The sequence below is a fragment of the Schistocerca americana genome, chromosome X (assembly GCF_021461395.2).
Source record: "Schistocerca americana isolate TAMUIC-IGC-003095 chromosome X, iqSchAmer2.1, whole genome shotgun sequence".
In the NCBI taxonomy this organism is placed as follows: Eukaryota; Metazoa; Arthropoda; class Insecta; order Orthoptera; family Acrididae; genus Schistocerca; species Schistocerca americana.
In genome coordinates this window covers 626390439-626534617 of record NC_060130.1, presented here as the reverse complement: position 1 = coordinate 626534617, position 144179 = coordinate 626390439, and the positions used below count along the sequence as shown (strand labels likewise).

Sequence of the window (144179 nt, the reverse complement as noted above, 5' to 3'; positions counted from 1 at the left end):
GCTTTCAGCAACTCCCTCACACCGCTAGATATTTCTATAGTATTTGTAACTTATTCTGTCTCGATACCATGTCAGAGGTTCTGCAATATATCCACTGGGTTATAGGCTATGACTGATTGAGAAAGATCACAAACAGTAGTCGATGGTGTGCTGATTGAGGTCGTAAGAAAATGTACACTTGATTTTCAGATCTCTAGTGTTACGCTATCTGCTAGAAATTATGTCTATGATTAGGAATCAGGTCTTTCCATTCAACCACATACCTGCATTGGATTCTATTGACAAGTTCTTTAATGATTACAACCACTACTCAATCATTCAGCAAACAGAGCAGACGCTCTGCAAACGTGGAATATATGGGGTGGAAGCTACTGGATACAATCGAGTACAGTGCTATACTATACCTCCCAATCAGTGCATTTGCGCTGGGTGTTGGCAGCTGTAGTACATTTACAAGCAGTTTTAGAACACAGAATGATAGGTTATGTCATGATCGCGTGGGTAGAACTGACATAAAATATCGATAGAATTGCGGAAATACATATATATTGATCGAAAATACAGCGAAATGCGGTGAAATTGAGGAAGTACTTGGGTGTCTTCTGCTTGGCGCAGAACAATTTGTACATGGGAAGAAGCACGTGACAGCAAGAGGTATCCGAGAAAACATCAACATGGACGCCAAGGGAACCAGGGAAACAGTCACTTTTTTCTGTCGAGGCAGCATTCAACTGCATGTCTATTGAGGTAACAGTGATACACACCAGTTGACTACTGTGTTTGATGCTTTTCGGGAAGACAGACAACCATCTGCCTCTAAACTTACTTACATCTGCTGACGTCATGGCCGTCATCTTGGATTGGTGGTGGTACTGTCTACTAGGTCCAGACCTCGTGGTGAACACAGTTTCCCGCCATCTTGGATAATGGTACTAGCATCATCAGCTGACGTCATGGCGGCCATCTTGCATTAAGTCACGGATGAGGGCGCCCTCTGGTGGTAGTACTGTGTACTCAGTCAGTTGAACTCCGGACCTCATGGTGAACACACTAGATGGCTGTACTGCATCAAATTGTTTAAATAAATAGTGCATGCTAAATAAAGGCTTATGTCCAGTATTGGTCACGTCCTCTTCCCATCATTTACTAGAATAGGGTGGCAGTCGAGTGACTTAGGTTATTGGAATTGCGCTTTCATTCCCGCCATTTTCTTAGGTTAGTATAGATAACCCAATTGACCTAGCTTCCCTCCAAAATTCAAACTTCCAGCCAATTCCTAGAAAAGGTGGTGGTCGGACGACTTATGTTAATGGACGTAGTCCAAGTGCCCTTTCTTTCACACCATTTTCTTAGGTGTGTTGCATTGATCTAATGGAATTCGAATTTCCTGCCATTTTCTGGGGGAGAGGGTTAGGTTAGTAGAGGTAGACAAATTGACCTATCTTCCCGCCAAAATCCACCATCTTGGATGATGTCATAGCTACCATTTTGATGACATCATACGCTGTTGCCAAACCTACACACTGCCATCTTGGATGATGTCATCGCCGCCATCGGGAATACATCTGGCAACACTGGAATGTGGGGTGGCATTTGCCTATCCCCACTACTAATATAGTTGTGCGTTTTTTAACATATAACAGTTTGTAAGACGATTACACCTATCTTTCTAAGACACGGTGGTAGCACTTGCAAGAAAAACTTATGAGACATGTCCACCCGTCATTGATTTTAGGTCGGTATTGTTTAGTACAACCTGAAATCAGCTACTGACGAAGTTCTATACTTAGTAGTAGTGGGGGGGGGGGGCTTATAAAGTATGTGTTTGTGTTCTGACATGTGCAAAGGAAATGACAATGTCCAGTCGTAAGGAAGGGTATGGATCTTTGACGTGGAATACTGTGATAGCAAAGGGGAGAGTACGTCAAGTCATAAGAAAGTTACCATATTTCTATTTCCACAGCCATAACCATCAGCCAGGTTTATTTCTGATACTTTGTTCATTATCGAATGTCATTCAACTGAGACAGCAATTGTAAAAATGTTCAAATGTGTGTGAAATCTTATGCGACTTAACTGCTAAGGTCATCAGTCCCTAAGCTTACACACTACTTAACCTAAATTATCCTAAGTACGAACACAGACACCCATGCCCGAGGGAGGACTCAAACCTCCGCCACGATCAGCCGCACAGTCCATGATTGCAGTGCCCTAGACCGCTCAGCTAATCCCGCGTGGCCAGCAATCGTAGCATTTAGTTGTAAGTACAGGGATAAAATATATATTTGACCGATTTCGTAGGATGATTCTGTCTATGTGTGTGCTGTGGTGGGCATGATTCATGTTTCCCATTATTGTGGAAGCTGTCTGAATGGTAAGGCCTGTTGGAATGAAGGAATGTAGCTCAGTTAACTGAGTCGTCCTCTAGACTGCTGAATAATGAACTAATACGTAGTACGTTTAGGGCAGCTTTTGTGATTGCGCGGAAATTTGAGAAGACTCAAAATGGAGGTGTATTTGCGCTGGACCGTTATCCCCTCCCATGTAAATTGTTTGGTTGACTGCTTCTGCACATTTCACGCCTTTATTTAGTTGAGGGAAAATGGATTGTGGTGTGCATCCAGCAGGTGAAAGACACGTTTGCTGGTTCTCTAGACATGAGAAACACCTTAGTTGACTTTGTAAACTATAAGGATAATTTGGGATCTGTTACATCACCGACATCGGTATTTGTGAGTGGAAATATCATTTTCCTCTATTTGTTTCGAGTTATAACGTAAAGGTCTTCGCAGAGGGGATAAGTTTCTAGTTACTGAGTGGTCTAGAGCATGCTCCACCTCGCTAAAGTTTGTGGTTTGTGAAGAATAAGCCATCAGTATGATACTGCTGTGTGCTTGATATCAAGAAGTACTGCGAAAATGGTATAACATTATGGCAAACCATTCTAAACTACATGTGTTCTTGTAATCCCAGAGTTTGGAGATAGGAGTAGAAATGTAGGCAAGAAAGTGGATCCAGACTAGAAACAGTAACGCGTTTGTGTCGAGGTAGAACGTTTCCGAATTTTGTACATAGAAAATTATGTGCACTATAGATACTGAGATTTGTTCCAGAACCACAGCTGTCGAGAAGAGATGTTACCTGTACATCGGTCGGTGTCAGACTGTAGCAGCAATCGTAATATTCAATTGTAGTTACACTGGTAAATATGTTCCTGGCTTCCAATATTCTTGTGAGTCTTGTATGGATTGATGATTTGTAGACAACTTTTGCGGGGTTTAACTGTCAATGCAATTTAGTGGTCTGTACAAATCATTTTTACCTCCGAAAGTCTCGTCTGCAGAAAAGAATCGCGAATGGTGCTCCCACAATGACAGCAGCAGTAGATTGATTGGTAAATTCAGTGACGAATGGGCTGTTCAGTTAGGATCGCTAGGAACAGTGTATCCTGTGCTATTCTGGGTAGCATTGGAACATTTCTCTCAGCACTGGACCTGCACTACAGCTATCCCAGCAGCAGTAAACACACGCGCACGGTCAAGAGGATGGCTTGGCGCTTATTTAGGTAGACATGTGACATCAGTATAACACTCGAAGAACTTTCACAGTGGAGTGAGAGTGATGGCTCACGCTGGCTTGCGCCCTGGGTGGCTCGCGGCGGCATTGACACGCTCTGCAAATAGGTCTTCTCTCCCGTCTGGTTGCATCAGCAACAATGCCTAGGTGAACACGTATTTCGAGAGGAATTTCTCAGGTACCAAGTATGAAAGGAATGTCGCCGCCTCATGCTTGTAGGACGCAAACGGGCACCTGAGCATCACTTCGAGAGCCTGCCAGTGCATCCCGACTTCTGGGAGCGCGTGCGGTAGTGTCGTGTGCAGTCCAGTGGACAGGTGGCAGCAGGCAGTGCATGCGCGCGTTGTTTGCGAGTCTGTTGCATTATTTTGCAAGCAGCTGAGTAGGCTGTGCTATGCACTATTTGGGCAGTTTAGGAGTTGAATTCGTGTCTGCAGAGCATTATTCATGCATTATTTAGGAGGAGCTAGCATTTCAGTGTGCTGTGTACTGAAATTATTTTGGTGATTTAAGAGTTGTTTGTGTGTCTGTAATGCATTATTTAGCAGTAATGTATAGGTCTGTAGGCTGTGTGGTGGGACCCCAAGCATGTCAGTGCATGTGTTTTGTGTCAGTGTGATAAATATGCTATCTCAAATTCATTGCTAAATAAATTGTTCCAAAATAAATAAAATACACTCCTTCCTCTCTCCATCAGTCCAGCGCAAGTTGAGTCATTTTCCCCTCCAGACAGCCATCTTGGGTTATGTCACAGAACAGATGACAGCGCCCTCTGTTGGTGGTACTGTGTACTAGGTCAGTTGGACTCTGGACCCCATGGTGACCTCACTGTTTCCCTCCATTTTCCCCCACCATCTTGGATTACATCATGGAATGGACGACAGAGCCCTCTGGTGGCGGTACTGTGTACTAGGTCAGTTGGACTCCAGACCACATGGTGACCACACTGTCTCCCTCCATTGTTCCCCACCATCTTGGTGGCAGTATTGTACACTAGGTCAGTTGGACTCCGGACCTCGTGGTGAACACACTGGATGCTTGTACTGCCTCTAATTGCTTGAATAAATACTGCATGCAACATAAAGACTTACATCCAGCACAGGCCAAGTCCTTTTCCTGCCAATCCCTAGGAAGAGATGGTGGTCAGATGACTTAGGATAGTGGAGGTAGCCCAAGTGACCTATTTTCCCGCCGTTTTCTTAGGTTAGTAGGGCTGTGTTGCATTGTCCTGATGGAATTTGTAGTTCCCGCCATTTTTTAGGGGAGGGGAAGGGTGGGGAGAGGGTTAGGTTGGTAGAGGTATCCCAATTGACCTATCTTCCCACCAAAATTTAAACTTCCCACCAAAATCAGCCATTTTGGATAACGTCAAGGCCGCCATCTTGGATGAAATCATCACCGCCATCTTGGACAACGGTATTTGGGATGGCGCTGCCCTTGTCCTGGTACTCCAAGTAGACAGTGCTCTAAGTCAAATACAGAACACATTGTTGTATATGAGACGAACGCAGGCTATGTCACCCAACTGATACATCCTGACAGAACAGCGTAAAACATGGTCAATTGACCTGCGCCAACATCTCCCTCCCTGTCTAGAATGCATCATCAGTCTGCCATTAAATTATGCTTCGTTACAGCTCCATCTCAATCGATTACCCCGTCCACTTCTGTTATTCTGTAACAAAGATGCATGTAAGTTTAGAGGCAGATGGTACTCTGTTTTCCTTAAAAACATTAAATAGAGTAGTCAACTCGAGTGTATCACTGTTACCTCAATAGACATACAATAGCATGCTGCCTTGACAGAAAAAAAGAATAACTGTTTCCCTGGTTCCCTTCGCTTCAATGTCGACGTTTTCTTGGATTCCTCTTGCTGTTGCATACTTGTTCCCACGTACAAGAACTGCTCTGCTCCAACCAGAAGACGCACAATTGCTTCCTCAACCTCCCCGCATTTCAGCATAATTTCCCTCAATTTATACTTATTTTACGTCATTTTTCTCAATTCTATCGATTTTTTATGTTTATTTTACCCAAGCGATCATGGTATAAGCTCTCGTTCCGTGTTCTAAAACTGCTTGTAAATGTACTGCTGCTGCCAACACCTAGCGCAAATTCACTATTTTTCTGACCAGGAGGCGTAGTATAGCACTGTACTCTATTGAATCCAGTCGCTCCACCCACATATTCCACATTTTCAGTGCCTTTGCTCTGTTTTCTGTATGTCTGTGTATGAGGAATCACTCGAAACAGGACGCAGAGCCATCAGCTATTCCGTTACTGTGACACATGAGTTTAAATGCAGAGGTCGTCAGTCACCTTTGGTCTGCAGTTTGGAAACTCTCCACAACACCGCCAAACTCTTCCAGTTTCTTTAAGTCGTAGCTGTCTTTTATTTAAAATCATCCAGTGTGTGTGGCGTTTATGGTAGCAGCACTAACAACATGACTTATACAGTGTGACGCCTAGTTTACTGCGAGAAGCAATGGATCAGAACGTGTTAATTTCAGTTTAGAACCTGACACAGACCTCGAAGTCGTAATGGAAAAAACAAAATGTATGGCAGTGTACAAAGTGTGTTACAGGAGAAAAAAGGACAATGTGTCAAACAACGATACAGGGTCACAAAGAGGGTCTCTTCAACTTATAGTGTAGCTTGTGGGATACGGTCCTCCTCCTGCAGTACATGTGATGAAACTTCAAACTGGTCTGTGCAGTTGATTAGTAGCTGTATATTTAATAGGATCGTCACATGTGCTCGATGCTGGCACGCGTCCAGTATTTTTTTTTCGATATATGGGAGGAGAGAGGTGCGGTAAAAATCTTATCGAGTTTTCTATCGGATGAAGTTAGTGGAGCTTTTATAGTTCGTAATTTTTCTCTGTTGGATGGTTCAGAATAATGAAAATAGAATCTTGGGGTAATAGACGTGAATGGGCCCTGAGGGGCGCGGACCTGCTTCGGACTGTATTATCTGTATGTAGTTGGGGGACGCACCGCAATGCATTTGCAAAATCCTTGTCCTTCTCCCAGTTCCCGTACTGTCTTCTATACTATCTAGTGCAGCAGGAGCGGGCTTCATTTGCATCGAATGGTCAAAACACAGTTCCGTCTCAGTAACTCAGCTTCGCCTGTTTTTACACAGGTTGCAGAAGGTGGTAGATATAGCTTTCTCCGACTTCTACACAGGTCCGACTTACATTGGAACGATTACATGCGGCAGGGATGGTAGCGCAGAGTCTGATGGGGGAGGTGCAGGATGCATAGGGGCTACCTAAAACAAGGTGGGGATTTTAACGTAGCAGATAGGTTCGAGGAAGGTGACTCGTTTCGAGACATGAGAGTGCTAGAAATATGATTCAATAGTGACTGTAATCATTAAAGGACTTCTCCATAGGATTCAACGCAGGTATATGGTTGAATGGAAAGACTTGATTCGAAATCCCAGACAGCATTTGTACTGGAGAGTGTCACACTAGAGATCTGAAAAGTGTGTGTACATTTCTTATGACCTAAATCATCACACCATCTACTACTGTTTGTGATCCTTCTCAGTCAGCCATCTCCTGTAACCCAGTCGATATATCACTGAATCTCTGACATGGCTTTGAGACAGAATATGTCACAAATACTGGAGAAATATGTTCCAAAATAAATAAAGTACAGATCTTCCTCTTTCCAGCAGTCCAACACAGGCTGAGTCATTTTCCCACCATTTTCCCCCATCCTGGATTGTCTTCTTGGATTATGTCACGGGAGGGGCAATGGCGCCCTCTTGTGGCAGTACTCTGTACTAGGTCAGTTGGACTCCGGACCCTGTGGTGAACACACTTCATGGCAGTACTGCCTCTAATTGTTTTAATGAAGACTGCATGCAAAACAAAGACTTATGCCCATCCTATCCAGCACAGCCCAGTTCGTTTTCTTGCCAATTCCTAGGAAGAGTTGGTGGTCGGGTGACTTAGGTTAGTGGAGGTTGCCCAAGTGCCCTTTTTTCCCTCCATGTTCTTAGGTCTGTAGAGGTAGCTATGGTGTTTTGCATTGTCCTGATGGAATTTGAACTTTCTGCCATTTTCTGAGGGGGAGGGCAGTGGAGGGAGGGTGTTAGGTTAGTGAAGGTAGCCCAATTGACCTATCTCAGCGCCAAAATTTGATTTCCCCACCATGACGTCATTGGAACGTTGCCACATCTATCGCCACCATCTTGGGTCCGCCGTCTTGAATAAATTTGGCAACAATGGAGAGTGGGGTGGTGCCCACTTTGCTCTACTACTGCTGTGATCTCTCTCTCTCTTTGTCTATGTGTGTGTGTGTGTGTGTGTGTGTGTGTGTGTGTGTGTGTTTGTGTGTGTGTGTTTGCACAAAAGTTCCTCAGAGCAGCTATACACTTGTAGATCGGTATGTGGTTGTTCCTCCATCAGCGACTGTAGGACAGTTTCCCACAGATTTCGAGGGTTATCGTGGACTAGGTCACACAGCAACATCAACATATAGACATACGCGATCGAAAAAGGGAACAAGATCCATTTGTAGCATCCTCAGCCGATCCCTATACACCAAGGCGAGCACCTTTGGTTCATTCAGTCTGGGGTAGTGGAATAGGACGACGTTGTCCCCTGCACTGCGGATTAACTGTATATTTAAAAAAAACACACAAACAGCTCCAGCACAGGCAATAGTCTCTATGAGTTGTGAAACGCATCTTCAGTCACCATTATTTTCTGAAAAGTAGTGCCCCTTCACTCGTCCATTATCACTTTCTTCCATTCCTCATATAGGGGGTTGTGGGTGCATCCTCAGCTGTATACTTACAGGTAATACACTTAATAAACTCCTCTCTGTCCATTACAAACATCTTGTCAATTGAACACATTTCCTACCAAAAATAAATAAATAAAAAAATACCTTACATCCGACCTCTCCAGCCTTCTTCCCGCCATTTCGCATGTGGAGGAGGGGAGGCCTCTGTAGGACAATCCAATACATCCTTACTGTTTAGCATCTCAGCGCAGATTGAGTCTTTTTCCCGATAATTCACATGTAGGGAAGCAGAGGAAAGGGGGTTTTGGAGAGGGGAGATGAGGGAGGGAAGAGGAGGTGGGAAAGTTTGGAGGAGTGCAGTGGGAGGGACATACGCATTTCCCAGAGGAGTGAGGTCGTGAGAGAGGTGGTTTAATTGATCGATTTAATTAATTAGTCAAGTAATTTGATATCAATTTGATGTGACAATTGCACCTGGACAGCTCTTATTCCCCTACTAATGCATTCACTATGCTGTTCATAGTAGCTTGCCTGCATTCCTAGTTTCTTATTCATTATTAAACCACTCCTTCATAACTCCCATTTAATTCTGTATTTATAATCCTGTATTCATCTAATCATAAGTCCGGTTCCCCATACCATAGAACTGCAGTAATTTCCACTGTACGTAACTTCAACCTATCCACTTCCCTTTTTATTTTTTATAACCCACCTGCCCAATTAAGAGATTTAACATTCCATAGAACACCTGTTTTGTTTCTCCTGATGATGACATCCTCCTGTGGAGTTCCATCCAGAAATCCAAATAAGGGACTATTCTACCTCTGAAATATTCTACTCAAGAAGATGCCACCATTATACATTATACAGTATACATTATTATACATACAGTAGAGCTAAATGCCCCTGTGCAAAATTTCAGCTGTGGTTTCCCCTTGCTTTTGGCCATTTACATTACCTGCACAGTGAGGACATTTTTGTTGATGTTACAAGCCCAGATCAGTCAATCGTCTAGACTTTTGTGGCTGCAGCTAGTGGAAAGACTGTTGCCCCTCTTTGGGAACCACACATTTGGCTGGCCGCCCAACAGATACCCCTCCATTCTGGTTGCACCTACCCTATGGCTATCAGTATCACTGCGGCATGCAAGCCACCCCATCAATGGAAAAGGTTCATGGGCGGTGGGGGAAGGGGGGGAGGGCAGTGTGGTCACAAAATGTATAAACAAATATTTCAATTTGAGGGTAAAACTTGTACATCGCATAAAATGATGTGCACAGCGTTTAAGTGTATATCAACAGAGTTTCCTGTCAGATCACCATAGTTAAGAGCTGCCAGGCTGGGCTAGTATTTGGATGGCTCACGATCTGGTCTGCCGAACGCTGTTGGCAGACGAGGTGCACTCAGCTCTTGGGAGGAAAACTGAGGAGCTACTTGACTGAGATGTAGCAGCTCCGGTCTCGTAAACTGACATATGGCTGGGAGAGCGGTGTGCTGACCATAAATACACTCCTGGAAATGGAAAAAAGAACACATTGACACCGGTGTGTCAGACCCACCATACTTGCTCCGGACACCGCGAGAGGGCTGTACAAGCAATGATCACACGCACGGCACAGCGGACACACCAGGAACCGCGGTGTTGGCCGTCGAATGGCGCTAGCTGCGCAGCATTTGTGCACCGCCGCCGTCAGTGTCAGCCAGTTTGCCGTGGCGTACGGAGCTCCATCGCAGTCTTTAACACTGGTAGCATGCCGCGACAGCGTGGACGTGAACCGTATGTGCAGTTGACAGACTTTGAGCGAGGGCGTATAGTGGGCATGCGGGAGGCCCGGTGGACGTACCGCCGAATTGCTCAACACGTGGGGCGTGAGGTCTCCACAGTACATCGATGTTGTCGCCAGTGGTCGGCGGAAGGTGCACATGCCCGTCGACCTGGGACCGGACCGCAGCGACGCACGGATGCACGCCAAGAACGTAGGATCCTACGCAGTGCCGTAGGGGACCGCACCGCCACTTCCCAGCAAATTAGGGACACTGTTGCTCCTGGGGTATCGGCGAGGACCATTCGCAACCGTCTCCATGAAGCTGGGCTACGGTCCCGCACACCGTTAGGCCGTCTTCCGCTCACGCCCCAACATCGTGCAGCCAGCCTCCAGTGGTGTCGCGACAGGCGTGAATGGAGGGACGAATGGAGACGTGTCGTCTTCAGCGATGAGAGTCGCTTCTGCCTTGGTGCCAATGATGGTCGTATGCGTGTTTGGCGCCGTGCAGGTGAGCGCCACAATCAGGACTGCATACGACCGAGGCACACAGGGCCAACACCCGGCATCATGGTGTGGGGAGCGATCTCCTACACTGGCCGTACACCACTGGTGATCGTCGAGGGGACACTGAATAGTGCACGGTACATCCAAACCGTCATCGAGCCCATCGTTCTACCATTCCTAGACCGGCAAGGGAACTTGCTGTTCCAACAGGACAATGCACGTCCGCATGTATCCCGTGCCACCCAACGTGCTCTAGAAGGTGTAAGTCAACTACCCTGGCCAGCAAGATCTCCGGATCTGTCCCCCATTGAGCATGTTTGGGACTGGATGAAGCGTCGTCTCACGCGGTCTGCACGTCCAGCACGAACGCTGGTCCAACTGAGGCGCCAGGTGGAAATGGCATGGCAAGCCGTTCCACAGGACTACATCCAGCATCTCTACGATCGTCTCCATGGGAGAATAGCAGCCTGCATTGCTGCGAAAGGTGGATATACACTGTACTAGTGCCGACATTGTGCATGATCTGTTGCCTGTCTCTATGTGCCTGTGGTTCTGTCAGTGTGATTATGTGATGTATCTGACCCCAGGAATGTGTCAATAAAGTTTCCCCTTACTGGGACAATGAATTCACGGTGTTCTTATTTCAATTTCCAGGAGTGTATATCTATTTAAAACAGCAGATAAAAATTTGCTTGATGCCTTCCTAAGAGAGAGTCACCATTCCTTCCAAGCTAAAAGTTGGCATATAAACTTGCACAACTGTAGTAGGCGTGGGCTTCGTGTCTATCTTGGCCACAATAATGCGTTCACTGTGCTGTTTGTAGTAGCTTACCCGCACTCCTATTTTTCTATTCATTATTAAACCTACTCCTGCATTACCCCTACTTGATTTTGCATTTATAACCCTGTATTCACCTGACCAAAATTCTTGTTTCTCCTGACACCGAACTTCACTAATTCCCACTATATCTAACTTTAACCTATCCATTTCCCTTTTTAAATTTTCTAACGTACCTGCCAGATTAAGGGATCTGACATTACACGCTCCGATCCGTAGAACGCCAGTTTTCTTTCTCCTGATAGGGACGTCCTCTTGAGTAGTCCCCGCCCGGAGATCCGAATGGGGGGACTATTTTACCTCCAGAATATTTTACCCAAGAGGACGCCATCATCATTTAATCATACAGTAAAGCTGCATGCCCTCGGGAAAAATTACGGCTGTAGTTTCCCCTTGCTTTCAGCTGTTCGCAGTACCAAAACAGCAAGGCCGTTTTGGTTAGTTTTACAGGGCCAGATCAGTCAATCATCCAGACTGTTGCCCCTGCAGCAACTGAAAAGGCTGCTGCCCCTCTTCAGGAACCACACGTTTGTCTGGCCTCTCAACAGATACCCCTCTGTTGTGGTTGTACCTACGGTACGGCTATCTGTATCATTGAGGCATGCAAGCCTCCCCACCAACGGCGAGGTCCATGGTTCATAGGGGGGGGATAGCTACATAAGAAAACGATAATTACTTAATACGTAAAAACCTTGACTTCTCAGAAGTTGTTCATCTGCATAAACAACGACTTAACAAACAAAAAAATCAAAAATTCCATTTCGAGTTTTTCACAATGTATATCTCTCATATATCGTGTAACTGGACAACAAGAACCAATTTGCAGTTACAAACATGTGCACTTAGGGGCTGCTGCAGATGTGTACACCTTTGGTGCACCATTTAATAAGGGCTTTAGAGATAATGGTCAAGTGAGGTGAGCGAGTAAAGATAGATTCATGCTGGATGTCAATGTAATGGATAGGATGGAGACATCACTATCAAATAGTGGTGTGTTTATACTAGACGGAATGTGAGCACTACCTCGCTTCACAGTGAAAGTGAAGTTGAGAGGTACCATCTGTGATACAAAATGTCGGAATATGTGAGGGTCGTTCAATAAGTAACGCAACACATTTTCGTTCTCAGAACATATTTATTGTTAAGAGTCAGATGGTGACAATATACATCAACATGTCTTGTCTATGTCCTATTTGCGGGCCGGAGTGGCCGAGCGGTTCTAGGCGCAACAGTCTGGAACCGCGCGACCGTTACAGTCGCAGGTTCGAATCCTGCCTCGGACATGGATGTGTGTGATGTCCTTAGGTTAGTTAGGTTTAAGTAGTTCTAAGTTCTAGGAGACTGATAACCTCAGATGTTAAGCCCAATAATGCTCAGAGCCATTTGAACCATGTCCTATTTTTCTACGTTGTCTCCATCACGTTCTATGGCCGTACGCCAACGTTGTGGAAGAGCATGTATTCTCTGCTGGTAAAAGCTCTTCTCCTGTGGGCGTAACCATGTTTTCACTGCATCACTGACATTCTGGCCAACTTCAAAGTGTGCACTCCATAGAAAATCTTTAAGTGGCCCAAAGAGATGGAAGTCCGAGGGTGCCAGGTCTGGACTGTAGGGTGGATGAGGCAATGATGTTCAACCCAATTTGACGACATGTTCCCATTTCTCAGAGTTGTGTGTGAACGTGCATTACCGTGTTGGAGCAAGATTTCTGCTGGATTCTTGTCTGATCGAACACGTCGGGAACAGTTCTTGAGTTTATTCAGTCTTCATGTATGCCTCTGAATTGGTGGTTGACCCTCTTGGCATCATATCCACGAGAATGACACCATCACAATCCCAGAATACTGTCACCATGACTTTTCCGGCAGAGGGGGTTGTCTTGAAATTTTTCTTTTTTTTTTTTTTGGTGGATGAGGATGATGCCACTCCGTGGACTGCCTTCTTTTTCCGACGCAAAGTGGTGCACCCAGCTTTCGTCACCCATAACGTCCATGACAGAAAGGTATCTCCGTCAGTCCCAAAGCACACCAACAATTCAGAGCAAATGACCTTTCTTTGAATCTTGTGGTCCGCTGTCCAGATGGACGCTGTGTGTCTTAAAGGTGGGTCGGTGATTGCAGTATGAGCACGAGTTGCAGTATCTTCTGGGCACTGCATTTGTTCCACGCTTCAACATCCTGACTTGGAGAAGCGGGATGTGCCACAGAGTAAAGAGTGCCCCGTGACAATTCTGGTGGCGTCACAGTGAAAGAGAAATGTATAGAGAGATCTGTCAAAAATTAATTATTCAGTTGTTGTATCTCGAACTGTCAACTCTGTATCTCGAACATTGAGATTGAGAGTCAAGAAATATTGTGATGTTTCCCCTAAAGATATGTTCAATGTGAAGAGTTACTGTAATTGAGTTGAGGTATATATGGCACATTGACCTGAGAGGTGTCTATTCGTTTACACAATTGTTTGTTGTGCTAAATTCTTGGCTTTCAACATTTACTGCAGGTTCTGACGAAGAAATCTGCGATTTTAGTACCTATGGTAACAAGAAGTAAAGTGTGAGCTAAATAATATCAGGCAACACAGCTCACAGACAAATTAATCTTCAACGTAGGGGAACATCACAGTACCTGTGAGCTCAACTAAAAATTACGTGACAATGTGATCCCAGGAATTCCAAGACCGCTGATCTATCGGTAAAACCGAGTTCCCTTACTGAGTTATTAATATAGAAACAATATTTAAAGACAGCATCATAGTGTGAAACCGCATAATAAACTGCATTCACATAACATGTCAGCAAAATATGGTGTATTATTTATAGCAAATGTATATTATTATTAATTAAATAAGGTTTTTCATATTCCAGGCTTATACTGTCCAAAGAGTCCAAAAATTCCGTTCGAACAAGCCTTCAAGACCCAGTGTTATCTACCAAACACCACGTCATCCTCAGCCCATAGGCGTCACTGGATGTGAATGTTGAGGGGCATATGGTCAACACACCACTCTCCCATCTGTTGTCAGTTTTCATGACTACAACCGCTATTTCTCAATGAAGTAGTTCCTCAGTTAGCCTCACAAGGGCTAAGTGCACCGTACTTGCCAACAGCACTCAGCAGATCCAGACAGTCACCCATCCAAGTGCTATCCAAGCTCGACAATTCTCAACTTTGGTGATCTGATGTGAACCAGTCTTACTGGTCCTTTGACTTCCCCTATCTACTGCATTAGACGAGAAAACATTTTCATGAAAGACTGAAGTGAGTTAAAGATCTTTGTAAGAGAAACGAACAGTGGCTTGCAGAAAATATGATTAAAAGCTTTAGAGACATTTCCAGATCACACCCGTGTGCTCATCATGTGGTTATTGTGTCCACCAGATATGGGAAAGGAGGCATCCTCGAGCCTGGAGAGTTAGATGGGTCTCTCTCTAATCCTCCAAAATAGGTTGCTGCTGCAGCCTATATGGCTGGCTTACTGGTGCATGATTTTCCTAAATGACTGATATTTTCCAACACCTGTTGCAGAGAAACTTGTGAAAGTCCTTCCAGAAAGCAATAGCTTTCATAAGCTCTATTGGTGGGAGAGGGAAATAGTCAATGAAAATGTCAACATTTTGCTCCTGATTCTGATTGGCTGGTTAAATAATCTTATAGGGCACTTTGGGAGTTCCCAAAATTGGGTAGTCGACCAGCAGCCATCATGAGGTGTAGAAGTTGTGCACCATCTGGATTGGAGGCTATGTTTCCATGGTAGAATTTCAGAAATCAGCAGACAGACCCCACCACATGAGAAGATGGAAAGCAGAGATTCTGTCATATAACACCCTAGTACTTTTTAGAACAGAGAGTTCACTTGGCATCAGTCACACAGACACCAAACCTGTGACGGTCAATCTCTTATGTAAAACCTCGCATTTTCGCACTTTGACTCCCTGCAGTTAGCCCTGGTAACACTACGTTGAGGTGACACAACTCATAGAATACCTCCTAATATCGTGTAGGACCTCATTTTTTACCTGGTATTGGGCAGCAACTAGATGTGGCATGAACTCAACAAGTCGCTGGAAGTCCCTTGCAGAAATGCTGAGCCATGCTGACTCTACAACTGTCCATAACTGCAAAAGTGTAGGATTTTCTACACGAAATGATCTCTCGATTATGACTCATAAATATTTTATGGGGTTCTTGTCAGCGATCTCGATGGCCAAATCATGCACTGGAATTGTCGAGGATGTTCTTCAAACCAGATGCAAACAATCCATAAAAATTCCATCGTTGTTTGGGAACATGAAGTCCATGAATGGCTGCAAATGGTTTCCAACTAGCCAGTGACATGGTACATTGCCATCCACAAAAATTCAGTAATTATTTGGGAACATGCAAATGGTCTCAAAGTAGCCAAACATGAGCATTTCCAGTCAATGATCGGATCAGTTGGATCAGAGGACCGAGCCGATTCCATGTAAACACAGCCCACACCATTACGGAGCCACCACCAGCATGCACAATACCTCGTTGACAACTTGGGTCCATGGCTTCTTGAGGACTGCGCCACTCTCGAGCCATGTCATCAGCTCTTACCAAATGAAATCGGATATCATGATATCATCTGTCCAGCCTACAGTTTTCCAGTTATCTAGGTTCTAACCGATGTGGTCACAAGTTCAGGATAGGTGCTGCAGGTGATGTTGTGGTGTTAGCAAAGACACACGCATCAGTAGTTGCTACCATAGCCCATTAATTCAAAATTTCGTCACACTGTCCTAACGGAAAAGTTAGTCGGACGCCCCACATTGATTTCTGCGGTTATTTCACGCAGTGTTGCCTGTCTCTACGCAAACATCACTGTTCTCAGTCGTTAAGTGAAGGCTGTCCACCACTGTATTGTCCATGGTGAGAGGTAACTCCTGAACTGTGGCGTTCTTGGCACACTCTTGACACTGTGGATCTCGGAATATTGAATTCTCTAACGATTTCAAAATTGGAATATCCAATGTGGCTAGCTCCAACTACCATTCTGCTTCCAAAGTCTGTTAATTCCCATTGTGCAGGCATAATCATGTCGGAAATCTTTTCACGTGAATCACCTGAGTACAAATAACAGCTCCGCCAATGCACTGCCCTTTTATACATTGTGTACATGATACTACCGCTATTTGTATATGTGTATATTGTCATCCCTTGACTACTGTTACCTCAGTGTATATCTCTCATAGGATTTGAAATTTTTTGTTCAGCTCCTCTGCACGTATAGCTGTTGAAGAATAGAATATACACTATTGGCCATTAAAATTGCTACACCAAGAAGACATGCAGATGATAAACGGGTATTCATTGGACAAATATAATGTACTAGAACTGGCATGTGATTACATTTTCACGCAATTTGGGTGCATAGATCCTGAGAAATCAGCACCTAGAAAAACCACCTCTGGCCGTAATAACGGCCTTGATACACCTGGGCATTGAGTCAAACAGAACTTGGATGGCGTGTACAGGTACAGCTGCCCATGCAGCTTCAACAAGATACTACAGTTCATCAAAAGTAGTGACTGGCGTGTTGTGACGAACCAGTTGCTCGGCCACCATTGACTAGGCGTTTTCAATTGGTGAGAGATCTGGAGAATGTGCTGGCCAGGGCAGCAGTCGAACATTTTCTGTACCCAGAAAGACCCGTACAGGACCTGCAACATGCGGTCGTGCATTATCCTGCCGAAATGTAGAGTTTCGAATGAAGGATAGAGCCACGGGTCCTAATACATCTTAAATGTAATGTCCACTGTTCAAAGAGCCGTCAGTGCGAACAAGAGGTAACTGAGACGTGTAACCAATGGCACCCCTTACCATCACGCCGGGTGATACGCCAGTATGGCGATGATGAATATACGCTTCCAATGTGAGTTCATCGCGATGTCGCCAAACACGGATGCGACCATCATCAGGCTGTAAACAGAACCTGGATTCATCCGAAAAAATGACGTTTTGCCATTCGTGCACCCAAGTTCGTCGTTGAGTACACCATTGCAGGCGCTCCTGTCTGTGATGCAACGCCAAGGGTACCCGCAGCCATGGTCTCTCCGAGCTGATAGTCCTTGCTGCTGCAAACGTCGTCGAACTGTTCGTGCAGAAGGTTGTTGTCTTGCAAATGTCCCCATCTGTTGACTCAGGGATCGAGACGTGGCTGCACGATCCGTTACAGCCATGCGGATAAGATGCCTGTCATCTGGACTGCTAGTGATACGAGGCCGTTGGGATCTAGCACAGCGTTCCGTATTACCCTCCTGAACCCACCGATTCCATATTCTGCTAACAGTCATTGGATCTCGACCAACGCGAGCAGCAATGTCGCGATACGATAAACCGCAATCGCGATAGGCTACAATCTGACCTCTATCAAAGTCGGAAACGTGATGGTACGCATTTCTACTCCTTACACGAGGCATCACAACAACGTTTCACCAAACAACGCCGGTCAACTGCTGTTTCTCATGTCAGCACGTTGTAGGTGTCGCCACCGACGCCAACCTTGTGTGAATTCTCTGAAAAGCTAATCATTTGCATATCACAGCATCTTCTTCCTGTCGGTTAAATTTCGCATCTGTAGCACGTCATCTTCGTCGTGTAGCAATTTTAATGGCCAGTAGTGTACACAAGAACTTTATAGTTGGTCCCTCTGGATTCCCTTTCTCTGGAAGTTCCTTTGAAAGCTGCGTCCAGTACATTTGTACCAGCACAGGAAAACTTAGCTGTCTGAGTTTTCACCGTTAAGTTCACAGCAGATAGGTGCTGACATTCCGGAACACATAAAGGTGACACACAGATCACACTGTCACGACATTACTCGTGTTGACAGTATTTCTTTTCTGTGGCTGTCACCTGGATTTTGTGCTGAGTGTGAACAGTTCATTAGTGTGTTTTTACTTCAGAGAATTTTTAAGGAGAGTGAAACAAAGAAGGAAACTGAAAGGAAGTAGTGCAGATCGAAAGGGTCTATTAAAAAATCGCTGGTACAGTTGGAGACAGATAAGGAAGAGAGGGAGGCAGAAAAAAAGAGTAGGACGCTAGGGAAGCACAGAAGGAGGCGAAAAAGGAAAGAGATGTAGACGAGAAGAGGCCAAAGAAAGAACATAAGAGGAAGCAACTGGAGGAAGAAAGAAAGATGACGTTATATCCAAGCAGTTCATATTATGGCAGGAAGCACCTAAAAAGAAAATAGAGGAACAAGAAGATGAAAACTCAGCCTTACTAGATTGGAAAGGTGATGATGATAATTATTCAAAAGATGATCTTCCCCAAGGTAATTTGGAGAATGATAATGTTTTAGCCAGATTAGTAGTTGAAGAGATATTGCCTCTTCCCACTAATATTAAATGTAGACGACATAAATTCTTCAGAATCAGAGCATGAATTAGAAAAGTGTGGTGGAAAGGCTGTGTTAACTTATTCTAGTGCACTTTGGCTAGACTTTTGATGATGATGATGATGATGATGATGTTTGGTTTGTGGGGCACATACAAATTCCAAAGCTTTACACAGCTCAATCTCGCCACTTTCACGAATGATGATGAAATGATGAGGACAACACAAACACCCAGTCCCTGGGTAATGGAAAATCCCCAACCTGGCAGGGAAACGAGCCTAGGACCCCGTGATCCAGAAGCAGGAATGCTAGCCACTAGACCACGTGCTGTGGACTGGCTACACTTTTGCAAACTAATTCAAACAATTGACAGAATAGCCAATGGCAGGAACGAAAAAACTGTCTAAAACTCGATCAGAGCAATAGTACTAAACATCAATTAAAGACGCATCAATGCATAATAGAGATATATGGAGACAAGGATTCGATAATGAAGTTTCAGCAACTCTGTTCATTCCCTTTTGATGTAAGCAGTGGAACATGAAAATTGTGAGCAGGTTGGTAATACACCCTTAGGCTGAAACACCAGAGCCTTCGGGACGCACATAAGAGACGTACCACAGCCTAAAAAAACACTCGCGACACTCCGTCTGGTTTTTGTTACCCACAGCGGTAGCAGCGCGCCAAGAGGCGAGCAAGTGACTTCTGAAGACGATATCGGATGGATGCGAATGCTATCGTTTATACTGATTTGTAACACAATTGTTACAATAGGGAGCGTGTGTATTGCCACAAAAATTGACAATAACTAAAAAATGGCAACTCGTTTGTCATTTCTTAGTGTTCTGAGGACCTTGGGAGGTATGAAACGGTAGATTACAGCACGGTTTATTTACTGTTCTCTTTTTATACTCACTGAAGAAAGCAATTTTCTTTCAATAACAAAAAAATTGCCAGTAAATCACAGATCTGACTTTTTATTACGTCCAGCCTTGTCATCAAATATGGGGTGTCTAGGAATCCTTCATACTAGGTTTGCAAGACAGTCAAATCAAACAAATCGTATTAATGAGTTTCATTACAGAAAAGTAAATGACAATACTTAACTTTGACAATTACACAGAAGTGTCGCAAACAAAGGGCGACATAAAAAATAAGCAGTCTTCTTCAGTATATGAAATTCCAAGTCCGAGCTACAGTACAAGCGAAGTAACAAGTGGTGACACTTCTATCCAAGTCGCTAGTCTTGAAGCTACTGTTCAAATGGGGTGTCGCCAGTCGGTCGCGGCACGTATGTCCTCTTGACATAGGGCCACTGCTGTCGCGTTGTCGTCCTGGAGAGGGTTTCGTCAGCTTGCGATTGGCTGACGTCTTCTCACAGCCATCTCTTCTCTGTCGTTCCCGACTTGCGTGCCGGCGCTGACTTTATGCTGTAACGTTCCTCCTCTCCAAAGCGACGGACCGTCGTTGTATACAGGACACGACAACTGGAGAAGAGGCAGGAACGTGGATACTCATTTGGACTGGATGTGGTTGCAGGGGATGTCGGACTTACAGTCGCACCCCGCCATCCAGCCATCGCTCTGGTGGAAACGTCCAGCAGAAAACGCCCAGAAGGGTATGTGTCCACCTCCTGAGGCCCATAACCAGATGTAGAAGGCGGCGGCTGCTATGGTGTGGGCAGGTCCAGCTCCATCGGTAGGACAAAAATAAGTGGAGGAGGAGAAGGCTCCATCTCCATGGGGCCATCCCGTGGTGTCGTTTTGACACCCTCTGGTGGCTTCTGTGGCCGCACTGTCCTCGGGATCCATGAATCTGGGGGAAGAGATACAAAAGGATCACAATATCACAATCCACATAACAGTGGCGAATTGGATTGTAATGTCGGTGCTGCAATACGTCTGGACCTGAAATGAGATACATACATGAGCCAAGTCGACGAAGGATGACGCCTCTTGCCCACCGTCTGCTGCCACTAAAAACCCAGAAAAACACGATATCATACGGCGCGAAGCGATACTTCTGGCTTTCCTTCGGCGCCGGATGCTGAGGATGGTGGAGCAGGTGGAGCAGTGTGAGATGGCGGCAGCCGTGAAACAATTCCGCCCACGATGGTCCATCTCGTTGATAGGAGGCTAGGAAAAGTTGCAATGCTTGATCCCTGGTGTTTGCGGTGCGAAGTTTGGCCATCTGCTGCTTGAATGTTCTGACAAAACGTTCCGCCTTGCCGTTGGACTGTGGATGGAACGGTGCACTAGTTAGATGCTGTATGCTATTGCGTTCACAGACTGTTTCAAATTCATTCGACGTGAACTGACGTCCGTTGTCTGACACTATGACTTCCGGCAAACCTTCGAGTCAAAAAATAGAGGAAAACACCTGAACTGTGCTACGTGGTATTGTCGAGTTCATTGGCACAGCAAAACGAAATTTGCTACAGGAGTCTATCACAATCAACCAACGAGTCTTCCAAAAAGGTCCAGCAAAATCTATGAGCACACGTTGGCATGGTGATTGCGATTTAGGCCAAGCAGAGAATTTTTGTGGTGGAGCGGACTGATTTTCCGCACATGCGCGACTCTATAACGTTATCTGTTCTATTTAGGTGGCCATACCCTGCCAAGTACGAGGTGCATTCAAGTTCTAAGGCCTCCGATTTTTTTTCTTATTAACTACTCACCCGAAATCGATGAAACTGGCGTTACTTCTCGACGTAATCGCCCTGCAGTCGTACACATTTTTCACAACACTGACGCCATGATTCCATGGCAGCGGCGAAGGCTTCTTTAGGAGTCTGTTTTGACCACTGGAAAATCGCTGAGGCAATAGCAGCACGGCTGGTGAATGTGCGGCCACGGAGAGTGTCTTTCATTGTTGGAAAAAGCCAAAAGTCACTAGGAGCCAGGTCAGGTGAGTAGGGAGCATGAGGAATCACTTCAAAGTTGTTATCACGAAGAAACTGTTGCGTAACGTTAGCTCGATGTGCGGGTGCGTTGTCTTGGTGAAACAGCACACGCGCAGCCCTTCCCGGACGTTTTTGTTGCAGTGCAGGAAGGAATTTGTTCTTCAAAACATTTTCGTAGGATGCACCTGTTACCGTAGTGCCCTTTGGAACGCAATGGGTAAGGATTACGCCCTCACTGTCCCAGAACATGGACACCATCATTTTTTCAGCACTGGCGGTTACCCGAAATTTTTTTGGTGGCGGTGCATCTGTGTGCTTCCATTGAGCTGACTGGCGCTTTGTTTCTGGATTGAAAAATGGCATCCACGTCTCATCCATTGTCACAACCGACGAAAAGAAAGTCCCATTCATGCTGTTGTTGCGCGTCAACATTGCTTGGCAACATGCCACACGGGCAGCCATGTGGTCGTCCGTCAACATTCGTGGCACCCACCTGGATGACACTTTTCGCATTTTCAGGTCGTCATGCAGGATTGTGTGCACAGAACCCACAGAAATGCCAACTCTGGAGGCGTTCTGTTCAACAGTCATTCGGCGATCCCCCACTTTCTTGATCATGTCGTCAGACCGGCTTGTGCGAGCCCGAGGTTGTTTCGGTTTGTTGTCACACGAGATGTTCTGCCTTCATTAAACTGTCGCACCCACGAACGCACTTTCGACACATCCATAACTCCATCACCACATGTCTTCTTCAACTGTCAATGAATTTCAATTGGTTTCACACCACGCAAATTCAGAAAACGACTGACTGCACGCTGTTCAAGTAAGGAAAACGTCGCCATTTTAAGTATTTAAAACAGTTCTCATTCTCGCCACTGGCGGTAAAATTCCATCTGCTGTACGGTGCTGCCATCTCTGGGACGTATTGACAATGAACGCGGCCTCATTTTAAAACAATGCACATGTTTCTATCTCTTTCCAGCCCGGGGAAAAAAAATCGGAGGCCTTCGAACTTGAATGCACCTCGTATAGTGTCAACGAGCTAACTGTTTCTTGCGAACAATCCCCCAGTGTCCTTGGTGAAGTAAGTGCAACACTTCTTTTTGCAAAGCTTTGGGGATCACCACACGTGACTGTCCACTGTCATTCTGAACAAGAATCACACCATGCTGTATAGCGAGGCTATGCCGATGTGCGAAGTTCAAAAATGGTTCAAATGGCTCCGAGCACTATGGGACTTAACATCTGAGGTCATCAGTCCCCTAGAACTTAGAACTACTTAAACCTAACTAACCTAAGGACATCACACGCATCCATGCCCGAGGCAGGATTCGTACCTGTGACCGGAGCGGTCGTGCGGTTCCAGACTGAAGCGCCTGGAACTGCTCGGCCACCACGGCCGGCGATGTGCGAAGTATCGGCGCACTACCTCTGCCAGGAACTTAAATGTGATTTGCAGAGTATCCATGTAGATGTAGATGTGATGAGTTCTCTATGCTATGGAATGAGCGAGGCCAAGATGTGCGAATATATCTTAGCAAAATGTTCAAATCGGAATCAGCTTCCATGGCCTGTGCAGTTTCCTGATAATTCAGAGGCAAGGATTGCCGCAATTCAGTATCCTGAGCATCAATGTGACAAAACGCAGTAGAAGCGTCAAAGTGCATAACAGGACCAATCGGAAGACATGAAAGTGTGTCCATATTACCATGCTGAGGTGTCGGACGATACACAATCTCGCACTGGTATTAAGACAGTAACAAAGCCCATATTTGCAATTTTTGGGCAGTTCGTACAGGAACCGGCTTTATCAGACGAAACAAGGACTGCAATGGCTTGTGATCCGTTACTAAGTAGAATTTTCTGTCATACAAATAGTTGTGGAATTTGGTGACATCATATACAATAGCCAATGCCTTTTCCTCTATTTTTTAATAGTTACACTGAGCTTTTGACAACACTTTTGATGCGATAGCGATATGCCTATCGTTATCACCAAATCTGTGCGAGAGCACTGCACCAATTCCGTAAGAAGCAGCGTCAACTTGCAACACAACTGGTTTGTCAGGATCAAAGTGAACCAAGCATCGATCACTGAGCAATGCATGTTTCAGTTTTTGAAAAGCTTGTTGGCACTCATCAGTCCAAGCAAAGGGGACGTTCTTGCGCCGCAAGTGATGCAATGGACCTGCGATTTGTGCAGCATTTGATATGAACCGAGTATAATAGTTCATTTTCTCTAGATCTGGCTGCAATTCCGTGACATTGCGAGGAACTAGCGGGTCTCATAGGGCTAACAAATGAGACTGAAGAGGATGTACACCCTGACTGTTCATGACATGACCAAGGTAATGCAACTGAGGTTTAAAAAAAAATCACTCTTGTCCAGTCTACACTTTAGTCCTCCATCAGATAGCACACAAAATAAAGCAGGCAAATTTGCAATGTGTTCTTCAGGTGTACTACCTGCTGCGACAATATTGTTCAAATAGTTTGAACAGTTTGATACTTGGGCAGTCAGCTGTTCCAAATATCATAGGAAAATGGCGCGTGCGGAAGCACCGCCAAAAGGCAAACGCAGATATGTAAACAAACCCAAAAGAGTGTTCACAACACACACGGTTTGAGATTCTTCATCTAGTGGTATTTGAAGATATGCATCGTGCAAATCAATTTTTGAAAAGTAGCGACCAGCGCCTAATCCGTCCATGGGATCCTCCGGGCGTGGAAATGTATAAGTATCAATCACAATTTGTGGGTTGACTGTAGACTTAAAGTCAACACGGAGGCGAATGCGACCTGATGGTTTGAGGAGCAAAAGAGCGGACTTGCCCACTGACTAGCTTGTATGGGCGCAACAGCTCCGCTATCATGCAATTCTTTAAGTTTGGCAACTACTTTGTCACGTAATGCAATGAGAACAATTCTGGCACGACAAAATTTTGGCTGAGCATTGTCTTTCATAGTAATATGTGCAACAAAATTGTTAGCCTTGCCTAAATGTTCAAAAAGAGTTCAGGGAATTCTTTCAGCAACTACAGTGTCTTTAGCGTTGAATGCGGTCACTGACAACACATTATCCTGTATTTGAAAGCCAAACAAATCGAACGAATCAAGATTAAATATGTTCTTACAATCGCGTGATTTTAGACAGTGAAAGTTACAGTTCGCGTATGCGAGTGATACATTGCAGCCAAAGTACATTTTCTGAGAACGGGAATGTCTTGTCCATTATAAGCCGTCAGGTGCGTGCTAGTTTTAGACAGGCATGGGGGGCGTAACAGTTCATATGTGTTACGATTCAGTAATGTAACAGAGGCACCTGTGTCCAACTGAAATTTCACAAGTCTTCCACTAATATGCAAATTAACAAAAAGTTTGTTGAACTGGCGTAGCACTGAAGAAACTATTTGCTTCCTAGTTTTGCTAATGCCTGCAGCAGGCTTTGAATACACTACATTGATTACATGGGTTTTGTGACTAGATTTTTGTGAGCATGCAGATTTCTTATGTTTGTTCTGTTACAAACATACGGATTGTACGTGACCTTTCTTGCCACAAGCATAACACTGTGCTTGTCTTGACAGGCAATCTTGGCGTTTGTGCCATGAATAGCACCAAGGGCATGACTTAATTCTGTTCGCCTGTGTCGAGGACTGTTATGCAGCTTGACGCCCACGGGCTGTTGCTGTCTACTGGGCAGACTGTAAACAAGGGACGCCTCAGCTCAACAAATTGGTGGCTGCTCTTATTTATTGGCCGACACGGCATCTGAATCACACTGATCTAGAATTTGCACTGCATGCTGGAATGATGTATCAGGCTGATACAAAATAAGTTCTCCAAGTCTGACATCAATTACATTGTACACGATAACATCAGGCAACATAACGTCTGAATATAAAGCATCACAAGGGCATTTGAACTTGCATTTCCTCGTCATAGCCTGCAAATCTGTTACCCATTCTCGATGAGGTTGTTCTGACCGTTTCTTGCAATGACATGCATCACATTCACTTGTTGGTAACAATAGTTAGTTAGAGAATCTACAACCTGATCATCGGAAAGTTCACTTGGCGTGGCGTTAGAGAACAATTTCTGAATTAGGTGAAAGACTGCACTGCCTACCCTTGACAAAAAGTAATGTAGTTTCACAGTACCTGGCACGTTGTGAGCAGTGATGTGGGCTTTATACTGTTGCAACCACTCGAGCCATTCCTCTTCGTTTACATTAGACTGGCAAAAATGTGGTACAGCACCCAAAGCTACAGTTGTTTCCTCTTGCATTATATTGGTGGCTTGATTGGCGAGTAGCTGCTGTAGGTACTGTGTTTAGCAGCGTGGCTATCTGCTGTGTCTGAAACTGAAACATCTCTGTTAGCTGTGTTGCATCTATTGCTTGCAGCTAAGGCGACTGAGCAGGGGTTGGGAGAGGTGGGTTGCTCATTTCAGAAGCGGCAAATGCAATAAACAAACAATGCAAGCAATAAAAATAAGCACATAAGCAAAGAAAATTTCTGTAATGCCCACCTGCAAACTCTCACTGGCAAAAATACTATATTGTTGAAACATGTAAACGCACCCCTGCAAAGAAGAGAAAAAGTAGAATTATGGCGCCAGCGAGACGCAAAAGCCCACAGCAAAATAAAACTGTTGCAGACAGGCACTGGGCTTTCGCGTTGGTGTTCTCAACCTTCTCGTCTCCAAATATTACGTCCAGCCTTGTCGACAAATATGGGGTGTCTAGGAATCCATCACACTCAGTTCACTAGATAATCAAATCAAACAAATCGTATTAATGAGTTTTATTACAAAAAAAGTGAATGACAATACTTAACTTTGACAATTACACAGAAGTGTCGCAAACAAAGGGCGACATAAAAAACAAGCAATCTTCTGCAGTATACACAATTCCAAGTCTGAGCTACATAGAGTGTACAAGCGAAGTAATGAGCGTTGACGCTTCTATCCAACTCACTAGTCTTGAAGGTATTGTTCAACTGTGGTGTCGCCAGCCTTTTGGGCGCTTATGTCCTCTTTACATAGGGGCTGCTGCTGTTGTGCTGTCATCCTGGAGAGTGGTCGGTCAGCGTGCGATTGGCTGACGTCTTCTCACAGCCATCTCTTCTCTGTCGTTAACGACTAGCGTGCCAGCGCTTGACTTTACACCGTAACACTTTTTGCAGAAAGACGTCAGTGTCTACCCACCAACATGAAGTTTTGTTCACTACACATCCACGCTAATTCACTCGATGTGGAATGTATGAAACCTGTATGAGATGTAATAGTTATATTATTTAACGTACCACATTACTCAGCAAACCTGTAGCAGAAGGGAAAACCGCACAGACATCATAATAAAACGTCAAAAATTAATAAAAGTGTTTCTCAACAGAGAAGAAAACAATTCCACAATTGTCACTGCATCTGAGCCACAAATGGATAGAATCTCCAACATATTCGGTTTCGAAACAAAAGTAATTACATTTACAAAAACATTTCTCTATCAGAAAGTCGAATAAAATGTAGGAATGGGCAAATCATTAGGCTCCATAATTTTTTTTTTTTTTTTTACTTGACAAAGGAAGTGCCTGTCGCTGTAAGACACAGCAACAGAAATATATACTGTTCATGCATGAAATATGTAGTTATTTTCTCTCGCTGTCAGCAAAGTAATCTGAAATTATCCACATAATTGAAAACATTTCTTCATGAATAACTAGTACCTTATGTCACTGAATCAGTGAATTCAGTTGTTTTTACATTTATTTCACAATGATTCATGACCCTGGGTATCTTAGAAATGCACAGAACGCAAAAATATAACAATTATTTCGTTAATTAAGTAGAAAAATAAATAAAACTTTCACTGTGCAAACTTTCACATGAGAGAGTGCCGCGATTGTTATATTAGACTGTGGCTGTACTCTGAGGAACCCACACCTTGAAACCTCTGCTACATAGAGCAAAGTGGGATTTCAAGGTGCAGCCATAAAACTAGCTACTAAGTGCTCGGAAAATATCATGTCACATCACATATCAACAATTACAAATACGTTGACCAGCATTGTCTAAATCCATGTGGGAAATATGTGACATGTGTTCTAATAATTTAATATCTGTAATACATTATTGAGAAACTCATTTTAATCTTTATTTTGGGGCAGCACCACCTCAGAGACTTTAATTACGAGCTGCACCAGACCATAGCGTTTGCTTGGAACAATTTAGGGAAATCACGGAAAATCTAAATCAGGGTGACTGGATATGGATTTGAATCCAATCGAGTCTAGTGCGAGTTCAGTGTGATAACCACTGCACCAACGCACTTGGTGCCACTCTGTGGAACAAATATCCAAGTCGTCATGGAACATTTGAAACTATCACGGAAAAACGCAAAAATCACGAAATACAGTAAAATAGTAGTAGTAGCAGTTATTCATCTGTAGGTGAAAGGTATTGGACATGTCTAGTATCCAACAACATAATGCATGCTTATGCAGGCAATTACATAACTGCAGGTCTAGTTTGGGACAAGTAGCTAGGCATGGCTTATAGTAGGAACTATCGCAGCATTTGCCTGAAGTAATTTAGGGAAACCACAAAAAACCTAAATGTAGATCGCCAGGTGAACATAAGGGCCTCCACTCTCCCGAAAATAAGGCCAGTCTGCTTAAAACAGTGCTATCTCTTTCGACTTATCCCTTGTGCACAATACTTGTTTACAAAGTTATTTAATAATATGAAAGGCTAGTACTCCACTGTTCGTTTATTTCTCACTCCTAGTCACTGCACAGGCCACACACATTCTTCCATAGCGTAACATTACACACACTATCAGCTGATGTCAGGACTATAATGGTGTTGCCCGGTTATCATTTTGTGTGCTGCAACTTCCCATTTGCTAGCTTGAAAAACTGAGTCACTCTATGATGAGTAAGATGTTGAGCTCAGAAAGAGAATAAGGTGTTAGTGTTACACATTGTGTAGCTCTTGGAGTAAGTTTTTCCAGGAAATAAAATGAGAAGCAATAAAGTAGTGTGAAAATGTCGTACAAAATAATAAATGTTTTATTATCATTGTTTTTATTGCCTACATGTGTTACGTTTTTACCAAACCACTTTTCTGTGTTGTCTAAGTAATCCTTCATTGTGCAGGCTTATAACATCTTGCTTAACAGGTATTTTAACCACTTTTTAAAAAAGTTTTTTGGTAATCTCTTTAATCTCCTTTGGTAATTTATTGTAGTTTTATTCCTTAATGGTATTTTGAGTTTTATGTTTAGTCTTTCTTGGTAAATGTAAGTTCAGTGTACTGTAAAATAGGGTGAATAGAAACAACAGGGTAAATAGAAAAAAAAACTTCATATAAACAGTTACTTTGAATGCTATAAGATTGTACTGGACATTAATTTTAACTATTTTTTGGGTTGGCAACACTTCATACTAACAAGGAAATTATGTTTTGTTCGGTCGGTAGCATTGTAGGTTGATGTTTATCTTTGTGTCAGGGTCTATAGTTTTTAAGTTGTTTTCCTACCTACTTTAAACTTCTCTAGTAAGTAAACATGTATTCTACATATGACAGTTAATGGCATTGTAAGTATGAGGTATAACATCTATATAAAAGAGTAAAGGCTGGTTTTTGTTTCACTTTCAATGAAATCAGGTCTGTATATTTTCAATCTTTTTAGATTATGCTCAAACCTTCGTGGAATGAATAGAAACATTGTAGACAAATTGAAAATATGCAGCGAATGGGGCTATCCTATTGACTTTACAACCTTAAGACTTCTAGTAAAGGATTCTCTGGACAGAAGGGGGGAAGGGAGTGAAAAGATTTACGAATAATCTCTGTGGTTGTGATTTTGTGGAATCATTTACGAGGCGACACAAAGATCAATTAGCAGTGCAAATGTGCCAAAACATAAAACGATCCAGAGCTGGTGTTACACCAGAAACTATCAACAGTTACTCTGATGAACTGTCAAAGGAATTGGAGAATGTGCCGCCATCTAATACTGTATAATAAATTATGATGATACAAACCTTACAAATGATCCAGGAAAACGAAAGGTAGTCACACGGAGGGGAAGTAAATATCCCAAAAGGGTCATGACCTCGTCAAAGGCATCAAAAATGGCCCTGAGCACTATGGGACTTAACTTCTGAGGTCATCAGTCCCCTAGAACTTAGAACTACTTAAACCGAACTAACCTAAGGACACACCACACATCCATGCCCGAGGCAGGATTCGAACCTGCGACCATAGCGGTCGCGCTGTTCCAGACTGTAGCGCCTAGAACCGCTTGGCCATCTCGGACGGCCTCAAAGGCATCAATCTCCGTAATGTTTGCAGCAGCTACAGATGGCACTATTACTACCCCCTTATGTCATGTATAAGGCTTTGCATTTATATCGAAGCTGGACTGAAGGTGGGCCAAAATATGCAAGAGACAATCGCACAAAATCTGGCTGGTTCGTTTTGTTCTGCTTTGACGATTGGGTCCTTACAGTTCCTGTCCCATACCTGAAAAAGCTGGAAGGTAAGAAATTTCTCATTGGAAACAATTTATGTTCGCATCTGCTCCAGAACAATGACATAAGATTTATATTCCTAGCAGCAAATTCAACACACCTGACACAACCACTGGATGTGGCATGTTTTTCGTCCTCTTAAAACTACCCGGCGCCAAATATTAGAAGAATGGAAGAAAGGCCCAGGAAGAAATGAGGCAACAGTTCCTGAGGATAAATTTCCTCTGCTCTTGAAAAAGATGTGTGACTCCCTGAAGGAAAAATAATGTTATTGGAGGTTTTAGGAAATGTAGGATTGTACCTCTAGACCACAATAAAGTGTTGTCAATGCTCCCAGGCACTGGTACCGGTATACCAATAAATGAAAACCAGGAAGAGAATACTGAGCGAGGTGGTGCAGTGGTTAGCACACTGGACTCGTATTCGAGAGGACGATGGTTCAATCCCGCTTCCGGCCATCCTTATTTAGGTTTACCGTGATTTTCCTAAATCGCTCCGAGCAAATATCGGGATGGTTCCTTTGAAAGGGCACGACCGATTTCCTCCACCGTCCTTCCCTAATCTGATGAGAGCGATGACCTCGCTGTCTGGTCTCCTTCCCAAAAACTAACCCAACCTCAACCAAGGATAAGAATCCACTAATGCTGTTGGCAATACTTTTAAAGAACTCTTCCAGAGTCATAAACAAGACCAGACTGTTAAACAAAGGAGAAAGAGGACAAAAGTTAATGTCCAACATGGCAGAAGTGTTAGAGTTGATGACTTTGAGGACATGGATGGGGAGGATGTAACCCCCCATTCTTCACTTTACAGTGATCCAAGCCCTTGTACATCCAAACAAGCCAAGACAACGGAAAGAAATAGCAAGATAAACAGAAAACACAGAGGATGAAATTGTATATTCAGTGCAGGCCAGTGATGAATACTGATTTTGTCCTCTTCAGATTCTTCAGACCAAGATGAAAATACTGGTATCTCCATAAGCCAAGGTGACTATATGGTGGTCAAAGTATATGGTAAAACATCATATTTTCGATGTTATGTTTGGAAAGTTAATTACCTTCTTCACAATGGTTTTGATGGAGCATTTTTAAAAAGAGTTCCTCAAACCAAACAGTTCACAATGACTGATGAAGAATCTTTTGTCTCAAGAAACGATATCGTCCTTAAATCGTCGCCGCCGATTCTCAGTTCAAGTGCTCGATTCAAAGACATGCTATGTTTTGAGGATGATCTGTCTGATTTAACAATTTGTTAATAATACAGTACGAGGCTCATGGTAAACAGCTGTGTTCAGTTTGTTCACCTTAAGTTTGAATAGATTAGCCATGTGAGGACACAAACATTATTGTATATTTTACTTACTTTTAAAATTAATAAACCATTATCTTTTGAAATAAATGTTTATCTGTTTATTTTATAATAGAAAAAATATATTCCATACCTTTTATCAACCTCACTTTGCTTTTAAAAGAAACAGTGATAGTTTTATAAACGTGTTTCCATTCACCAATATGTGTGGGGTGATGAGAAACACCATGTTTAATTTTTTTTAATTTATTGAAAGAAAATAATTTTATAATAATATCATAAGCTGATAAGAGCAATGCAGACCTGAATTTTGGGTAGTGTTTTTTTGTTTAAACTTGACGAACAATGAGTAAATTTTTCAACCACAGTTCAGATTTGTTGCTATTCAACACTTTTTACGGTAGCTCTTGTTCCATGATAATGGGCAAAGCTGTTTGTGCAATAATTATCAATGTAATTTTTGATGTGTGCAACTGATTGGTAAATGTACTCATATTGAGTCGTTAATATCCCACAGGGTTTTGAACAGGTCTTTACATTGTACTCGACTACAGCTATTTTTGGCTATTATTCTTATTGACCTGGATGTCTCTTTCCGTTCCTTTGACAGCCTAAGTGAATTCCGTCATTTGAAATGCGTTGTGGAATGTTCTGATTTTTGATTCTGTCCCGTTAAGTAGGAATCGGTCTTTACTGAGCGGTTAAGAGTGAGGTAAGAGAGAAACCAACAAGAAAGTCGAAATCTTGCAATATGAAACTAATAACGGTAGTCAAACGTAAAATTCGTATTTGGCGTTCTTAATAAATAGAAAAACAACAAATAATACTTAAAGGTACTAAATATATTGTTTCTGCCTTTATCCTTTTGTATCTCATTTTCTTTATAATTGAAAAATAGCACATGAAACTGTTTTTATCATTCAGTGGAACTTGTGTTCAAGCAGCATGGAAGGAGATGTAGAATTTTAAAGTAAGAAAAACATTAAAAACTATCTCTGTTCTTATAAATAAACAGTGTACACTCTTCCTTTGTTTGGTAGAACTTTTGCCTATTTGATATTGGGTCTTTTTTGGTGGGAAAACGATCGGACATAGAAAGAGAAAAGTCGGTTTCTGATGCAACCTTTGTAGTATGTTACGGGAAAAAGGCAAGCAATAAAGGAAATGTGCACTACAACTACATGGATGCGGCTAAAATAGGTTAAATTCCTGGCTAGCAGACGACGCCACCGTCAAAACTTTTTTCCCGAGCACATTTGTGTCTTAACGCTGAAGGCCTGTGTAAATGCCACCATTTGAAATGCATTGTGCAATGTTTTGACGTAGGTGTGGCGTGAAGCCTAGTGTGAATCGCCCGTAACGTGGAAATCTTCAAAATAGTAGCTGTGAACGTCATAATCGCGTCACCACCGTCGTCGATTTCCATGGAGATAGACATACTGTAGCTGTAAATGGAACCTGATTGGTGAAGGTGAAGGTTATGAGGGGAAGCTGTATACAGAATTCACCAATGAGCGAGGAACACATGATAAATACGTAAACATAACTGTATTTACGTCGATGTGACAGTTTACGCGTTGGTGTGGTCGAGGGGTGGGGAATTTGCTTGTTGCGTGCGTTTGCAGGACTTTTCACTGATAATGATTGATAACGTGGTTGCTTCGAGTTATTGTGTATGAGTAAGAGTTCAAGTGACGTTTTCGTGTGCAGCAAGAATAGAAACTTTAGTCTCAAAAGTCAGACTGCTATTACCTAGTATTGCAACAGCTGATGTAAGGTGAAGCTGTTCTTCCATGTCTTAATTTCAGGAACAGCGTTACAGGTTGACACCAGTGTCTGTTTCGTGGTATCAAGCACAAGTCATTCCAGACAATATTGGGTTGCGCTTACACGCGTTTAAGCAGTAACGTTTTATGTACGAAAGAGGGCATTTATTTGTTTCGTTGATGTGAAGTAATAAGGTTCTCATTCAGTTTTATACAAACAAATTCATTATTGCTGCGCCTAGTTACGATGAACAGGTGTATCCTCGTTTTTGCTATTTTCGTTCATGCTACAGGTATACACGGAGATGACAGTGTTTTACACAACCAGTGCTTTTGTCAGGTGAGTTGCTAAATGGCAGACTGTGTAGTGTATATATGACAAACCAAATGGAGTTATGTACTGTTATAAGTCTATTAACACACGGTGTGTGTGTGTGTGTGTGTGTGTGTGTGTGTGTGTGTCGCAAAAAAGCTTAAGAGAATAACTCACAAGTGGTTGAGGGATGGAAAACTGTTCACATGTTTAAAACTTAGTCCTATTTGAGGAAAGCTTATACAGCCCCTTTCGTAATTTGTGCATACTTAATTGAAAACAGGTCTGTAAATGCTTCAGTTATACAAAAGAAAATGATCATTCTGGTAGATGAGCAAAGATGCAAACATACCATCTCAAAAAGATGTAATAAATTGTTACACCACAATGTTTTTAGTTTCGTAAGAGCAAACTATGGACAAGCTACTGACAGTTTGAGCCCTCAACTAAACAGTGACCCACACAACTTCGACTTTGTTATGGCCTACCCTTTGTGAAGCAGAATGTTTGTTTAAGTGCTATGGTGACAAAGAAATGTTGTGTAGTGTGGGAATCTTGCTACTAACTCCTTTTAAAACTTCTTGCAAAGTATGTGTAATCATTTTAGTAACTGTGTATAGTGTCTGATCTTACAGTTTGGCTCTTAACAATAATGAAAACATCATTTGTGATGTTTCATGCCATGCTTGCTTGTGACATATATTTATGTGGTAATTCATCAAAGTGACTTGGTGGCCAATTGGGTGAGTACCAGACTGCCAACCTAAAGGTATGGGACTCAGTCTGCAGCTACCCCTGTTACTTTTGGGTCAACTGAAACTACAGAAACCAGATACTGACATTGTAACATAATGTAACAATAATGTGGCAGGTGAAGACATGCATGCACTAACAGAAAAAGAACAGAATGCTGACAATATGTGCTGCTATATTATTTGTAGGATGTTTTAGGCTTCTAGGTTGTGTTGACATGCTGATCTGTAGTGTAGGTAGGCAGAGTTCTAGGTTTGTTTGAAAGGTGAGATTTTGCATGTGAGTTTGCAAAGCGGTATCAGTTGCTTCAGTTGAAGCACGTAAACTGTAGCTAACATTATGGTCACATAGTGAATCTTTTGGATGTGAATTCACAGTTATGCAAATTGGGGATCAGTGAATTCTCAAAATGAAATACAGATTTTCAGTGTTGGAATTGATTGATAAAGTATTGAGACTGACCCTTGTGCTTCAAAATGCTGTGTTAAGTAATGGCATTCACTTTGACAACAATGAAGTGCAGATGCTTTCTTTTTAACAAATACAGTAAGGAATACTGACATGCATAGGTAAACAGTTTTGAAAAAAGTTGCTTCGGGGTGGTTGGCTTGTAAGCTATAGGGTGTATGTATAATTCATTTTATGACTTTTAGTAGGTTTTAAATTGTCCAGTTTGTACAAATTACCGGCCTGTTATAACTTTATATTACAACATGAAACTCGGATCTGAAGTGTGAATAAGGTGGAAAGTGTGTGTTGTACCACAACTAAGTCCATGAAATGCCACATGTGAATTTTATTTCCTGAAACAAACTTTCCTAAAACAAAATGCTGTAAATGTGAAATGTCAAGGTCCTAAAAGGATCTAGGCACATTACTGACTCCACAAATTATTCTTACAATTGCTTTTGTAGAAAGAAATTGATGGGACTTTAGCTGCATTTTTATTAACTTTCAGGAAAGTAAATCTGCCACCAACCCAAGGTTTGGTTTGAATAGCACAGTGCTTTATTAGGCATGGTCCTAATGGGTTTTATACTGTATGCCCTTGCCTTCATGTGAACTTTGAGTTGACTTATTATAATTATTATTATTATTATTATTAGTAGTAGTAGTAGTAATAGTAATTGATTCGTCCGATGGTCATTTTACAGACACACAAGGTATGGATAAAGGGACCTACAGTTTAATGTAGAACCCGCAGCATGCAGAAACTTGGTGTATTTCACATTAACAAATCATTGCCAGAGGTGAAGGAGTGATAAGTGATGGAAAAAAAGGGCACTTATTGAGTTTAGGGGGACACCAATGAAATCTTTGATTTTTTACCGATTAACGTCAGTTTGACTATGCTGATCACAAATATGACGTATTTTTCATCAGTTTTGAAACAGTAAAACAACATATTGTCATTTATTAAAAATGTAACAATACAGCAACATAATAATAAATTTACCATATGGAATTCAGTCAAATCAGGGAAAAGTCTAGTCATTATGAGTTAGTAGAACAAACACACAGAACAAACACCAAACTAACACTTAACTACACTGTTATTTGACTTTAGTGTAAACTGAATGATGCGATTTTATCCGAGTGCTTTGTCGTGCTACGATTTAGGTTGAATGATGTTTGCAAATAACATATTCGTGGTCCGGTCAAAATATGAGAGAAAGAAAATTTCATTAAAAATTTTTTTCCTCTCGATATATTAAAAAGTTTTTATCGGGGATGAAAGTAAATAACATCTTCGAGATCAACATAGTGTAACTGATCAAAAAGTGAGAAAAATATTTTCAAAAATTTTGGCCCCCTAAAGTCGATAAGTGCCAAAATAAGTGTGTACTGAAATACTTCAAATGGCTCTGAACACTAAGGGACGTAACATCTATGGTAATCAGTCCCCTACAACTTAGAACTACTTAAACCTAACTAACCTAAGGACGTCACACAACACCCAATCATCACGATGCAGAGAAAATCCCTGACCCTGCCGGGAAGCGAGAACGCTACTGCACGACCACGAGCTGCGGACCCAAGTGTGTACTGAACTACCAATGTTGGACTTAAACTTTGTCCTGTGACCTAATGATTTTACATCCTGTGACTGTGTACAGGATGAGAATAGGGCATTGATTGTTTCTTACCCCATGGCTATATCATTTTTTGGAATGTCTGTTGTGGTGACAGACTGATATCTTGTATAGGCCAGAGCATCTTTGACAAGATACGTGCAATACACAAAGATCTACATTTTGTAACTTTTGTGAGTAGTGTAAGCTTTAATAACGGATCTACTACAAGATTCAAAATGCAGTTTTAAGACTTGTTGTTGTTGTTGTTGTTGTTAGTTTTACTTAAGTGACAATACAAAATTACTATTTCATTTTCTCCACATAACATTTATAATACTCAGGGGGAATAAGTAACTTCTGGTTACTGTTTGCCCTGTTTGCCTACATACTTGTCTGCTCTACAGAATTCTTTTTTTGTCATAAATTTTTTCATGTGTTGTGAGAAAATTCTTCTCTGTTTTGAGGCTAAGTAATTTTCTTGTCAGTGCTAAAGTTAATGTGATACTATAATGTGGAGGTAACTTTTCTCTGAAATATTTGTAGCCTGTATGAAAGGCAGTTCAGTTTTTTTTCTGTTTCTTATGTTGTGGAATGAATGATTTCATTGATCTCCAGTTTTGTGGGATCTCGCAATGCCATCACAATTGTATTCGACATATAGTCATGGAAAAGTTAAAATATTAAGGCCCTTAAAATGCTATAAGATTCCTTGTGTGTTTCTTTCTACAAATATGTGATTATGGTTTTTGTAGTTAGGGTCTTCGTTTCATTCCTGTGATGGTAGAGTTTCCCCATACTGTGACTCCATAGTGTATATTTGGTTCAAAATGACCATGGAGATAGGCATTGGATCTCTTGATAGGCATATTGAGTCAGTTGTTTCAATCGATATCAATGAGCCTAACTTCTTGGGAACAGTGTTTACCTGTTGCTTCCATTTTAACGCACTGTGTGTTGTTATTACCTGAAAATCTAACTGAAACTATTTCTTTCAGACCCTTTTCAACCAAAAATCTATCCGTGTGTCCCCATTTTTTTGTGTATCTTTGAGAACTCTGTGCATTGTTTTTACCAAGTTAATGATTAGCTCATTTTCCACTGTGCTGTATTATTGACAGATATGCAAGCGTTTTTCTCCAGCACCTCAAAATTTTTGGCTATCGTAGGGATATAGTATCTCTTTTTCATTTTCATTTGTTTGGACATTGTGTACAAATAAACTGAATAAAATATATCCCAATGCAACGTCTTGAGAAATACCATACCTTATGCTTCTACTTTCTGATCTGTATAAGTTTTCAGTTACTGAGACGCTGTTTTTCAGTCAGCTGTGTGTTCAAAAATACCTGAGTTCCCTAATTTCTTTGGTAAGACTATTGTCTTCACGGAAACATTGTTGCTGATAATGTCCTATACTAATAGAGGAAAACATGTATATGAAGTATAAGGTGTGACCAAATGAAAAGGAGAGTGTAATTATATGTAAAGAAATTTTAATAATAATATTATAATTACAGTTCATGTGGAGCAGTACAACTACACATAGTTGCCATTGATGTCAGTACACTGATACCAGCTTGTAGGAAGGGAGTGGATGACTTCAGTGCAGAAGCTCCTTTGTTGCTGGTTTATCCAATTTTCCATGGTGTCCTGCATTTCCTTATCACATTCGAAACTCTGACCCTTCAGTTTGTTGTAAAATACGAGAGTCCCAGGGGAAGATATCGAGGCTGCAAGGAGGATGTTCCTGATCTTCTTGCCCAGTAAAGGTACTTTCCCAGCCTTCAGGGCAGAGTGGGCTTCTTTGAATAAGAGGAGCTGAGATGCGGCCACTCCATGCTCGTCTGTTTGGAGGCAGGTTTGAAGTGGTGACACCACGTTTATCGCATGCCACAATTGGAGTAATGTAATCTGTTCCTAGCTCTGCATATCTCAGCAGATGGGTCTGGCAGACATCAGTTCTTGCCATCTTCCGATTCTCTGAAAGACTGTGTGGCATCCATTGTGCACTAACTTTGCCATAATGAAACTCCTTTTGGATGATGTGGTGCACAGTTTCTTTGCTTATCTATAGTTTAGCAGCAGTTTCATGTGCAGTGACTCTACAGTTTATCCATATGAGCTGCTCCACAGCCGAAATTGTGGCACTGGTGGTGACAACATGCACCTGCCCAGGGCATTGCCTGTCCTTGATGCTAGCGTGTCTTCATAACACGCACACATCGGAATGTTGTGCAGGGATAATGGAAGTGTCCAATTCCACCCCTCCGCTTTGGGTCAAGGGAAGTGATCGATTCCAGTAGATTTTTGTGTGTAGTGGAATTTGGGAAGGTTGTGGGGTCTTGTTATTTTAGTGTTTTTTGTCGTTTGGTGTATTGGTGTGTGTTTATATTTAATTTGGCCCCTCCCAAAAAACCCCAATTTCCCCCGCTTCTCCCGTCAGTTTCATTATATTTTTGGAGGAATATCTGTTTGGTGGTTTTCCGATATATTTTGTGTTTGTTGGCATGTTTACGTGATGAAATCATAGGAGCGGTATGGGAGTTGTTGTGAATGGTCATTTCCGCCCTGTTGGTGACGTCATTGGTCAAAGCCGATGGCTGGAATCGGATGCTCCCGTTGACCCTTTTGTGCAACGTGAGGCATACTGCTCTTAGCACAACTCCATCCTGTGATGGATTTGTGAAGCATTCTCCCTTCTGCACCAAGAAATTGGATCAATGCTCATTGTGTTGATCAAGAGCAATCCATCATGCGAACTGCGTAAACTCGTCTTGAGAAATGAGGAAATTGCTGTGAAGCTGTTGTTCAACTGGGAATACACCACACCCTCTTTTGGCAAACACATTCACCCATTGGATTACATACCATGATGTTACAGCGAAGGTCTCCTTTCCAGTTGGGCATACTTTATAGCTTATTAAAACAATAAATGTGTTTTGGAATAAAACTATATTTCAGAAAAAGAACAAATTCTCTTTCTAACTGTCCTATGTTTCCTTTCTCACAGCTGAAGGGTCGAATTGATGACTGCAACTGCACAGTGGAATCAGTTGATCACTTTAATAATGTTAAAATATACCCAGTATTGCATAGTTTGCTGATTAAAGATTATTTCCGGTTTTATAAGGTATGTATGTGAATGTAGATTCTTTTTGAAAGCATTAAAGTTGAACAGCTGCAGTGCTTATGTTAATGGACAATCTTTTCTTTTTCACTCTTTAGGTGAACCTTAAGAAAACATGTCCTTTCTGGGCAGATGACAGTAAATGTGCCATGCGCTATTGCCATGTACAACCGTGTCTGGATGTGAGTACCTTTGACAACATTTTTTGGGGTAAGAGGATGGTGTATAATTTTTCAGTACCATTGGATGCGTGTGCTAATGCTGTGTGTTTGATAGACACAAATACAAAAATCATTTTTGCCATTATACTGTGAATTATGAGTAGTGTGTGCCTTTCTTTACTAGATAGAATACACCATTCCAATTTAAGTAATATGTAACACTGTATATAGATTTGCAAATCAATTTTAGATCTGAACTCTACAGAGCATCTTAAGAGAACATTCTTGAGGATGTTAAGTATTCCCTACTCTGTCATATCCCATCACTGCACCTGCTTGCTGTTGACTAGCCCTTGATGAGTTCTTTGTTGATATGATGATGTAAGGAAAGGTGTAGAGAAGTATGTTGGAGTCTGTGTATTATTCCACTCAATGGAGAAGACAATAATGTGATGACTGTTCCCTGAGGTAAATTTGTAATCTCACTTTATGTCCATACTAACTTTTGCTCGTTCTCATTTGTCAGTTGGTTGGTGTTAAAATGTGTCTGACACCTACTGGGAGATGTCAGTGTCAGGAGACACTTTCAGTAAGTGAAAGGAAATTTGTGAATGTAAGCATGAGCCTGTGTGAGAGAGAGAGGATGTGTTGCCCCATACCTACATTAGGGCTTTGCGCAACATAAAAACGGCGTTCAGCAGTGAATGGATTGTAATACAAATGTGGTCCGTCACCACCCTGATGCATCACTATTGAAGGATTTTTATCCATTCAGAAGGAAGCCACTTTTTCAGCTAGTTAGATACATGTTCCACAGATAATTTTGCATGAGATAGCAGTGATGCATGGGTAATCATTCAAATGTAACTTATCTAACCTTGTGGTTATGTGGTGCCCAGACAGGCACAGAATATCTGTCTCTTCACAGCTCTCTAAATTTTCCAAACAGACAAGAATCTTTTCTATCTTACTACTCGGTCCTCTAATATTTTGATGAAATAAGCTAACCTTACATTTCTGTCTATTATTAACCATTTTGTGGGGCTCTTCTGCTATTTTCACTTCTTTCAAGACAGGGTAACTGTATCCTGACCCTAACCGAAAAAAGGTGCCCCAGTGACACCAGTAAACACAGGAATCTTGCGATGTGTGATGGTGGCCCCCTGTATATTATCTGCAAGAAGCTCAGCCAACCTATCTTTCCCTTACCTATTCAGTGTAAGCCATGTCTAGTATATTCCCATCTCCCAATTGTTGCAACTGGCGCTGCACTCATATGAGATTTTGTTTCAGTCACCAGCAGCCTGCATAACTCAGTGTTCTCATGGCTCAAGGCAGTGTTTACCCAGGACTGGTCATGGCACTGCAGGACATCCACAAAACTGAAATTTGTGTGTGTAGTTGCTACTCTTATCTCATCCAGGTCACCCCTAATGCAGTAATTACTGTTCTTAGCCAGGCTGTTCCCTGCTCAACCACCTAGAAGAACCTGATCCTTCATGCCAAAACCTTTGCACATGTTACCTGTGTCCTCTGTCGCCTGGCTAAGGCTAGCACTTGGCTTCATAATACTTGTCACTTGGTACTCTGGCCCTAATTTGTCCTGTACCATCTGGCCTACACCCCTCCCATGACTACTGCCTCGCAGCAAGACTTTTCTTCCTACTCTCTTTCGGTACCGTCTACATTGAGTTTCTTTCCTAGAAGTTAGCTGCAACCGACTGTGACCTACAGCTGGATGAGACTCTTCCCCTCCTACTTCAGGTAAAAAGTCAAATTTATTGGATTCCGTTAGCTTGAATGAAAATGAAGTTGAAGAGCTGCTCTTCTTTTGCTCTTTGCTTGTTACGTTTACCTAATTCCCAAGATCTTTTATCCCCTCTAACCCACCCAGTTAAAATTTCATGTGATCTAGTTCAGCCCGAAGGGCACAAATCTTTGCCCCCTGCTCAGTGATTCTCTTGTCTTTTTTTGCGAGGCTTACAGTTCAGTGGGAGAGCCTCATTCAGTTCCCATTCAGTTTCCCACTACAGTCACCCAAGTGAAATTCCAACCCACAGTCTACGCATACCACTCTCTCTTTGACTATCCTATAGCAACATCCACTCTTATCATGCATTGCAAAACAGATTTCACACTTCCAGGTGGAATTGAACCACTTAACACTACACGAATTTTCGTTACTTGCAGCAATTAGGCCTATAGATAAACACTTCAGGTGTATTATACAACATAAAAAAGTTATTTATTTCTACATGCAACAAAAACTTAGTACTTTCTCAACTGCAGTATCCGTTAAATTATCTTCATCACAACAGAATGTAACTTTATTGCATTTAAACTGCACATAAACAATGCAGTAGTGCAAAAGTTCTAAATCAAACAAATTAAGATTTATGCTACTTTCCAGAAATACGAACTTAACAGTGAATGGACATGCTCAAATTAAATTGTTGAAGAAAAAAAAAACCCACACAGAACAATTAAGACAGATTCTCTAAGTTAATTGTGCCAAAATATAGTAACTGATACCTTTATTGGTAAGCTTAATAAACACACTGATACACATATTTGATGAGTAGTTTGTAGTGAACTAACTGTTATTATAATATAAATAACTTGACCTTACAAGAGCACAAAAACTGAATGTCTTGCTGGGCACAGGGAATAGTAAGAACTGTCACATGGTAACTGGGGGTAGGTATTGGACACAGGAGGTTAAAGTGCGAGCTAACTGCAGAGGATCTTTGAACATTTCTCAGTGCGTAGTGTTGAGTACATTGTATTGTGTGGCTAGGATTTGTTTGTTCTGTAGTTGTTTACCAAAATGCAGCACCTGTAATTCCTGTTTTCTAGTTGACATACTCTGGTTGAACGTTAATAAAACCAACAAACTGCAGGGATGTATTCCTGACTGGAAACGGGAAAAAAAGGTGCTTTAAACATGTGTCTGGAAATGGATGGTGTGCGTGCAATGAAAACAAATTGTCCCAGAACACAGTACAGAGTTGCATCACATCCATGGCACAAGAGATGTTGAAAGTAATCTCCAAGGGATGCAAAGCATGAATTCATGTGTCGCATCCTGGATTACTACACATTTTCCCATGTTCCGGCCTCTCTCTGAATAGCATCACAGGCATTGTGAACTTGCTATTGAAGGATATGCACATCAGGAACTGGTTCAGCATACACAACGCTTTCCAGATGCCTCCAGAGGTAAAAATCCAGGGGTTTTAAGTATGGTGACCTAGCAGCTGAAAAGTTCCCGCTACTTTGGGAAGCATTCCCATTACTGTCAATGTGATCAGTGAGTTCTTCACATGTTAAAGATTGCATCAAATAGTAATATCCGCACTTACAGAATTAAGCACCTGTTTCTTTGTCTCCTCCACCACCAGATTAACATCCGGAAAAACTAAAAAAAAACTTCTATTTATTGAGTCAGTTTTCTGTAGCTGGTTGAGGAGCACTTACCTAAATTCCTTTGGATGTATGTTGCTCTGCTAAGAAAGAGAATCCTTGGTTTTACTGCAGCTGGTCTTGCTATATGTGTATGTTGCAATAATAACCTGCCTAATTTTTGAGTCATTGTCGTTTATTCATGAAAAATACAAAACATTTCCACTGCCAAATTGTTCCATCAATACTGTTGTTGTTGTTGTTGTTGTGGTTTGGTCTTCAGTCCGGAGACTGGTTTGATGCAGCTCTCCATGCTATTCTATCCTGTGCATGCTTCTTCATCTTCCAGTACCTACTGCAACCTACATCCTTCTGTATCTGTTTAGTGTATTCATCTCTTGGTCTCCCTCTATGATTTTTACCCTCCACGCTGCCCTCCAATACCAAATTGGTGATCCCTTGATGCCTCAGAACATGTCCTACCAACCGATCCCTTCTACTAGTCAAGTTGTGCCACAAACTTCTCCTCCCCAAACCTATTCAATACCTCCTCATTAGTTATATGATCTACCCATCTAATCTTCAGCATTCTTCTGTAGCACCAGATTTTGAAAGCTTCTATTCTCTTCTTGTCCAAACTATTTATTGTCCATGTTTAACTTCCATACATGGCTACACTCCATACAAATACTTTCAGAAACAACTTTCTGACACTTAAATCTATACTCGATGTTAACAAATTTCTCTTCTTCAGAAACGCTTTCCTTGCCATTGACAGTCTACATTTTAATTCTTCTCTACTTCGACCACCATCAGTTATTTTGCTCCCCAAATAGCAAAACTCCTTTACCACTTTAAGTGTCTCATTTCCTAATCTAATTCCCTCAGCATCACCTGATTTAATTTGACTACATTCCATTATCCTCATTTTACTTTTGTTGATGTTCATCTTATATCCTCCTGTCAAGACACTATCCATTCTGTTCAACTGCTCTTCTAAGTCCTTTGCTGTCTCTGACAGAATTACAATGTCATCGGCGAACCACAAAGTTTTTATTTCTTCTCCATGGATTTTAATACCTACTCCAAATTTATCTTTTGTTTCCTTTACTGCTTGCTCAGTATAAAGATTGAATAACATCCGGGAGAGGCTACGACCCTGTCTCACTCCCTTCCCAACCACTGCTTCCCTTTCATGCCCCTCGACTCTTATAACTGCCATCTGGTTTCTGTACAAATTGTAAATAGCCTTTCGCTCACTGTATTTTACCCCTGCCACCTTCAGAATTTGAAAGAGAGTATTCCAGTCAACATTGTCAAAAGCTTTCTCTAAGTCAACAAATGCTAGAAACGTAGGTTTGCCTTTCCTTAATCTAGCTTCTAAATTAAGTCGTAGGGTCAGTATTGCCTCAGGTGTTCCAATATTTCTACGGAATCGAAACTGATCTTCCCCGAGGTCAGCTTCTACCAGTTTTTCCATTCGTCTGTAAAGAATTCGTGTTAGTATTTTGCAGCTGTGGCTTATTAAACTGATAGTTCGGTAATTTTCACATCTGTCAGCACCTGCTTTCTTTGGGATTGGGATTATTATATTCTTCTTGAAGTCTGTGGGTATTTCGCCTGTCTCATACATCTTGCTCGCCAGATGGTAGAGTTTTGTCAGGACTGGCTCTCCCAAGGCCGTCAGTAGTTCTGATGGAATGTTGTCTACTCCTGGGGCCTTGTTTCGACTCAGGTCTTTCAGTGCTCTATCAAACTCTTCACGCAGTATCGTATCTCCCATTTCATCTACATCCTCTTCCATTTCCATAATATTGTCCTCAAGTACATCACCCTTGTATAGACTCTCTATATACGCCTTCCACCTTTCTGCTTTCCCTTCTTTGCTTAGAACTGGGTTTCCATTTGAGCTCTTGATGTTCATACAATGGTTCTCTTTTCTCCAAAGGTCTCTTTAATTTTCCTGTAGTCAGTATCTATCCTACCCCTAGTGAAATAAGCCTCTACATCCTTATATTTGTCCTCTAGCCAACCCTGCTTGGCCATTTTGCACTTCCTGTCAATCTCATTTTTGAGACGTTTCTATTCCTTTTTGCCTGCTTCATTTACTGCATTTTTTATTTTCTCCTTTCATCAATTAAATTCAATATTTCTTCTGTTACCCAAGGATTTCTACTAGCCCTTGTCTTTTTACCTACTTGATTCTCTGCTGCCTTCACTACTTCACCTCTCAAAGCTACCCATTCTTCTTCTACTGTATTTCTTTCCCCCATTCTTGTCAGTTGTTCCCTTATACTCTCCCTGAAACTCTGTACAACCTCTGGTTTAGTCAGTTTACCCAGGTCCCATCTCCTTAAATTCCCACCTTTTTGCAGTTTCTTCAATTTTAACCTACAGTTCATAACCAATAGATTGTGGCCAGAGTCCACATCTGCCCCTGGAAATGTCTTACAATTTAAAACCTGGTTCCTAAATCTCTGTCTTACCATTATATAACCTATCTGAAACCTGTCAGTATCTCCAGGCTTCTTTCATGTGTACAACCTTCTTTTATGATTCTTGAACCAAGTGTTAGCTATGATTAAGTTGTGCTCTGTGCAAAATTCTACCAGGTGGCTTCCTCTTTCATTTCTTAGCCCCAATCCATATTCACCTACTACGTTTCCTTCTCTCCCTTTTCCTACTATCGAATTCCAGTCACCCATGACTATTAAATTTTCGTCTCCCTTCACTATCTGAATAATTTCTTTTATTTCATCATACATTTCTTCAATTTCTTCGTCATCTGCAGAGCTTGTTGGCATCCATCAATACCAGCCATGTGTATTCAACTGCCTTTCCAACGTCCCTCCAAAAACACATCTCCCCCAAAGAACAAACAATTGACAAAACATTAACATCTTTGGAAATGGAAGATTAATTATTATTATTATGTGCGATTGGACCCATACGGATCACGCAAAGCTTTTCCGATTCAATTTTTTAATTCTCCAAACTTCTCTCATTCTTTCCCCATGAATTCTCTTTCTTTCCTCTGTCCATTTTGTCCCCTGTCTCTTGCAAACTTCATTCTCGGGTTGTACTTTCCAACTATTGATTTTTTGCCTGTATACATTTCTGTTTATAACTTCTGAAGAATTTATTTGTGCATTTGCTAGATCTGTTTTGGTTTCTTGTATCCAGGGTATGGTTTTCAATTTTTCAATGTATATTAAAATTTTGTGGGAGAGTCTGGGTGTTGGGAGTCTGTGGATATGACCGTAAAATTTTAGTCTTCTTTTCCGGATGTCTGCGGCGAGGTTAGATAATTTTTCTGTAGTTTTCCGAGACTGTAACCTGTATCCATCTTCCGTTCTTTTTGGGCCAAGAATCTTTCTGATAATTTTGCGTTCCTCTTTCAGGATCCCTTCCAGGTCGCCTTTTCTATGGAGTGTGTGTTTTTCGCTGGCATATAGTGCTTCGGGCTTGATTACTGTATTGTAGTGTCGTATTTTTGAGTGAATGGAGAGACACTTTTTATTGTAGATGTTGTGGGTTTTCCAGTATGCTCTTTTCAGTTTTTGCAGTCGAACTTTTTGTGCAGTTTTCTCTCCCCCTGTGGGTTCTAGGACCTCGCCTAAGTATTTAAAGAATGGAACTCTCTCAATTTGTCCATATTTTGTAGTCAGTTTTTGAGTTTCAAATTTTGAGCAGATGAATTTGGTTTTTTGGGAGGAAATTTGTAGCCCAACTTTTTCGGCACATTCTTTGAGAATGTCTATCTGTTTAATTGCCGTGGTCTCGTTTTCTGCTAGAATGGCCATGTCATCTGCAAATGCCAAGCATGAAATTTTAATACCATCTTTAGATTTTCCTAGTTGTATAGGCTTCCAGTAATTTTGATTCTTCAGTTCTTTTTCCCATTCTCGGATGACTTTGTCTAAGACAAGGTTGAAGAGGAGTGGAGACAAGCCGTCACCTTGTCTGACGCCGGTTTTGATCAGGAAGGGCTCTGATATTTCACCCAGGAATTTTATCTTAGAAGTTGTGTTTGTGAGCAACTCTTTGATAAGGTTTAGGGTTTTCAGATTGAGTCGTAGCTCCTCAAGGATAATAAAGAGAGATTGCCTATCGATTGAATCATAAGCCTTTGCGAAATCAACAAAGGAACAAATGATCGGACTGTTTCTGACTGCTTTGTATTTTAGTGTTGTCTTCAAATTGAAAATTTGTTCTGCACAGGATCGGTGAGGGCGAAAACCAGCTTGGTATTCACCAACACTGTGTTCGAGTTGTTCTTGTGTTCGTTGAAGAAGACAAGCTGAGAGGATTTTAAAAGTGACTTGGAGAAGGGAGATTCCTCGATAGTTGTTTATATCTGCCATGTCTCCCTTTTCATGCAGTGGATGAATTAGGGCGCATTTCCAATCTTCTGGTAGTTTTTCTGTCTGCCAAATGTCTGTGATGATTTGAGTGAGTTCTTTGAGGGAATTTGGTCCAAGATTTTTAAGTAGTTCTGCAGTGATATTATCTTCTCCGGATGCCTTGTTGTTTTTCAGTCTATGAATATGTCTTTGGATCTCCTCTAGTGTAGGTGGTGGGGATTCTGGATTTGTGTAGATAGCAGTTTCTTGAGGGAATCTTGAAGAAGGTTCAGGGCAATTGAGGAGTCCGGAAAAGTATCTTGCCAGCTCCTCACAATTTTCCCGATTTGTGAGCGCTAGTTTTCCATCTGGTTTTCCGAAACATAGATTTCGTGAGCCGTATCCATTGATTCTCCCAGCAAAGGTCTTATAGAAGTCTCGTACATTATAGTTACGGAAATTTTCTTCAATAGACTCACACTGTTCCTTGAGGTACTTCCTCTTGACTTGTCTGATTGTTTTTGCCACTTGTCTTCTGGTGTTGTGGAAGTGATCTAGATTTTCTGGGGATTTTTTACTGTTATACTTCAGAAAGGCTTTCTTTCTTTCTTCCAGCGCTTTTTCACATCCAGAGTCCCACCAGGGGTGTTTTGTGTTCTTTTCCAATGGGATCAGTTCTTTTGCCTTCTTTGTAATTTTTGTTCGAAATTTTTCCCAGGAGTCAGCTGGTTCCTTTTCCCACTCCTCCTTCAGATTGGTTTCTTTGATTGTTCGTGTGTCAAATTTCATCATGTGTGTTTTCTTTGGATAGAATTTTTTTGGGGTGAATTTCACTTTAATGTGTGTTAAGTAGTGGTCTGAGTCAATGTTCGCCCCTCTGCGGACTTGGACATCATGGATCTCTTTCTGTACGAAATAGGAGATGGCAATGTGGTCAATCTGATATTCGCCGATCTCTTGTATGGGGGACCTCCAGGTCTTTTGTTTTCTAGGTTTTTTTCTCAAAGATGTAGACATTATTTTTAGATTATTTTGTTGGCATAATTCAATAAATCTCAGTCCGTTTCTGTTGGTGAATCTGTGTGCTGGATATTTTCCTACAGTTTTTTGGTGTTCTTTCTCTCTGCCAATTTGTGCATTGAAATCTCCCATTAAGATTTTGATATCATCCCGGGGAATTTTGGCCATGACATCTTCAAGTTTAGTCCAGAATTTTTCAGTTTGTAGTTGGCGTTTTTTGTTGTCTATGTTTGTGGGTGCATGAACATTTATCAATGTGTATTTCTTGTTGGCGCACTGGATACGCATGGTCATGAGGCGATTATTTATGGAAGAGACCTCTCTAATTGAGCCTAATATATTTCTGTGCACCGCAAATGCCATGCCCAGGAGTGGCGTACCATTGGCAATTCGTTTGTCAGTCTTGCTCTTGAAGATGCGATAGTTTCCATAGTCTATTGTATTTTCATCCGTGAATCTAGTTTCTTGTAACGCTAAGATCTTAATTTTTTGTTGGTCTAGCTCTGTTACTAAGTTGTGTAATTTTCCAGGTTGAATTAGGGTCTGAATGTTAAAGGTACCAATGTACATGGGAACCTTGGGACGAAGTTTGCTTGAGAACTCTGATCGTGATGGCCCGGGTTCCCTAGAATCCGAAAACCCAGTTGTCGTCTGTCGACGAGTGGATTGGTTACCACCTGGGGTAATTCTGTCATTACTCTCACGAATCATGATAGCTTGTAAGTTTTGGTCCAGTGTTTCCACTGGGTGTTTAGAACCAGGGATTGTCAGTTCCTGGAGCATATAATACAGCCGCACCTACTAGATGGACAGACGGTGACCTCGCTGCCGCTCGACTCGAGTACAGACGCATTGAGGATTTGGAGTGTGAGATTTTTTTTCAAGGTTTTCTCCTATAGATCCGCCGTGTTCTGCGTTAACAGGGTCACCTCGTGTAGGATGTGGCTCTTCACCACGCACGGACGGTCTTGGACGTAGCTTCCTCAGAGGCAAAGGTCTTGCATACCTCCTCAGCTCATCCCTGGGGTGGTGAGGACCAGTACTGAGTCAACCCCAAGCAAAGGTGCTACCTCTACCAACCACCTTGACCCCAATGGAAGATTAATGAATTAACAACTAAAATTAATAAAAGTAATTGTCACACCAGAAAATGGATAATTAAGATCTGCACATAATGTAGAAGTTATTTGCATAACAATTAAAATTAATAATGTGTAATTAAGATCTGCACATAATTTGCATAAAACCTAAAGCAGATACTAAGATCTGCACGTAGAAATGGGAAAGTGGTTCCATTTCACAGCTACAGGGCCTCTGGTCCTATCCAGCATTGGGGAAGATGGGATTGAGGTCTCGATGAACTGTAATGTGGACTTGGTGTGGTGCCCCATTGTGAAGAAACCACATAACCTGTCATACTGTGAAAGACACATCCTTAAGCAGCCCATGTAGAGTATTCCATAGGAAGTCGATGTTTCTTTCTCCAGCAAGGTATTGTGGAATAATAACCAGTCCACGTAAGTGGTTGCCAAGGATCCCTGCCCACACATTGATGCTGAACTGATGTTGATCGGGGTTCACAATTTCCTGAGGATTGCCTGTAGCCCACAGTTGATGATTATGCAGATTGATGGTGCCAGTTCTGGTAAAGGATGCTTAGTTGGTAAGGAGGACTGATGACAGAAATCCCATAATTGTAATAGTCTCGTACAGAAACCACCAGCAAAATCCTTCCTGTAGAGGGAAATCCACTGCTGATTATCCTTGCTCTCATTGCAGGTGATAGGAGTAGTAGCGGTTGTCACAGGTGATTGGAGTAGTAGCGGTTGTCATGCAGGATACACACAATCATACTTTGGCGTACACCATGTTGGCAGGCTACATGCCTGAAGCTTGTCCAAGGGTTCGTCTCAATATCCTGCAGAACCTGCTCCTCCAAATCTGGTGCATGCACAGTCCACAGCCTCCTTGCAGGTTCAGCTGTCTGAAATGATCAATGATCACACAAACACCCAAAAAGGGCTTGAAATGTTGTGTGATGGGGTTTGTGTCTGCAAGGGCTGTCATTTTGATATAGTCGTGCTGGCCTTCAACCATTTCCATCTGCTTGGCCATACACAGACACCATTTCAACTTGTTCCCAACATGAATACCAACCATTCTGTTTCAGTACACTGTGTCAGTCATGTATCCTGCAACAAACAAGGAACATGTGGCACATTGTTAGAGAGACTTCCATTCATCAGCGCCATCTATTGTGTCAGTGATGCATTTCTGAACACATTTCCAGTCAGGAATCTGTCCCTGCAGTTTGTCGGTTATAAAAATGTTCACCATGTATATGCACTGAATCTGTAGCAAATTTATTGCATTTTATTTTCTACTGCTGTATCTTCTGTGCCATTATTATGCGCCAACAGTGATGTACAGCAGCAGCATGTATAAGTTTAATGATGAAGATTTTGATGATATGCACCACATATAAGAGTTCGCTGAATGGCAGCAATGACAACATCACCACAGTACTTTAGCATCTGAAGGCTGTTGCATTACTCTGTTTTTTGTGTTGCGTGTTTTAGTGAGTATGTATTTACAGGATTTTTCACTTTTGTGAAGGTATTTTCACCAAACCAAAGGTAATTGAGGAAACAATATGAATAATTCAGAATTACTTTATTACTCTGTAACAAGATACGGAAGACTGCATGTCTCTGATACCAAAATACTGAACAACCTCTGAAATTTTTAAACTTCTTGGCTGATTAAAACTGTGTGCCAGACTGATACTCGAACTTAGGACCTTTGCCTTTCGTGAGCAAGTGCTCTACTGATTGTGTTACCCAACATGACTCACAACCTCTTGTCACAGCTTTACTTCCGTCAGTACCTCATCTCCTACCTTCCAAGCTTCACAGTAGCTCTTTTGTCAAACTTGCAAGATAGGAGACGAGGTATTGGTGGATGTAAAGCTAGGTATTGGTGGAAGTAAAGCTGTGAGGACAGGTTGTGAGTTGTGCTTGGGTAGCTCAGTCGGTAGAGCACTTTCCCATGAAAGGCAAAGGTCTCGGGTTTGAGTCTCAGTCCAGACACAGTTTTAACCTGCCAGGGAGTTTCATATTAGCGCACATTCCGCTGCAGTGTGAAAATTTCATACTCTGAAATTTTGTATGTTGAGTTTGGGACCACCCTGCAGAATCCACATAGAACCTGGTGTTCCCATTCAACTTTTTATGTGAGATACTTAATTCAAACTCATTAGGTCAAAACACATTTGTCCCACTTCATGCATAGTTTGTGAAAATGATGCAATATTTTCTGTGGTCTTCCCTGAAAATGAAGGAGTGAAACTGACAGCAAGAAAATTATTCACCATATTGATGATGAAGCAACAGAAGGGGTTACCACATGTATAAATGGATGCATCAAGAGTTATCTGAACCCCTAGATTTGCTGTTTGATCAATGGGTGGCTCTTGCTTTGCCCATAACTCTTCCTGCTTTTCTAGATTCTTAAGAACAGGGGCCAATATGTGATACTGGAAATCTCTAAATGGATCACTAATACCTGTGTGTGCAGTTCTAACCATTTGTGAATGTATAGTGAGCATTGTGTCACCTACTTTTTGTCGTAAAGCACAAACAATAAAAGTTGAACAAAAACATCCAAGCAATAGGTGTTTACACCCAAACTACATATCCGTGGCATTTGAAAATGCAATACAAACAGGTGAGGGGGGGGGGGGGGAGAAGAAGGGGGGGGGGGGAGGACTACTACTTAAACATCTCTTTTGCAACAGCTGTTGCATGTCAGGCCCCTTGGATAGATGGATCAGTGGCTGCAATGCAGTGCTTAGCAATATTTTCATTGAATGGACCTCGATATGACAGTGAGACTCGGACAGTAACTCGCTGTGACCCATGAATGCTCCGTTGCGCACAACGACAGCAGCACTAGTTCAACACTGTGACCTGGCAGCATGTGTTAGGTGGTGGCACGTAGTGTTACCTCTTGCCCAACAAACTAGGTTTTGGACATGTAACTCGTGGTGTATGTTGTCACAAAACATAAAGGCCTATGTTTTAGACCTGAAGGTGGGGATTCAACTTCTGACACATTATATGCACATTATATGCAGGTGCAGAATTCCTGCTCGGGTTGGAGACAAGGTGTGTAATGTTTAGGAAGCTTTCAACTAGAAATTGGTTTCTTATGAACCACAAGTAAGTTTATTCCCAATACAGGGTGCAATTGGCCTCGCCCAGGTTAGTTTGGAAGGCTAACAGGCAGTCTTGACATAGCTGAGAAGTGATAATTAAAAAAAAAAAGTAGTTTTAAGGCCTAGGTCCACAAAAGTCAGGAAAGACATGAGTCCTAGATAGCCTGGTGCCAATGCAGTTGAGAGATACTGGGTTTGACTGATGCTCTGTACCAGCAGTTAGCAGTCAACATGTGATGCCTCCCATACATCCCCTATTGGCTATTCAAACAATGGAAAGGCCAGTTTGGAATATCAACAGTTATGAAAATGGTGGATTGCTACTCACATTAAAGATGACACATTGAGTTGCAGACAGGCCCACAAGTGTGTGTTTTCTTTCCTTTTATGAAGAAGGTTTTGGCCAAAAGCCTACTGTGTAACAGTCTTTTAATTGCACCTGTCTGCAACTCAGCGTGTCATCTTTATGGTGAGAGTGTTCTATCCTTTTCACAATTGGCTTTTCACTTAGTGTGGAAGGGGAGGTTCATTGTCAGCACGTCAGGGGAACAAAACCTTAGCTGAGGCAATGGCATTACATGGCACACAAACCACAATGAATTATTATTGAATAATACAAGAAAATATTTTAAAGAAAAATCATAGCTAATAATTGGATTGCTATAATACAAATAAATGCTGCAATCAGTAATTGTATGGTGTTGTTGAAAGAATTGTTGTCATTCAGTAGATATCTGGAGACTGTAGAATGAAATGTCAGAAAATTAAAATTGAATCGCTTCTTTTTAGTGAAATAGACATGATCAGTTAAAAAGTATGTGGAGGCAAATCTCTGGCTAAGTCACATATTGATTTTTTTAACAACTGATGAGTTACGATGAGAGTTCAAAATCAACTTGATTTGAACTATGGTAGGGTAGTTTTTGCTGTTTTGGGGGTACATTAAAAATATTATTGATAGGCACATCTGTTTCGCATACAACCAGCAGATTGTTTTTGCATAGTTAATTTGACGGTTCCCATCAAGTCTTCTAAAAGACATCATAGTCAGCTTTGACTATAAAAGTTATTTATTTGCACTACTGCAGTTCGGTCATGTGGGTGTTGTGAAGTGCTGTAACTGCACATGTAAAATCTAAAAATCTTCTAATATGTACAGTATTTACTCGAATCTAAGCCGCACTCGAATCTAAGCCGCACCTGAAAAATGAGACTTGATATGAAGGGAAAAAAAATTTCCCGAATCTAAGCCGCACCTGAAATTTGAGACTTGAAATTCAAAGGGAGAGAAAAGTTTTAGGCTGCACCTCCAAATCGAAACAAAGTTGGTCCATTGTAATATGAGACACAATTTAGGTCGAATGAATGACGATACAGCTACAGTAGTTTGGTTTGAGTCATAAGCTTCGCATTTAAGCTTTACCAGGTAGCCATTGCTATGCATCAGGCGCTCCGTCCGTATTTATACGGGTACCCTTCCTTTTTCGTGTGCTTTGTCTAGTTTGAATCGATTGCTTATTTTTCTTTGATCTGATAAGTGCCGTTCTCTTTGTTATAGGTGTTTGCGTCACTCTAAGCTGAAAATGCAGTACTGTACTGTGTCATGCATTGTTTGTCGCATTCTGATAATGAGTGTTTACGGCCTGCTGCTGCTCGCGGCATGGCTTTCTTTTGTGCGCGCTACCACCGCTTAAAAAAAAGAAGAGGAATTGTCTCATTAGCGAAACAATGGCAAGAGACTGCTATCTGTTGTTACTTACACTGCTGCTTTCTTTGATAATGTCAACAAGAACAAAATAATAGACTGCGTATGATGGATGATGTTCTGAACGATAGTTTAGTGAAAAATTTTCTCCGTTTGAAAATCTTTGCAGACGCCTCTTTAGTACATTACATTCTGCACAGAAATTAGTCATCTTAGATTTAAAAATCTAGTCAATTGCCGTGCTTCATTTCTGACTGTATCACTATTAGGCATAAGAGTAATACGAATATAAACATGACATGATACGTATATTCTTCCGTGTTTACTGTTGTCTCACTCTAGTTTCATAGTTTATTAGGCAGACGGGATTTAAATGGGATAGCAGCAAACACGGAAGAATACATGGCAAAATGTTTATATTCGTATTATTCTTATGGTGAAGAGAATACTGGATGTGATTCACAATTCATAAAAGTTCCTATTAGCAACCATCTCTTCTCAAAGGTAGGAAAAAATTCAGAACGTAGAGTTGGCCATATTGACAAACATCCCAAACAGTCTTGCCAGTCGGATTTTCGTACTACAATGAAATGCTGCTACATTCGAAGATGAACAAAACGGAATTTGTATTTACTTCGTTGGATAATGTATGAAAATACAGTGGTCGAAACTTGGGGCACTGAAAAAAAGCTCGTCTTCCACCTTTTTTTTTTAAATTTATTTACTGACGCAGAGGTTTTGGCACCAGTATTTATCTTTGTGCCTGCAAAGCATGCCTCTGCAGCACTACATATATTCGACGGCAGAAGTTAGTTGTGGCGGCACCTACCAACATTTTTCAGAACCTCCGCTTACTTTGCACTTGATTCTAAGCCGCAGACGGTTTTTTGGATTACAAAAACCGGAAAAAAAGTGTGGCTTAGATTCGAGTAAATACAGTATTGATATCGTTGTCATATACCTATGTTGGGTCTTTTAACATTGTTAACATCTTTAACATGATTGTCACATACTGAGTCAATTGCTTTTTAGAAGACAAGAAATATTGCGTCCATCTGAAAGCCTTGCTTCATGGCTTTCAAGATGTCACACGAGGTATGAAGAAGTTGGGTTTCTCATGATGGATGTTTTCGGAATACTTGCTGGTAGGCATGAATGGAGTTATTCTGTGGGACTCATGTTAAAGATGCTAACAACATTAAAAGGTCCAACATACAGACACAATGATGACAAGTACACATGTCAGAAGATTTTTAGATTTTGCCACATGCTAAAGCTCGAGTTTACCACATGACAAATGGCCACATGGCCAAGTCTGCAATACTGCAGATAAATAACTTTTGTAATTAAAGAACAAACACCCTTTATTAAAGTAATACATAACTTTTACAGTTGAATGTGAGTATGTTGACTTTTACAAAATTTTACATGACTGAACCTCAACCATGAGAAGTTAATCAATGAATTCGGGAGAAAAATGGTGTGCTCTAAATATGTTGCTCATAGATAATGATTGATGTGAAATTCCTCTTTCCTTACTGCTTCTACCAGCTTGTCCATAAACAAATGATATTTCAACAAGAGCCTTGAGATTATACTCATTGCAAATTGCACTGCGCTGTAATATTAACTCAACTTGTAAACACAAACTGCTAACTCTTGTGTACATTAACATGATTTGTATAAAAATGGATACACTGAAGTTTAGATATCAGTGTCCCCTGAAAATTATGTGAACCAATGATCAAACTGAATTGTAGAGGTCCTGTTCACCACATTTCATCATGTACTAACACGGTTCGTCATTCGGAAGCTGTATGCAACTCTTTTGGGTTATAACTTTTGAATCTAGACTAAGGTTCCTGCTCTTCTTGAGCTCCTTCTGTTGCTCCTAGCCATGCTTAAAAGTTTTCCCTAATGATGTCAGATATGCTCAGTGTTTTATGCAGTGTTGTTTGTTGTTTGAAACTCACCGGTATGAGTTAAACTAGTTCCCATCTGTACTAGCACATCAGTAAATAATCTTGATCATGTTGAGCGCCACAGCTGAAACTAATATTAATGAAAACCACCTCCACTGCATTATTACAGTTGATTTTGTTTGTTGAACATCTTCAGCAGAATTGTCAGTGGTCAGCCGAAAGTTTATGATCAATGTTTTGGATTGGGTCTTTAACATTACATGTGACAACCAGACCCTTTGCATCATTACTTTAGCACAACTCAGCAACCTGAAGATGTTCATTGAAAAAATACGGTTGTAACACAATAAATGTGTAAAAATACAGCTGAGGAGATTTTCGTTAATTATTAGTACGTAAGTGTTGTGTTGTGGTAACTAGTTCCAGTAGACAAAACAGACTGAAATATCATGGGCACTTTCCTTGTCTAATCACAGAAAGATGTATGTGTGATGACAACAGTATGTATTTAAATGATACAAATTAAAGTCGGTCATGAACCAGCCGAGGATTACTCTCTGCCTTCCTGTGAAATGTCGTTTCACTGGATGTATGACACTAGAGGAATGTGTGCTTGCAAATAAAAATACATCAGTCTGATCATTTAACCTCCTCCTAGCCTATTGTGCTAAGATTGACATGCTTCCACCAATGTTTTTATGCTGCAATAAAAAGGTAGTTAGATTGTGATACTTGCACGCCACTTTAAATGTGTCAGTCTGAATTGTTATACTCTCTTGATGAATGATTTACATCCATTTACTTTCTGTTTCATGGTGCACTGTAGAATATTCTTACAGAGTATGTGTTGTCTCTCCATCCTCCCCTCTGAATAGACATTGTCCTCATTTGAGTTACTCACAATAATTAAAATCAGATTTTGTTGTAGGACATCTGTTTTTATGTTGCACAATGAGTGAGGCCACTGTAGATGTGCTAACTCAGTATGATAAAAACAGCACCCAGTGCTTAGTAATTATTCTACATATTCATAATCTGCAGACCACTGTGAAGTGCATGGCAGAGTGTGTTTCACATTGTTACACATATTGGGTTTTTTTCCTCCTGTTTCATGTGTGTGAGGATAGTGGGAAGAATAACTCCCAAAATGCCTCTGTGCATGCTAGGGGGCTTTTGCATACTCTTAGACTGGGTTTCACAGGATAGTTGACATGTGTGTTCATCCACCTGCCACTTCATTTTTTTTTCAGCACTACCTAGGACCGTTTGTCCTGCCTTTCTGTGAATAGAATTGGTATCCCCACTTAGTTCTATTTGGTGTGGGTCTCACACATTTCAGCAAAACTCGAGAATGGATTAGATAAGGGTTTTCTAAGTAATCTCCTTATAGACTGATAGTACTTCCCCAGTAAGTTGTAAGTGAACTTACTATGTGATCATTTGTTTCAAATTCCCACAAATTGTTACACCCAAATATTTCTATGAGCTGCAGTCAGTCCAGTCGTGACTTATTGATACTGTAGTCATACTACCTTTTATGTATCTTGTGAAGTGCAAAATATTACATTTCTGATAATTTAAAGTAAATTGACAGTCTTTACACCACTTTAAAACCTTATCAAGATCTGGTCAAATATTTGTGCAGCTTTCTCATACACTACTTCACTGTATGTACTGTATCGTCTGCAAAAAAGGCTGAGGTTAAGGAGAATATAGTCTGTCAGGTCATTAATAACATGAACAGCAAGCTTCCCTGGGAAATAACTAAAGTTGCTTCTACATCTGTCAGTAATTGTTTATCAGAGATAACATTGTGCATTGTCCTTACCAAGAAATCCTCAACCCAGTCACATGTTTGATACTAAATATAATAGCAGTTGAGTTAGTAAGCATTGCTGCGCTACTGAGTCAAATGCTTTTTGGAAGTCAAGAAATACTGCAATCATCTGATTGTCTTGATCTGTGGCTTTCAGGATGTTATGTGAGTTATGCATGAGTTGGGTTTCACATGGTGAATGTTTTCAAAACCCATGTTGGTGGGCGTGGATGATGCCATTTTGTTTGATACTTTATTAAGTTTGTGATACAAATAAATTCTGAGATTCTACAACAGAGGGATGTGAATAAAACGGGATGGTAGTTTTGTGAGTAATTTCTCCTACCTTTCTTGTAGATGGGTTTGACCTGTGCTTTCTTCCAATACAATCTGACAGGGATTACATCAAGCCCTGTCCTCAGCTGTTTCTCTATGCCGGTACCACTAATATCTATATCACTCATTTTTGCACTGGTACATAAATTGAAATAAAGGAGTATTGCTGGAGTTACCTCATTGAAGGACTTGTCTATATTGAGACACTCCATAATTATGATTATTAATAAACTTTAAAAAGTAGCTCTTAGTGAGGAGTACAATACCGAATGTTCATAGTATCCTTTTCCCAGCAAGAATCCAGAAAAAGTGCAAAAAATTGTTGTACTCACTTTGGCTATACATATTCTAAAATTGTAACGATGCAAAGAAGATTAGCATTGCCCCTGTGCAAGGATGACACACAATCACAAAGCATTCCAAATTTTTGCTTTAAGGTCCAAAGCCAGGGCTGGATTATAGGACCCCCTGCCTATGAAAGAATCCCAGGCTACTTGTTGAACTGACTGGATACTGGAAAAATTGTACCTCAGACTATATTTTTCAAATTAAATATAATGACATTTTTAAACCACCACCTGGATGTTATTAGTATTTACGTGGATGGGTCTGAGCAGGAGGATTTTATTGGCTGCTCTGTCATGTTACCTGGCATAGTCCTCCCATAGCAGTTTTCAGTTTTTTATGCAGAATTGTTTGCTGTATTGAGGGCACTGGAGCAGACGAGATGGCATTGTGGCAAGAAATTCCTCAGATATTCAGATTCCCAAAGTGCCCTTTGTCTGTTGGTCAGATGGACCCAGCAGATCAGATGGTGCAAGACCTACAGGATGCTTTTCCTTTTGCAAAGTCGGGAAAAGGAAATATGTGTGTGAATCAAATGAAAACCTTAAATTTGTAATAACAAATCGAAATTTCGCGCAGTTATCGTGGAAGTTGGTAAGTGTGCTACAGTGTGCAGAATGGCCTGTAGGTGGCAGCATAGTGTAGATGCACACACATCGTCGCAATATCAGTATAAAGATGGCGACTTGCACCAGGGAAGAACAGTGTTCTGTTATTTGGTTTTTGCGTAGTGAAGGTGTGAAACCTATTGAAATTCATCGACGAATGAAGGTTCAGTACGGTGATGCATGTTTGTCACAGCAGCAAGTCTACGAATTGAGTAGGAAGTTTGCAGATGGTGCGACTTCAGTGGAGGATGCTCCTCGTCCAGGTCAGGCACAACAAGTTGTGACTCCACCGAACATTGCAGCAGTTGAAGCCTTAGTGAAGGAAAACCCCAGAGTGACACTGAATGACATTGCAGCATGTTTACAGATTAGTCATGGGTCAGCACACCACATTGTGCATGATGTGCTCCAGTTTCACAAAGTGTCTGCAAGCTGGGTGCCATGGCAGCTGACTCCTGAAATGAGAGAACGATGTGTTGATGCATGTGAAGAACTTCTTCGGCACTTTGAACGAGAATGTGATGGCTTCCTTGCAAGAATCGTTGCTGGGGATGAAACCTGGGTTCACTTCCACCAATCGGAAACGAAGAGAGCGAGCAAGGAATGGTGCCATTCCTGATCACCAAAACCAAAGAAGTTTCGAACAGAACCATAAGCAGGGAAGATTATGCGGACTCTCTTTTTTGGGACAAAAAAGGTGTTGTTTTGGAGCATTACATGCCTAGAGGGACCACTGTCACCAGTGCATCATACACAGAGCTCCTAAAAAATCAACTGCGACCTGCAATCAAATCAAAGTGTTGTGGATTTCTGTCAGGAGGTGTCCTTTTGCAACATTACAATGCAAGGCCCCACACTGCCCATACAGCAGTTGCAACAATCACAGACCTGTATTTTGAGTGTCTTTCTCATCCACCATACTCACCAGACCTTGCCCCAAGTGATTTCCATATGTTTGGACCACTCAAAGACGCAATGGGGGGAAAGAAGTTCCGTTTTGATGAAGAGGTGCGCCACATGATGCACAAGTGGTTGCGCGGACTACCAAAAGAATTTTTTTCTAAAGGAATTTATGTACTTTGTAAGCACTGGAGGACTTGCATTGAGCGTGGGGGAGATTATGTTGAAAAGTGATACAGATTTGTACCACTTCTGCACAATAAATCATATTTTAAAAAATATTTAAGGTTTTCATTTGACTCACCCTCGTAATTTTGTGTTGGGTTCCAGGGTGCACAAGGATCTGGGGAACTGAACTTGCTGATGCAGCTGCCAAAGAGGCTGGCTTCCTTTCGTCTCCTGCTCGCTGTTCAGTTCTCATGCAGGCTCTTACCACATTTGTGACTAGAAGACCATATGGTTGCGGGAGGCTCAGTGGCTGGAAATGGAGAATAAGAATCGGCATTCAGTTAAACCAAAGTGTGACTGTGGCTTACCTCCTACCTACCATGACGAGCTGAAGAAGAAACCCTGACAAGGCTTAGAGTAGGAGATTACCCATTAACATATGACTTTCTCTTACATTTAGGGAGCCTCCAGTGCGCCATGGATGTGGTACATAGCTATTGATACGACATATTTTAATTGAGTGTGTTTATATAATGACCTGAGAGCAGACATGGGTCTCCCACAGGACCTGCCCTCTATTTTCACTGAGTTCATGTTGTAAATTTTGTGTAATGTCTGGGCTTCTTCCCAAAATACTGTGTGTGAGATTTTAATGCGTCACAGATTGGCTCGGCCACACATTATTTCTAAGTAGTCACCCAGCCATAGTCATCTGCCTCTTTTTGAACTGTCTCTGTACTAATACTTTATTTTATATAGTTATTCTGATGATTTGTCTGACATTTATAGTTGGTCTTTTATGAATCTCACCATCTCAGGGCTGTGTTTTCAATTGTTGTGCTTGCATACAAAAAATATCAATGCACTTAGCATAATGCTGTATTTATAAGACATCTGTAGAAAATGTCTCATTTCATTTTGTTGGTCTGCTAGATAGCTATATATGCAGATTTGTTTTTGCTGACAACATTAATCTTTTTGTAGGAACATATTCCACCTGGACTGAAAGGCCATTTAGCAAACCAGAAGCAGACCACAGCACATGCTGCCTACAAAGTGAGTAACAGTAAACTATCTCAAAATGTGTGTGTTATTTGGACTATATGTTGCTCTTCAGTAAAATGAGTCATCTTGTGATTATCTGTCTTATTTATATCAAAGTTCATATCTTTCTGATTTTGCTTAATCATTTGTGATGAAATTTATATGTCTCTTACCTAGTGCGGTGATGCAGTGATTAGTATTAATGATCCGTTGCTTAATCATTTGTGATGAAATTTATATGTCTCTTACCTAGTGCGGTGATGCAGTGATTAGTATTAATGATCCGTTAATCACAGCTAGTTCAAACATTCAGGAACTTCATTCAGTATGTTTAAGATAATATCCCAGCCAAAATTAAAGGCACTGGTTGCAAACAGTTGCAGATTGTTGCCCACCTCGGAACAAATGGTGCTGTTATGTTTTCTGAGGCTACACTAGGTCCCTGCTGACATCTGACAAAAGTAGAGCAATCAGCCTTGCTTGTGGTACATCATTGCTCACAATCTCGAGAACAATTCTCAGAACTGGCTGGGGCTTGTGCTTTTGAGCAAAGTTGAAATCCTGCACTAAAAACTTCGGTGATTCTGTGACCATCGAAGTGTCTAGGTTTGAAAGCTAAAGGGTCTCACTAAACAGTGGAGAGATGAGTTCCCACCAGAGGAAGCTACCAATGTCTGTCCACAGAATACATACATTTATTTTAATTTATATGTAAAAGGTCAGTCTGATCATGGCCCTAGGTGGCCATCCAGCTCACCTGATCTGTCAGTGTGCAATTACTTCATGTGGGGGGGGCTCCCAAGTCTAACATGTTTTGCAACAACCCTCAAAGTCTTCAAGAACTGCAGCAGAACATTTCAGATGAGACTGCAGGAATTCCAGCAGTCCAGTTTCGATCCGTCTTCTGCAATTTGCTGACTGAGGCCCAAAAGTGCCAAGATATGAATGGTGGTCACTTTCAACATCTGCTGCATTTCCTTTCCTCTGCTGTGTTTCTCTGTACGCTGGAACTCTGTTCTCAGGACCACTTTCATTTGCCCCACCCTGTATAAGCTCGTAGAGAAATGATTGATATTGACTGCTGAGAAAAAGTGTGATTTGTTCCCTGTCACACATTACAAGCAAAACTATTTTCTACCTTTCTTAACACTAGTTTTGCAGCCTATAGTCATTGATGCAATAACAGCCTTATTGTCACAGATTCCCTCTCTTTGTTAACCAATTCAGAAAGTTTGGGTGTGTCCATTGCTAGACAGTCTGAGACCTTGCTCTCGGTAGTTGGTTTCCTAACTGTTGTAAGTAATATTCAGAAAAGACGTTCAAAACTGTCTCACATGGTACCCATTTTAATCATGTGACTGTCTCACATGGTACCCATGTTAATCATGTGACTTGCCTGTTCAATAGTTGGCAAATAAAGTAGTCCCCTATTGCAATAACATATTACTGAGCTTTCCAAACAGTTAAGCTCAGCCACTTTCGCTCTTCATACAATTGCTAATTTTGGAAACAAACGATCAACCTCCTGGCACATTTCCATTCAATAATTTTGTATGGAATCATTTTCTTGGGTAACTCATCATGCAGAAAGAAAGTATTGATTGCACAAAAGTGAGCAGTAAGAATAATACTTGGTGTTTATCCATTGATATCGTGTAGGTACCTATTCTAGAAGCTGGTCATCTTAACTGCACCATCACAGTGCATATGTTTGCTAATGAAATTCATCATATATAATCTGCCACAATTTGAGAAGAACAGTGATGTCAATACCTGCAACACCAGAGGGAAAAATACCTTTATTACCCATTATTAATCCTTTTGTGGCTACAGGCATACATTTATGGCCTGCAGGTAGAACATCCAGATGGCTGCAGGTGTACATGTTTGCCCAGCAGGTAGAACAGTCAGACAGCTACAGACGTTCATTTGCACCCTGCAGGAAGGAAAACCTGACAGGTAACGACATTCGTGTATGTCTATGGGAGCAGATAAATGGGCACTATAGAATGATGACTCACTGTTGTCTGTATTTGAATGTTCCTGCCAACACTGTCGTTATCTGTTTTTCTTGTCGGAAAGTGCTGCAGTATTCGCCAGCTTGTGGTTCCTTTCGCCTTGAGAGTGGATCTGTTAGATGCAATTTGATTTCCTAATGTACCCAAGACAGAAGATACAAAGACATATAATCTGAAGGGCTGGAATTATCCTAATGAACTGACATATCAGATCTTGCAAGTGGTGAATAGTGCAGCAAAATACACGCAGTTTCTCTGCAACAGTTCCTGCCATGCGGAATAGCAAATTGTGCACACTGGCAAAAAAAAATGCAATTTGATTTCCTAATCAACAAAGTACATACAGTACGGCCATATGTAATCTGAAAGGGCATGTATTTTACTACAGAAGTGATGTATCAGACGTTGACAAAGGAGAACGCTGCAGCAGATACCTCAGTTTCTCAGCAACACTCACAACTGCGCAGAACAGAAGATGGTCCTAGTTTTGGGCATCTTCACTAGAATCGCTCGCTTTAAAACTATACGTCTTGAAATGGATTTGTTCAATGTTAATGAAATTTAAATAGGTTATAGGAACATATATATAGGTAGTGTAAATCTCACCGCAGAATTTTCCAGTCACAAATAAAAAAGTTCTTATAATTTTTGGTAAAATAATTTTTCTCAAACCAGAACAAATATATAACAGGAAGCTTGGATTAGTTTTGAAGCTCTCTTTTTGTGGTTATCATAAACTGCAACCACTGTGATAATACAGTGTGATACTGATTTTAAAGACTGTTTCTGAAGAGTGGTTCTGTGTGTGCTGGAATGTATGATTAGCTAACAATGACCATAGCCAGCAGTGATCATCGGGCTGTGTCAGCCATCTGCCAGCCAGGCACACAGTACATTCACCCCATTAGGCAGTTAGGCAGGCAGGATGCTTGACGCTACCAGCCGTGAAAGGATTAAATCTGTCATTGGCAATGAAAGGAGTTCAGTATGCTGCAACAAAAATTTTGGATCATTTGCCTAATAACGTAAAATGTCTGACAGATACCGAAGCAAGTTTTAAATTTAACATAAAATCATTACTCCTGGACAACTCCTTTTATTCCATTAATGAATTTCTACTTAAAAACTAGCAGCCATTTAAAGGAAAAAAAAAACCTTGTCTTTAAGTCTAGTTGCTTGAGTAAGAATAAAAAAGGTGTTCATTAATGTTAACACTAATCATATATATGTATCCTGTAAACTGACTCATTCCACATCATTTTGATAAAAGAATAGTTCAAACGACATATGGGACATGTAACTAACATGTCAGGAAACTTACACCTTATATTTTCCAAATTTCCTGTGAGGCACTAAACCACGAAAAAAGCATCTAATTACTAAATTCACTCACCTTTGATGCTTACTTTCATCCCATTAATTCACATTCAGGGTCTTTAATAACCTCAATAGATACTGCTGAGTTCTTTATAGTAATAAATATGCTACCATCATTACACACCAATGGCAACCAAGCTGCCTCTTCCTGAAACTGTCCCACGTAACTCGATGAGCGGGCTGCCCAGGAGATGCTCCATGAAGGACATGGCCTCGCAGACATTTGACCTCAAATTCAGCACTGCAGTTGTAAAATCGCACTATCACGGTAGCATTCCCATCTTCTCCTCCAGCTGTGCAGCAAGCCAACAAACTTTTGCCTCACAGGGCGATGTCACCTGCTACACAACCAGCAGGCCAGAAAGTACAGAAGGAATACTCCTACGAAGACTTTTTATGTCCCTCCAGCCAACAAACATCCGAGCTTCCTCTGCCAGTTGGAAAGGCTCCAAGAAATAAAATAAATGCAAACGGACCTCTCCTTTTCCAACTCGGAGATCCTCTTCGACAGTGTTGCAATGTGTTACCCTCGCCCAGCCAACCTCCGTGTTGCCGGTGTGCACTGCTAACCATTTTTTTCTACCCTGGACTGTGCAGACCAACAGAAGGAGAATGCCAACGCCTCTGTAGATCTCGTGGAGCAGGATCCTCCAGCCTCTGTGCCCTGTAGCAGTGAATCTTCGAAGACTGGCACTTGGCAGCCACTGAGGTGACACGACTTCATTTTTTCCCTCCTCCCCTTTCCACGTCATGATTCTTCTCCAATGGAATGTTCATGGCCTTTGATTCAACTAAGATGACTTATGGCTGCTCTTGGAGTCGCATTGCCCGCTTGTTCTCTGCCTCCAGGAAACAAAATTGTGTCTTCACGACCGCTTTGAGCTCCTGCATTTCTTCCCAGTCCACTTTGACCTTCCTCCACCCCCCTGCTTGGTGACTTTAGTGCACACCATCCCCTTTGGAGTTCTCCCACAGCCTGCCCAGGAGGTGTCCTTTTGGTTGACTTTCTCAATCAACATAATGTCATCTGCCGTAATGCTGGAGCACTCATGTTACTTTCAGACTCCACGCACACCTATTCCCATTTGGACTGCTCCTTCTGCACTCCCCAGCTTGTCCACAGTCTCGAGTGGCCCAGTCTCTCTTTTAACTGTTCCACTCCCTCTTCAATCATGGGGGCAACCTGCGATGGCTCTCGGGGACCAAGTTCCATTCCCAAATTTCTGACCTGACAGTACCAGATTATGTCATAGTGGTCCCTATTGCTATCTCCAACACCTTGGGCCAGTTTTGTGGAATGTCGCCCTCATTGTGTGGGAGCTAGATCGAGCTCTCATTTCATACTGATCCTCCGCCCCAGGACCGGACAATTTTAACATTCAGATGTTGCAGAACCTTTCTCTTATAGGAAAGCACTTTCTCCTCCATACTTACAATTGCATTTGGGCAGAGGACACATTTCCCAGAAGCTGGTATGAAGCCACTGCCCTACCCATACCTAAACCCGGTAAGGACAAACAGCTTACTTATAGTTATTGCTCCATTTTTCTCTTGAGCTGTGTTTGCAAGGTGATGTAACATACGATTCATGCCCGACTCGTAGGGTGGAGTTTCACAATTTACTAACTACTGTACCGAGTGGATTTCGAGCGTGCCATTCTGCAGTTGACCATGCCATCACTGTGTCAACCCATGTTGTGAATGGTTTTCTGCGGAAATACCAGACTGTACCAGTGTTTTCGATTTGCTGTAAGCCCGGGACACATGTTGGAAGACTGGTATCCTCTATACTTCTGTGGCTGCATGCCCCGTCCCCTTCAGGAATATTTAAAAAACAGAGTTTTCAAGATGCATGTGGGTACTGCCTTGATGGACACCTTATTCCAGGATAACAGTGTGCCTCAGGGTTCCATCCTGAGCATCGTCCTCTTTGCTATTGCCATTAACCCTATTATGGCCTGTCTCCTGCCGGGCATCTATTTTGTGATCTATTGCAGTTCTCCATAGACTGGTTTCCTGGAGTGGTGTCTTTAGCAATGTCGCAATCGTCTTTATTCGTGGAGCATCGACAATGGCCTTCGCTTTTCTGCTGACTAAACAGTTGGTTTCTTCCGCCGAATTTCTGTTGATGCAATTGGTTTCTTCCACCGTCTTTACATCTTGGGCCTGTTGCTCTTCCGTTCATTGAAACTAAAAAATTCTTTGGGCTCATGCCTGATAAGAAACTTTCTTGGTCCTCACACGTGTTTCACTTGGTTGCCCACTGTACGCAGTCCCTCAGTGTCCTCAGCTTTACTTTCTGGAGAGCAGATCAGACCACCCTACTCCTTTTGTACTGGTCCCGTGTCTGTTCGATACTAGACTGTTTTTGTGTATCTTCTGCACATCCATCCCTCTTATGCCATCTCAATACTATCCGCCATCATGGCATCCGTTTGGCCAATGGCACCTTTTACACTAGCCTGGTCAAGAGTCTGTATGCAGAAGCTGCCGAAGTACCGCTGTCATGACTTTCTCTGCAGCAGATACACATGGTGTTTGTCTGCCATGCCTGGTCACCGATCCTATGCTCCCTTCTTCAATGGCTCCTTTGATCGCCAGTATGGGGCACGTCCTTCTGTTACGTCTTGGAGTTACTTTTGGCTCTTCCTCTGGCTGCTTAACTTCATGGTACCTGCCACTTTGCCAATGGGTGTGAACCCTTCACCAACTTGGCTTCATTTGGCAGCCCATGTTCACTTCGGCCTTCATTTACTTCCTAAGGACGCTACTCAGCCTCGCTCTATCACCAAAGTTTCATGACCTTCACATGGAACTTCGTGATAGTACCTTTGTGTAGAATGACTGCTCTCGGACTGACCATGGTGTCGGGTGTGCCATCGTCACTGACGCTAACGATTTTCAGTATCGGCTTCTGGAACACTGCTCAGTATTTACAGCAGAACTCTTCACCCTGTATCAGGCCACATAGTACTTTCAGAAACACAGGATTTTCGATTATGTCATCTGCTCCAACTCTATTGTGCCCTTCAGAGCCTTTGTGCTGTACACTGTGCATACCTTAGTGCAACGGGTCCAGGAAAGCTGTCGCTTGCTCACTTTTGCTGGAGCCACTGTCATGTTTATGTGGGTTCCTAGTCACATTGATTTGATGGGAAATGAGGCTGCTGCCACTGCTGCCATGGCTGCAGTCCTCGTATCTCAGCCTGCTAGTTCTCCCATTCCCTTCGACAATCTCTGTGTTGCCATCTGTGAGCAAGTTGAGTCACTTTGACATCACCACTGGTTCTCCCTTCATGGGTGCAAGCTCCGGGGAGTTAAGCCTCTCCCAGCGGCTTGGATGACCTCCTCTTGGCCCTCCCACTGTGAGGAGATCATTTTAGCTAGGTTATGTATTGGGCGCTGTATTTTTAGCCAATGTCATTTGTTAAGTGGTACTCCTCAACCACTTTGTGCTAATTTCTGATGGAACACCTGTTTTTTAACCACTTGTGTTCTCATGTATGTTTGCTGTGTGAGTTATAGGTAGTTTTAGCGAATGACGCACAGGCTGTTGACTGCTTTTTACTTTTTATGCATCGTAGCAGTATGGCAAAGGACATTTAATCTTTAGTTCAGGACTTCAGTTTCTCTATGGTGTATTTTATGGACATTTCTCCAAGTTCCAGTTTTTAGCTGTCTTTCCTTTCATCGATTGGGCTTAACATGCAGTCGGTCTTAGCCCCTTTCTTTTGTCTTTGTGTTCTATGGTTCTGACATGGGCACATGTGACCCTAGTTGTTTTTGCACCTTAAAACAAAACAAAACAAAACAAAACAATCATTACCATCTAGCCTACCTTTACAATATGAGCGAAAATATTATGACCACCTGCTTCATAGCGTGTTGGCCCACCTTTGGAACACTATACAGCAGTGATTGTTTGTGATGTAGATTTGGCAAGTCCTCAGCAGGTTTCTGGTGATATGTGGCTCCTTATAGTTACACACAGGTCACACAGTTCCTGGAAATTACTGGTCGCCGGTTTGTGGGTGTGAAACTGGTGTCCAGTAGCATCTCAGTTACATTCCATTGAATTCAGATTGGGGAAATTTGATGGCAGAGACATTGTCAGTTCACTATCATATTTCCTCAAACTTTTGTAGGGCAATTCTTCACCACTGTCAGGGAGGAAATTGAGCATAGGGGGATTCAGGTGATCCTCAATAATGTTCACATAGTCCACAGCCATCTGTGGTGCTTTTGAATACTACCACAGGTCCTGTGCAATCTCAGGTGAATGTCCCACATAGCATAATACTGCCACCACCGGTCTGCATCCGTAGCAGTGCGAATGATTCAAGCAGCTATCCACATGGATGGCAGCATATCCAGACGTTTCTGGGAGTGTAACAATAAATGTCATTCATCTGATCAGACAACTCATTTCCATTGATCCGTGGTCTAATCTCGATGCTCTTGTGCCCACGGAAATCACAATTGATGTCTTTGGGTAACTGTGGGACCATACAGGGGTCGTCTGTCTGGAGCCCAAGGTTCAGTAATGTGTACCAAATGGTGTGCTCCAAAATACTTTAGCCTGCGTTGACATTGTATTCCATCATGTGGTCTGTCACATATCACCAGCGGTCCTGCATTATAGAGTGGATAACCCTCTGACCTCCAAGTTCTGTCACGAAACGTGGACGTCCTACATCCTGTTGCCTGCTGGTGGTGTCACCATTGTCCTACCACTTTCCGTAGATGCTTATGACAGTAATGTGCAACATTGCCAGGTGATGGGGCCTAAAATTCTACTCTTTGTCAAAGTTACTGATGTCAGTGCATTTCCCCATTTGTGGTCCCGTATCATCACTGTAACCATCTGGCTCTATCTCTGTTCCACTTTATATGCTTTCTTTATGGTGTCACATACCTGTGAGGACATGAGGCAGCATTCACTCTCACTGTGAGAAGCTGTCATAATGTTTTGGCTCACCAGTGTTTTGCAGTCTCAATTTATGATTTTGTTGCTGCTGTTCACTTCTTGCAGTTTTCTGTTCCTAGTACTACGTGGAAATTATTACCTTTAAATAAGTGAAACCAGTTCTAGGAAGTTACCTTGGACACTCTTGCAGTTAATTAATCCCACATTAACATTTTCTCTCTTTGAGCTGCCAAGACAAATGTTCCAATATTAACTTGAAAAACATGCATATCGCAAAAAAAAAAAGGATGCCATAATTTGAGCAATATTGAGAAGCTGTGGGGCCCATCATATCAATGAGAGCAGGAACTGATAGCCACGAGATCTACAGGACAAAAGACAGGCTTCATCTACATCTACATTTATACTCCGCAAGCCACCCAATGGTGTGTGGCGGAGGGCACTTTACGTGCCACTGTCATTACCTCCCTTTTCTGTTCCAGTCGCGTATGGTTCGTGGGAAGAACGACTGTCTGAAAGCCTCCGTGCGCACTCAAATCTCTCTAATTTTACATTTGTGATCTCCTCGGGAGGTATAAGTAGGGAGAAGCAATATATTCGATACCTCATCCAGAAACGCACCCTCTCGAAACCTGGTGAGCAAGCTACACCGCGATGCAGAGCGCCTCTCTTGCAGAGTCTGCCACTTGAGTTTGCTAAACATCTCCGTAACGCTATCACGGTTACCAAATAACCCTGTGACGAAACGCGCCGCTCTTCTTTGGATCTTCTCTATCTCCTCCGTCAACCCGATCTGGTACGGATCCCACACTGATGAGCAATACTCAAGTATAGGTCGAACGAGTGTTTTGTAAGCCACCTCCTTTGTTGATGGACTACATTTCCTAAGAACTCTCCCAGTAAATCTCAACCTGGTACCCGCCTTACCAACAATTAATTTTATATGATCATTCCCCTTCAAATCGTTTCGCACGCATACTCCCAGATATTTTACAGAAGTAACTGCTACCAGGTTTTGTTCCGCTATCATGCAATCATACAATAAAGGATCCTTCTTTCTATGTATTCACAATACATTACATTTGTCTGTGTTAAGGGTCAGTTGCCACTCCCTGCACCTAGTGCCTATCCGCTGCAGATCTTCCTGCATTTCGCTACAATTTTCTAATGCTGCAACTTCTCTGTATACTACAGCATCATCCGTGAAAAGCCGCATGGAACTTCCGACACTATCTACTAGGTCATTTATATATATTGAGAAAAGCAATGGTCCCATAACACTCCCCTGTGGCACACCAGAGGTTACTTTAACGTCTGTAGACGTCTCTCCATTGATAACAACATGCTGTGTTCTGTTTGCTAAAAATTCTTCAATCCAGCCACACAGCTGGTCTGATATTCCGTAGGCTCTTACTTTGTTTATCAGGCGACAGTGCGGGACTGCATCGAACGCCTTCCAGAAATCAAGAAAAATAGCATCTACCTGGAAGCCTGCATCTAATATTTTCTGGGTCTCATGAACAAATAAAGCGAGTTGGGTCTCACACGATCGCTGTTTCCGCAATCCATGTTGATTCCTACAGAGTAGATTCTGGGTTTCCAAAAACGACATGATACTCAAGCAAAAAACATGTTCTAAAATTCTACAACAGATCGACGTCAGAGATATAGGTCTATAGTTTTGCGCATCTGCTCGATGACCCTTCTTGAAGACTGGGACTACCTGTGCTCTTTTCCAATCATTTGGAACCTTCCATTCCTCTAGAGACTTGCGGTACACGGCTGTTAGAAGGGGGGCAAGTTCTTTCGCATACTCTGTGTAGAATCGAATTTGTATCCCGTCAGGTCCAGTGGACTTTCGTCTGTTGAGTGATTCCAGTTGCTTTTGTATTCCTTGGACACTTATTTCAATGTCAGCCATTTTTTCGTTTGTGCGAGGATTTAGAGAAGGAACTGCAGTGTGGTCTTCCTCTGTGAAACAGCTTTGGAAAAAGATGTTTAGTATTTCAGCTTTACGTGTGTCATCCTCTGTTTCAATGCCATCATCATCCCGGAGTGTCTGGATATGCTGTTTCGAGCCACTTACTGATTTAACATAAGACCAGAACTTCCTAGGATTTTCTGTCAAGTCGGTACATAGAATTTTACTTTCGAATTCACTGAACGCTTCACGCATAGTCCTCCTTACGCTAACTTTGACATCGTTTAGCTTCTGTTTGTCTGAGAGGTTTTGGCTGCGTTTAAAATTGGAGTGAAGCTCTCTTTGCTTTCGCAGTAGTTTCCTAACTTTGTTGTTGAACCACAGTGGGTTTTTCCCGTCCCTCACAGTTTTACTCAGCATGTACCTGTCTAAAACACATTTTACGATTGCCTTGAACTTTTTCCATAAACACTCAACATTGTCAGTGTCGGAACAGAAATTTTCATTTTGATCTGTTAGGTAGTCTGAAATCTGCCTTCTATCACTCTTGCTAAACAGATAAACCTTCCTCCCTTTTTTTATATTCCTATTAACTTCCATATTCAGGGATGCTGCAATGGCATTACGATCACTGATTCCCTGTTCTGCGATTACAGAGTCAAAAAGTTCGGGTCTGTTTGTTATCAGTAGGTCCAAGACGTAATCTCCACGAGTCGGTTCTCTGTTTAATTGCTCGAGGTAATTTTCGGATAGTGCACTCAGTATAATGTCACTCTATGCTCTGTCCCTACCACCCGTCCTAAACATCTGAGTGTCCCAGTCTATATCTGGTAAATTGAAATCGCCACCTAAGACTATAACATGCTGAGAAAATTTATGTGAAATGTATTCCAAATTTTCTCTCAGTTGTTCTGCCACTAATGCTGCTGAGTCGGGAGGTTGGTAAAAGGAGCCAATTATTAACCTAGCTCGGTTGTTGAGTGTAACCTCCACCCATAATAATTCACAGGAACTATCCACTTCTACTTCACTACGGGATAAACTACTACTAACAGCGACAAACACGCCACCACCAGTCGCCTGCAATCTATCCTTTCTAAACACCGTCTGTGCCTTTGTAAAAATTTCGACAGAATTTATCTCTGGCTTCAGCCAGCTTTCTGTACCTATGATTTCAGCTTTGGTGCTTTTTATCAGCGCTTGAAGTTCCGGTACTTTACCAACCCAGCTTCAACAGTTTACAATTACAATACCGATTGCTGCTTGGTCCCCGCATGTCCTGACTTTGCCCTGCACCCTTTGAGGCTGTTGCCCTTTCTGTACTTGCCCGAGGCCATGTAACCTAAAAAACTGCCCAGTCCACGCCACACAACCCCTGCTATCCATGTAGCCGCTTGCTGCGTGTATTGCACTCCTGACCTATCCAGCAGAACCCAAAACCCCACCACCCTATGGCGCAAGTCGAGGAATCTGCAGCCCATACGGTCGCAGAACTGTCTCAGCCTCTGATTCAGACCCTCCACTCGGCTCTGTACCAAAGGTCCGCAGTCAGTGCTGTCGACGATGCTGCAGATGGTGAGCTCTGCTTTCATCCCGCTAGCGAGACTGACAGTCTTCACCAAATCAGATGAGGTGTGACATATTCGTAGCAATATACAACAATCATAAATCATCTTGGGTATAAATTGTCTGGCCTTCAATAGGTATCAAGAACAAGATAAAAATTTGTAGTTTCAGCCTTGTATTGCCCACTGGATGTTAGCAAAATTAATGGAGATATTTGTGGGCAATAAAATGGACAAGGAAGATTTTACCTGGCGAAGAGTTCTCGGGCTTCCAGCCGGGTGGCGGTGTCTTCAAACAGCGACGTTTCGACGAGTGACATACTCATCATCTTCTTCGCCAGAAGATGATGAGTATGTCACTCGTCGAAACGTCGCTGTTTGAAGACACCGCCACCCGGCTGGAAGCCCGAGAACTCTTCGCCAGCTGTATACGCCGGGAAAGCATACACTCACAAGATTTTACCTCATCGTGGACAAGAGCTAGAATCATTTACTTGGAATAGTAAACATGTAATGGAGCTGTTGGTAAAGTTCAAGTGAATAGTTACTCATGATCCAGAAAAATATGAACCTGACAACTTTATTAAAGACGTATAAGAGAACCCTTGCTGTACAAAACATCATGAAGCATCATACGAGATAATCCAGTAAGTATAAGTCATAGCATAAATTTATAGATAAAAAGGACAGAGTCTGAGTTAAATTGGGGGGGGGGGAGGTTATAGATTGACAACGAATGTTCACATGCATTTGGCACATCATGAGCTGCTATATTGCAAGTTGTGTTTGGGGTCCTGCGTCTTGATATGTGTGTCAGAGAATGAGCTGCTATATACTAGATGAAGAAAAACTGTCCAAAAAAAAGCAAATGAAATACTTGAGACTTGTGAAGATAATAGCACCCCCATCACAAAGTGTATTATGGATTTTTGGCAGGAGAGGTGGTACTCTTCTGCCACTGTAAATATTGCTTCTTCCCAAATGTTGGATAGAGACTCCAAATTGTGTAGAGCTATAGATACACATAATCACATCCTCTGGAATGTCCAGTTTGAGTCCTTGATGTTAGGGAAGGGAAACAGCAACTTCAGGACATTCCTGTCTACAAGGCAATGTCTAATGACTTGGAAGTCAGCTTCTTGAATGAAATAGCTTGATTCTTCTCAGAACCAGCCAAAAGGGAGAGTACAAACCAACCAATACGCACCCAGGAAGAAAGGATGTGACATGCTATGTAGGAGGGGGAATGGCTTGATACCAAGATTGGAATGCAGCAAAATGGGTTTGGCAAACTGACAACTTGTCTTACTTTCCAAATCAGAGTTTTCTTCTTATCTGAAATTGAGCCTGAAAGGGAGACAAGATCTTCAGTACAACTGCCATAAGGGTGGTGAAATGGGAAATACTCTAGTACACCATTGACTTGCTGTAGGATCAACGAGGCCATAACGCTAGTGCAAAAAGGAAACTGGATGTAGAGTACCCCGGCTGTTAAGATTACATGAGGTAATTCAAAAAGTTTTGTAATTTTGTCCCTCAACATATTTTTTGGGATAAAGACAAATTTCTTCTGTTTTTCCTTTCCATTTCCTCTTTAACTTCTTTTTGTTTTAGTTCTGTTTTATCTGATTTTTGTAATGTTTTAGCATATAATTAGTTCTTGGAAGAAGCAAGTGCAAAGGAATGCATACTTCCGTAATGGTTGTACATCCACTGGCAGGTAACAAAATCATGAGTATATATCATTGACAACTTGGACATACTGAAAGCAGCTTTATAATGAAAAAACTGTCCATTAGTTGACTGGATGATGGACAATCAGTGAAGTAATAATTGTAATAACAGTAATGGAAATGAAGTGCCTAAGACAGATCCAAGGAGTAACCATATGAGCTAGAGAACAAATGTATCGATAGGGAATCGACGTGGAATCCAAGGTATAAATAAATGGATGAAGACAAGGAAGAGAAATTGGAAGGATTATGTGGAAAGGGCGGGTGGCAGTAGTACCGGATGCTTATAATGAAACTGGCAGTGTTGTGAGTGCTACAGTGCATGCTGTATACATCTTCGGACACTGAAACATTGTAGGTATGTTCATTGATGTACATAGTGTGCTGAAAAAAATAATAGTTCCACTTTCTGCCACCAGGTGAAAATATGACACTCTAAGCTGTCAGAATGTAGTGTGGGTGGTAGAAACTTGAATTATTATTTTTTTCAGCATACTCTGTGAGTACACCAATTGATCAAAATACATAATTATGATGTTTCAGAATCCTGCAATGTATGCAGCCTGTACTGCAGCACTCGGCACACAGCTAGTTTGATTGTAACCACCCGACAGTATGCCTAGTCGGGCGCCTGCAGGCAGCTTTCCCTAGATTTTACTGTACGTATTTGTTGTTTGTAGATGATTTCTCTGTCTTTCGTTTCTTCTCCAGTCTTTCAGCAACCCACCAGTTGTTGCTGACAATTTAACTTTCACCGAGTGAGGTGGTGCAGTGGTTAGCACACTGGATTTGCGTTCAGGAGGATGATGATTCCAACTTGACAGGCCATTCAGATTTAGGATTTCTGTGATTTCCGTAAATTGATCCAGGAAAATGCTGGGACGGTCCCTTTGAAAGGACGTGGCCTATTTCCTTCCCCATCCTTGTCACAATCTGAGCTTGTGCTCCATCCCTAGTGACCTCGAACTCAATGGGATGTGAAACCTAGTCTTCCTTCCTTCCTTAGAATTTAGCTTTCCTCAGTAGAGGATGAGAGACACTGTTCTTAATATTAAAGAAAATAGTGAGGTTTTTGGACTCTCATTTGATTTTAAGCTTACCCTGATCTGACACTTTAAAAAACTGAAAGCATGGTCCCTCTAAGCACTAAATATTTTAAAATGCATAAATCATAGTTTGTGGGGAGCAAACCCAGCCAGTCTGCTCCAGTTTCACAGAGCCTTCTTGTGATACTGGCTTGATCAGGAGTGTGTGCTCTATGGGTCTGCAAAATACACATATTTAAATGACATTGCACACCATGAGGGAACCGAGCTAACAACCGGAGCCTTTAGGCCCAGCCATATTCCAAGCCTATCTGCTGAGATTGGTGAGCCACCAAACTTCAGGCAGTGACTTCTCGTGGAGCAGCAAGCCTATGAAACAATACCCATGCCTTAGATGTCTGCGTACCATTCTTACTCATTGTTGGAATGTTCTTTCAGGTGGTGTAAGGTAGTTATTAATATATGTAGTTTATTTTTAAATAGTTTCATACATAAGGTTTCATGAACACCAGATATGATCCTCACAGTGCATTTCTGTGCAGTGCATACTTCATGCCTGTACGTGGAATTGCCCGTGAAAATTAATTCCATATGACATTGATGAATATAATTATGGAAATTAAGCTAATTTTGATTCTTTCATCACCAAAACTGGTAATTATATGTAGAGCAAAAGTTGCTGAACTCAAACATTTGTGAAGATATATTTGATTACCAGTTCAAGTTTTGATTAATATGTACACCTGGGAATTTTGAAATGGAAATATACTGTGAAAATGTAGATGAATGGTAAGAATATCAGTAAATCCAAAGAAAACAATAAGAAGGAGGAAGTAGTACCCACTTGCTCTGGAATATGTGTAGATACACTCAGTATTTGGTTGAGGAAGCCATACTGACAAAACCTTTCAAAGAAGATAGATGTTGAGTCGCGTTGCACCTGCGAATGAGGATGATTAGTGACAAAGCAGGTGGTGGATGCAAAGTGTGACAGCATCAGTGCTTGCTAAGGTTGTAGGCTGGATGCTTGGATGTGTTGCAGAGTGGTTGGCTTATGAGTCTTCAGTTTGATGATCCTTAAGACCAGTATTCTCACAACATGAGTGCTGTATCCTGCCTGACATCAATACTGCTTCAGTGCGTTGTGATCTGTGTGAGTAAGGTGTGCCAACTGTTTTTGTTTTTTACAAATGCACTGAAGTATATGTGTACATTTAAATATTTGTGGTAATATTTTTAATTAACATGTGAATAGTGATAGTTTCTATAGTTGTTTTGTTGCGGCTCCTTCACTTTACCACATGCTGGGGATAAGAGAGTATTAGCTCCCCATAAATATTTACCAAATAATTTTACCATCTGTTATGTCATTATTTGAATGTATTTAATGGCATTTTGTTCTCTTTTTGTTCTAGTACTTAGAGAACACACAGAGTGATTGTGACGATGAGTTGAGCTATATAAACACAACCATTAGGTGAGTGTGTCATTCTGTATTTCTTCTTCATTATTTGCCATTTCTTATAGCTTTCAAAGTATTTTCTCATACTGCCTTTTTTTTTTGTGGCGGTGTAAGATCAGTATTTGAAAATTCATTAAAATTGCGCTTAAGAACCTGTAATTAGACATCATTTCATTCCAGATCTCTGATTTTTATTGTGTCTGCAGTTAGCTTCAACAGGATGTGTACTGTGTTCCAGAGGGACTTGTAGTATTGTATAGAATATTTTAACTACACCATCTTATTTTTTTAATGCTATAAGCTGTCAAATATTTTTTCTATTTCTGGGCATAATTTTGAGTGCTAGTATCTTTTTATGAAATATTTAGAAAAAATCTTGTATTGTTGTGTGCCATGACCATAAAATGGAAAATTTTCTTACTTCACATCTACTGTGAATTGCAATTATAAGATGCAACTTGTGGTTCATGTTAGTGTTTTCTTATAAATAAATGGAATGGCTGGCCAGTACTTATCTTTTTTGTAGTGATTTTTTTTTTTCCTGATAGAAATGCTTTAGGAACTTGTATATCCATTCTTTGATGGAGGGATTGGGATGTTGGGAAGGTGGTGTAGATACGCAGGTCTCTTGAGTCATTCTGTAGAGCATGCTTAGCAAATGGGTGCCGGGTGTTCTCAGGGCAGACAGTTCTGTGTCCATTCATGTACTCATCCAGTTTAGTGGTAACCATCCTTATATAAAAAACGGTGCAGTGAACACTATAGTTGGGAAACAACAAGAGTGGGTTCTTTTGTTGCTCTGCCTTTGCTGTATGATTTGTTGAAGGTGTAGTGATGGGTAGTGTGCAAATGCCTGAGATACATTTTACAATGTGAACAATTTCAAGAATAAGAATATTTGTGTAATAGTCTAGAATGCTCATATGGCTTATCAAGGAAGTTGTAAAGCTTTGGAGGGTGACAAAAGGCAACAGTGGGTGGTGTGAGAAGTACAGGGTGAGGGCAAGATCATCTCATTTCGATACTTGATTTGAGAAAGTCATAACATTGGTGGAGTAATGTATGAGGCATTTGTGGACTGGCAGACAGGGTGCTTATTTGTGGGAGAGGAAAACCTGGGATAGGTTATTTGTATAGCTGTTGAAGAATTTGGCTTAGGACAAGATAAATTTACCTTGGATGCTTGAACTGCATGGAAATTGGGAGGCAACTGTTGAAGGAGAGGATCTGTTGCTTGTTGGATGGTTTTATAAGAGTTGTGTTTTGTGTGTGAACCTCAGTAAGATGTAGGTAAGTTAACGAAGGTGGCTTCGAATTTGAGTTTGATCATCAGCAAGTCTACCAAACCAGGAGGCCAAGATTCTGGGTGTTCAGAATTTCCCCTTCCATGTAGCCCAACAAAAGGTTGCTGTAGAACAGGTTACCTTAGCTGTCACCCTTAGATGTTTGTCTGTTTGTCCATCAAAGGAAAAATAGTAATGAGTTAGGACGAATTTGGCTTGTGTGACATGTTTTTTTTAAGAGTTTCTGGTGGGTGTTTGCGTAGTTAGTGTTAAAGTGCTGAGAGGCTGTGGGTATTATGCTGGTTGTTGGTGTAAAGAGAGGCTGCATCAGTAGTGACATTGTGGGCTTCGGGTAGTAGAGGAAATGGAAGTGGGTTCAAGACATTGCAGGAAATGGTTGGAGTTTTCTTCTGTGGGATGGGAATCTCTGCATGATGAGTTTTGAGGTGCTGGTATAGAAAGGTCAAGATGTGTTCAGTTGTAACTTTGAAACATGCTACACAGGGATGGCCAGGATATTAATTTTGTATAATTGGGGAAGTAGAGGTATGCAACTCAGGAGAGGCAGAAAAGTCTATGAAGGCAGTTGGGAGACCTTGTTGGGGGTCTAGGGTTGTTAGGATTTTTGCAACTCAGTTTGGATGGAAGGAATGGGGTCTTTATGAAGTTTGATATGCCAATGTGTTCAAAAGCTGATAAAGCACCTTTGCCACAAATTCCCCACAGTAGAGGTACTATAACCACAAAATTATCAATTTCATGTATTGATTTACAATGGACAATAACCATCAGAGTATAGGTGCATTTCTTAACAAAAAGCATAAAAAACTTTGGTTTCAAAGAGTGGAACTACAAAATATGTTTACTTTCATTCAGTTTTTATATTCTTTTCAAGTGGCCATAAATTGCATCTACATAAAATTCAGTTTTCCAATAACTGAATCCATTAACCATGTAGGCATTGTTTGCTCTTCTGAAAAATTCTGTAGGTAATCATGTTACAGTAATTCATTGTGCATAAAACAAGCAGTGTCATACACTAAACAAACTATGCATTTTATTACATATCAAAAACACTTTAATCAAAAGGAAGGAAAACTCAACTTTTTAATTTGAAGGAAAATTGCTCAAGGCACATACATTATTATAAAAACGTTTTATTTTTCGAAATATAATATGGATAGATAAAAATCTGTTCACCAAACTGTGGCAGGAGAAAACACGTAATAGGTATGGAAACAAATCAATTTCGGAGCCAGTGGCTCCTCCTCATGGCAGAAGGGTTGAGGTGATGAGGGAATAGGAAGAGGTATGAAGGAAAACAACAGACGAGGTGTAGGAAATAGGAAAAGTTATGAAAAAGTCACTGAGAATCCCAGGTCAGGAGAGACTTGGTGGATGGGATGAGAAGGAAAGAGTGAGTTATGAAAAAGTCACTGAGAATCCCAGGTCTGGAGAGACTTGGTGGATGGGATGAGAAGGAAAGAGTGATTGTTGATGCCTGCACCATCTAATAGAAAACATGAGAATGTAAAGGTGGTAGATACAATAATAAGTAAGACAAACACAGAGAGAGAGAGAGAGAAGAAATGTTGAGAACCAACCACATATTGTAAGGAGTTCTGAGGAACTGTTGTCATGAGAGGGAGTATCCAGATGGTCACGTTGTACTATGTGCTCTGCAACAGGGTATTGTATATTGCTAGCCTACACTCTCTGTGATAACTTTTCATAACAATGCAAAAGGCCGAACAGTGTTTACATAATAGCTGATACACAACATGTTGTTTCACGGGCAGCTCTCCCCTTGATAGAAAATGTACTGCCAGTTACAGGGCTTGTGTACATAGGATAGGAAGGTGCATGGGCAAGTCTTACAGTGGGGTTAGTCACAGGGCTAGGAGCCATTGAGTAGGGGAATTGGTGCTGGAGCAACATAGGATCTGACCAGGATATTTCAAAGATTGGTGGTGGGAGGCGTGCGGGAAAGCTATTCTCTGTTGGGTGTGCAAAATATCAGACAGAATAGTGTTTCAAGGCAAGATTTTAGGAAGTCATAGCCCTGTTGAAGTAGCTGATTTATTCACTCAAGACCAGGATAATCCTGAGTGACAGAGGTGTATTCCTAAGTTGTTTCCTTAGAGCATTCAGCAGTACCAGAATGAGATATAATGGCGTGGAAATCTGCTTTTGAACTAGGCTGGTGGGGATAATTATGTAGGGCAAAGGCAGATGTGAGATAGGTGTTGGATTGCTGTAAAGAGTCTGCATCTGAACAAAAAGTTTGCCTCGGATATAAAGGCTGTATGAGAGGGAATGTTTCTCACGAAAATCCAAAATCCAGGTCGGACCTGACTTTATAAAATTGCCAGTCTAAGACACTTGTTTTATAACAGATACATCAGTAATTTGTAAATTATTTGTACCCCGTTTGGCACATTTTTTGAGGCACAACTTCATGTTATGTGAACGCTTGGAGAGTAATGGCAGCTTCATAGTTCTTAACCTTTGTTTTGTGGTGGCGGTGTTGGAGGTGCTGGATGGGGGGGGGGGGGGGGGGGGGGGGAAATTGCACTTTTTTATTCAGGGTAAGATCTTATGTTTGCTATTGACCAAAGCTACTGCTCTCATGCTCATCAGTGTATAGGTTACATGAAATAAAATATTGTTGATACGTTACTAGTAAATATAAATGTTCATACACCTGAAAAAGTACATAAATTAAATCTACATTATCATATACTCCCCCACATCTTTATTCTCTTTCTATCTTTTACACTTTTATATATGAGGTGCGTCCAATAAGTAATGCAACACTTTTTTTCCCCAGCCAATTTCAGTTGAAAAAAATTTGTTGTGGGATGTCATGGAATATTCCCACTTCAGCCCCTATTATTTGATGTAGTTCCAATAGGAGGCAATGCTATATGTAGCATTCAAACTGGTGTCTGTAACAGAGGTGCATTTCAAGTAGAGTTCTGTTGGCAGAAAACCAGAGCATCAGATATATTCGTAGGTGCTTGCAGAATGTTTATGGAGACCTGGCAGTGAACAAAAGTGTGGTGAGGCCTTGGGTGACGTGTCAGTTGTCATCATCATAACAAGGTCACACAAACCTGTCTGATGTCCCGCATGCTGACTGGCTGCCCACAGCTGTGACTCCTCTGTTGTTGGAACGTGCAGACACACTCATTTAAGGTGATTGAAGGATCATTATCGAACACCGCATTGCACAACTGGATGTCTCTGTTGGTGGTGCGACACACTCGTCCGGCAGTTGGGGTTCTCGAAGGTGTGTGCCTGCTGGGTTCCTCGCGCTTAGCAGAAGACCATAAAGAGTAATGAAGGACCATTTGTGCGAAATTGCTTGCATCTTACGAGGCTGATTGTGACAAATGTTTGTCAAACATCATCTCAGGTGGCGAAACATGGGTTAATCACTTTGAACCAGAAATGAAACGGCTATCGATGGAATGGCTCCAAAGGAAAAGTTCAAAGCCACACCCTCAGCTGATAGTCATGGTGGCAGTCTTCTGGGACTGTGAAGAGGTCCTTCTGCTTGATGTCCTCTCCAGTGGTGCAATGATCAACTCTGAATTGAATTGTAATATCCTCAGGAAACAGAAGAAAGTACTTTAGTGTGTTTGTCATCACAAAAATGCAAATGAACTTGGCCTTCTTCATGACAACACAAGGCCTCTTAAAAGTCTGTGCAGCCAAGAGGACTTCACAAAACTTCATTGGACTGTTCTTCCTGATCCACCATACAGCCCAGATTGTGTGCTTTCAGACTTCCATCTGTTTGGTCCAATGAAGGATGCACCTTGTGGGAAGCAGTATGTGGATGTTGTGGAGGTTATTGGTGCAGCAATAAATTGGCTCCTACGTCAACCAGTAGAGTGGTACGGTGCGGGCATACAGGCCCTCCCAGCAAGGTGGCGTAAGGCTGCTGCATTGAATCATTATTATGTTGAAAAATAGGCTTTTGTAGCCAAAATAGTGGGGAATAATATGGTGTATTGCAATCCTGAATAAAATTGACCTGCTTTCAGAAAAAATGTGTTGCATTACTTATTGAATGTTCCTCATATATATAGACCTTGTAACAAAATAATTTAGTTCTCCCATTAGAGACCATTATTTTTTTTAGTTACAACAATGTTTTGTTGGTAAATCATGACCTTGATTCATAAATTGAGCCAATGCCGTATTGTTTCCTTACTTGGCTACAACTCTTCAAACCTCATCACCTGCGATACTGAGTTCGTGTCAGATTGCTTGCTGAATGACATTTCTCCCACTCCTTCCTGTTCCTTACATCACTCATCTTTGACAGGCTTCTGTTCACTGGGTCAGCTGTTTGGCTGATGTGCATCTTCCAACTAAAGCATTGCTCTGTGCATTTTCCATCAAGCTATAATTTTATGTTTTGTAATGCTTCATTTACAACAGACAATCTACTTTCCTCCAGTATGACTGACTACAGATCAGTGATATGGCCAACTGTTGCCATGGTCATTCAGTAGGTAAAGCAACACTTTTGTTTCTCAAACAGGATGGTTTTATGCGTGATTTAAATACAACACATTGTTCTCTGATTCTTTGACTATAACCCACATCTTCCAGTGTGATCTCCATTCAGTACTGTGAGCCTACACCACCTTAATCTGGTAGTTTGTAGACTGTCATGATATCATTCTGCTGGTCTGTGGCTCAACCAAGTTCTTGCTGCATCAATAATTTCCCCATCATTGTTGTAGCACTTCTTGTGGAGTCCATCCTTCAGTAATCCAAATAGATGGAAGTCAGAAGATGCGGGGCTGTTGGGCAGATGAGGAAGAACAGTCCACGAAAGTTTTGTGATCTCCTTGGGTGCACAGACTTGTGTGTGACCTTATATTATCGTGGAGGAGGAGAAGAGCATTCGCAGTTTTGTGGCCACAAACATGCTGTAATTGTTTCTTCAATTTCCTAAGAGTTTCGCAATAGACTTCTTTCTTGATGGTTTTTCTATGAGGGAGGGACATTGAACAGAATAACATTTTAATCATCCCATAAGAGTGTAGCCATGATTTCACCAGCTGAGGGCACTGTTTTGTACTACTACGTCGAAGGTGATGGGTACTATCACTCAACGAACTGCTGTTTTGTTTCTAGCTCAAAGTAGTGAATCCACGTTTCATCACTTGTGGCAGTGTTCAACATGAAAATTGTCACCATCAGCTTGATGACAAGCAAGCAGTTTGGCACAGATGTTCCATCTTTCCTCTTTATGCTCTTCAGCTAGTCTTAGGGGAACCCAACATGCACAAACATTTGAATACACTAACTAGTGGACAACAGAGGTGCCAAGTTGAGCACTGAGTTATTCAGTTGTCATTCGTTAATCACCTCAAATAAGTGTATCTTCATGTTGCAACATTGTATGCATCATAGCTGTGTGTGGTTAGTCTACACGTAGGTGATCAGATTTCCTTTCCCTTCTCCTTTTTCTGATGATGACAAATGATTCGCTCAGTGGCTTACTATACTTTTAGCCATTGCCCTGTGTCTGTAGCCATTGTGTAAATGCCTGTGAATATTTGTGATGGTCTGGTTTTTCACCGAAAGAAGTTCAGTGACTGCTTTTTGCTTGCAACATGCCTCAGTTGTAGATGCCATTTTGAAGACTAGTTATGGGACTGCCATCTGCTCAGAGTTACTAGCAGTACATGAGATGATGCAGGAATATTTAAGTATGTCACCAAAAAAATTACTATTTTTTTATCCAAAATTGGCAAAGGAAAGAGCGTTACCTCAGTTATTAAATGCCTGACCGCACACACACACACACACACACACACACACACACACACACACACACACACACACACACAATTTCTAATAAGTGTTTTATGTTGTGTTAATGCTGTTTATACTACTAGCATTCTCGCAGAAGATAATTCTGTACCTTACTATAGGGTGGCCTGCAGTCCTGTGCAACTGACATGGAGACACAAAAAAAGATAATGTCATTACAAATTATACATTGTTTAATTTTTTATCAGTTAGTGTGTGTGTGTGTGTGTGTGTGTGTGTGTGTGTGTGTGTGTGTGTGTGTAAAAAAAAAATGAGAAAATCTGTTTCCATTAAGCTTCTGGTTTTTGTGGGTAGTTAGAAATAAAACCAAATGTGAATTCTTTTTAGTGTTAATTATTAGCATTAAATAAAGACAGAATGCTGAAAGCAATTCAATTTGCTGTGGGTATTGCACATTGATGGCACTTGAGCTAATAAATGTGTGATGTCACATGTTGTTTTGTGATCGTTGACATGTCTTCTTGAGCTTGAACACGTGATAATGGGTTATATATTTTATAAACAGTAGAGTATAAAGAATTCATGAGCCACAGGCTGTTCGAGCTCACATACCCACTCACAGGCTCCATGTGCCTGGAGGCACAGGTGGCTTAATGCCATCGTGCAGCCAGTCAAGGAGCTTGGGTATAGCATATGCTGTCATATACGTTGGCCAAGTGCCTGTTAGCAGGAGTGGACAGATGGCTTGTGCCAGGGGCAGCAATATGTTGCTTATTTTTGTAATCAGCATCACTGAAATCCCACAAACCCCTGTGCAAAGCATAGATATCCAAAAAGTGAACATTATTTTTCATTTCCCACTTCATATTTCAGTTTGTCGACACACTATGAAGACACACAAACTCAAAACTCATGCAACCATTGTCGGCAAAGTTGGAACACGCTGAAAGTGTTTAGTTTGACCGAGTTGGACAAACGTGCCGCGTTCGTGCGCAGTGGCCAGTAGCGCAGTTGCCTAGTATTGTCGTATAAACTAGGCTTTACTTTCAAAGTAAATTTGGTTTTACGCAAGGTGAACTATGTGTGAGAATGTACGATGAATTTCTTAAATCGTAGTGTTTGACTCTCATTTAAAAATTGACTCTTTGAGGGTGAGCCAGTTAGAAGAATTTCAAGCCCAGAAGATCAGACATTTATGTCATTATTAAACAATTTATTGGCACATTTGTATGATATATCTTAAAGTGTAACAGGCGCAAAAAAGCTCATTATATGTGAAAGCTTAGCTGCTCGTGCAGCCTATTAATCTATAGGTAGAGGAGAGCGGGCGTGGCAATTACGACAATAATCGCTCGCACTCCCATCACTTATGAATATTTTTATTCTCGCAGCATATAAACAATGCATGTAGCATAGAGTGCATACTACAGAGAACTAATCTGGCAAAGATACAATAGTTCTCGCTGCGGTATGGTAGTGGTATTATTGGGGGCTGAGCTAGTGGTTCTATGTCTGCACATATCTTAGAGACCAATATTACATCTGAAAACTTTTCTTTTCTTGTAGCAACACTATGTATATTAATTTAAACCATTAACTTTTCCTATTTGTGTGTTCATGCTACTCAACAGTGATGTTCCTATTGGGTGACCACATCATGTACCCTATACTCTGAATATCCGCTGTCATTGGCTGGTGAGATCACGTGACATGAGCTGTAACTTGCTTACAAAAGTACGTTGCAATCTCGATTTCAATGCTTTGGAAAGTAACATGCAGTGTTTGGTGGTATTTGCATTTATACTTCTGTACTACAAAAATATGCAACATACATGTTGCTGCCCATCAAAGATCGTTCCAAACCCCCCCCCCCCCCCCCCCCCCCATAGTTTCATTTTCTTAAGTGCTCAGAAATTCTACACTAGTGTAGGATTGATGATGACTACTACAGTTCCGAGGGAAAGTATACTATGGAAAAAGTGTATTTTCACCTGGGAGAAAATGTATTTTTAACTGAGAAATCTGGGAAAAATCCAGGAATTTTTTTTCCTTGTCCACGTATACACCCTGATTGTATGGCAGAATAAGTGTGTTAGTGGTACATAATGAGAAAGATTGGTGTCATTGGAACAAAAGTTAAATGAGTCCATTTGAAGAAGTTTCGAATCCATTTGAGTTCGTAATAGTGATATACTATGTACACTGATTGATCAAAACATTATGACCACTTACTTAACAGTGTGTTAGTCAACCTTTGGAATGCATAACAGCTGCAGTTCTGTGTGACATAGATTTGACAAATTCGTGGTAGGCTTCTGGCGATATCTGTTGTGCGGTTCCTGTAAATTATTGGCCAGTTGCTTGTGGGTGTGGAGCTGGCATTAGATAGTGCTCCACATGTGTTTCACTGAGTTCAGATCAGGTGAATTGGATGGCCAAGACATCAACATGAGTTCACTATCGTGCTCCTCAAACCACCATAATGATTCTCATCTTGTGGTGTGGACAGTTATCCTGCTGAAAGATGGCATTGCAATCGGAGTCAACATCAAGCGTGAAGGGATAGAGATGGTTCATGATAATGTTTACATAGTCCACAGCTATCATTGTATTTTTGATTACTGCTATAGGTCCCATAGAAACCCAGGTGAATATCCCATATAGCATAATACTGTTCCCACTGACCTGAGTCCATAGTGTGGTCATTGTTTCAAACAGCCATTCACCTGGACGATGGTATATATGGACACAACCATCAACCTAGTTTAACAATAAATGTGATTCATATGTCCAGATGATATTTCCATTGATCAATGGTCCAGTCTTGATTATCATGTGTCCACTGTAATTGTAATTGACAGTGTTGTAGGGTTGACATGGTAACATGTGGAGCTCACCCACTGCAGGGTCGCATTTCAGGAATACATCCAGAATGGTGTGCTTGCACACTTTTGGCAGCACCAGCATTGTACTCAGTCATCAGATCTGCCTCAGATGTCCACTTATCTTGTTTTACAGAACTTGAGCAAACCTCTGAACACCATATTTTGCCATGAAGCATCAATATCCAACAACAAGACATTTATTTTTGGTTTTACTGCCCTACATCCACTTTTCATAGATTATAACATCAGTAGCATAACTGCCAACCACATTCACCATTTTTCAATATGCTTGTTCACAGACACAGGGCAAAATGATCTACACTTAGATAAGGTCACTTATGTCAGTGTATTTCCTTATTTTCAGCCCCTATCAATGCTACAGTGATCCTCTGTTCATCTTAGCTCAACTTATATACTTTTTTACCACAAGACCTATCTCCAGCATCACCATATGGCAATAAATCTCTCAGTGTGTGTCAGTATTTGTTGGAAATGTTGGTTTAATCTATTATCTCTGTACAATTAAGAAAGATGTTTAAAGATTTTATAGTATTATTTTGCTCTTGTTTAGAAACCAGAGTTTTCCTTATTGCAGGGTCTGTGTAGCATGAAGTATATTCTTGTTGTGAAATCTATTTCTTCACCCAGTATGAGATGATTGATGTTCACATTGGGATAAAAGGTCCAAAAGTTTTACAGTAAACTTGTTACTTTTATAGTGCTGCTACGTATGAAGATTTCAAACGTTGGCAAGAATATGACAATAAACAAGACAATTTCTGTATGTATGATGATGAGGATGATGAAGAATATGTAGATCTTCTTCTGAATCCTGAACGTTATACAGGATACAAAGGACAGTCCGCCCACCGTATATGGAATAGTATATACAAGGAGAATTGCTTTCGGTAAGTGTATCATTGAAATAGTGCAGTGATGATCCATATTTCTATCTCATATCTTGTGTATATACAGTATTATACATATTTTTCTGTAGAGATCTTTTTTCTCTCTCATTTTCACATGTAGTATATTCATTTTGACCTATGGATTTTTTTTTCTGTAGCCCAAAGGACATCTATACTCCATACATACAGTCCTCACATCTTAATGGTAAGCAAAACAGATGAAATACAGATGAAATACCTCGTGACAGCATTGTAATTGTTGTTGTCAAATCATGATGATTAAATTTCAGGCATGTGTCTAGAACAGAGGGCATTCTACAGAGCTATATCAGGTTTGCACACAAGCATTAATATTCACCTGTGTGCAAAGTATTTGCTTTCCGGTAAGTGTTTGCATATATTAATGGAATTACAACAAAATCTGAAGTTAATGTTCTGATAATATTGTTTAAGTATTGCAGACAGAGTTTCACTTGGAATTGATGAACCGGGAGGTAAATGGGGACCAAACTTGAGCGAATTCAAATTTCGCTTCAGTCCAGAAACTACAAATGGCGAAGGTCCAAATTGGCTAAAGAACTTGTACTTTTTGTATCTGTTGGAACTAAAAGCAATATATAAAGCTGCGCCGTATCTCCGTGATGAGCTTTATTATACAGGTAATGAGGAAGAGGATCTTGAAGTACAGGAGGCCATGAAGAATTTTCTGAAGCTTGTCCAGTAAGAACAAGACAAATTTGTATAATGTTTATTTTACTGATGGCTTTGAAGTATCATATTTTGAAGTTTTAAATTTCATACTCATGTTTAAGTGTAGCACTATGTGTTTTATCTTTTAGACAGTTCCCAGAACACTTTGATGAGTATGTGATGTTTTCTGCTGGTAAACAAGCTGAAAGGCTGAAAGCTGAATTTCGTGAACATTTCCGCAACATTTCGAGAATAATGGACTGTGTTGGATGTGACAAATGTAAGCTCTGGGGCAAATTGCAGGTAAGTGATGTCTTTGGCCTGCTGCACTACACTAGAAAAATTAAATTGTGCTGAGTCCTTTCAACAGCTGAATGTCACTCTCATTTTTGTGTCAAGTTAGCATCTGGTTTAAAATAAGTAAATTGTTTGTTCTGGTATGGCAGGCTGTTCTTTGATAACAGTCAATAGATACTTGCATGAGGACATATGTGCTTCTTAATTATGCTGTGTGCATTGTAAAGGATTTTGACATTAGTGATCTGTTTTGGAAAAGTGTCTTATGTGCAAAAATCTCCACATGAAATTAGAGGACACTGTATTCTCACAGGCATAAGAGAAACTTGAAAGGAAAATGAAACAATAAATAGAAATGTTCAGTTAGCATATGGTCAAAGTAGTAATACCTCTTGATTATGGGCTACATATGCTTCTGCCCAGAAAGTGTGCATTGAAAATCTTATATGAAATTAAAATATTCTTTATGCATTTGCTAAATTGGTTGTAGTGTAGATTTGGCAAAATTATGTATGCTAGCTGTCACATTTACACAGCTAGAGAGTGTGAAATTGCTGTGAAAATTATAGAAAGAGGGCGATGTAAGGTCTTTCATTTTACAAATGATGAAGATTTTTGGTGCTGCATTTGTGACCATGTTGTTTTTTTTAATAATGCTCTTGTTTGACTGATTCCTGAGCATCTATCATCAGTCTGGTGCCCTTACCAAGTAGGGTTGACAGAGAGGGAGAGGGGGGGGGGGGGAGAGAGAGAGAGAGAGAGAGAGAGAGAGAGAGAGAGAGAGAGAGAGAGAGAGAGAGAGAGAGAGAGAGAAGGGGGGGGGGGGGGAGATCCAATGAATAGTGGAGTGTTTTGTCATGGGATCGTTTAGTTAGTGCAAGAGCTGTACAGAGATGCTCAGCAAACTCCAATGGCAGACACTAAAAGAGGGGCATTGTACTTCATGGTGAAGTTTACTATCGGCTTCATGGTGAGGTTTACTATTGAAAATTTGAAAGAGTACTTTCTGGGAAGAGTCAGACAACAAATTTCTTCTTCCCACATACATCTCACAAAATGATCACAATGAGAAAATTCGAGAAATTAGAGCATCAGGGATAATACAGAGGCTTGCTGACAATCATTCTTCCTAAGCGCTCTTTGCTAATGGAGCGGGGAAGGTGGGCAATCAGTTAGTGGTACCAGAAGTACCCTCCGCCACACACTATCAGATGGCTTGTGGAGTATTGACGTAGATGTAAAATTTAGAATGGTAAGTAGTGTCTCCCTGTGTTGAACAGTGTACAGGCAATTAGAAAGGTTTATAAATAGCTTTGTCCAAAAGCTAAACAGTTTATCATTCTTTCTGTATGCCTGCCCAATGCTCGGTGCCTCCTTTGTTTTGTGAGTAGTGATATATTCACCTATCAAGACACCACATCTGTACTGTCTTTTGTAGGCTGTGGTAGTAATTCTGTTATCAGTTTTGTCTGTCTCAAGGGTTTCTTGGTAGGACTGAATGGTAAATTTTTGTGTCTCCAGTATTTCTTTAATCGGGATTGTTCTTTTTGAGAGGGCCGCAGACTATTTCGTGATGTTCAGTTGTCCAGTCCAAACTTGCGCACAGAATAATAATGACATTGTTGACCATACATTGCTCTCACCTTGTCCGTGATCACCAGATAGTACTATATATACTCCTGGGACCTCTTACCTCTTTTGATGTACATTTATTATCTGGTGCACATGCTGGCATTCTATGAAATGTATATCCCCCTTGAAGTTTTGGCTTTGATTGAGGAGAAGATTGGAAAGATTTTAGTAAATTCAGTGCTAGTTCCTGTACCTTGTTTTCTCCATGGATATGTTGGACAGACTGGTTACCTGTAAACTTTTTCTTTACCATCTTTAGTGATCTGAGCATTTCTTGATGAATTAGAATATCAACATCACTGTACAGATCAATCTGCGGTACAATATTTTATAATTTTTCACAGTATGTCTGTATTGTTATGAGGGATGGATAAAAAGTAGTGGCAACACTGCTATAACATGAAGGATGTGCATCAAATGGCATGTGTGCTGTCTGTAGCTGATAGCAGAAGGTCAGCTGAAGTAGTGCAGTGAGTGACAGTGGCTGTGTTTGAGATGGCTGTAGTGTGTACTGTCTGAGAGTAAGAGGGGCCAGTTAAAGCACCCTAACATGATGTTTAGGAAACAGTGTGTGTGGATAAAGATTGAAGCTGCACATGGTTGTAACACACAGAAATGTTTTCAGGGACTGTGTGAGGTATGTGGTGGTGCAGCATTGCCATAGCAAACAGTGGTGAGATGGGTGAAAGTGTTTTGCGATGGCAGGATGGCGATGGCAAGATTGGTCCAATTTGGGACAACCTCAATGAACAACATGGCAGTTGGGTGCCTTGTGTCCCTAATGGATGTGGATCATTGATGGACTGCGCACAAATTCGCCACAGAGCTAGGTGTCGATCAAGGTGCAATAGTGAAATTTTTATGCTCAGTCACTACCGCAGGGAGGGTGAAGACTTGCTAGAAATGACAGTCACTATGCTCAAAACCTGGGCTCAGTCATACAAATCGTGTCTATGTGTGTAAAGCGACAATCCAATGAATGGAAATGTTCCTGCTTCTCCTTGCCCACAGAATGTGCACTGTGAATCAAAGTGATCGTTATTGTGTCTTTCGATATCCATGGGTTAATCCTGCATCATTTTATATTGAGAGGGCAGACAGTCACTGCAACCTACACCTGCAGTTCCTTGCAACATCAATCCTCGTCCCACACTGAGAAGAAAGCAACAGCACCATCTAGCACTGCATCCCATCAGCCTTCGTAACAATCCATGATGCCACAGGGTGAAGTTCGTGCATGCAGGAGTTCCTGTGTACATGGGGATGGGAGGTACTGTAACATCCTCCATATTCGCCCAGTATGAGTCTGTATGATCATGACCTGTTAAACAAGATGAAGAAACCTCTTTGTGACATGTGCTACGACATGGGGGAGACATCATCCGTCCCCACAGGGGGCCCACAGCTCTTTTGTGGGTATGTACCATACTGCCATTGGTATTGACCCTCATATCATACAGGCTTGTGTTTGTTTTGGCTAGTATAGCTCAGTGTTGGATAGACAGTCAGTGCTAGAGCACCTCGTGTTTCTGTTGCTAAGAAACCGAGTACACTGTTCGTTTGTTGTATATTTTTATGAGCTTCCAGCAGGAACAACTTACTTATTTACAGATACCTGTGTAGTTACTAGATTATTTTTGTAATTTCTTGCGCGTTCGAGTGCTTACTAGGCACAAGCTTTTATTTTAATAACAGTGTAGCGTACTGTACTGCTGCTGCTATTGACCCTTATATCAACACTCGGATCGTACAGGCTTTTGTTTGTTTTGGTTAGTGTAGCTCAGTGTTATTTAGACTGTTAGTGAGAGAGTACTTTGAATTCCTGCTGCCAATAAGCTGAATACACCGTTGGTTTGTTGTATATTTTTACAAGCTTCAAATGGGAGCAACTGCAGTAATGTATAGGAACTGTGATTGCTGTGTACAGATGTGAGCCGAGTTGGCGACCCTTCACTCGCAGCTCCAGGCTGCGTTGGTTTCTGTCACCCAGCTTGAGGCTGCTGCCAAGGAGCATCACTGTGAGGGGTCTGATGTGGGGATGCAAGAGATGTTGAGCATGTCCCACGTGTCCCCCGTTTGGTCCACTGCTGTGGCCACCCCAGGTACTGCCTGCACTGAGGTTGGCCCCTCACACGTGATCAAGTGGGAGATCATTCCAAAGTCTGGCAGGCAGTGAAAAACTTTCTGAGGGGCCGATCGTAGGGCCTCCCCGGTTCATTTGACGAACAGGTTTTGGCCATTATCTGTGGCTGACAATGTCTCTGAGCTGGATGCAGTCGTCCACCCTGTTCCAGAAGAAGCTTCCCAGCCTGCAGTGTCTGGTCACTCACAGAGGGTGGGTTTGCTGGTAATTTGGAATTCCAACATTAGGTGCATAGTGGGGCCCCTTAGGCTGCCAAGGGGGGGGGGGGGGGGGGGGGGAGAAAGGAAGCCAGTGTGCACTGTGAATCAAAGTGATCGTTATTGTGTCTTTCGATATCCATGGGTTAATCCTGCATCATTTTATATTGAGAGGGCAGACAGTCACTGCAACCTACACCTGCAGTTCCTTGCAACATCAATCCTCGTCCCACACTGAGAAGAAAGCAACAGCACCATCTAGCACTGCATCCCATCAGCCTTCGTAACAATCCATGATGCCACAGGGTGAAGTTCGTGCATGCAGGAGTTCCTGTGTACATGGGGATGGGAGGTACTGTAACATCCTCCATATTCGCCCAGTATGAGTCTGTATGATCATGACCTGTTAAACAAGATGAAGAAACCTCTTTGTGACATGTGCTACGACATGGGGGAGACATCATCCGTCCCCACAGGGGGCCCACAGCTCTTTTGTGGGTATGTACCATACTGCCATTGGTATTGACCCTCATATCATACAGGCTTGTGTTTGTTTTGGCTAGTATAGCTCAGTGTTGGATAGACAGTCAGTGCTAGAGCACCTCGTGTTTCTGTTGCTAAGAAACCGAGTACACTGTTCGTTTGTTGTATATTTTTATGAGCTTCCAGCAGGAACAACTTACTTATTTACAGATACCTGTGTAGTTACTAGATTATTTTTGTAATTTCTTGCGCGTTCGAGTGCTTACTAGGCACAAGCTTTTATTTTAATAACAGTGTAGCGTACTGTACTGCTGCTGCTATTGACCCTTATATCAACACTCGGATCGTACAGGCTTTTGTTTGTTTTGGTTAGTGTAGCTCAGTGTTATTTAGACTGTTAGTGAGAGAGTACTTTGAATTCCTGCTGCCAATAAGCTGAATACACCGTTGGTTTGTTGTATATTTTTACAAGCTTCAAATGGGAGCAACTGCAGTAATGTATAGGAACTGTGATTGCTGTGTACAGATGTGAGCCGAGTTGGCGACCCTTCACTCGCAGCTCCAGGCTGCGTTGGTTTCTGTCACCCAGCTTGAGGCTGCTGCCAAGGAGCATCACTGTGAGGGGTCTGATGTGGGGATGCAAGAGATGTTGAGCATGTCCCACGTGTCCCCCGTTTGGTCCACTGCTGTGGCCACCCCAGGTACTGCCTGCACTGAGGTTGGCCCCTCACACGTGATCAAGTGGGAGATCATTCCAAAGTCTGGCAGGCAGTGAAAAACTTTCTGAGGGGCCGATCGTAGGGCCTCCCCGGTTCATTTGACGAACAGGTTTTGGCCATTATCTGTGGCTGACAATGTCTCTGAGCTGGATGCAGTCGTCCACCCTGTTCCAGAAGAAGCTTCCCAGCCTGCAGTGTCTGGTCACTCACAGAGGGTGGGTTTGCTGGTAATTTGGAATTCCAACATTAGGTGCATAGTGGGGCCCCTTAGGCTGCCAAGGGGGGGGGGGGGGGAGAAAGGAAGCCAGTGTGCTCTCCGTGTACATACTGGGGGGAGTCATTTTGGATGTGGAAAGGCTGCTTCCAAATGCCATGAAGAGTACAGGATGCAGCCAACTGCAGGTGGTGGCTCATGTCAGTACCAATGATGTATGTTGCTTTGGGTCGGAGGAGAGTGTCTCTGGTTTTGGGTGGCTAGCAGAAATGGTAAAGACTGCCAGTCTTGCTTGCGAGATTAAGGCAGAGCTCACCATCTGCAGCATCATCAATAGAACCGACTGTGGTCCTTTGTTGCGGAACTGAGTGGAGGGTCTGAATCATAGGCTCGGGCGGTTCTGTGACCGTGTAGGCTGCAGTTGCCTTGACTTCCGCCATTGGGTGGTGGGTTTCCAGGTTCTGCTTAATAGGTCGGGAGTCCACTACACACAGGAAGTGACTACATGGGTAGCAGGGGCTGTGTGGAAGAGACTGGTCGGTTTTTTAGGTTAGAAGGCCTCTGGGAACCACAGAAAGGGCATCCGTCTAAAAGGGTACAAGTAAAACACAGTAAGTTAGTTGTAGAAACAATCGGTATTGTAGTTGTAAATTGTCGTAGGTGTGTTGGGAAAGAACCAGAGTGCCAAGCTGTAATAGAAAGCACTGAAGCTCAAATAGTTATAGGTACAGAAAGCTGGCTAAAGCCAGAAATAAGCTCAGCAGAATTTTTTTCTAATGATCCAACAGTGTTCAGAAAGGATAGATTAAGTGCAATTGGTGGTGGAGTATTTATTGCTGTCAAAAGTAGTTTGCCTTGTAGTGAAATTGAAGTAGATAGTTCATGTGAAATAGTATGGATAGAAGTTATACTTGGCAATCGGACTAAACTATTAATTGGGTTGTTTTACCAAACCCTCGACTCAGAAGATATAGTTGCTGAACAGTTCAAAGAAAATTTGAGTCTCATTTCAAATAGGTACCCTACTCATAGAATTATAGTCGGTGGTTACTTTAATCTACCCTCAACATGCTGGAAAAATTATACGTTTAAAGCCGGCGGCAGGCATAAAACATCATCCGAAATTGTACTGAATGCTTTCTCAGAAAATTATTTTGAACAATTAGTTCATGAGCCCACTCGAAGTGTAAATGGTTGCGAAACCATACTTGACCTTTTAGCTACAAATAGTCCTGGACAAATAGTGAGTGTTGTGACAAATACAGGTATTAGCAACCACAAGGCAATAGCTGCTAGGTTGAATACCATAACTCCTACTACCACCAAAAAGAAACGGAAAGTATATCTGTTTAAAAAAGCTGATAAAAATTCTCTTAACGCCTTTTTAAGAGACAGTCTGCACTCCTTCCGATCTGATCATGTAAACGTAGAAAAGTTGTGGAGCGATTTCAAAGAGATAGTATCGACAGCAATTGAGAGAGACATACCACATAAATTAATAAGTGATGGTACTGATCCCCCATGGTACACAAAACGGGTCAGATCACTGTTGCAGAAACAGCGAAAAAAGCATGCCAAATTTAAAAGAACGCAAAACCCCGAGACTGGCGAAGTTTTGCAGAAGTTCAAAATATAGCGCATAATCAATGTGAGATGTTTTCAATAATTTCCACAACAAAACTGTCTCAAACTCTGGAAGAAAACCCAGAGAGGTTCTGATCATACATAAAGCATACCAATGGCAAGACACAATCAATACCTTCACTGCGCGATAACAATGGTGAAGTCACTGATGACAGTGCCACTAAAGCAGAGTTATTAAACACAATTTTCTGAAACTCCTTCACCAAAGAAGACAAAGTAAATATTCCTGAATTCCAGTCAAGAACAACTGCCAAGATGAGAAACATAGAAACAGGTATCCTGGGTGATGCAAAGGAGGTTAAATCACTTAGTAAAAGCAAGGCTTCTGGTCCAGATTGTATACCAGTCAGGTTCCTCTCAGAGTATGCTGATACAATAGATCCATATTTAGCAATTATATACAACTACTCGCACACAGAAAAATCCATACCTAAAGACTAGAAAATTGCTCAAGTCATACCAATACCCAAGAAGGGAAGTGGGAGTAATCCATTGAATTACAGGCCCATATCACTAACGTCGATTTGCAGTAGGGTTTTGGAAAATATACTGTATTTGTACAGTATGAAGTACCTTGAAGAAAATGATTTATTGACACGTAGTCAGCATGGATTCAGAAAATATCATTCTTTCGAAACACAACTAGCTCTGAGTGCTATCAACAGTGGATGTCAAATTGATTCCATATTTTTAGATTTCCAGAAGGCTTTCGACACCGTTACTCACAAGCATCTTCTAACCAAATTGCCTGCCTATGGAATATCGCCTCAGTTGTGCAACTGGATTGGTGATTTCCTGTCAGAATGGTCACAGTTCGTAGTGATAGATGGAAAGTCATAAAGTAAAACAGAAATAATATCCAGCATTCCCCAAGGAAGTGTTATAGGCCATCTATTGTTCCTGATCTATATTAACAACATAGGAGACAATCTCAGGAGCCGTGTTATATTGTTTGCAGATGATGCTGTCATTTACCGTCTTGTTAAGTCACCACATGACCAAAATGAATTGCAAAATGATTTGGATAAGATATCTGTATGGTGCGAAAAGTGGCAATTGACCCTGAATAAAGAAAAGTGTTTATTTATGCACATGAGTACTAAAAGAAATACACTAAATTTCGATTAGTCACACAAATCTGAAAGCTGTAAATTCAACTAAATACTTAGGGATTACAATTACAAATAACCTAAATTGGAATGATCACATAGATAACATTGTGGGTAGAGCCAACCAAAGACTGCAATTCATTGGCAGAACACTTAGAAGGTGCAACAGGCCTACTAAAGAGACTGCTTACACCATGCTTGTCCGCCCTATTCTGAAGTATTGCTGTGCAGTATGGGACGTGCATCAGATGGAACTGATGGATGAGATCGAAAAAGTACAAAGAAGGGCAGCTTGTTTTGTACTATCGCACAGTAGAGGAGATAGTGCCACTGACATGATATGTGAATTGGAGTGGGAATCATTAAAACAAAGGCATTTTTCGTTGCGACGGGAGCTTCTCATGAAATTTCAATCACCAATTTTCTCCTCAGATTGTGAAAACATTCTGTTGGCACCCGCCTACATAGGGAGAAATGATCATCATGATAAAATAAGAGAAATCGGGGCTCACAAAGAAAAATTTAAGTGCTCATTTTTCCTGAGTGGAACGGTAGAGAGACAGCTTGAAGGTGACTAATTGAACCGTCTGCCAGGCACTTTATTGTGAATAGCAGAGTAATCACATAGTTGTACATGTATGTGGAGTTCCCTTTTATGGTGACTCAGCTATTCCCCAAGTTCTGCTATTCCTTGACGGTCTTGTCTTGCTTTCTCACTGTCCCTTTTTTACGGCTTTTCCTGGTGACCATTGGGGTTTGACCTCCCATTCTAAATTGTTTCTGGAGTGTGAGTCTTTTGGGGATGAACTACCTCCCTAGCATCCATAGCATGGTTCCTCTCACCTCTCTTCCTCCCCCCTTCCCATTCACTGTAGCCTCCATTGCCGCCCCTCCCCCCACTGTTAGGTCACCAGCATGGTAGCCAGTCAGTGTAGCGGGGCTGTTACGTACCCACCTGCCTGAGCCCCCCGACGACATGGGGATCACACTTCTGGTTTGTGAGCTGTCAGCGCCTCATGTATGTCTGGGAGTGGTTGCTCATTTCTTTGGTGCATCGGAACTCCTGACAATGACCACCGTGCCAGATGGCCCTTGCTGCAGCTGGATGGCACCCCTGGGGTGAGCCCCTGATGAGACTTCCCACAATACCCTTTTTGCCCTTGTACAGTGTGTTCGTGTGGTGTTCTTTATCTAGAGCCCGGGTCACAATGGGATCCCAGAGAATGAACTTTCTGACAGGTTGGACAAATTGGCTACCAGGAAGCTGCCTGTTGAGATGAGTATTCTGGCACCAGACCTTCGATTGATGCTATGTTGTCATGTCATGAGGATTTGGGATACAGACTGGATACTGTGACTTTGCTAAACACGCTAGGGCGATGAAGGAGACCACGAATTTGTGGAGGTTCTGGTGTTAGGAGGCAATGCTGCAGCAGCTGACCCGGTTTTATGGTTTATTCATGAAGGGAGTTTTTATCACTCTCTCTAAGGGAGGGCACCTCAGCCTTTTTGGCCCCCTCTGTCCCAACCATTCAATGGCTGGCAGCACTTGGTGGTCTGCCCCAGCCCTTACCCTACCCAATCTTTTTTTGCTCTTCTTCTCCCCTCTTGCACATTGTGTTTTACTTGGTGTTCTTCCTGTGCTTCTCTCACCCTGTCCACGTCACTTATCTTTTCTGAGTATTTTTGGGTGGGGTGCTTCTGGTAAGTGATGGGGAGTTTGTTCCCCATTGCACTTTCTGCCTTTGAGGGCCTGTAGTAGGCATTGGTATTTTCTTTCCTTTGGTTTTGCACACTGGGTCCTTTGGTGTGCAGTTTTGGTGACTTGCCTGTTCCAGGTAGGAAGCATTGAGGACCTTGTAGTTCGGTCCCTTTAATCATTAAACTGATTGACCAAGACATCATCTGTGCCATAGGACAGCCCTTGCAAGACATCGACGGAGGTAGGTGGACTGATGGTGTACAGCACATTCCATTTTTGTGGGAGAAGGTTATGGAGATGTGAGGCAATTATGTTGAGGGCATTTAATACTGTGAATGTCTGCTAGTGAAGTCTGGTATCATAATAGTTTTGTCACTAATTTTTCTCCAACTCATGTAGTATGTCAAAAAATTTGAGCTCTAAAACAGTCTTCTGTTGTTTGATCCTTAACACATTTGACATCCACCATCATTTGAAAGGCAAGTCCTTATGTAAAGCCTTTGTTGTCCAATTTTTTCAAAGCTTTTGATCTGATAAATAGGATTTGTATAGATTTGTGTTCTTCATTGTCTCTTCAATTAAAAAATATGTATTTCTACTTATTAATGGAATATATACTATTGTGAAGATTTGTGACATGTTAAAACTGTGTGCCATCTCATGCACAGTGACATATTTGAACTTTTAAGTTGATCCATGAGGTTTATTGAACAAGGTTAAGACACTAAACCGACATTTGCAAGGATTCGCCTTGAATCCTCATCCAGCCATCAAGATTTAGGTTTTCTATGGTTTCCCTAGTTAATTCATAAAACCATTGGTAAGCACATGGATGTTTTCTTTTCCCAGCCTTCTCTTTCCTGAACTTGTTTGACCTCTTTGTCGATGAGATGATAAATCCTAGTCTTCCTCCTTTCCATTAAGTAGGCATGGGTAGTGCAAGAGGTATTGTACTTCTTGTGACGGACAGTGATTTGTATTTTAAGAATCGCAATCTGGAACCTATTTCTAACTAGTCACAAATTTTCAAAATACATTTTGTCATATTCCCAGAAAAGCTACCATTTTGGGGAGTTGTTACTTACAATTACAAAGGATAAATATAATTCTACATATCATAGTGCCTTTTTTATCTTGGCACTGTTTTGTATGGAACCATTTTTAATAGTTAGTTAAAGTTGGTGTGAAATAAAATGCGACACAATTTTCCTGTTATAGCTTCAGGCTGGACGTATTTTCTGTTTCAGATTAAAGGACTTGGAACGGCATTGAAAATACTTTTCTCTGGTAAATTTGACAAGAGAAATACCCCTTATGGTGCTAAATATTACGATAATGACAGATTTCAGTTGGAAAGAGGAGAGATTGTTTCTCTTATCAATGCCTTTGGAAGGTATGTTCAGTAAATTATCCACATCTACAGTATGTCCGTTTTGATTGCTTGGATTCTATTATATAAAGAAATTATGTTGAGTGTAAAAAGGTAAAAAGTATTACAGAAGGAGGAATCTTCTTGCACTTCAGCAGTTGACAAGAGGGAATGACAAGGTTTCGTATGTATCTTAACCTCAGTATTGGTTGTATTTATTAAACTGTATGTTTGTGGAACACATTTGCATGCTGAACAGTTGCAAAGCTACAACAATGACAGAAATTATGTAGTACCAGTGAAATCTCAAGGTTTGTTAAGCAGCCTATAAAATGATATTTGACATAGACTTGTATCATTTTTAATAATATAGTTCACATTAATGGCTGTAGGTGATTAGGGACCATAAGAGTTGTTCAGGCTATGTGCAAGAATATCCATTCTTCAAGATTCATTTATGCGTTTAACATGATCCCTACGTCAATATGCCAAACATTACTGGACTGTCTTTTTGGATTAACTTTTTTGATGAAATAAATTGTAGTTCATGTTGAAGTGTCTTAACAATTCTGCAGTAATGTAAAATTATAATTGCATTTTATCACGACATGAAGACTATACTTCCAGCTGAAAGTATAAAGTGGAATCCATGTAAATGGTCATGGAAAACATAATGAAAGTAAATTGCAGCCTGTAATTTTATACTTTGTTCTGTAAGTAGTGTGCTCTGATTGTTCCCGTTAGTCGTCTTGGCAGTTATTGTACTTTGGTGTGTTCAGTTCTGTAGCCAAACAGCCACATTTCCATTAAGTGAACCTCTGGCCAGTTTTATGGTTCTGATCAAGAAAATTCTGCACTTTATGGTGCAATATTTTGTAAAGTGACTTAAGTAGACTTTCATTGGAGGAAGAGGGTAAAGTTCAGTGGTACATCAGTATAGGAACCCTTAGAGATTGGTAACTAATTCATTTGGGAAGGTAGCAAGAAGCTATCAGCTGTGGCATCATTGAAGGACCTGTTGCATTTACCCAGTTGATACAAAGTATCTGCAAAAAATCTAAATTAGGATGAACAACAAGATACTTGAACTTAACTCGTACAGAGTGTGCATTCTGTACCATAACTACTGTAGTTCTTTATAATGTTAAGGTTCTGCTCCCAAAAATAATAATGTATGGTGTAAAAGCCACTAGCAGTTCAGATTGTATCTCCCGTGCCTCACCCTCCCCCAGCATCCTCAGAAACCTACTCAAATTGGATTGGATTATTTAAATTTTTACTGCACAATAAGCCAGTGATCTAAATTGTACTACATTATTGTATTCTAAAACATTTTTTTCTCAGAAATTCATCACAAGTGACTGTATAATGTTATATCCATGGTTAAGACTTGCCACATGTAACGTTGTTCCCACAACTACATTTCATATAGCATTTATTTAATTGAAAGATTGTGTTATTTGATACCATAAAAATAGTACGCAATTGTTGACTGTGTTGCAATATGGTGCAGCAGAAAAGTGAGTGGAGCCTTCATATGCACTCAGATCCCTCGTACTGTATTCTCATGGCCCCTATGCAAGACATATGATGGAGGCAACAGAATTGCTCCAGTCTTCCTTGAATATTATTTCCCTAAATTTAGCAAACATAATATAGCAAGAACCAGTTCTTTCCCTCTTTTTTTCAAACATTCCCATTTAAATTCACTGAGCTTCACTACAGTGCTTCTGTATGGACTATACCAATCTGTTACAGTCCACTATTATCAGTAGACATAGGAGTACTATTAGGCAGCAAGTTCTGCAGTGCTATGAAGAGTGGAGGGAATTACTGTGTGAACTTGACAGCTTTTCTTGCACAGAACAGGGCTGTGGCAAATAGCAAAGAAATCATCCGAAAAAAATTCAGTTCTAAAAGGTATGAGAATCAATAACTTATAACATGGGAATGAAAAAAGAGTTAGTAGATTTTTATGAAGAAATAAAACATCAAAATTCGAACACAGCATGTGATTTGTGTGAAGGAAATGTTCCTCCTCGAACTTTACACTGTAAGTAAATGTTAGTCGGTCAGTGTGTGAGGAGTGTCGTTCAGTGAAAGTGTGTTACTGTGTACTTGTCAGAATCTCTGCCCCAAGAATACTTGAGTATACATTGCTCCTAAGCCCCCCCCCCCCCCCTCTCCCCCCTTCTCTCTCTCTCTCTCTCTCTCTCTCTCTCTCTCTCTCTCTCTCTCTCTTTCTTTCTCTCTCTCTGAAAATGTTTTTGTTCTCAGTCTGCCTGCAGTCACATTGCTGATGGAACATTCTTTAAGTCGTTGAAATATATCTTTAATCAGGAGAACTTACTTTACTTGTAGCAGCTATTGTATACGCACGACCAGGCTCGATGTATCAAATTTCATTTTCAAGTGCATCTGTACAAATCAACACCATCTTCCATATCATCACAATATGATTCAGCCACATGTTCATAACATCCAGGCCGTAAGTACATACTAACGATGTGAAGACTTGGGCACATTGTAACACTGGGATGTACGTGTACCATTTGAGTGGCAGGATGCTAATTCTGTATTGGTACTCCTACAGTATGCATGCATATTTTGTCTTTACTTTGGCAGTATTTATTTACAGCATGGATATTATGAACACCAGACCAAGCCACATTGTGATGTCAAGAAAGGTGTTAATTAGTTCTAGAAGTGTACTAGAAAATGAAAGTTGATATTTTGAAAGCAGTGAAACTATTAAAAAAGGAGCAAATAAAGTAGCTTTTACAAGGAAACTAAGTGATCCATTAAAGGCTTAGCAGCTGTAGCTTCTGCACCCTGTCGTCAGTGATCTGGAAAAAACTAAGCGAAACGTAACTTGCCGTGCACTGTTACATCGAGATATAAGTGGAGACTTGTGATACTAATAAACACGTGCAAGCAAACTCGGGGTATACACTGCTTGTTATCATTGCAAGAGCCTCAGGTACTGCCTCATAATGTTCCAGGATACATTCTCAACTTCACATTCAGGCAACCTGAAGAAAAACTACTTACAAAATGCTTAACATGTTACCCAAAGTTCATGCTTGATGCTGCCCTGGACCTAACTGAAAACAAAATGCAATCTAAGTTTGAAATTCTATTTGCTCATTTGATAGAGTAATGTCAGACTAGTTGGGCATGATATTTGATGCAAGGATACTTGTTTACAACATTATAAAAGCATGAACAACAATCACTGGAATACTGATCTCATGTTGTCAACCGACCAACTTCCTTGTTGCAGAATTTACCTCAGCATTGTGCAATTGATTCATTCCTTCCCGAGCAATGTTTTCCCGGTAATGTGATGCTAATCGAGGCCATTTCATTTCCACTGTTAACACTTAAAATAAGAGCTATGGAACAGTTATTTTCAGTACACAGAAAAAGTTCGCATTTGGCTAAAATTCTAGGCAGCTTTCCTCTTTTATTACATTGTCGTAAGTTATTTCGTAATGCGTACTTCACACACCAGTCTCGGAAACTGACATACGGGCGGGAGAATGGTGTGCTGACCGCGTGCCCCTCCATATCCGCATCCAGTGACGCCTATGGGCTGAGGATGACACGGCGGCCGGTCGGTACCATTGGGCCTTCGTGGCCTGTTTGGGAGGAGTTTTGTTTAGTTTTATACTTCACACATATATGGAAAAATACCAGTGGTGGTAGTGGTGAACAAGCAGTGCAGAATAATCACAAAATGTGAGCAAACCGAGGTTGTACATAGCATTGCCTGGAGGTCTTGACAGCTTTAAATAGCAGCTTGATGTTATTGGAAAGAAATAAAACTAATGTCAAGTACTATTGTGAGTATTAGTGATAAAAGCTGTAGAGACTAGGGATGGGCAATATTTAACTGAATTATTAAAATAACTTTGTTATGAGTCATACCTATCAAGCAAATAATGAGTTCTGTGCTAGACCCTTTTTAATTGTTTATGGGATAAGTTCCACAAACAGAAGGGTGTGTTTTCACCGTTCACCTAGATTTTGGATAGCAAGGAGAAAAGTATTTAGTTGCACACAAATAGTTTTGTGTGGTGTGTGTGTGTTACTTGCGCACCTGCAGTGTCTTAATTCCTTCTGAATGTTTCCTCACAGGCATTCCATTCAACAATTGTGACTCATTAATAACTCCACGTGTGTACTGTGTCACTCATAGCTGGAATGTATGTGTTTGTTCAGTAGCTGTTAACAGGGCAGACTGCCTTAACACAGAATCATTCCACTGTGTAAGCAGAGTTGTTGCCGTCCCAATATTTATAGCTTCAAGTGTGTTCTTGACTGCAGTTCAGTACTCATGTATTATACAAATGTGTCATAGTATTGGAAAGTGAAGTATAGGAATTTTACATTCAATTTTGTGTGTAGTTGTGTATGGTTGCCAGTAATGAATAAAAGAAAGAAATATCTTTATTTATGGTGATTTTTTTTTTCAATCAGAGACTAAATTTCTCTTGATTGTACATGCTAGCAACATCAGTGACTTGCAAGAGGATTTTTTTGAAAACAGGCATGTAATAAATGAAAGTCGCACCCTCTAAGCCAAATGCATCAAAGGGTGTCAGGGTCATCCATGACCATGTTTTTTGTAAGTGGTCAGCCAGCTACATGTTCTTGTGTAATTATTTTAGTTTTCCTCTTGTATTACTTGCAGTTTAGTTGTATACGCAAAGTTCTGGCTGAAAATCTGGATTATTTGGGAGTAAATGAGATGAGTGTCTGAAAGGCAGAGAAGCACTATTCATTCATAGGTACACAAACAAAGGGTATGGAGCATGGCTAGCTTTCGGAATGCACTTTCTTTTTCTAGCTGTAAGAAAAACATGCACGCGCGTGCATGACTGTCTCCCTACATTGTGCTCAGTTGACTGCCAGCTCTTTACATGTGTGAATGAGTGAGTGTTTGTGTGCCTGTTTTTCCTACAGCTAGAAAAAGAATGCATTCAAAAATCGGCCAAGATCCGTATCTTTTGTTTGTGTGCCTATCAACAACACAGTGCTTCTGTCTTTCATTGCATTTCAATTAAGAAGTTTTATGACATCTGACCCTATTAATGTTATCTTGAAGGTTGTGAGACAGCGTGATTCTATGGTTGATAGTGGATGAGGTTGGGAGAGACGGGGTACAATTGTGTAATACTTACTCTTCCTTCTTTTATAAAATTTTAGACATTTTAACCACATTTGTTTCTTCTAATTTTTGTAATGGGAACTGATAACCTGGTTGTTGAGTGTCCATGAACCACACACAGCAAGTGTTGTAAAGATTTTGTTTTTAAATATGAACTCTTATTTGTTGAAGGAAGCATGAATACACTGTTTTTGAATAAATGATTTCCTTTACTGCATAAAATATCTATAAGACCTCCCTACACTAATGTGATTTCAGGTTTTTGTGTTCTACATGACCTATCCATCAAATAATTAATAGGTTTCTGGTTCAGACTGCAATGATGTAATCTATTATTTGTAATTAACAGTGTAGCCCATTTCTAGTAGAGTCGAATAAATTTCTGCTGCAAAAGTGATTTTATTTAATCCTAGTAGAGTCATGAGGTCGTGAGGAATACAGCTGGTGGTGTGGGAGAAGTGATACTTCGACACATTGAAGGAAATACACATTTAAGATGGAGACTATAATGAATCTAGGTGACAGCTACTGTACCTTAACAAAGTATTAATCCAGTAGTTCTATTTTGATTGTGCAAGATTAAATTTAAAAGCATTTTCTGTTTTCCAGTGCCATGTGCAGTATGTAGTGTTTTGACTGGGACACTATTGAAAGTTAAAGTGCAAAGTTATGTTTTCAGTGAGCCCTTGATTGCTGATGTGTGTCTACCTCACAGCTTTGCATGTGTTACCAGTGCAGAAATATTGAATCTTGTGTGAGTAGTGTTAAACTTTTAATAAATACCCCATGTACTGAACCATGTAAACCTGCCAACTGTCATTTTGCTGATATCGAACCAGGAAATCAATATTTCTCTTTAATTCATAATGACCAGTTAATGCAATGTGATTGCTAAGTAGTAATACAAGCAATTATCTTACTTTCTCAGGCAGACCAAGAGCAAGGGGCAGTGTCTAATATTGACTGTATCAGTTGCATTTGAATTGCCTTCCCACAGATGGGTCATGTCTGTTGTGAGCATCTGTGTGGGCCATTGGAGCATCTCTTCCTCTTCTGTGCTGCCGTTATATTATCTGACCCATTTTTCGACTTCAGGTCTATTAAATGATTCCACTCAGTGGTGACCTTGCCATTCTTGAAGTTCATAATTCTGGTTTCTCCTTTTCTTACCACCTAATTTTTCACCTACTTTGGTCAGCTTGAGTGTTGCCACCACTGCCAGGTCTAATTTTACCATTTCTGAATTTTCTAGTCAATGACCCATGTGGGGAAGGTCGCTTAATGTCGTGTGTGTCCCACCCATTGTGCAACCCCATCTTGAGCACCTTTAGCGGGAGTGGTTACAGCAATATGCCTAAAACTTCACATGGTAGCCACTACATTGTGAAAGGGGGGATGGGGTGCATTATCAGGTACCTGTGTGGTAATTGAAATAGATTAAACTTTTGCATGCTAGTGGCTGAAAAACACTCAGCAGTCTCATCAAAAGGAAAGGAGGCTTCTAATATAGAACAATATAACTCTGACTTTCCTCTCACAGTGTAGCCAAGGAAGATATTCAACTAAAGAGACAACCTGGAGATATACTCCCACAATATATGATTTGATCTGGGACCAACGGAGAGCACTTTCTGAAAACTGTTAATTCTTTGTAGTTTCAGTCGATAAAATGAAAAAGAACTTCATCTTGATGTGTCCACCCAACTGATAATGGGCATTGCTCTCCTGTGATGAGCTCAAGAATATTCCTGTTATTACTACACTAAATAACCACCTAACTGTTGTTTGGGGCATTAAATTTAGCTGTCACTAGATACTGCAGATGTACAAAAAACTGTGCTGCAGTAACATAGAATGACGTTAGTCCATTTTGTCTGTGATGTACAGCAGGAAGCGAACAATAATAGTCAATTCCATTGCTTTCATCTTGGCCTATTAGGGTGCCACTTTTTTTTTAACTTGTTAAAAGAATGATGCACAACTATGTGAAAGCATATGCCCTTCCTTTGTCCATCTGTGATCTGTTTTGGAAATGTATCTTCATACTGTGCAAGCAGACTTGTCTGAGGTGATTGGAAGGCTGCTACATATGAACATCCTCTAGAATCAATCACCAACCTGCATCAACTGTGGGGAGCATCATTCCCTGAGATGACTGATTTAAGCCGTTTTTAATATAACGTAAGATAAAGGTAATACATAACTTTTGGTTATCTGACATGCCATAAGGCCAAGAATCAACATGTTTACATTTTGAGATGAGTATTAATTTTGCTACAACACTGAACATCTCATTTGGAACAAAGGTGACTACATCCTCATGCCACATAACATCCAGCCCTGGTGGCCACCTGCATATACTAATTCACATGGGGGACAGGAATGTCCCTCCCTGTGTTCCTTCTACACCTGCATTAGGAATTTCAGTTTTCAGTTTGCCACCCCAACCAGAAGTGTGTCCTACAGGAGCTACCCTCCTCTGGCCTCTCACAAACCTTCTGCTGTCTTATGGCCAGACAAAAGCCTGCAGCTGAAGTGGACACAAGATGAAAGGTGAAAGAAAGGTTAGGTTAGAGTAGATACGATAGCTTCATGGACACTAGAACCGCTCCTCCTCCCCCCCCCCCTCCCCCACCCCTCCCCCACCCCCTCAAAAAAGAACCATTTAAACTATATGTGAAGGGGTGTAATTCCTAACCAGTAGTGGTGCAAGTAGAATCTGAAACTTGTCCCCCTTGTTGTTTTCATAACCTCTGGGTACATCCACAGATAGCAACCAGTGGAACTGCTGTCACTAATTTAGCCATCCCAGTGGTCTCTGGTGACTATTATTTTAGCCAGCAGTTTGCACTGACCTTCAGCAGAGCTATTTTATTATTTCTCTGCAAAACACACATATACCTTACAATATACAGATACTGAGTTGTTTTACAGTATCGAGCATTGGGCCAAGGGTGTGTATTGATACAAAGACCATCTACAGTGAAAAACTATAGCTTAGTAATCCATTGGAGGCTGCAGCTGTACACATAGACTCTTATCTTGTGTTACGAGTATCTCTTTGTGGATAGGTAGGTGACATATCAAGAGAGAACTGTGCTAATTTCTCAGCCATACCTGCATCTTTCATCGTATTAGTTAACTTCAGTGCCCATAACCCTTTATGAGGCTGAAGTGAGACCTCAGCCTGAGATAATCTAATGGAACAAATGTTCTCAAATCATGATCTGCGTCTATTGAACAACGGTGCCATAACTCACTCTAGAGTAGTTCATGAATATTTTTGACTGTAAATGTCACATCATAGTCTTCTCCTATCCATCCACATGAGAGCATGACAGTCGATGTCCAGATTGTCTTGCCTGTAACACCCACACCCGGTTAGATGCCAAACTCAATGAACCCTCAAGATAAGCTCCTTTAACTGGGGCCGATATCCGTAAAATATGGGTGTGATTGGCCTACTTGAAAGTCTGCTGTCCCTAGATTTATGGGTTCACTTCTTAAATGTATCTCTTCCTTCCTGTGTGAATCTCGTGATTTTTAAGCTAGTGACATAGAATTTTTTGGAATATGATTTGCAGACAACCCCGGGGATGACATGAATTATATTCAAGAAGAACTTTCATAGAGTTCAGGCAAATTACATTTAAAGGAAAATAGATGATATTCTGCCGAAAGTACTTTTAGTACATAAAGCCAAAGTGGTTTTATTTCCAAATATGACTTTGTGCAGTAGAATCAGCTTTGTAAGGTCGACGCCAAATCACTTAAAGGGCAAGCAGTGATATTATTCCACTGGGCATTGTGCATGAAAGACCAAGGTTGACAGAAATCAGTGAGGAAAACTAGATGACCACTGACCATGAGCCAAATACTGCTGTATTACCAGAGTAATCCGGACAGGGCAGTGCATATTTTAGATACTTAAAAACTGTATAATTAGTATTGTGTATAATTAGTATATAGTTATTTATTAGTATATAATTAGTATTTTATATTATTGTATATAATTAGTATTGTACTGAATGCAAAGTCACACTGTGTGAACTGCAGTGCTTCAATATTTACCTACAAAGCAGAAAATTTTCATAAAAACTCCTCAAAGATGTTTACAGTACATAAGGCAAGCTTTATGCTTAATTGTTATATGTTTTGTGTCAAAGAACCATGATGTTTTCTCAAATTCTGTGCATGTGCAGTTGATCAATTTTTCCTCTCCTGAAATCAATGTTAGAAAAGATATTGCTTTACACACGTCAATTCAAGACCAGGGTATCTCGCCACTTTATATAAGAAAGTAAAGTGTTTTCATTAATTCAAGTATTATTAATAGGCTACAAAAATTTTAATGGTTTATAAGCTGAAAATGTGGTCAAAAAAGGCATGTTTATCAGCATGGGTTTCCATGTTATTGCTAGCCAGGTTTCAGTGTATATGTGACTGTAGGCTTTCTTGGCATAAACTATTGATGAAGGTTTCTCGGGTCTCCAGCCGGGTGGTAGCACTGATATCTTGCGATGTTTTGGGAAGTGTCATACTACCGATCTTCTGGCAAAGTGTCGCTGAGAGCGGGCTATTCATATGCATGGCCGCCCCCCTCCATTAGACCTAAGATGGCTGTGGTGGACCAGCAGCGTGCGCACGATGGTGGATATGGTGGCCGCATTCGGTTCTCAGTGTATGCATTCTGTCTGCGTCTTCGGCAGAGGACGTTGATGGGCGGATTGCCGCTATTGCAGGGTTCCATGCTGCGCTGAGTTGGTATCCCTCATTGCTGTTGACCAGAGGGGACATAAGACTACAAAGGGAGGACCTACTCATGAGCTTCGACGTGACGTCGCTTTTCACGAAAGTGCCCCTTCAAGACTCCTTGGCACTTGTAGCCCAGCACTTTGAACCACAAACAGTCAGCCTCTTCGAACACACACTAACAACCACCTACTTTCTGTGCAATGGGGAATTCTTCGAGCAGATCGAACGTGTGGCCATGGACTCCCCATTGGCTCCTGTTATTGCAAAACTCTATATGGAACATTTCGAGGAGGTGGCCCTTCAAACAGCCAGACAGAAACCAAAGCACTTGTTCTGCTATGTCGACGACACTTTTGTCACATGGGGACATGGCAAACAGGCGCTAGATGAGTTTCTGGAACACCTCAACAGCATCCATCCGAACATCAAATTTAATGGAAATGGAGGAAAATGGATGCCTCCCCTTCCTTGATAATTTAATTAAGAGGAAGGCAGATGGTTCACTAGGCCATGCAGTGCATAGGAAGAAGACACATACAGACCTACACCTTCATGCAACAAGGTGCCACCATCCACCACAAAGATAAACAGTACTGACCACCCTGGTATGTAGGGCGCGCGCTGTCTGTGACAGACAGCCTACCGTCTGAGCTGCAACAGCTGAGGGAAGTCTTCCAACAAAATGGCTACAGTGAAACGCAGATCAACAGGGCGCTTAAAAGGCAGAAGGAAGCAGTGAGAACCCCAGAAGAAGATGATGATGAAGAAGAAGAAGAAGACAAATGACTTGCGTTCCTTCCATACGTGGGTCTGCTCTCAGCCAAAATTGCGCGACTTCTGGGCAAATAAAATATCAAAACCGTTCTCCGACCATCACCGAAGACAAGGGAACTCCTAGGTTCTGCCAAAGACATGCAGAAAACAATACATTGGGTAAACACAGTGCTGTATATTGAAATGCTGCGAAGAACATATCAGATGTGTGCGACTAAGTCACACAGAAAAATCAGCCATAGCAGAACACAGCATAAATGAAGAACACACCTTCAACTTTGAAAACATGAAGGTACTGTGCCGAGCATCTGGCTTCTGGGAAATATGGAAATATGGATCCACAACAATCTGGTCAACAAAGATGAGAGATACCAACTCAGCACAGCATGGAACCCAGCGATAGCGGTAATCTGTTGGGAGCACATCCGTCAACGTCCTCCACCGCAGATGCAGACAGAATGCTTGCAACGAGAACCGAATGCGGCCACCAGGGGTGACTGCCATCCGCAGTACCGCGCGCACACCACTGGTCCACCGCAGCCACCCTAGGTCTAGTGGAGGGGGTGACCACGCATATAAATAGTCTGCTCTCCGCGAATCTTGACATTTCGCCAGAAGATGGGTAGTATGACACTTCCCGAAACGTCATGAGATATCAATGCTACCACCTGGCTGGAGACCTGAGAAACCTTCATCAAAGGTTTCAGTGTGTTAACACTGCACACTGCATTAACCTTCAGCCTTACCCCACATGTGAAAATGGATGTTACTTTACATGACAACCAGTCAGGAGTGCCTTTTCTACAGGACTCCTACCCTCTCCTCCACCCAGTGGAACCAGGAAAATGCTACAGCCACTAAAGAGTGTAGTTTTGTGCTGTGATGGTATAAATGCCACCTGTTGTTGGTTAACCTAATGACCTTAAAAATGCTTTTGCCCCAATCTGTTACCTTATGAGAATAACACTGAATATATGTAGCTACCTTAGGGACCAACACCTGTTCTCCACAGGTGTGGACCAAGGTACATAGCACCAGTTGATGACCAATATGCATGGCATCTACCTGGATGGTGCTATACACACTGACCTGTTACTTTTAGCTAAACACTTGCAGTGCACTTCAGCAGAATCTCAACTACTCTTCCACTTTCCAACTCCATAGAAGGTGGCTGGCATATACTGACCTGATTTTTATAGGAGACCACTTGATACTGTGCAACCTTCCTTTCAAGTACTGGAAACTTATCAGCACTCTGACCCTGACTTGGCACCATGCCTTGTGATTGTAATCACAATCAAATGTTACATCATGTATGTAAAGAAGTCAGAGACCATTTTCTTTCAATCTATAATAGTTTAGCTCAAAGGAGAGTTTACAAATGAGAGGAAGGAAAGTACTGGTGTCCCAGTATTGAAACTGGGTATGAGATAGCGAGTTATAGAACAGGTAGCCCCACAAAAATACTGTGCACATTTCTGGAATGAATGACGATATACTGGGTGTGCTGAAGGCACCCAATGTAGATTTACAGATGGCCAGTATACCAATGAACGCTTAGTTCACTGAGTGTGTTCTATAAGCACAGCTTTCACTTGTTGCCAAAAATAGATCACCGTCTTCTCTGATATATGAAAAGTCAGACAGCTCGCGGTACCACTCCATCCCCACTACACTGCCTGAGTGGTGTTGCAGAGGCTCCCCTGCCAAATGTTTATTTGGGATATCTTATCCTACCAGACATTTCAGATTCTAGTTGATGTTTCCCACACTACTACTCGTGCACTACAGGGCTCTGTGCTGTGTGTGCCCTCCTTTTTCTGGTAGTGATCAATGTTCTTGCTGGGTTATAGGACCGTCAGTCTCACCCTTCTTGTTTGTTGAAGACTTCTTCATTTACTGTTGCTCTTGAACCAAGAGTACTGTGGGATGTCACAATAAAAACACAATCCTAGGCTCTCGCCCATGCTGAGGTTATACGACCGTCAGTCTCACCCTTCTTGTTTGTTGAAGACTTCTTCATTTACTGTTGCTCTTGAACCAAGAGTACTGTGGGATGTCACAATAAAAACACAATCCTGGGCTCTCGCCCATGGCTTACAGTTTCTTGCTGCCAGAACATGTACACTGTCTAGTCACATTAATGTGGCCATTTGTCAAAAGCCTGAATGACCACCTTTTGCAGTCTGGACCATTGCAAGATGTGCAGGAAGAGATTTGGTAAGATACTGGAAGGTACTGACAGGACTGTGGAGCCATGCTGACTCCAGTGCTGTGGCCAGATGCTCTAGGTTTCTCAGTTAAGAATCTGTGGCACTAACAGCTTGATTGAGTTGGTCCCACAGATACTCGGTTTGTTTTAAATCCAGGAGTGTGGTGACCAGGGGAGTATGGTAAACTCATCCTCATTCCCTTCGAACCATGCACTTACACTGCAAGATGTGTGACAAGTTGCATTGTCCTGCTGGTAGACGCCATTGTGCCAAGGAAAGACAAACTGAATGTAGGGGGCGGGGGGAGACATGGCGCCTTAAGGATAGATGCAAACTTGTGTTGATCTGTTTTGCCTTCCAGAATGATGAGATAACCCCTGGCCTGTACCCTTTAAATGATTGTTGGAGAGTTTTTGCTTTCAGATGTTTCAAGCTGTTCACACCAATGACCATCTGTCTGCTGGAGCATAAAACGTGATTCATCTGAATAGACCACCTGTTGCCACGTAGGAGATGTCTGGTTGTGGCACTAGTTTGCAAATTCCAGCCTTTGCCACTGATGAATAGCAATCAGCATGAGTGCATGAACGAGGCTGCTGCTGCGGAGGGCCATACGCAACAACATTCACTGAACGGTCATTGAGGAGACACTGTTGGTAGCCTCTTGGTTCATGTGGGTGGTCAGTTGCTCAACAGTTACATGTCTGTTCTCCCATACACATCTCTGCAGCTGTCTTTCATCCCTTTTATCTGCGGCCCATAGTGCAACACAGTTGCCTCTGCATCAGTTTTGGATAGTGCCATTTTGCAATGCACAGTATACTTTAATCATGGTGGCACACGAACAGTTTATGAATGTAGCCATTTCAGAAATGCTTCCACTCTTGGCATGAAAGCCAGTGATCGTGCCCTTTTGGGCATCAGATAAATCGCTCATTGCTGCGTTTCCACATTATGACAATGACTGCACTGTTTACGGGTCCCCACAACCAGCTTTATACCCTCCACTGCTAGTGCTGCAACCTATCATCTGTGAGTGGTTATTGCACATTGATGCTGAGCGTAGGCAGTGGTCACATTTAATGTACTGGACCATGTATAATGCATTTTTCCCATTGTAAAATAGTTCGCCTGCATCCAGAACTTAACTTCCCTCATGTCTTGTCCAATTATGTAGTCGTCTCACTTTATTGGACTCGTATTTGATATCCAGTTGTCGTGGATTCCCCATATTCACCAGCTGAAGATTGTGCTGGTTAAAACACAACACTATGCACTGCCTTGGCAGCGTCTCCTTGGGTGCAGACCATTCCACCCTTTTGAGGCTTCACACAGCCTTTGTTTTATCTTGTCCAGGTTATGGAAGCCTGACTCACGGATTTGCAGCCCGTTGGCACTGGCTGCTGGAAATGACACATCAATATGGGATCAGAGTTGCAATTGGTGCCTTTTTTGAAGTAGCATTGTGGACAGCCTCCTGGCAGAGGAAAGGGTTTGTTCCTACAGCTTATATGTCTTAAGTTGCTACTCTGTTATGCAATCCAGGTCTGCAGCTTCACTGAACATTTTGATCACCCCATCCTTTTTCTTGGCCGGGGCATTAGACTGCCATGAAAGAGGCTCTGTTCTGGAGCTCCAATAGTGGTTTGCGTACAGTCCCTCTGCTCAAACTGCTGCCTTTCCCCACTCCATAGTAAATGACACACACTCTGTTTTTTAGCATTTGTTCCTTTCAGTCCTTGGTGGATTTCCCAGTTTAAAGACAGTTTACACTGATTGTTTAATGGTTAAATGTTGAACCAGTTATGCATACACACATACCAGAGGCATGAAGTAGATCCACTACTGGCAATGTCTTATGGGTAGAACTGATGGCCATTACCTATTAGGACCTGTATCTGCAATACTTGATACTTAGTGGCTGTGAACCTTGTTTTACCTTTTATCAGTGAATGAAATTAGTATATCCTTGGCCACTATGGTTTTGTTGTCCACTGAATTGATGCCTGCTATTTCTACTGCATAATCAACTTTGGGGAGGAGCTGGTACGGGTTAGGGATGTATAAGCTGAGGATATTTGTCTGGTTCCCATCTCTCATGTTTGCTATTGTAAAATGTCATAAAACATCAACTGGGAGAACTAATTAATTTCCAAAGGAGTGTGTGTGTGTGTGTGTGCTGTATTTAGAATAAAAATGTTACTGTTGTAAATTACATTTACAGAATGTAGTGCTGTTTAAAAAAAAAAATGGAATGACCTTGAGCTGTTTTACAGTACTATTGATGGACCAAGTTTCTTTTATAAATTTCATCACTTAAAATTTCTGTTAGGTCTCAAGTGTAATATTCAGAACCCTTGAAATTTCAGTGGGGTATGTTATGTCCTCAGGAAAAAATTAAAAACCATTATTTGTTACCAAAATAAAAAAATATATATAAAGGAACAAAAACCCCATTAATGTGATTTTCCCAAGTGATAGCCCATGCTTTGAGAATTTGTTTGGAAAAAATAGGGATTGTTCACTTTCCTCAGTGTTATATTCAATGTAATGGTGAACCATTTTTTTGCAAAATAAAATACAAAGACATAAGTAAACATTTTTCCTGTCTTTGTGATTTTATTTAAAAGTGAGAGAGATTTTTTTTTCCTAGAATCCTTATTTCGTAGAATATACAACCTCAAAATTTCAAACTGTGTGGGTGACAAATAAAATGTGGTACCTTTAGCAAATGTCATTTTGTACCATCACAATGTTAAAAACAACTAAACTTCCTATCTTTGAAGTGACATAAAGTGGAAGCAGTGATAAAAGGCTGAAATTTGGTGGTGTTCTCCCTAAGAACAACACACAAGCCAATTTACATCGAAATCTGAGATTGTGGGTGAGACAGCCTGGATAACTTGACATAGAACTGAGCTCTTATTACCTCATCAATGCAGTATATTCAGTTAATTACAGGAGACATATATAATTTTATTTTACATGACTATTCATATATTCTTAACGAAAGACAATACATGTGAAAGATCAATGCAGACAGTTTTTATCAATACATCTTTGTAATTTTGTATTAATATACTGTTATATCTAACACATTGTTATGGAATTTACAGATTATCGACAAGCATATATGAGCTGGGACACTTCCGCAATATGATGAGCCGTCATGTTGGGAAGGATTTTGTTTAAAAAAGGTCTGCAACTGAAGGATTTCTGAGGAGGGTGAAACATCACAGTGTTGTGACAGGCAGTGTTATTTATTTTTAGTGTTAAATGTAATTTAAGCAAATGGTGTACTTTTCCTTTTCTAGCTTGTTCCTAAAACATGGTCTCACAAGTGATGGAGCCCTCGGGTGTCATCAGTGACTCTGTGAAATCCTACTTGTCAATCAGTTCTGCCATCAGTCATGCATGTCCAAATTTTGACAGCTTCCATACAAGACTGCCCTGCTGACCTTATCAGTGATTGGAAATTAAACCTTAATATTCCTTCATTACTTCCATACAGATATACCTCTCCTACATATCATTCACAACTTTTTGCTGTAGTGATAAACTGGTTTCTGGATTATATGTCAGGATGCCAGTATATTTATCCAATATTTTTGTCACTCTTTCTTTTGATCTGTACTTTGGCTGACTACTGTTTAATATGTGCACTAATCACGGAAATTGTGTTTGTGTGATTGGTAGATGATGACTGGAAGTTCAGATTGTGTCAATGAAGTGTACACTGCTCACATATCTTGTTTTTGTATGGGTGTGTGTTAGTCCATCACTCAGTTAATCCTAAACCAATTGAAGATCTTAAGCTAATACTGTGCAGTACTGCTGACTAACTTGTTTCTCACTGAGTGGCACTGGTAACTGAAGTTGACCGGCTTCTCCTACAAAACATTCCATGGTCTTCTTTGTGAGTTTGTCTAAAGGCACTGTCCACCAAACTATGGAACTATAACAACTTGAGAGAGCAGCAGTGTCATGTATCAGCTTTTTTGTACCATAATTTATGTTTACTGTGGCTAACAAAATCTCCTTGTAAAAGCTAATCACAATTGCTAAACAATTTTCTGCACCAAAGGTGGACCATATGTTGGTTGGATGTTCTGCACAGTCCAACACCAGGTGCTTCAGCATTTGCCTTACCATTGCTTCAGAGTCTTTCTTTCTGACAACTTATTGTTTCAAATGTGCAGGAAAATAATTTTCTACTTAACCTATTTTTCCATAATCCACCTGGCATGAACAATGAATAGAGGGAAATGAGCATTTATTTGCTGTATTTACTTAAATAGTGACAGAAGAATATCTCCATCAGTTTTATTTAAATTACTTAGTGACAGAAGAATATCAGTTTTATATAAATTACATAGTAACAGAAGAATATCAGTTATATGTTCCTTTCATGAAAGTAATTGATGTAAATTATGTAATACACTGTACTGAAAGCAAATGATAGTCAGATAATTAATGACACAAAAGAGGATACAATTTTTATTACGAAGTTATCAGTATAGTTGAGTTTTAGGAGCATGACTGATGTGAATACCTTAATTTCCATGATCTCGTAGGAAAAGGTTTTGTTTACATATGTACCATTTCCGATATTGTGTGTACCGGTTCTTGTATTGTAAGCAGTTGCAGATTATATTGTTGTTGTATTTGTACACAGTTTCAGAATGGTGTTAGCTGTTTTTATTGCTATTCATTGTTGCTCATATTGTGCAGTTAAGATAATTTATGTACAAATGTAACAGTAAATTAAAAATAAAAATGTACCAAATTTAGGGACAACAATCTGAACTATGACAGCAGGAGAGCGCCATTCCACATCTCCTGCTTTTAGATGCAAGGATTTCTTCTCCAGGAATTAAGGGCAGAAGAGTTTGCATCTGAAAAAGTGAAAATACAGTAATACAATGGATAAGTTACATGGATTGTTATCTTTTTTTATAACAACTTTCTTGTATTTTCAAAGGAAACAATTTGCCCACTTTTATAACCTCCTTTGAGAAGTGGCACCTAGAAATTCCAACTTTTCGCATCTGTTTCATTATCTGAAAAATAGTGAATAATGTAATTTTGCAAGCTAATTTACTTCAATATTTATTTTTGGGTCTTTATTATTGCACAGGAATGTTATTGGAAATTTACAGAATAAGATAACTATTTTGCATTCTTGATTGAAGAGTGCTCTTAAATGGTATTTTTTCAGTATTTGTTGCTACAAAAAGAAATAGTGTGTTCTTTTGACTTGTGCAATTTATTGCACAATATAGATCTTCCACTTGGTGCAAAGCATCACAAAAGAGTGTGTGTGTGTGTGTGTGTGTGTGTGTGTGTGTTTTTTTTTTTTTTTTTTTTTTTATGGTGTAGCATATAGCTATAATGAGAGCAGTAGTGGTTAAGTAGACCAATATTGAACCATGACGTCTTTAATTGTAATATTACAGGACATACTCTGTTGAATGTGCAGTACAACTGCTCAGCAACTGCTACTGTTGTACTGAAGATGTGTATTGTATGTGTGTGAATTACACAATTACTGCACTGATAGTACTTATATTCACATGTTACTTATATTATGGTGCTCTGATTTATATTTTATTTCTGTGCATATCATTCCTGAACATGAAGTAGTTTTCTTAAAATGATTTTCCAACTTTTTATAGTATCACTAAAAATAACTTTTTCTTTTACCAATATATGATAAAAGTTACTTAAATGAAAATCTTGTTTTGTGAACATAATTAAAGCCATGTTATTTCATTTGTCATATCTGCTTTGGAAGTCAGATGTATAATGTATTATACTGTGGCAAAAATTTGAAATAAACAACAGAAAAAAGTCTTTATTCCTTTTGAAATAAAAATAAAAGTAGTCAAGATAAAAAAAAAACTTTCTACTCCACATTTGGCAACAAGCCTATGCTTTTCAGAACTAGTGATTCATTCATCTTGTAAATTTAAGTAGGAAAACCACAAAAGACATCATAGACCAAGAGAAGTATTGTGAGGTAGGAAAAGAAATTAAAATTAATCATGAAATTGATTAATGGGATGTGAGGTAGTCACAAATTTCCTTGTGGGTAAGTAGGGGAAAGGAGGGTGGGGATCATATTCAACAAAATTTTAATTGTTTCAGAGGAAACTTGTTGTTTTCCAAAATGTTCTGGTACTGGATTAATAAAGTTAATCAAAGTTAATATGGTGGTTTTAAGGCTTCAGATGTTTAACGTGGACTCTGCACAATTGAGAACAATGCACAGTACATTTATAGGGCCATGTAAAACTGTCAGAAATGTCCTCCTTTGGGATGCTGTTCAACTTGTGTGTCACATTGTCTTGAATGTCGTTTATGTGTGTGTTAGGTCCATGTTGATAACACAGTCTCATCACCCGTGATGATTTTTTACAGAAAAAAATTGTCTGCTTTTTGCATTCAAATCAAGTCACGGCAGTTGTCCACACGTCTTTCATGTTTGGGAGTCAAAGTGTGCTGGACAGACTTTGCACATTCTATTCTCTTTGTCAAAAAGTTCTGGAGAATGTCTTGAAAACTTGATTTAGATGTGCAGTTCGTTGCTCCATTGAAATTTGTGACACAACAATGTTGACACGCTACGCCCACATGCCTACTACTTCACACTGCCTGCTCGCAACTGATTGGTCGAATGCACATCTTTTATTTAAAGTTGTTAGTTGAAGCTGCCACTTTAGTCACTGTGCTGACTTTGCTTACACGCCGGGAATGAAATCAGTCTGACAACTTTTTGAACAGACGGTTTAGGGCAATTCATAAATTGTAATTATAGTTCTTAGAAAAGAACAAAATGTGAAATTTGAGATTTCAGTTGACACATACTTTTGTTACCATACTTTTGTTACTTCCTTACCATGGGTCACTTTTCAATGGGGAATGGGTTACTTTTCAGTACTTATGTAATAACTTCCCTTTTTATTTTTAAACAAACAGAACATATGTTTTATTGATGATGTTAGAGGCCAACGGTATACATTGGAGGCCATTAAGATTGCAAAACCCCAAATATAGCATGAAACAAATTTGTGATTTCCTGTCAGCAAGGTCATAGTTCATAGTGATAGATGGAAAGTCATAAAATAAAACAGAAATAATATTCAGCATTCCCCAAGGAAGTGTTATTGGCCATCTATTGTTCCTGATCTATATTAACGATATAGGGGACCATCTCAGGAGCAGTCTTAGATTGTTTGCAGATGATGCTGTCATTTACAGTCTTGTAAAGTAATCACATGAACAAAATGAATTGTAAAATGATTTAGATAAGATATCTGTATGGTGCGAAAAGTGGCAATTGACCCTGAATAAGGAAAAGTGTGAAGTTATTCACATGAGAACTAAAAGAAATCAGCTAAATTTCGATTACGCGATAAGTCGCACAAATCTGGAAGCTTTAAATTCAACTAAATACTTAGGGATTAGAATTACAAATAACCTAAATTGGAATGATCACATAGATAGCGTTGTGGGTAGAGCCAACCAAAGACTGCGATTCATTGACAGAACACTTAGAAGGTGCAACAGGTCTACTAAAGAGACTGCTTACACCATGCTTGTCCGCTCTATTCTGGAGTATTGTTGTGCGGTTTGGGATCCGCATCAGGTGGGACTGACGGATGACATCGAAAAAGTACAAAGAAAGGCTGCTCATTAACAAAGGCATTTTTCGTTGTGACGGGAGCTTCTCAAGAAATTTCAATCACCAGTTTTCTCCTCAGATTGCGAAAACATTCTGTTGGTACCCACCTACATAGGGAGAAATGATCATCACGATAAAATAAGAGAAATCAGGGCTCGCACAGAAAAATTTAAGTGCTTGTTTTTCCCCGTGTGCCGTTTGAGAATGCAACAGTAGAGAGACAGCTTGAAGGTGGTTCATTGAACCCTCTGCCAGGCACTCTATTGCGAACAGCAGAGTAGTCGCATAGATGTAGATGAACTGGCATAATTTGTGCAACATGCTTTGATGTGCAAACGATTAGCATTGCAGCCAAAGTGTACAAAATAGTTTGGAGTAAAGCCATCTAAATTGGGTGTGTAAGGAAGAGTTATGCAGTGGCTTTTTTCATTCAGAAACTGCATTTGAATGTTCGTTGTGTTTGTACTCAGGTGATTCACCTCAAAAGGTCTCCAATGTGATTATACTCACATGACGAGAGTTAAGACTCAGCATGGAATGGTAGTTGGAGCTAGATGCACGGGACATTCCATTTTGGAAATCGTTTGGGAATTTAATATTCTGAGATCCACAGTGTCGAGAGTATACTGAGAATCCAAAATTTCTGGCTTTACTTGTGACCATGAATAAAGCAATTTCCTTCACTTAACAACCGAGAGCAGCAGTGTTTGCATAGAGTTGTCAGTGAAAATAGACAAGCAACACTGTGAAATAACAACAGAAATCAATGTGGTATGTACAATGAACATATCCATTGGAACAGTGTGGCAAAATGTGGCGATAGTGGGCTATGGCAGCAGACAACAGACATTAGTGCCTTTGCTAACAGCACGACATTGCCTGCAGTGCCTCTGCTGGGCTCGTGACCATACTGGTTGGACCCTAGATGAGTGGAAAACCGTGACCTATTAGATGAGTCCTGATTTCAGTTTATAAGAGATGATGATAGATTTTGAGTATGTCACAGACCCATGAAACCATGGCCCCAAGCTGTCAACAAGGCACTGTGCAAGCCGATGGTGGCTGCATAATAGTGTGGGTTGTGTTTACATGGAATGGACGGGATCCTCTGGTCCAACTGAACCAATCATTGACTGGAAATGGTTATGTGTGGCTAGGAGACCATTTGCAGCCATTCAAGGACTTCATGCTCTGAAATGACGATGGAATTTTTATGGATGACAATGTGACATGTCAGAACATTCTGGAAAATTCAAGCGGCTTATTTGGGCACCCAGATGGCCCATCATGAATCCAATTGAACATTTATGGTTAGTTTACTGAACACAATAGTAACCATACGAGAGAAATTAATCAACAATATATTCTCTAACATCATCTAAAAGTCTGACAATGTTCAGGTGAAACCTATTCTTTCCGAGTTAAAGATGTTGTCAATGACGGTTGTTCGATAAGCAGCTAAGAAGGCAAACATTTGAGGGCGCAAGATCAGAAGTATAAGTGCTTAAGGGATGATTTCCCACACAAACTGGGTAGTTCTGTTTCTGAAATCACCAGAGTGCGTTATCGTGCAGTAGTGACAACTGAAGCTGTTCTGTTGGTCTTTTTCTCATACAGTGATCGAAAGGTGCCTTAGTTGTTGCCAAAAATGCCAGCTGTGATGGGAACACTCATGCGGAGGAGTTCATAGTGCACGAAACCCATTTCGTGCCACTAAATGCCGAATATTATCTGCTCACACTGCCCTTTGCTCGTGAAGATGTCGCTTGCTGGGACTGTTACAAAGTTAACATAAAGGCATTATAGCTTGTCACAAGTAACAGTACTGCATAGGAATGCTCAGTGAGCAAACTGGTGACGTTCGAGCAAAAATGTAATAATAGTCACCTAGCCCATTGACAGCAAATGTCACAATTCATCACTCATGTCAATTATCAAGAATTCTAGGGAAAACATTCACGCCAGAAGGATCTTTCTTGGAACAATCAAGGTTTTTTTTTTCTGGTGTGATTTGTCCAATAGCATTCGAGCCACATACAATACAAATGCTTCGAGCTGCTGCTGCTGCCTGCACCTCTCCTTTATACCGAGAGCGCAAAACATATCACAAATGTTAGTCATTTTTCCACGTGGGACTATATTTTATAAGCCTTAAACAACTTTCGAAAGACTGAAGTATGCAAAATCCGATATGTAACTGGACAACAAATACTAGAAATACAAATATGAAAATGGCACTTCATAAATACATTCATAGGAACGTACGCATCTTGTGTAACTGCATGATACTAGAGTTATCGAAGTTATTTCGCATATAAAATCAAACTACACCAAGAAACAGTTTCCTGAAACTTCCTGGCAGATTAAAACTGTGTGCCGGACTGAGACTCGAGCTCGGGACCTTTGCCTTTCGCGGGCACGTGCTCTACCAACTGAGCTACCCAAGCACGACACGGCCACTGTACGTAGACGAAACTCTCGAACATGAAATGTTCTGATCTTCACGCAACCTCGAGCTTTTTCGTGGAAGATTTTAATATTACTGGTGGATTAGAAAATGAAGCAAATTATCTTTGAGGTTCTGTCAAAGTGATACCTTTAGCAGACAGCCAAAATTCAATTAAAAAACAACGGAATGAGTGGACCTAAACGGGCGAAATTGCGTCTACTTTGCGCGACGTTTACCACTTTTTTTCCCTCCCTATCAAAAATCATCGGCAGAAGTTGGAATCGAACTCTCACCGTAAGAATACGAACCTATCATATATATATATATATATGAACCCGCCAACCATGAAATGCAATATTTTATCAACCTATCACGCTGCCGATTCCGCAATTTTTTTTTTCCCACAGGAAACGCACCGAAATATACACTCAAATGGCAGTGTATTCCTTCAAAAAACGAAAATATTCTCGTTTTTTCCGAAACACTTATTGAAGGCAATCAATTAAAATAAAACAAAAGAAGTCATTTCGACAAAATCAAAAGGGTGAAATCAGAAAAACGCATAGGAAGGAATGGGGCGGCAATTTTAACGTGCCCACACATTCTTCCTTCCGCCATTTCTACGTCGTGGAACATCTAAATCCATAGAAGTGTCCACAAAAATAGAAATAAATAAAAAAAAAGAAAGAGGGAGGGGGGGGGGGCATGGCAACTCATCCAACGCCTTGGCAATGAAAAACAAGATGCAACATATTAGAAAAAAATTCACGATAACGGAGCATCCGGAGCCACGTCCAATGTGCGGTGGCCATATAGTAGGAAAAGGCAGACGGATCTGTGTCATATCCACTCACCATCACGTAGTGGACATAATGGCCAACAAGCCATTGTTATTCGATCGAGGAAAGAAGGTTGAATCGGGACGCACGAGAATTTCCCCCGAGATAGCCGCCCCCGACGTCCTGAGGAGAAATGCCAGTTGTCGGCAAAGCCATCTCCAATGGTCATGACCGCAGGAAATCAGCCGATGAGGTAATGTATCAGGTTCATGGCAACGATTGCAGCGATCCGTTACACTGAGGCCAATACGAAAAAGTCGCACGTTGGTAGGTACAATATCATGAACAACTTGGTACCATAAGGACGCCACTTCCATCGGGAAAATCGAGAGACTGATGTTAGACCAAACAATCTTCCATTTCGTTTCTGGCGACAGGGCTTCCACAGAGGGAAGACTATAAGGAACTGGCAAGCGGCTTAACAGTATTTTTAGGGAGAGATTCGCTTGGGAAAGGATATTTACCCTTAAATAACTGACCTCAAGAAAAAATTCCCTGACGTGCCGTAATTTATAACTAATCCTACCAATATCTGCTGGAGGTGTTAAACTCCCTGGTCGGATACAGTCATAAAGGCGAGCTGTAAGTGGCAGGGGGCGCGTTGACACGTTAACACGGTGCGACGGATGAATAAGGCAGACGTCTTAACCCGAATGTCAGGGAGGCCCATACCTCCCTGCAAACAGGGCCGTGCCATGACCCCATAATGCACGCGAAATACAGAGTGGCGCCAGATAAACCTGCCAGTTAAACTTTGCAACTTGCGGTACACCATCGCAGGGAGTGGAAAGATTTGTGCAATAAAATAAGCCTTACTTAACACATACGTTTCCATGGCCCGAACCTTATGAAGAAGTGAGAGGGAACAACGCTCGTGTTCAATGATTGCACCCTAAATCTTATCCGTGACAGACTTCCAGTTTATCGTAGCCATCTTTAGCGGAAAGCTGTCAATTATAACACCCAACGATCGATATCGGGTGACCTTCGAAGCCCGTGGAATTTCAACAGCGTCAAATCCTCGCAAACTGAGTAAACGACATTTCTGGTCATTAACCCGCGCTTCCGTAAGACGACAAAAGGCATCCAAAACTTCCTTCAGCAGTGGTATACCATCATGGGTATGGAGAAGAACCATAACGTCATAAGCATATGCACGAACGGTAAACCTTTCTCCCAGCAGCAACCAGCCACTTAGACGAGCAGCTATAGTTCGCAATAATGGTTCCAGAAACAGCACGTAGAGCGACATTGATAATAGACTCCCTTGAAGGACGCCCTGACACACCGCGATGGGGGAAGTAAGACGGCCATTTACGTCAATGGACGCCCGAATACCAGTGATTAGAGCGCTAAACAGCCGTCGTGCAGCATTGTTAAAACCAACAGTCGTCAATACTCGCATAAGGAATCCATGATTGACGCAGTTGAACACTTGTTGAAAATCAATGAAAAGCAAAGCGCTTGGCACGGGAATGGTGGAAGCAATCGAAATTAAGTCTCTACATTCAGCAACGGGAGTCAGGAGAGTACAACCTGGAAGACAACTTTGATGACTCGCAATTATGGTAGTCAACAATACCGATATTCGGCTATTGACCGCTCGCGCTCTATTTTATAATCATAGTTGAAGAGGGTTATTAGGCGGACCTGAACCACATGCAAACGTCCCGGCTTTTTGGGAATCAGGACTATTTTAGCAACCTTAAAGGTGGGCGGGAGAAGGCCTCCCTGGAACACCTCATTCACCATGGAAGTTATCGTATCTCCTATTAATGGCCAAAATCGAATATAAAATTCTTCCCATCTAGAGAACGAATGGTAGAAAGACACGCCCTTTGAGATCGCTTGTGAAGCCGGAGAAGTTGATAGAGAGAGGTCAACTCACCCTGTACGATTGAACGAGGCTGGGAACGCAGTCGGACCCCATCCATTTGCCTACGTTTCAGTTGGAGAAGTTTTGCCTTCACACGGTGGACATCAACGACCCTCAAGGAGGCATCACGAGCATTATCGTAAAGATCGCGAATGACTGCACAATAAAATTCCCTAGTGCGCCTTATTTCAGCAGCTTTTTCAGCGCTAAAATGCTTGAGTGTATTTCGAATCCGGGGTTTAGCAAAGGTAACCCACCATTCGAGAAGTGAGGAATAACGCGTCTGGGACTGGGTTGTCCGCCGCCATACGTCTGCGATGATGCCTTCCAGAGAGGGGTCCGTGAGATGTAGAGTGTTTAGCTTCTATAAAGGGCGCGAGAGATGGACCCACTGCGGGACGTGGTTAAAAGTAATTGAAACAGCACAGTAATCAGTGAAACTGGCAGGAATTACATCTATAGAAGCTGCCTACATATGGGGGCAGATAAATAAAAGCGGTCCAATCGGCTACTTGAAGTAGCAGTAAAAAACGTGAACCGCACCAATGTAGGATATCTGCAAACCCAAGCATCCTGTAGATGCAAGGACGTCACCATATCATTAAGTTCACGACAAAATGTATGATTGAGGGTCTGATCAACACGGCATAAGACGCAGTTAAAATCGCCCCCTAACAAAACCTTGCACCGGTTCCGTCGGAGTAAATAAACAACTTCTTCCTCATAGAAACGCGCGCGATCGGATGAACGACCGGATCCAGACGGAGCGTAAAGGAAAATTAAGGTGAGGTCATAAAAACTACAGCCTATACCGCGATCATCATGTAGCGTTTCGAAGTCCGTCAGGGTGAATCCATCTCGATAAAGCAAAGCCATACCGGTAGAATTTTCAGGCGCGACATTGAAAAACATAGAATATCCAGGAAGGCAAAACACATCAAATAATACTTCTTGTGAACACACGATATCAGCTTGGGAATCGTAAATAAACTGGCGTAACGCAGTAAGCCGTAATTGGGTATGTATCCTATTAACATTGAGGGTTAGAAATGTACATGCATGCATCCGTTAACACATGTAAGGTCAATAAACAACATTAAGGAAAAAGCACTATCACGTCCGTCTCTCCCCAATGTCCGGAGGCAGGGAAAAGAAGGTATAATGCTAGTCCTCCTCACCTGACGCTGAGGAATCCTCGCTTCTCTTTTTACGACGCGCCGCAGCACGGGCAGGTTGAAAACGCTGTTTCACACCACTCCATGAAAATATACACTCTTGATGTGGAGGGGTTGGGGGCACGTCAAGCTCTGATTTGACAGAGGAGCCATCGTCACCGCACTTGTCGGAAATAGGGGAACACAACTCAGAACGACCAACAGCAACATCAGGTACAGAAGAGACAGGTAATGCAGTGCCGGTGTCGGGTGGCATCTCCTGAACATCAGGAAGAGAATCCGTAGAATCCCGTTGCTCGACCATCTCAGCGTGGAGGAGGGGTGGTACTGCACTAGAACACTGTAATGGCTGGTCAGCAGGCGACGTCTCTGCGGGAACAACGGAACCCACGGGAACCGTCACGTCGACGGGTGAAGTGGGGGACGCAGATTGAACGCACATTTCAACATCAACAGAAGCAGCTACATCCTCTCTGGTAATACTAGAATCACAATTAACATCAGTAGACAACGAATTACCGCCAGAAGGTGCACCCTCTGTCAACGCCGTGTCAGAAGAACGAGACTGAAGTGGGGCATCCTCGAAATCTGTACCATCCTCAGTCTGCCGGCGTTTGACATGCGCTGCAGGAGCCGTCGTCCCCTCGTGGACAGAAGCCGCTCTGGTACGCGTCGGTAACAGTGGAAATTCGTGACGAGTAGGGGGTAATGTTCCCCTACATCGCTTAAAGCTTGAGACTGACTGACAGCTGACTGCGAAGTTACTATGTCTGCTGACGTTAAAGGAAGACGTTTTCGATAAGACGACGTCAGAACAGTAGTACGGCGCGGGCAGTCAGATCTGAGATGACCGCTTTCGTTACAGATTAAACAAGTTCCTTCTTGCCCTGTATATGTAACATGGATGCAGTAACCACAGACAGTTAAGTGGGAAGGAATATTCATTTTAACGCACATGTACACAGTCCGGATACCATTATAACACTGGAAGCGATGTTGTGCTGACCAGCGTTCCCATCGAATATGCCGTATGATTCCAAACGGAAGCAACGCTGTTTTCAGAAATGAATCGTCCACTTCAGGAGGAAGGTTATAAATTCTCGAGTGCCGCATTTTCAAGGAGGACCTGACTAACAGAACCATCGCGATGTGTAAACAACACTTTAGAACCAACCCGGGAGAGAGGTCTTTCAACTTCAACGGGATCATAAAACTTCACAAAGAATGCATACAAATCAGAATCAAAGTAAGCAGTATCTACCTGATCAGCTGCAACACGGATAACATCAGCCAACCAATCGTGAATTTCTAAGGAGCCAGGTTGAACACGACGAGTACTCTTGCCAAAACTGAAATGAACAGTAGCTCGATGAGGAACAGATTTAGGAGACTCGACAGACACCATGGCGCGGGCAGAAAACACCGCCGCCAAGAGGAAAACGACAACAAATTCCGCTACGCAACTAGGATGTGACTCCGACCGATACACCAACAAGACTGAGTAGCTTCGACACAAGCTGCGCTGCGGCACAGGTGGAAGTCAACGAGAACCTGCTCGCTCGACGCGCAAGGCGATACTGACCACTAGACCAGTCGAGCAAGGCGATACTGACCACTAGACCACTCGCAGATACAACGCTGCAACGCTCGAGCGCAAGACAACACAGTTTTCCTTCAGATGGCTGGACCCAAAATTGTGAGGAGGGTCTGTTTAATTGGCGCCTTAAGAGGACGTCTCAGACAGTCTCTGTGGCGGCTGGTTAGCGGCCAGGTTTAATGCCTAAGACTGTACCTAGTGCAAAAGTTATGACAATTTTATTTCTGTTAAACAAAAAGGGGACAAAACGAAGCTAGTGTCTACACCTTAGACTCTTAGAGAGCATTAAAGGACTAATAATCATGGACTTGAGTCCCTTTACCATCATCGTCGTCGTCGTTGTCGTCATCATCGATACTCATATGTTTTATGACTAAGATTTTGGAGGTGATTTAGATCTGGACAATCAAACTCATCTTGTAATAAGCTTTGCATCAAAAGACTCATCCAGCATAACTTGTTTAACAGCCTTCCTTTAATTTTTTGTCTAATTTCTCTTATTTCGTTTATTAAGGCAACTTTTCACTTTTTATATTTTAAAGGTTTCCAGTTCACGTAGTTTTATTTCTGGTGCCTCAGTTAATGATGTAAATTTCCCTTTTTTCCTTTCATCAAACAAAGGAGAATAATATATACTATATAGATAGAAGAGGCATGATATCTTCTACTACTATGGAGGCCTTTACAATTTTTTGCTCAGTTGCTTTCAGATTAGTATAATCTTTTTGCCTGTTCACACCATTTTGCTCAAATCTAAAATAAAGCAAACTATGTAGCACCCATCATTCCATATGGTCATATATTATTGTAAAAATAAGTTACTTACATAGGCTGGAGGTACATTTCAACAACGTTGACATATACCCGCAACTGTTTATTGAAATCTGTCCCATGTGCAGCCATTAATGTTAAAGCAGTTTTACTACATGTAGAAAACCTGATTCAGTTGGTTTGTAGAATATTTAGATCTAGAATCTCTTAACTTGGTGAATAAATCTCAGTATTAAGCGCCAAAAATACAGCATTGTAAACAGAACTGAGCCATAAATATAGACGTCACGAAAAAGCATTAATTGAATAGCAATATTTTTATTGGATGATAATGGAGAGCCACCCATTGTTAGCTAGTGACCTATTGTGGAACTAGATTGTTTACTCAGTGGACAGTTAAACAGCGCTTCCAGTGGTGAGAAACTCAAAGTGTTAAAAGGTACAACTGTATGAATTCTCTTCTCCCCTGTTTCCTATAACGTTTTTGCTGAGCCTCCGCTTCCCAAGATCCTAATGTAATTCTTTCATCCATGGTACTTGCGTCTTTCTCTTTTCTGGTAGGTCAACATCTTACTTGCTGCCCTTTCTGTTTTTAGAAGAACAGCGGAAAGTACAAAGTTGATGCACTGCGTTAAAGCAAATGGTGGGACAACAAGAGCATCAGCACGTTTTGTTAGTGCCAGTTGCTTACATCAGGGGCAGGTGTACACTCAGGGGCAAACCTATTGTTCTCCTTTGATTGACAGGTCCTTAACATATTGTTCCACCGTCTCCTCCCGCCCCCCTTCAGGAAACCTCCAGCCCATCCCCTCTCCCTTGCTGATGCAGCTACTCTTCCAGGTCTGAGTTATTCGAATAGCCTTCTCTCACTCTTATTAATTTGATTAACTATTTAATTAAATTAATCAATTAATTAACCACTCCTCTTCTGGTAAACCCCCCTCCTGGAAATTGACAGGAAAAAGACTCAGTTGATCGGTCATGTGGAGGGAAATTGATTGCAGTTTATGGAATATTGTTTAAACAATTTAGACAATGTATACAATATTGCTTAATTATTTATGGCAGTGTATGGAATATAATTTATTTATTTAGTGAAAGAATTTGTCAGGAAATCGATTGCAGTGTATGGAATATTGTTTAAACAATGTAGACAATGTGTGGAATATTGTTTATTTAACCAATTTATGGGATTCAAGCAGTGTATGGAATATATGAACTTGGTGGCTCTGTGGTGGAGAGGAAGGATCTCATAACAGGAAATTCAAGGGTATATTGTTTATTAACAAAAAATTCAGTTTGTGGGGGGTGGATTTCTGTTGCTCATCATTCTCTGCTGTTTGGAAAGCTGTAGGTCTTGTAAGAAGCAATGACATGGGGCAATCATGTTGCATAACCTAATGTTTGGCACTATACTCTAGGTGTCTTAACCTAATGTTTGGCCCTTTGTCAGCAGTTAACCTAATGTTCTGTTAAAAGGTTTTCCATAATGAAATTTTCACTCTACAGCGGAGTGTGCGCTGATATGAAACTTCCTGGCAGATTAAAACTGTGTGCCGGACCGAGACTCGAACTCGGGACCCTTGCCTTTCGCAAGCGAGTTCGAGTCTCGGTCCGGCACACAGTTTTAATCTGCCTGGAAGTTTCAGGTTTTCCACGTCATCTACATCCCCTTAAACTATTGTACCATCTTTGATACCAAATTAAGTAATTAGTTATGTTATCCCACCATTTTCTGGTACACTTTTCGAATTTCACACGCATTTGAACGCCATTTCTGGCGCACTCTTCTTTGTCACCCACCCCCACACCTTTAAGCTATTGCACCGTGTTTTACATAAAAATTAAGCAAATTAATTATGCAAATTAACCTAGTGTTCTGCACTTAACCTGCTGTTCTGCTCCATGTCACCCACCCACCCACACCCTCCCTTTAACTATTGTACCGCGAACACCACGCTGATATAAAAATTTATGCAAATCAATATGCAAATTAATTAAATCGATATCCTTCACATTTACGTGGTAGTTTTTTTAATTCCCAGCATCCTATTGGTGGGGGGGGGGGGGGGGGGGAGGGGGAAAGCGATGGGATATAGTTTATACAAAAGATCGTTAATAAAAACATATCCCGCCACCCGACGTCTGACACCGACGCCACCGACTCCGCACTTGCTGCCAGGAGTCGGGATGCACCGGCGGCCCCCGCAAAGTGACGACGCTGCCATCAGCTGCTGAACCATGCGCAGGTGTCAGTTCTGGTCCCACAAGGATGAGGTGGCAGTATCTCTTTCATACATGACACCTGAGAAGTACCTGTTGAAACATGTGTTCAACGAGGCACTGTTGCTGGCGCGATGACGCATAGCTGCGGGTCCAGCGCCGAGAGAAATGTTTGCATAGTGGCTCACCCTCACAGGCCCAGCTAAAAGGTTGTCGGCGCTATACTGAAGTAACAAGTTCAAAATGGTTCAAATCGCTCTGAGCACTATGGGACTTAACATCTGAGGTCATCAGTCCCCTAGAACTTAGAACTACTTAGACCTAACTAACCTAAGGACATCACACACATCCATGCCCGAGGTAGGATTCGAACCTGCGACCGTAGCAGTCACGCGGTTTCAAACTGAAGCGCCTAGAACCGCTCGGCCACCGCGGCCGGCAAGTAACAAGTCTATGTTAATAACAGCCAAGTCCCCCTTTGAATGCGCTATGTAAATCTTTTACAGTGTTCCCTAGAACAACACAGGATGCATTCTTCTTAGCGATTCTAATGGAATAGTCCGTCCATTACACATCAGTCCCTTCCGGGAAATAGTAAAATGCTGCAGAAGTAGTTAACGGTCGCTTTTGTTGTTGTAGGAGCTTTCGTGATGTCTCAGCTTGTCTGCATGGAAATTCTTGTCCTAACAGGATCTCTTTACGAAAGTAGTCCCGAATAACACCGAATGGATTCTTCCTGATGGTCCTAATGGGTCAGCACGTCCGTCACGTCTCTTACTGAATTTACCCATTAAACTGCTGCTGCTGCCAATGTGGGAGCACTGCCCGCCATTGTTTTCGATATCTATAGCACACATAATTTTGCGCGTAGAAAAAAATATTTCATTCCCATTATGACTATCGATGTGCTGAATCTGTACCTCTCTCACAGTAGAACAAAATGGATCAAATGGCTCTGAGCACTATGAGACTGAACATCTGAGGTCATCAGTTCCCTAGACTTAGAACTACTTAAACCTAACTAACCTAAGGACATCACACACATCCATGCCCGAGGCAGGATTCGAACCTGCGACCTTAGCAGCAGCGTGGTTCCAGACTGAAGCAAGACTGTTGTACAAAGGCTAGGGCTCTTCCCTTGGTACAAAGGCGTCGCTGTTTCTACCCCTGACCTGCTTGCTTGATTGCTTGCTTTCTACACCCATCTCCAGAAACAGGGATTACAAGAACAAACGTACTTTCACATGGTTCACCAGAATATTATACCATTTAAGCGATACTTCTCGATATGAAGCACATAGCAATATTGCTTGCATAGCAGTATCGCTTGCACAGTATAATTCGAAAGATATAGAATGGAAATTATTTCTCTAGAAACCCGAAACTTTAGCGAGGTTCAGGTGCTGTAAACCACTGAGTACTAGAAACTTATCCCGTCTGTGAAGACCTTTACTTGTAAACTCGAAAAAAATAGAGGAAACTGTTATTTCCACTCGCGAATAGTGATGTCGGTGATGTAACAGATTCCAAATCATCCCTGTAATTTACAAAGTCAACTAAGGTGCTTCTCATGTCTAGAGAACCAGCAAACGTGTCTTCTCCAGTCTTTCATCTACTACATGCACACACCACAATCGATGTTCTCTCAACTAAATCAAGGCGGGAAATATGCAGAAGCAGTCAACTGGACAATTTACATTGGATGGAATAATGGTCCAGCACAGATACACGTCCATATTAAATCTTCTCAAATTTCCATGAGGAACACACACGATCACGAAAGCTGTCAAACACATACTGAGTGTTAGTTTACTATTCAGCCGTCTAGAGGACGACATGGTTAGGTCAGCTACATTCCTGCACCCCAACAGGCCTTTCCATTTGGACAGCTCCTACCGTTAGTTGGAAACGTGAATCATACCCGGCACAGGCCACCGCCGCCGCGCACCACGCACCCCAGACGGAATCGTCCTAGGAAACCGGCTACATATACACTCTATCACAGTACTTATAATTAAATGTTACTATTTCGGTCTCAATTGACTGACATTTGACAATGAGCGAAGTATCGGAAATACCCTCTGCTGACGGCTGTGGCTCCGGAAATAGAAATATCTGTACAATTCCTACGACTTGACATACTTTTCCCTTTGCTATCACAGTATTCCACGTAAAATCCATACCTTCGTTACGAGTGGACACAGTCAGTTTCTTTGCACATCAGAACACACACACATACTTTATAAGCCTGATGCTCAAGGCGAACCTATCACGCATCCCGTGTTACTGAGTATAAAACTTCGCCAATAACTGATTGCTGGCGATACGAAAATCAGCGATGGGTGGACTTGTCTCATAAGTTTTCCTGCGAGTTGTACCACTGTGTCTTAGAAAGAGGGGCGCAATCGTCTTACAAGCCGCCAGCTGTTAAAAAAAAATAAAAAATAAAAAAAGGTAACAATGACCATGTTACTGTCACAAGCGTTCTTGGTTCTACAGGTGCTCACAAGTGTCCATGTTAAAAGCTATATTGGCTTTATAAATCGAGGTATAGCATTATCTCCGAATGAAGTAGTTTTTCCAGACAAAAACCGCGACTCTGAATTTAGACGGTGATCGCCAGAGTGTATATTATCAGACCAACAGTGGGGTTACACGTCACCGACGGTGCAACCTCGTAATAAAAATACCGAATTTATAAAGCGATTCGGCTATGGAATGCGGTATGAAGTCGGTATTTGCAACTGCCTCATGCCGCCACTAGATATTTCTCCAGTGTTTGTAATGCAGTCTGTCTCGATGCCACGTCAGAGGTTCTGCAATATATTCATTGGGTTATAGGTGATGGTTGATTGAGAAGGATCATATGCAGTAGATGCTGTGCTGATTGAGGTTGTAAGAAATGTACTCGGGATTTTCAGATCTCTAGTGTTACGCTCTCCAGCAGAAATTCTGTCTGTGATTTGGAATCAAGTCTACCCATTCACCCACATACCTGTTTTGGATCCTATGGAGAAGTCTAAATTATTACAGCCACTAGCGAATCATACTTCTGGCACTCTCATATCTCGAAACGAGTCACCTTTTTCGAACCTATCTGGTACAGTAAAATTTTAGATAGTCTCTATGCATCTTGCAACTACCTCTGAGACTCTGCACTGCCACCCTGCAGCTTTTCACATGTGATCATTTCAATTTAAGTCGGAACTGAGCAGAAGTCAGAGAGAGCTATATCTACCACATTCTACAGCCCATGTAGAAACAGGCTAAGCTGAGTTAGTGCGAAAGGACCGTGTTTTGACCATTCGATGAAAATGGGAACATGTTGTCATAGCTCCGCCAAGAGTGTACGATGTGTAAGGTCAGGCCAAAGGAAACCCACCCCTGCAACACAAGGTAGTATAAAAGACAATAACTGGGACAAGGACGAGGCTTTTGCTACTGCATTATGGTGCGTCTCCAAATTACATACAGGTACTGCTGTCCGAAGCAGATCCATGTCCCTCAGGGCCTATTCACGTCCATCACCCCAACATGCTATTATCGTTGTTCTGTAGTATTCAACAGAGAAAAATTACGAACTATAAAAACTCCACTAACTTCATCTGATCGAGAACTCGACAGGATTTTTATCGCATCTCTCTCCTCCCATATATCGAAAAAAATACCGTCTGCATGCCAGCATCGAGCACACGTGGTGATGTTATTAAATATGCAGGTATTGATCCATTGCACAGACCAGTGTAAAGTGTCAACGCCTGTACTGTAAGAGGGTGACCGTATCACACACACTATACTGTCAACCACAAGAGATGCTCCCTGTGTCGTTGTTTGAAACTTTTTTTTTCTGCTGTTACACAGTTTGTACAATGCCATACATTTTGTTTTTTCCACCACGGTTTCGAGGTCTGTGTCAGGCTCTAAACTGGTATTAACACGTTCTGATCCTTTGCCTCTCCCAGAAAACTAGACATTACATGGTGTAAATCATATTATTACTGCTGCTATCATAAAATACACATACACACACACACACACACACACACACACACACACACACACACACACACACACACACACACACTCTGGATGATTTGAAATAAAAGACAGTCACAACATAAGGAAACAGGAAGAGTTTTGCAGTGTTGTGGAGTGTTTCCAAACTGCTGTCCTAAGGTTATTGACGACCTCTACATTTAAACTCATCTGTCACAGTGACAGGCTAACTGATGACTCTGTCTTCCATTTCGATTGACTCCTGATACTGCAGTCATGTACGTGATCACTGTTTCAGTGCTAGCCATCCCTAGAAGGTGTTGCCCCTCGGCGAAAACTCTTTCTCCATCTCAAACAAAGCGATATCAGTCGATCATTATGTGGTAACCAATGGTGTACCAGTAGATGGATGGGATGGAAAAGACATTGTCAATGTACTGTAATAATAAGCAGCACAGTTGATAGTGTGAACAATTTTACTAATTTTACAGTAATTTCAACATCGACCAATGATGCGACAGCATGCTTCCCAAGTTCAGTACATCACTAAACCGCCCCTCCTATATTTTGCGAGTACCATTGCGCATGAAGATGGATGACTGTGCAGTATGTCCATTCATTATCAGTCCTCGAACATAAGTAGTGGGGCAAGGTTCGTGTCAGGTCACTCTGCATTGTTGCCATATTTATTCAAGATGGCGGCGATGACGTCATCCAAGATGGCAGCATGTAGACTTGGCAACATCGCATGACGTCATCCAAGATGGCGGCTTTTGGCGGGAAAATAGGCCAATTGTGCTACGTCCACTAACCTAACCTCAAGAAAAAATGGCGGGAAATTTGAATTTTGGGGGGAAAACAGGATTATCGTGCTACGTCCACTATCCTAAGCCTCCAGAAGAAAAAATGGCGGGAAGTTTGAATTCCAACACGATAATGCATGAAAAAACCGTACTTATCTTTATTATTATTGATTATCATTTATTAACATTCATTATCATTTATTATTATTTATTATCATTTATTATTATTTATTATCATCTATTATTATTTATTATTATTGACCTGCCTACACTAGAAACTTCCCTCCAAATTCAAATTCCAGCACGATAATGGCTGCAAAACCTTACTTTTGTTTATTATTATTCATTATCATTTATTAACATTCATTATCATTCATTGTCATTTATTATCATTCATTATCATTTATTATCATTCATTATCATTTATTATTATTATTATTATTATTTATTATTAGATACCTACCCCCACTAGAAAATTGCGTCAAATTCAAATTCCAACACGATAATGTCTCAAAAACTGTACTTCTGTTTATTATTATCTTTTATTAGTTATTGAAGATGTCCGATTTACTCGGCGAGAAAGCCATTTCCCTTACATCTTTAACAAAAATCTATCACAAGTTCTAATCCCAACACCATAATTGATCACACGTGCGAACTTTCTCCGTCACTTATCTTTTTTCACTGGTAGCCTATCATAATCGTGTCAAATAATAAACTGCACAGATCCTCGCCACCCCCTGGCCAGCGCACGGAGACACTGCCAACGCCTGTCACGTGAGGTGGCCGGCCACTCGCGGTGGACTGTCGGTACGCTGGGGGCGAGCCCAGTGATCGCTCCCATGCTGTAAACATGTTTTTGCTGGACACGCTAGTCACCACATGTATTCGTCGCCTCCGCACGTTTCCCGACAAAATTGTTTGCCTCGGAGCTGAATCACCCAACGGCCGGCCGTTCCCTGCCACACTTTTGGCGCCAAAGTTGTTTCCCTGGGCACGTTCAAACCTGTCGATGGGAACCGCTCACCGTCCACCACGTGTCCTTGTGCAAGCGAGAATGCAGTGCTACACTTTTGGCGGCAAAGTTTGCTCGACAGTGGAATCCGCCATGACTATATAATAGCACGTTTGATCCGCACCAGAACGCTCGCTAATAGACTCTCTCTCGCGCGTGCGCGTAATAACTGTACAATCGCTGTGTGGCCGTCCTGCTTGTGGCACATACCCTCCGTACATGCGATGGACATAGTCTTCTCTAAATGCCTAAGCACTTAATTCCATTTCGTTTTTAATTCAATTAAATAATTCAATTTACAATTTCATATATGTATGCAAAGGTGTTCAACTACCTAATTTCAACTACTTTTCGAGGACCAGGCAGTCACCTCTCCCTAGGAACCAGCGCCGAGTTTGAATTATGGCGGTAAAGAAAGGTCACTTCTGCTTTCTCTACCAACCTAACAAAATTGTTGGAAAGAAAGGGCACTTGTACGAACCTCAGCTGCATGACCGCCACTTCCTCCTAGGAACCAGCGCCAAGTTTGAAATCTGCCAGTAAACAAAGCTCACTTGCGCTCCCACCACCAACCTTAGAATATTGTTGCAAACAAAGCTCATCACCACTAAACTAAGCCACCAGCAGTAAACCTCTTCCTACACATTTCGGGTAAAAGGACTCATGAGTTATGTAGGAGTGTTTGACAGGTCTGTATGGTGTTGAACATGTTGGTGTGATACATATACTCCATTCCCAAATAAAGTATATTGGTTCCTCCATCCATGGGCCTAGTGCAGGGTGAGTCCTATTACCTGAAACATGTAGGAAGAGGTTGAGTGCTGGGGGCTTAGTTTAGTGGTGATGAGCTTTGTTTGCAACAATATTCTAAGGTTGGTGGTGGGAGCACGAGTGAGCTTTGTTTACTGGCAGATTTCAAACTTGGCGCTGGTTCCTAGGAGGAAGTGGCGGTCGGGCTGCTGAGGTTGGTACAAGTGCCCTTTCTTTCCAACGATTTTGTTAGGTTGGTAGAGAAAGCAGAAGTGACCTTTCTTTACTGCCAGAATTCAAACTCGGCGCTGGTTCCTAGGGAGAGGTGACTGCCTAGTCCTCAAAATGTAGTTGAAATTAGGTAGTTGAACACCTTTGCATACATATATGAAATTGTGAATTGAATTATTTAATTGAATTAAAAACGAAATGGAATTAAGTACTTAGGTATTTAGAGAAGACTATGTCCATCGCATGTATGGAGGGTATGTGCCACAAGCGGGGCGGCGCACAGCGATTGTACAGTTATTACGCGCGCGTGAGAGAGAGTCAATTAGCGAGCATTCTAGTGCGGATGAAACGTGCTGTTATATAGTCATGGCGGATTCCACTGTCGAGCAAACTTTGCCACCAGAAGTGTAGCACTGCGTTCTCACTTGCACAAGGACATGTGGTGGACGGTGAGCGGTCGCCATCGACAGGTTTGAACGTGCCCAGGAAAACAACTTTGGCGCCAAAGGTGTGGCAGGGAACGGCCGACCGTTGTGTGATTCAGCTCCAAGGCAAACAATTTTGGCGGGAAACGTGCAGAGGCGACGAATACACCTGGTGAGGAGACAAGGGGCCGCTGTGACGTCAAACTCGGCAAGTTCCAGCGTGTCCAGCGAAAACATGTTTACGATTTGGGAGCGATCGCTGGGCTCGCCGCCAGCGTACTGGCAGTCCACCGCGAGTGGCCGGCCGCCTCATGTGACAGGCGTTGGCAGTGTCTCTGCGTGCTGGCCAGGGGGTGGCGAGGATCTGAACTAATTCAGTTGGAGGGCGGATGTCGTGGCGACTGCACTGCGATATCAAAGATGTGTGTGCTGTCTGTGTTGGAGAACAAGTGATGACCGTACTGCTTGAAATAAAGTCTTCAGATCCTTCCCTACTGCAAAATCAAAGGATGTGACTTACGTTACTGTAAGTGCAGTTTATTATTTGACGCAATTATGATAGGCTACCAGTGAAAAAAGATAAGTGATGGAGAAAGTTCGTACGTGTGATCAATTATGGTGTTGGGATTAGAACTTGTGATAGATTTTTGTTATATATGTGAGGGAAATGGCTTTCTCGCCGAGAAAATCGGACATCTTGAATAAATAGTAAAAGATAATAATAAATAGAAGCACAGTTTTCGATACATTATCGTTTTGGAATTTGAATTTGACGCAATTTTCTAGTGGAGGTAGGCCTATAATAATAAATAATAATAATAATAATAAATGATAATGAATGATAATAAATGATAATGAATGATAATAAATGACAATGAATGATAATGAATGTTAATAAATGATAATGAATAATAATAAACAAAAGTAAGGTTTTGCAGCCATTATCGTGTTGGAATTTGAATTTGGAGGGAATTTTCTAGTGTAGGCAGGTCAATAATAATAAATAATAATAAATGATAATAAATAATAATAAATGATAATGAATGTTAATAAATGATAATCAATAATAATAAAGATAAGTACAGTTTTTGCATGCATTAATGTGTTGGAGTTCAAACTTCTCGCCATTTTTTCTTCTGGAGGCTTGGGTTAGTGGACGTAGCACAATTGGCCTATTTTCCCGCCAAAAGCAGCCATCTTGGATGACGTCATGCGATGTTGCCAAGTCTACATGCCGTTATCTTGGGGTGACGTCATCGCCGCCATCTTGAATAAATTTGGCAACAATGCAGAGTGGCGTGACACGAACCTTGCCCCACTACTACCACATACATCATTAAATTATACCAGACAGTGATCTACATATTTCTAACGCCTCGAGCATAGTGCATAATTTACGATCTTACTCTATGCGGATGGGAGTCATAGGATATTCTCGCATTCTTTGGTTAAAGTTAGAGACTGAAAGACTCCCTTGCACTGTCTTTGACCATCCCGGCTTGCAGCACCTTTACTGATTTAATCTGCAGCTGATCAGAAGTAGAACGCACAATTCGCGTCTCGTGAATGAATGGAGCTTGCCGCACCCACGCAAGTGCACAAGATTTCTCCAGATGCACCCATGTCCAGGAGGTTAGCACCCCTTATCGGTGTATAGTAGTGGATTTGAAAGTGTTGTGATGTAATAGCAGACGATTAAGAAGAACAAGAAACGTGTGATTTTTGTGTATGATGGAGCTACAGGAGGATGGAGTTCGGAGCATTTTTACGTAAATCAACCACCCTATCAACTCTAAAGTATTGTTCTAGTGTCTGGAATCAGTAGTGGGAAGGTATTGGTAAGAGAGAACATAAACACACGCATTCCTAAGACTACACGATTCCGCACTCAAAACAGGCTGTGATGTTAGATCGCTTCAGTTTCCGACCTATTAGTGGTATGGAATATACCGCTGTTAATTTTCTAGTGTAAGAAATATATTTCCTGCGCATGACATACATCATTCTCGCAGGTTTCTCTACGATAAACTATAGTAACAAACCGTATAATGAAAATCTACTTCCTTAAAACATCGGTTCTGCGTGATACAAGCACAATATAGCTTCCCAGAGATGTAGAGCGCCCACTGTTCACAGCCGACCACAATTCAGAAATTATACTATGCCCGCATCAGTCCTATATAAGGTGATCATCATTTCATCCCCATTGACGCGCAAGTCGCCGAAGTGGCGTCAAATCGAAAGCGAACAGTCTACCTGAGGGGAGGCCCTAGTCACATGACATTTTTCTTTCGTTAGTAACGGAGAATACCTCTTAGAAGGAAACAGATAAACGCATAGCAACGGCGTTTGACATGTGAAATTACGCGTCATCCCGCCACTAACTCTGTAAACAGGACATCTGTCAAGCAAATGTATACACGGGGATTGCCGTGCCTCACAAACACGTATCGCTAACTTAGAAGCTAGTTATGAAACTGAAGTCTCGATTTTATACCCAAGATGCGACATGGGAATGGAGTTGGTTGAAATGGCTCTGAGCACTATGCGACTTAACTTCTGAGGTCATCAGTCGCCTAGAACTTAGAACTGTGCGCCTAGAACCGCACGGCCACTCCGGCCGGCTGGGAATGGAGTACATCGCATAAATCTTCGTTCGATTAGAGGAATGTGTCGAAACAGGATGGTCACGTTTCATGACACATCAGATGAAAGGCCTCTGTTGACCGAGAGGTTTGCTGTTAACGATCACAAATAGACAGTGCTCTAAGACATACACAGAACACGCAGTTGTATACGAGTCGAACGCAGGCTATGTCAGATAACTGATGCATCCTGACAGAACATCGCACTGATTCCGTACAACTGAATGGTAAATACAGACTTCTTTACTGCCGCCTACCGAGGTGACACAGTGGTTAGTACACTGGACTTGCATTTAGGAGGGTGACGGTTCGAATTCCCGTCCGGCCATCCAGATTTAGGTTTTCTGTGATCTCACCAAATCGTTCCAGGCAAATACCAGGTTGGTTCCTTTGAAAAGGACGCGGCCGACTTCCTACACCATCCTTCCATAATCTGAGGTTGTGCTCCATCCCAAATGAAGACGGTGTCGACAGGACGTGAAATTCTTCTCGTCCTTTCTTCACTTCCATGACTTACGTCAGTGTTGCAGGGTCAGATGACCGCTTGGTACTACACTGTCTAGTCACATCAATGTGACCACCTGTCAGAAGCCTGAATAACCAACTTTTTCAGCACAGACTGCTGCGAGACGTACAGGAAGAGAGTCAATGAGGTACTGGAAGGTACTGACAGGGATGTGGAATCATGCAGACTCCACTGCCGTGGCCAGCTGCACTAGGTTTCTCGGTTGAGGATCCATGGCGCAAACAGCCCGATCAAGGTGGTCCCACAGATTCTCGATTGGGCTTAAATCTGGGGAGTTTGGTGGGCAGGGGAGTACGGTAAAATCATTCTGGTGCTCTTCAAACTACGCACATACACTGCGAGCTGTGTGACACATCGCATTGTCCTGATGGTAGATGACATTATGCCGAGGAAGAACAAACAGCATGTAAGGGTGGACATGGTCCCCTAGGATCGATCAGCACTTGTATTGATCCATTGTGCGTTCCAGATAGACGAGATCATCCAGGGAATGCAACGAAGACATTCCTCTGACCATAACGCTCCCTCCTCCAGCCTGGACCGTTCCGACGGTTGTTCCAGGGTGTTTGCTTTCTGTCCGATGGAGCATAAAAAGTCATGCATGTGAAAAGGCCCTCTGGCGACACTCAGTGGACGTGCAACTGCGGTACTGGTGTGGAAATTCCAGCATTCGTCGCCGATGAACAGCAGTCAGCTTGGGTGCATAGAACAGGCGCCTGCTGCAGTATCTCATACGCAGCAACGTCCGTCGAACGGTCATTGAAGAGACACTGTTGGTAGCCCCTTGATTCATCTGGGCAGTCAGTTGCTCAACAGTTGCACGTCTATTCTCCCGTACATTTCTCTGCAGCCGTCATTCATTCCTGTTATCCATGGCTCTTGGTGCATCACAGTTGCTTCGGTGCTGATTTTAGATAGCTTCATTTTGCCATGCACGGTATACTTTAATCACGGTGAAACATGAACAGTTTACAAAATGGAGATGCTTCCACCCTTGGCCTGAAAGCCAATGATCATGCCCTTTTGGATGTCAGATGACTCGCTCCATTTCCACATTACAACGACTGCACTCTTTCCACTCACTCCATCCCCCCCCCCCCCCCCGCCCCACCACCCCACCACCGATGCAACGACACGCTTTGTATAGCCTCCACTGAAAGTGCTGCCACCTGCCGTCTGTGAGTGGTTATTGCACGTTGACGTCGAACATAGACGGTGGCCACATTAACGTGACTGGACTGTGTAGTTCATCACCACCTACAGAGTTCTATAGACCGCAATGTGTTCTACGAAACGGTTGACATATTTTGCCCGGTGACATTATTCACTCAATATACTTGTAAGATTATGGTTAGGTGGTTTCTTATTCAATGACTGAACACAACTGTGTAAGCTGTAACGACATTGTTTAATATTGCAATTTTGTCAGGGCAATACATACTTTTACACAGTTTACAATGTGACAGTGTTAAGACAGTCGTCAAAATGATGCATCTCGACCTCTGAGAGTGAACTAGTCCTAAACACAACATTATTGAACTGTAACTCCTAGAAAGTTA

General features: G+C 41.6%; 1 protein-coding gene and 1 non-coding gene across 2 annotated transcripts; both read left to right on the top strand.

Annotated features, from left to right (window-relative positions):
- The first annotated feature begins 32614 nt into the window (after positions 1-32614).
- LOC124555141 (ero1-like protein) lies at positions 32615-119452 on the top strand. The gene is made up of 12 exons (XM_047128951.1): positions 32615-33663; positions 39475-39594; positions 39690-39773; positions 61518-61589; positions 77580-77641; positions 88313-88501; positions 88660-88706; positions 88792-88884; positions 88963-89221; positions 89341-89494; positions 100579-100724; positions 116732-119452. The coding sequence occupies exons 1-12, from the start codon at positions 33571-33573 to the stop codon at positions 116805-116807; spliced, it is 1395 nt and encodes a 464-aa protein (XP_046984907.1). The 5' UTR covers positions 32615-33570; the 3' UTR covers positions 116808-119452.
- Positions 58837-58941, top strand: LOC124557487. Its single transcript, XR_006968743.1, has one exon. It is a non-coding gene; the product is annotated as a U6 spliceosomal RNA (small nuclear RNA).
- Positions 119453-144179: the final 24727 nt, after the last annotated feature.

Excerpts from the sequence above, each read along its gene's own strand:
- LOC124555141 (XM_047128951.1), top strand. The coding sequence starts at position 33,571 with ATGAACAGGTGTATCCTCGTTTTTGCTATTTTCGTTCATGCTACAGGT. Across the intron at positions 39,595-39,689 it reads ATTATTTCCGGTTTTATAAG|GTGAACCTTAAGAAAACATG; the intron begins GTATGTATGTGA and ends TTCACTCTTTAG. Across the intron at positions 89,222-89,340 it reads AATTTTCTGAAGCTTGTCCA|ACAGTTCCCAGAACACTTTG; the intron begins GTAAGAACAAGA and ends TTTATCTTTTAG.